Genomic DNA, 144,179 nt, shown 5'->3' on the forward strand with positions numbered 1-144,179 from the left:
TGTAAAATGAAAATAGAAAAGAGAAAGAGTATAAAAAGAAGGGAATGTATGTACGTGTAAATGGAACAGAAAGTGTAAGTGTAGTGTAGGGGTATCACTGGGCCCACTTAATCTCCTTCCTCTTGGAGCACGACCAGCTACGATGCACGCACTAGCACAGCCGCTGTCGAACTCCCAACCGCACCTCAAAAACCAAACGTGAATTGGATCTAATCTTACCGTAAATAGCACAACAATTCGCGAGCACACCATTTTCTCTCGTTCCCTCCGTTCCTAGTATCACTATGCAAATTCACCACGGTAAGCAAATCAAAGTGTACGAATCAACGGTATAATGATTCAAGGTTCAAGTGGCCCTTATACCATAGGAGTTTGCGTGGTCGCAATTAGCGTTTTCGTGTGCGAGAATCGGCACAGTAGTTATATTTGCCTTTTCTATTTTTTCTGTTTTTCAGCAAACCACAAATTTTGCAAAGATTGTTATGGAATGAGAGCCCCAGTATCTGTTGCAAATATTGGAATTACAGAAGTAGAGTGGCGCCGTGAAGAGAGCACTGACACAGTTGTTAGAGAGAGCCTCAATACCATTTCGTCGATATCCTATCATTTATAGATATATATTCTTACAGACATTTCATATTATACTTATAATCACGTGTAAATTAATAGTAACATAAGACATAATGGGCCTTATGCAGAGTCGTTCTGACGCGTGATTAGTTTCATACTAAAGAGTTCGACTAAGGCTAGTTTTAGACGGAAGCATTTATAGTAGGATTTCTCGTAGCAAAAATCGTATCATCGATATCCTACCGTGTAAAGTAGCTAATGCTATAGCATCTCCCATACCATGACATATCCTATGGCATTTCTTGTCGATAGAACTTGCTCTATTTCGTTGCATTTTCCCCAGCATTTTTGGTTCGATTGCAGCACCGTGGTGTGTTAAAAGGAAGCAAAAGATTTTGTACCAAATATTCATGCTCTTTGTTTTGTGTGGGAAATTAAGTTGTAGTAAAGAAAATTGAATTAGAGTAAGGATGCTCTTTGCCCACATACTTATTTGTGGTATTCGTTTTTTAATATAATCGGCGAGAACTGTTGTTACAACCACTATAGCTTTAGCTACCTCACGCTTTAGTTTAGGAGTCATGCTTGCTCCCTTCTCCAGTGATTTGTTTGCTACGTCACAAGATGCTTATCAAAATGCTACCGAGTAAAGTACCATATACTTTTGATGCCACGGAATATTATACGAGATTTTTGGCAGCATCTGCTACGAGAAATGCTACGATAAGTGCTTCCGGCTAAAACTAGCCTAACATGTGTTTCCTGCAATAGTCAGGCTTTTAGTATGACGTTAATCATAATTCAAAATCACTCTGCATAGGGCGCAATATTGATAAACAAATACTTTAAACGAAAACCTAAAATATTTTTGTTCTCTTTTAGTATATCTAACCAAACCATTGGCATCAGGAAAGATGCCTTATCTTAGAAAAATGCAATGAATATTTCTTTTATTTATTATATTTAGAGAAAAGTGCAAAATAACTTAAATTTGCTTAAGATTTAAAAAGAATATCGTAGTTCGATTCCGTGCTACGATTCTGAGCATAGCTCTGGAACGCAGTTTTATACAGAGAACTTAATTGACACTGTTCTAAATATGATCGAATAGAAATCGCCTCCTTTAACCAAACCATAAGTTTATAAGTACATTGAAAGCATAGGATCTCGAAGTTCAGTGGCCAACGTTCGAGTACTTATTAACTTAGTAAAATGACTGAAGAGCAGGGTGCGAATTACCGGGGGGATGAGAGGGATTTTCCCCCTCAATCACATTTTGTTCCCCCCCAAAGAAGTCAGCTGAAGTATCCCCACCGGGGATGCTCGCTTTCCCCCTCAAACTATGCTTAGTGTAACTCCAAATTTCACTGATTTTTGTTATTTCTTGTAAATTTAATCTTCTAGCTGTATTTCGAAATGATCGATGTAAACTGTTCAGTTTTGGTCATTTCTACTTACCATCTAATTACCCACTATTTTCAACGTTGTTTAGTAGAACTATATTATTATTACTACGGTTGTTACTTGCAACTGTACCTTCGTACCCTTCAGTTCGTTATCGTTTGTGAATTTGAATGTACTAATTGCGTATAACAAAGCCACATATATATTTATAAATGTTCTTAGCGGTTGGCCAAGAAGAAGTAAACAAATAGCTTCTTCTACCATACTTGGCGAAGTTCGGATATGTCTTATTCATCCTCTATATTTGTATCGATTATCATCTTATTTTAATTTTTGTTATAACATGTTATTTCATTTTCCAGTGTACTCTTTGCTAGCACATGGTCTTCATTCCCTAGTAGGTTGTCTGTATGCAACTCAAAAGTTGCATTTAATTTGTGATAATTAGCATAGTAATCACTGCTTTTACAGTTTACGGAAATGAACTTTTGAAACTGTACTCAAAATCTAAGATATAGGTATTCTCTCGTAAGTATATGTTAACGTACACGCTGGGGGATACGCTCCTAGTGAGCAGACATGTTAATGAAGGTGATTTTTAGGTGAATAAGCGAATAATTCAAGATTTGTTTCAGCATTTGTTAATACGACTGGTTCTCCGTGTCATTGTCCGTGTCTGTATAAGCATTTCAACTGGAGCGTTTTTTTTTTTTTTTTTAAGTTAATCCTTCATTTTTCCATCTTTTCGCTGTACAGTTTGCTGTCCACGCAATTAATGTTGTCTGAAAAACTTCAGTGTAATGTTTTACTTTATTTGAATAACGTAGCCCATAGTGAATCAACTCATCTTCAACCTAACAGTAAAGTAATTTTTAAGTGTTGACTTTCCGTGCCCATCACGGAATCGATATTTGGAGAAAAAAAAGTCGTGATGAGCACAGCTTTAGCGGGAAGTAGAAGCACAAGCTCAAAATTTGAATTGAGAGATTTTAAATATTTGGCCTTCGATTTGACCTTGATGTGAGAAATCGGGACCAGCAACAATCCATTTCTTATTTGATAGGCTAATATCTAGATTTTCTTTTTTTTTTTAAAAAAAAAAGTCCGGTTTAACTGATAATTTTAGTGGTTTTCACAAGACTGAAGTAGGTTTCTTTTCGCAACCTGTATGTATTAATGCAAAGTGGAAGCTTTCAATATGAGTGGAAAAATTAACATATGCTTGTGATCATGGCTATCGCTCGAGCCAAATTATTAACTAAATAAACCTTAGAGAGCTACGGGGACAAGAGTGAGTACAACATTAAAACACGTTCAGAAAGGTTTAGTGGGGTGTGTGTATGTCAGACGATATATATGTGCATAGTTATTGTCGGTAGATTTATTAAATTAATAAATCTCTCATTTATTACAGGTCGCACACACACATATTATATATATATATATATATATATATATATATATATATATATATATATATATATATATATATATATATATGGGGGTAAGGCATTTATTGTCTCATTTTGAAATTTGAACTTTCAGACTATGTCCTTTGGCCTAATTTTATCCCCCCCCAATATAGATTATCTAATTCGCACACTGCTGAAGAGTAACAATACCAATGGTCCAACAGGACAACCAACTAGACATACATGTAAATTATTTTACCTTTGATGCCCAAAGCATCCCCTAATAGGGCTTTACACTACCATGCGTATGAAAAGAATATTTTATCACACATATAGCTAAATGTTTTCAGAAAAAAAGTGTTAGTAGGACGAAAATGTGTTAAACAAATGAAAAAATATTTATTTTTTCTGTAAGGTCTTTTTCAACAACTCTTTCTTTTATTATTATCGAATCAAACATTAAAAATTTTCTATCGAATGAAAGTTGTACATATATCTAAAGTATTGATTTTACATGTTAATAATTTCATGGATATCCAGATAGTTATAGATCTACATATCCTAGTTTTTTTCTTTGTACATGTTCCTATATTAAACATGCTAGGCACTCCCAACCTGTAATGATGTGGGGTGTTTTCAGGTGAAAAAGGTAGACGTTTATATTTCTTTGCACAAAATGTGATGATGAACGCAGATTGATATACAGAAGTTTTTAAAGACAATTTAGTAGATCTACTCCACATTCATAAGCATGATTTTTTTCATGCATGATGACGCTCCTTGTCACAAGGGTAAAAACCTAGCGTCACCACTAATTGGGCACTAATTGTTAGAATATGGTTAACCCTTAACGCACCAGGCTTAAATCGTCAACGTTGTTTACCAAGCTGGGGTCTTTTGGGGACCCCAAGTATTATTTTAATTTCTCAACTTTTTTTTTTTAACGAACGTATCGTTGACCTAATTTTGTAGCAGATATCCCAAAAGAATGCAGGACACATATAAAAATCGAGAATAATTGTTTTTTATAGTTGCAGCAGTATCACCAAATATCACCCTCTGAGGTCCCCAAAGGATCCCGCTTGGTGTGTTAAGGGTTAAAAGTTAGCGTTGATATGTATAAGGTAAGATTCACGAACATATAATAAATTTCTATTTTGTCCCCGCTTATAATTGAAAAAAATCACCCTTTAGAAAAAGTTCATCTTCAAAATGAACATCACACATATAATTTCAAATGAAATTTTTCAATGTTTTCGATGCATTGCTTTATTTCATTTTGCAGAACTCTATCTTTTACAGAATTTCCTTATCCAAATTAACATCTTGGAATAAAACATGAATGTACCTGCTCCAGTTATACCTAACACGAATAGAACTCTCAGTTTTCAAATACGGAGTCATCACTTTCATTAAACATGCTACAATCTATGGCACAAAACATCTATGGCAGAGAAAATATGCGAAGGGCTCAAGCGCATATAATGATTCTAAAAACACTACAAATTTGTGAGAAGTAACCACAAACATGCGAGAAAGCATACAATATCACCCATTCTTTAACGAGTCCTTCTAGACAACACTCTGCTTTGTGCGACAGCGGCACTGCAGCTTCCCTGTTTGTCTCACATAACGCGTTTGCCCTATCTTCAGTGTATTTAACGAGCGAAGTGTGTGCATTTTTTACTTGCATTTGCTATACTTATGTTGAAATATATAATTGTGAAAACTAATGCGGAGAATATGAATAAAATGTTACTTAACTCAAATTGACAATAGATGCAGTCAAAAAATGCTGTTTTTATCATTGTAGGTTTTATACAAGGAAAATTGGACTTGCACTTTCCATTCTTTCATAAAATACAATAAGTCTGCTTAGGATACAAAACTTTGGCTGCATACGAGAAAAACTATAATAATATTACCTTGAAAACTCTACTCAATATAACTCAAGTAATCTTTAAGAAACCAAGGGTAACGGGGTTCAAATCCAAGTTCTGGTTCCGATCTGAGCTCAGGAATATATAGGATCATGTATCAGATGTGATTGGTTTGGAGAATAGATTAATTTGTCTCATGGAAGAATCAAAAGTAGATGTTTGAGACGTCACTATAGAACTACTCGTAAATATAAAAAAAAAACTTATATAAGTACTAAAGGGTCTAAGTTCGTTCTTACTTTCGTATCTCCTCTATCAAAGTCAACAGTCATATATTTATTTCACAGAAACAGGATTTTGAGATCTGGTGAGTAATGTTCCAATGATTGCTAGCCCAGCAAAATAATAGACAAATAGCAGCATGAAGATTTCTATTGGGCATTAAACTGTGAACTTGTCCAAGTCAATGCTTATGTGAGATGCCCATAAAATCCAACAAGAGTATCTTATTCGAAGGTAGACATAAGAATGTCGTTATTCAAACTCGTAGCAATAAACTAGTTACTTACGAAAAATATTGGTTGGCTCAAATAATTGTACATCACAAATAAAAGAGTATTAAATTTCTTGGAAAATCTTTTCGATAACTTTTTCTTATTCTTGCCAAATCAAAAATTTTATAAAATACCGGTATTTTGCAACACGAAATTAAAATGAAATTTGGATTTATAATCCAGAAGAACAAAACTATGAACTTTACTTTTTTGTCTTTAATAGGTTTTCACATAATTATTCTTACTTATTATAATTCATTTTGTTCTTATACTGAAAGTTTATACACATCGCGATAACGACGGCGAACTTTGCAACACGAGCCGAATACGAAAAAGATAATTTAAGATGAAGACAAATAACTGCATATTTCATAAAGATATATTTATCCTTCTTGTTCCCTCCGTGAGCTGTAAAGATCTGCTGTCCTTTATGGTTCTCTATCCATTATTACTATACATTAGCAAGGAGCACAATTAGGGGGATTTAGGATTTAGATTTCAGGGCTATCGGCATCTAAGGCCATTTAGTCCTTCACGTGTTGAGGGATGACGTTCCACGGCGAGCACACAATCAGAGGAAAGGGAAGGAAGAAACGATGGGGGAAGGAAGGAAGCGGCCTGGGACCTGTAAGTTAGGTACCACCCCGGCATTTGCCTGGTGTCAATGAGCAAAACCCAGGTTGGCCTGAAAAAGCATTTTACAAAAAGTGTCCCCACCAGGAATTGAACCCGGGACAGCTCGCACCGAAGGCGAGAGCGTTAGCGACTACGCTACATGGGGCCACAGGAGCACAATTAGTAATTAGGCATACATTTATTTATGGTTATCTATTTCTGTGCTGCTTTGTGATCAATGAGTGTCACTATATTAGTCTCTTCCTACCGCGCGATAAGTATCACACGAGCAACGTTATGCATTGATGTGTGAGTCTGAACTGTTCAATGTGGACGGGGAAGGAAAAGCACTCTTAACTTTTACCAGAAATATAAAATAACGTAGTTATTTATGTATAAATGGGGTTATGTGTACATCACTGTATTGCAATGGATTTTGATCATATTTTACTCCTTTTGTTTCCACCAAAACGTCGTTCTTGCGTAGGAAATCGACATTCTTTACAAAAGAAAACAAACTAACTTGTCAGGAGAAATCCGACGCGTCCAGAAACGTCGTTCGTGGAGATACGTGGGTAGTATATGAGGTAAATGCTACAAATAACTTCGCAAGTTCACAGAAACTCCCTATAAGGAAAACTATTTTCTTTTCGTTGTTCTCTTAACTTTCTAAGCCAAGCTTGAAGTAAAGAACCGGAATAAAAAGTTCTTGGTGAAACAGTGATGTATTGTCCAAATTATATAAAACGATTCCATAGTGTATACTATGGAACATTTTCTGAGTTTTCATCCTTGAAGGTCATTGCCGACATGACGATCTTCCTTTGAAACTACTATTAACATACGGCTATGTGCTATGTGTAGGGCTGTTTGGAAATGAAATCTTTGAGTTTTACGTCCCACGGTTATGTCGGTGAGGCTGAAGGAGACGGTGATGATGAGTAATGAATGAAATGGTGGAACGAAGAAAGTGGGAGAAAACGGGATAACCCCGAGGAAACCCACGCACACGGTGTTTTCCACCACAAAGTTCACTTGGTATGTGTATTTGGGTGGAATGAGTTGGGATAGGACATATGCATCGGATACAAACCGGAACAATTCTAAGGATCCTACTTCAACCAGTAGGTTTACCCTCCTATAATCAAGACACCTCTACTATATGTGCAACATGTGCAGTTTCACAGGGCAGCAAAAAATGCATTGAAGTACACAACAAAATTGAAATATATAAAGTGTGTATTATTTATAATAATTATTTCTTATTAAAATTTGACTTCATGATTATGTAAATTAGGTTTACTAATCTGGCCCATCTATTTGTATATTGCATTCTTATATGTTTATGTTGCATTTATTTATAATCTCGTGGAGAGTGCTAGTAGACAACTAGACGCGACTAAACATGTCAGTTCTAGGATAGAATAAGTGCATTTCCAATTCCATTACTGACGTAACCTTCACTCAGAGTTTAGAAGTCTATTATTAGCTATGTTTACTAAACTTGCATAATAAGGAAATATATTCTTAATATCTCAAAAAATTATGAAAATAATGCATATTTAAGTACAGAATAATTGGTAATTTTCATAGGGTGTCATAAGGGTTTTGTCTTACCAGCTGCCGTCCACATAGAATTCAGTTGTTTGTCAGAGAAAACCCGATTAAATTGATTTTGCTGTAGGTTTGTAGTGTGCAGTAAAGTATTCAAGTATTCTGCTGTTGTTTTGTGTTTTCCATTTTATACGTATTGTGCAGTGATAATTAATTATTTTTTTCTGACAAACTGAGAATTATTAGGCTCAACCTTTTTATCCTTGTAGTATGTTAAGGAAAAATTATTGGAGATCCAGTATTGTAAAAGGAAGATCGAGAAAGAATTCAGTATTTTTTTAATACAGTCGGTGTTACATAAATATTTAAGAACTGGAGACGAGAACACAAAGATGATAATGCATTATATAAAATTACCGCAAATATTTCAAATACTGGACCCAGGAATATCAAAATTACTAACAGTGAAGGCAAGCATATAATATGTCTCAGTGGCGGATCCAGGGGGACAATTCCCACCCAGAAAACGAAACTTATTTTATATATAAATAAAACCCATCCCAAAGTTTGGAGCTCTTAAAAGTAGCTGTAAGTAGCAGCATTACAACCCACCGCCCCCTCAGAAGTCCGTCCTGGATCCACCCCTGATATGTCTCAAACTACTGAAAATATCCGAAGTAATGTACTTAAAATCGTGACTTTTTTAAAGGTGCTCCTTGTAGAAGAAGAAGGAGTGGCAAATGATACAGTTACTCGAAGCTACAAATTGCCTTCTCCTTAATCTCTTATATACATTTAACTCACATAAGAGAAAGAAGTCATACGTATTATATATGTAGTGTGTCGTTAAATATTCTTGTTTTATTTTTGTCTTGTTTTGTTTTGTTCCCAATTTGTGTATCAAAAGATCCATTATATTTCAGTCAAAAATATTTTTGTAGGTCTTATATCTGGAGAACTACATACAGTGTAGCCAAACCCAAACTATCACTTAACTCAGTATGATGTACTTATTTAATAAAAAAATACGAAAAATCGATTTAGGGGCTCAAAAATTGTGTGGCTCCTGATCCAAAAACTAATTATTAGCCAAGACCGCAATATTTTGATCCATTCTTTGATCATTCCTAAAATGTTTGTTATTTCCTTACTAAAAAAATTCAACTTAAATGAAGTGGGTAAAAGGTCTCATGATCAAAACAGTAGTCATTTATAATAATCTATTCGTTTATTGTTCTGTACATAATTTAATTACAAACATTAATAATATAATTATTTAAAAGCAATTGCTTTTTTTGATAACCCAACTCACACGCAGGTACTTTCACTCCCACACGAAGTTCACTTTAAATTTTCCTTCAGAAATAATATAAGAACATTTATCTTGATCTAATTGATAATAATTGTTTCGAAGTTTTTTCATTTTTATATTTGTAATGGACTTCAATTTAAAAGTTACAAAATGTTACTTTACACAATTTACATTCAGTTTTGTTCATTGATAGTGTATTAATACCCAACTCTTGAGTTATATTATTACGAATATCGTATACTATTATATGAAGCGAAAGGAAACTAAAAGACATACAGTAACATATACATATGCGTAATAGTTTATTTTAATGAAAATGGGAATTTATCTCTCTTACTAAGGATACGATAATCTTGTGTGTTATTATAATTTAATAGAAAGTTCTAGAATTCTTTGAGATCAATGTAAAGTCACTAGATTATATATGATTCTTCAAAAACCACATATAGTAGCAAGAAAAGGGTCCTTTTAAACCAAATAAATCTGCTTGAAAAAAAAATATGATAAGCGAATCTAAATAAAAATATTCAATGCCGGAACATGACAAAATATTCGGCTAGACAGCTGAACTTTACTGTACACTACGTGAAACTTCTCAATGAAAAATAACGTTATCCTGAGATGTTGCAAAGGTTAAACACTCATCATTTAAAACTGAATTGGACCACTACCTTCCAAAACTATAAATTGTGTCTATTAGTTTAATGAAGTGATCATAAACACACACAGATACTAAGAAAAAATTGGAAATATGGAAATACCTTTAGCGTTCTTCTTTTAACTGTTTAACTTTGAACTTATTATAAGTCTACAATATACTATAGTTTTCATTCCAGTTGTATCTGTTCCAGTCATTCGATTCTTTTATGTTTTCTACGTGGACTTAAACATACAATAAGCAGAGACCTGTCCATACCTATGTCATCAGAACTTACTATTTATTACATGGGAAAATAAATAAAGTATTAATAGATGTTAATATTTCCATTGAGATGACCAACGAGAACTTACCTAAACTTTCTTATAATAATAATAATAATAATAATAATAATAATAATAATAATAATAATAATAATAATAATAAATTTATTTTAAGATATTAAGAATATTTTGAAGAATTGGATGTCCTTCTAACAAAAGGAAAAATAAACGCAAACATGAACGGATGATACCAACAGTTCTCTAATTTCGACCAAAGCTGAAAAACTACCAAAAAATGTTCGCAGAAAATTATTTAATGAGGAAAGGTTTGGATTTTCAAATGTTATACTATGTGTTACATATTATATTGAATACGTATGAGCATAATATTCGGAAACGTCAGAGAATACAAGGAGTACTTGACTCCAACAGTGAACAAATCAACAGTTTCTGTTATGCAAAAGGTTCATGAAACCATATAAGTAAGGTATAATAAAAGAAATGCATTAATTACTAATTTGACAAGTCACAAAAACATTACAACAAATTTTACTGGATACAAACCAATAAATTATTGATTTACCTTTTAACAGAATGAGATAATGACAACTGAATTGACATTGCGAAGATGGTGAATGGTTTGTTTCCCTAACTACCCTAGAGAGGAAGAAAATATTGTTAAATAGCTATTGGTTTAATACTAAAATAGTAAGAAATGTATGATTGTGTTATTTAATACTACAAAACAAATCAAAGTAATTTTCATCAAAATTTTGTGAAACTGAATTAAAAGTATACTTTATTCCTAAATGTTATAATTTTGTAACAACAACATAATTTTGGGCAACAAACAACATTAATTTAGACAACGGCTTATGAACGCTCCAACACTTTAAATCATCTGTGTTTATTGACGCAGAATATTAATCCATGAGCAGATAACTTTTGTCATGTCTATTGCTTTCTTATTAGTTAAATCTAGCATACATACACACTAAAATACTTTATACCTAATCACAGTTGATATATATACACGCACACATACATTCCAGTAACGGATCACAAATATAGACCAAGTTCCAGCGTGGGTCACTTGCTACTACTGTCGTGGCATAGTTCCTTATCAAACAGTTCAGTTACACTGGGATAAGATTTATAATAAATCGATTTCAATGAATTAAATTTTCAAGTTTAAATAATCCTTACTGATTTAAAAACATCCACCCTGTTACAAGTAACATTTGTCCCTCATTTAACATATTATTCGTGTTTCATGTTGTATAACCTTAGAAGAAAATTTAACCAGTTAATTTGATAAACAGGCCATAGGTTTCATAAATGATCTTCAAATTTAATGCAAAGTTAAACATCATTTAACATCTTTGTAGGAAAAGTTACATCACTAACATCCGCTTTAACTAATCATTATATAATAATATTTACATACCAATATTTTTACTTTAAAATCTTCGAAATTTCAATGAATAGTAAAGTAAACAATTGTTAACCATATTCAACATATACCAACATATACTAGGAAGGTTGACGATTATTCATGATCGGGACAAATGTGGTGATGTAGGTCGTCGTAACGCTAATAGTTTCTCAAAGCAAATGTGTCTCTAGCATTAAAAAGTAGGGTATCCTTCCCAGATTTTAGTTTTAATTAAACATTCAAAAAGTGTGGACATTAGTTAACAAAATTATCTAAATAATGAGGTTAGGTATCTGAACTATAACTGTAATACTCATGTCACGAAACAATTCAAACATATATTTTGTTCTCTGTCATATAAATAAGTTAAATCCAATAAGTAACTTTAAAAAATCAAAATGTGGAAAGGTAAAAAAAAAGAATAGAAAAAGTGACTTATTGTATCATGGCTGTTCTTACATTATATTTCGGTATTCCACTTGATTTACGTACATCACGATCCGCTACTGATCCATTCACTCGTTTTTTATGTTAATTTGATGGGTAAAAAAGTATTTTGTTTTATAAGGCACCGTAAACCTCATTTTGCACCTAATGTCATAGCTAGCACCTCTGGTAAATTATAACAAAGAAAAATATACAAACGAAATATGTAGCACCGTCCAGTAAATAGCATACCACAAAAGAGAATAAACTCATTTAAATCTTTCACACATTTTTCTACAACCAATTAAAACAACGTTAGTCGCGCATGCGCTATTATTACATATTTCTACTAGTGTACAATTCAGAAAAGGTAATAAAATCCGTAGTGTCTAGAACATAATGTTTGTATTCCTTTTACCAACCAAATAGCTGTCTAAATAGGTTTAGTGCCAAAACTGAAACTATTTTGTACGTTTTTAATACTTGGAATTGAAAAGTAAAAATATCTAATATGATTCTTTGGCACAAAAGTATAAAATGAATTGTGACTATAAATAAAAGTATTTTATACTGCTTTCATTTTTTAAAAAACAAAAATATGTACATCATCTAATGCTCCTTCTTTCTTAACGTTTTTAACATAGTTTTAGGCTCAAAATGGCTGCAACTTTCAGGTAAAGCCTGCACAGAATGGGAGAAGCCAATATACATATTATTTACATTTTCAAGTGTCATTTTTATTTTTACATATCTATCTTATTATTTCATATCGTATAGTTTTATTAACCCAAAGAAACTCTTCTCTGGCTCGAAGATAGAGTATCTTGAAGACTCAATGTCCCGAATCTTGATCCTGTCGTCTTTACGTAGGAGATATGCAGCACCAGTGTAACATGAATTCACTTTCTCGATACGAGAAGAACTGTGAGTCATGGTTGAACACTGAAGAATGGGTTCGTTATTAACATAGATATGAAAGCCATTCGTGTCGTGTGGATCAACGTAAAATATCTGCAAATAAAATACAACCATGATTAATAAATGTTACAGTAATACGAACTGGAGTAGATTCACATACAAAAACATGGTCATAATAGAACTGTAGCAATAACTCAAAACGTAAAATAGTTGATTCAATGTATGTATTTTTTTTCTTTTTGTATGGAAATGATGCCTTATAATACTAAGTCGATTTATTCTATGGTTTATGTAGAACACAATAACATAACGCCAAAAATTTAGTTAGAAACGTACAGGAACATAAGTATTTTGCGATTAGAAAAATCATTCTTATATAGTGGTCATATATGGAAATGTTTTGGTGATACCGTTATATGGTGCTGCTGTAGGTAACATTAGAGAACTTTCAGAGTGTCCTGAACTTGAGCTGAGACTTGTCATTTATTTTTCCACAACTATCCACATTCCTTGCAAAACCCTGGAGGCGAAGTAAGGCATTTTAATCTTATTACTTTCGACTGATTTTCCCTATTTCTATGAGGATTATGTCCCAAAGCATTAGACCTATTTATTTTATGATAATGCAAATATGGGTTTACATTTTTTTTTCAATTTGGTCTATCTTGATGACAAGTTGGCAAGGACTAAAGGTGGATTTTTTCTTGGTAAGAATATGATACTAGAGCTCAGAAGCGGTTTGTTGTCAGGGTTGCCATTTTGTCTCAACTATTTAAGTTCATAGTTCTCTCTCTGGTACTGCACCATTTCCTTTAATATTTAGAAGCATAGCTTAAATAGTGATTCATCTATAAGTATTTATAGGCATTGATTAATTGCAATCACAATGTTCACGTACACTCATGTCCAAAATGATTGTCGCATATCTATAACTGTTATCTTGTAAGACATAATTTGATAATGCTTTTGTAGGATACTTTTAATACTGATACTATGTGTATAATCGGGAAATGAATATTTGTGGTAAATTTCATAGGGAAAGAATTATAAATATGAAAATTAGTATGAGTGAAACAAAATGTTGCTAAAAGGACAAGAAAGATTTATTTTCGTTTTATTGTTCTTATTTACTGCTCGTTTGACATGAAATGTGTCACATACTTGTTTTTGCCGACTATACACATACTAAAAATGTAAGAAATACGGGACAAATTCGTTATCAAATTATATTCCTACAACATATTTATAGACACGCGACAATAATTTTGGACAGAAGTGTACATATAGAAAAAACACAATACCATAACAGTTAATTAAGCATTAATTCAACAGAGTTTGATGGTATTTTCATTTCAAAAAGATATATATGAATACAGTGAGGTCCATAACTACTTGAGCATTCAAAATTAATTATTTACTATGAAACTATTAAATTATATCAAGCTTTATCAAAACAATAAATAAGGTTAGGAAATTAAATTATATTGGGAAATTAAGCTACCCTAACTCAAGTGTCCTTCTTCATTTCAATGCACAAATTATATATTTTAAGCACAGAAGATATATCACTGATGTAGTTGCACAATAATGAATCAACTCGTAAATACATACTCATAAAAGACACAAATATGTACACTTCGGTAACCTGTGTTGGAACTGCCAGAAGCCTTGATTATGCTCAACGCTCAGTTAGCTTGTCCTCACTACGCACTTGAAAGTGTTCATATAGTCGATCTAATGTTATAACCATTGACCTAATTGACTGGCGTTAACGCTGCTTTGTTATTATAGTCTCCGTAATCCAGGTCAAAGGGTCTCAACGAAACACTTTTAAAGGGTCAATTAAACATGAATCCTATGTAGGTAATGATAATACTTAGTTTGATAGGAAAACAATAAACAAGCTGAAATTGTAGATCCTCTATCCTGATCACACTGTGAAAATGTGTATTGGGAACCTCCATTTAAAGTTTGGATTAAGTACAAGTTCTATGAAGATTGTGGCATAAGAACTATTCCAATTATGGAGGTAGAGGATTTGTGATAACTGTTAAAAGAATCAAAACGATTGCTTTCTTTTGCTTATAACGAAGTATTGTTTCCATATTTACTTTGTCAATATTATTTTTCTCATGGTCTCTGTTTCTACGTATATAATTGTAAGCTAACACAGGTTATGCTATAGTCAACGTAGTTTTACATGTAGTCTTTAATAATTCGTATTTCATGTAATATTAATACACTTTTACAGAATATTATACAGTGTTAACTGTTTTGTACTTTTGTTGTTCCATGCGGACTCTTACCCTATCCCGTTCGAACTTTTACTCGACCGGTGGGATAAGAGAGGTTTTTTTTTTTTTTTGTCGGTTAATATAATTGTATATTGCAACCAAATAGCAGGACGCTATTTCGACTTCCAAATTACAAGTGACTACTAGGCAATAATTGTTGATCACTGTTGTAGAATACATACCGGTAATGAATAACTGAAACATAAACTTGTTTTACCTTGTATCCCAAAGTAGTAGAGCTAGAATCATACAGTTACACTGATGGAGGAAATTAATGCCAACTATTATTCTCAGGAAGGAAAACAAATGAAAACTATTTATTCATCGTACTTTTCCCCAGGAAGGTGCGTTCGTTACTGATTTTAAGAAGTAAAATTACCTTTCTATCAACATGGCATTATGGAAAGAAGCTTTCACATATCACTCCAGTTTAGCAATATTCAGAAGTCACATAGAAGGTGTTACCCACACCGAAACTGTGTGATCTAGTTCTACTAGTTTGCAATACACAGTAAGACTATTCATATTTGAGTTACCTACTATATAGTTGAATAGTTGTACTTGGATTGAGAAATTTTATAGACGTGTCCTATTCAAAAACATCACAATAAGAAAAATTTTCTTTTTTACAAGATATACTGTAGATCATAGAATATCGGCTGCTATTGTAGATGCGAATCTAAACATATGATCACTCATTAGTAATTTCGATATCGAAAAACATTAGGAAAGACGTTTTTATCGAAAATGAAAATACCTGTGCGTAGATGAAATAGATGCCGCTTTCTTTGATTGTAAGAACACCATGGGTTTCATCAAAGTGGAATCTGTTGTTTGAGCCAATCTCTTTGCTCCAATTACTAGCCTTCCAGTCTTTAAATGTACCGTGAGGATGTATCAATTTTCCATTTCCTAGAAAGAAACAAGAGAGTGATTAATACAATTGTAGTATCTAAACATATTGTTCGCTTATACGAATTCCTTTTAAAATATTACACCAAGCCAAATACAGATACTAATCAAATCAATGTAAATATCAGAAAAAAATACAACTTCTACTGGATTAATGTTGCGTTAGACTACCTTTCGCCCTCAGAACAGCTCTCGTGCGAAGTGGAATGGGTCATAGAGGTCGTGAATGGTAGCAGCTGAAGTATTACACTATTCTGCGTACATTGTATTACTCAGTTTCGTGAGAGATGATGGAGAAGGAAATCTGCGGCGGATTCATGTCACCAAAACGGATCTCAAATGTTCCCAGGTCCTGGGATTGAACGGGCCAGAGGAGGTGTTCAACTTCGTCCCATCATCCTCAAACCACATTGCAATATCTCCAGCAGTGCGAATGGGTGCGTTATACTTCTGGAATATTGTATCATTACCCGGAAACAACGTCAGAATCAAAAGATGCATATGGCCTCCTAAAATGGATACATAATTAGGATTACTCACTTTACCGGTAAATGTCAGCATAGGACTCACTAGAAACCGAGGTATTGCGACCCATGCCATCATAGAACCGCTGCCATGTTTCATGGTTGGGTGGAGAGTCGCGGAGATTTGTGACCTTTTTGGGTGTTCGCCACACATAAACAATCCGTGGTTTACAATAAGGTTAACGAAGACTCATTCAACCATATCACACGTTTCTAGTCATCCGCGGTACATGTTGCATCTTCTCAGCACTGTTGGTGTCGTGCTAAAGCGTTATGATCCCTTATCAGTAATGCTGCTCTTGCGACTCGACTTCGAATATCCATGTCACGTTTCTCCAGGCGGACTATGATTGTCAACACAGACTGTGGAAGATGTTGCCTAAGTTTCTTCGTTCTTACACCGCATTCGCGTGACGTTCTAAGTGGCAATCCACTTTAATGCTTGGCACCACCTGTCAGTAAAAGTTTTCTTCTGACCACTATTCCTCTTCGCCCATGTGGTCCTGCCCTAAGTTTTTAAGTTGTCATTACCTCGGACATTGTCCCTCGTGACAGACACACACTCAACACATTTGCATAAAATAACAAAGCGTCGACAATCAGAGAGATTAATCATTTTACACTATTAGTATCTGCTCAGCTAACTGCACATTGCTGCTTTCTTCTGTTCTACATGTAATACGGAGTTTGCTCTGACATATCACTACCAACAGTCCTGTGCTGCGATCGCCGTCTGATGTTGCCAATCGATACATCTGACATGTTGTTTCCAATTCCAGGTGCTTCCTTTAGGTTAGTATCTGTATATACCCAACTTCGCATTTGGAAATAGTTTCCAAAGTCATCAACTTAGAAAGACTTTAAATAGAAATCATCGAATATTAACTTGATACCACATACGAGATACGCCTCTTAATGTAAACAGCAATAATGGACCTTCAATCTCCAGTTAATATAATCCTAAACTCAAGGCAGCCGATGAATCCTCAATTTTGCTCAAACTCAACTTTAAACTTCCAGACTTTCCATCTATTGACAAAGATACAACATTAGATAGTAAAAGATTAATTGTAATTCCTGGATTTTGATCTGACTATGAATAACTATTAGATTGGTGAGAATAAAATCTCCGCCAAAAGTGCATCATTTCCAAAGGCAAAAAATGGAATTACAGTACAATACCTACTTAATGAAACTAAGACGCCTATGCAACAATCTTCCGGCATCGCTCACCCAACGATTTGACTCTGTGGCGAAAGAAGTTTGGGGTCTACGATGCGCATGTTTCATCGCCCGATCATCAGGGAAGGTCTTCGCTCCGACGAAGAGATCGAGATATCGGAAGAGATTATTATCAGTGGGTGAGAATACGTTGGATGAGAAAGAATTTCATACTCCAACTAAAGGAGAGTCTGCAAGATCTTTCAAGTGATATTATAGCATCTGCATTATCGTGCAACATGAGAACAACTCGTCTTTTGAATATTTATGGACATTTGCGGGCAAAGTTTTGGCGCAATTCATGAAGTTCAGCATATTACAACGATCGGAAGTTATGGCTTTGGGTCGGCAGATCAACTAACCCATAAATCAATAACGCCTTACACGGGTGGAAAGATGCTTTCTGGAACTGCTCCCAACGTTGATGGTGATTCAGCTACTGTCATGACAGTTTACGATTGTCGCAGCCATTTTTATTCGGAAGTGACATTCCAATAGTGGAAACGTTGCCGATTATTCCTTACACTCAGAGAGCTCATCCCCCAGACAGCAAATCTTGTTAGCCGGTATCATCCCATGTGACACCTATGAGTTCAAATTTTACCCATTACCTATTATCGAGCTGTCAAATGGCTGTAGCATAGTGTATGCCTAATTCGTTCGCAATTACATGCAGTCACCAAACGACAGTGGTATGGTGTGTGCCTAATTCGTCTGCAATTGCATGAAGCCACCGAACGACAGTGGTATGGTGTATACCTAACTCGTCTTGAATTGCAGAACTTCTCTTAGGTTCACTTCCGCAGTGTTATTCAAAAGTTCTTCTGAACATTCTGTTGGACTGTGGCCGCGTACCCAAGTTTGAACTCGTAAAGGGAAATTACTTGGAATTGTGTGTTCTCCATGATGGACTTTCACACGACCCTGTTCCACAGCATATTGTCTCATGACATGACTATACTCTCTAATGAACTTGCACAAAATTTGTGACGTTTCAAGCGTGGCTATCAGAGGCCGTTTGTGTTACAGAGACTGGTTAACACCTACAAAAATTTGGCTGCTTCAATCACACCAAATTATATTTATATTATATTAAATTCAATAATTTAATAAAATTATATTTTTATAAATATTTATCAGGAACATAAATCCCAATCGCACTATTGAAAGGAACTAATAAAATTCAATCAACTAATAAAAATATGCAGCTAGTATTACATAGATGTTTCTTATAATCTAACTAATGAAATATACATGTAGCACATAGTAGATAATCTTTACTTGTAACTAATGGAAATCCCTTGTAATGTGTTAATAAATTTCCAAATTTTCTACTAGTGAAATATAGTGTATATACAGTGTGTTAATGAAATCCTCGTCACAAAATTAGAAAATGATTCCTTATAACAGATTGAAGAAAATTAGTTCTAATAAACATGAATCGGTAAAGGCGAAATATCACGTTGTAAGACGCTCTGACTTGAAAATAATGAGACTTCTCGGAAGCAGTTTAAGGAATTACACGGGAATTAGTGCGCACATTATGTAGATGTCCATTTTTCACAATACCCTCGTACTGGCGTACTGAATTGTATAAAGTACCCTCTAGTGCAGATCAGTGATCGTAGTTTGACGGAAATTTCCCTAGTCTAGAAAAATTTCGTAGGTAAATTTAGCAAAAAGGACAAAAGGGAATTTTTCGATAAAACGTGAAAACCCAGGGAAACTCTTACGCTAGCTGATTGACCAATATAAATGCCTAAATTTTTCTTTGTTCTTCAGAAATGAACCAATACAATAACAATATCTGTATCTGTTCAAAGTAGCCTACTTTGCACCCATTGCTGATTGGTGTTTTTTTTTTTTCATAAAATAAAAGTGAAGGAATAGTAAAATAAATAAATTAATTAATTAATTAATAAAAGCAAATGAATAAAACAAATGTGGTTGCACTTCCCGTAATATAGCTAAATTAATCTTGTCACGTAATTTCTGTCATGGGAATTGCACACTCAACAAATTAGGAAAAATTTGATAAGAAAAAGGGAAATTTTGTGTCGGTCCAGGGAATTTTTTAAGGAAACTTTAAGACGTGATGTTTCGAATTTTCGGCTCTTTATAAATGCGATAGGTGGGATTTTCCGACTCATGGTTAATAGAACATTTTTTCTTTCGTTTGATATAAGGATTCATCTTCAAATTTATGACACGAAATTCAATAATACTTTGTACATGTTTCATAGAAATATTATAAGACGAGAACATATGTGTCACATGGTGTATCATTGTTGTTTATATTCCGTTTACCACATTTATATCAATGTTAATAAATCAGTCAACTTTTCTCCATATTCCTGTTCAGACATTCAGATGCAATAAAAGCACTGAATGACCAATAAAGTATTCTTCACTGAGTTGCATAGTATGTACCATACTACCTTATTTTATGGACTCGACAGTTTCCGTGGCGTTCGATCCACGGTACCGGGTAGGAAGTGGAGTAGGGGTTTGAAGTCCACTTTAGCTATTGTTACGTCTCACATAGCCTTCGTGCTGAAAAGGAGACGTCAAACATCGCTTAATCTACTCTCATGATCACATGTGAAAACAAGGAAAATTATTGTGGCAGCATTTTAAGATATTATGGGTTTTTCACAATATTTGCTAAACTTACCTGCATAATGAGGATGAGTACTTGGATGGAGATTGCTGGTATCACCACCATAGTGAACAGCAAAGAATCTATGTCTGCCACCCTGCCTTCTTCTTATACGTCTGACCTGGCCCCCTGCGGGTCTGCGATGTGTGACTTCTGTCTCAGGTGAATGGAACTGTTGATAGACTCTCACCAACACTTCATCCTCCTGTGCTTCAGTGCTGGTGGTTGTTGGTCGAGGTGTTGTGGAAGACACTCGTAAGTACGAGGGTCGTGCGTGGTCAAGTACAAGTTCATTGCTGCTTGACTTGGTCTGTTTCACTCTAGATTTCCGTTCGAATACAGGTGCCTCAGAAGTAGCAATGGTCACTTTTGGTTTGCTGCGGGCGTAGTAGATGTCGTCAGCAAATTGGGGTCCCGTTTGCGAAGGTTTGAACTTCTTGCGCCGTTGCTTTGACGACCAAAGAGGGCTTACTCGATGGTACTCCTTGATTGGATTCTCAGTTGTCTCCCAGCTAACATCAGGGCTTCTGGGTTCTCCTTGGTTTCCAGTGGATACCAAGGATTCGTAAAGTCGAAGTCCCTCGCTGGAACGATTCTGCAGTGCTCCGTAACTGGCGTCGATAACTGGAACACCATCTGATGTTTCGTCAATGTGGCGCCGTGATCTTCCGGTGTTTTCGTCACTCTCGCTGCTGAATTCATTATAGCTATAATAATCCTCATCATCATCTACGTATTCATCTTCATCATTATCTTCATCATCATATTCTGAGTCGCTGTCTTCATATTGTTTATCCTTCTTCTTCTCCTCTCGGACCTGCGAAGACAAGAAAAAGGAATCAACTTTAATATTGATTTGTACTTCTAAAGCAATAATGAACATTTTTTTCATCAAGGATATTATAAAATAGAGGATCTGCCCATACAACAAAATCGTGAAGCCATACGTAACAGTTTCGTCACAACCACTCTGCCCGCTTCGCGTCACTAAGACCGCAATGTTTCGAGCCAACCATCATGGCGGAAACGAGAGTAACCAATCAGACGTGCGGATTCAGACGATGCTCGGTTGTTTTTCTGGGTTCAATGAGTTCATAGGATGAAGATACGTATTGGCAGATCCTCTATTTTATAACATCCTTGGTTTTTATGGTACCAATATTATCCTCAATTGTTATATCAAAGCAATGATAAACATTATCTTTTAAAAGATTAAAAAAAAATAATTTGCAGTTTTACCTGTATGTATGTGTATGTGATGTGTGTTCAAAAAGTATTGAACCTTTAATTGGCTAAAATACATTAATAATTTGGAAACCCGAAACCCTAATCTTCTTCAGAGCAGTCTCCTTAGTAATGCACACACATCTCCCAGCGCTTCCGCCACTATTAGAAACACTTCTGGAACACAGTTTTTGAAATAGTCAGCAACCGATCCGTCGCATTCTGTATGATGTCTTGTCTTGACTCAAATTCGGGTCCCTTTTAGTGACATTTTCAACTTGGAAAATAACCAAAAGTCACATGCAGCTATGTCGGGAGCCTGACGACACACAGGAATGTTGTGTTTGGTGATGAAAGCCTGAATCAAACTTTACGTACATTCTCCTCATGCCCAAATTCTCGTTCAAAATTAAATGTAACGATCCGATTGAATGATTTCCACTTGGGTATCGCCAAGTTTTTGACAAGATTTGATGTAATATTGTTGCTCAGAGTTTTCTGTCATTTTGCAGAAGAAAGCCAAAAAAAAAAAGAAAAAGAAAAAAAGAAAAGAAAAGAAAAATCCGACGACCGCTCACAACACATCTTCAGAAGTTGGCCGACTGCCAGCAACAACGCTTTCTGTGGGCGGGAAAAAATTCAGGACTGCGTGTAAGTGTCCCCCTCAATATCTACACTGACGAAAGCCTTCCACGCTTCATTGGTTTACTCGGGAAAAAATAAGGTTTGATGCTTCTTGAACACACCTCGTATATAGATATGTTCGCGATTATCTAGAGAACCGTTAGTCATATTTCGATACGATTTCCACTAATCGAATTAAGCTATTCTAAAGCCAGCTTCTTATGTACAGTAAAACCTGTCTTCAACGGACCCTTTATTAAACGGAAAACTGTCTTAAACGGAAATATTTCACGGTCCCATGAATTTTGGAGAATAAAACGTGTAAAACTCCCTTCATTAAGCGGAAACTGTGTTACGCGGACAACGGAAAGAAAAATAAACATTTAACGGAAAATTCTGAGTTCCGGACTACAGCGTTTAGAAGATGTTTAGACATTCTGTGGGACATATATATTACACTGTCTGCGATAAAATGTTCGTTCTTTTGTTAAATATTTCTGGACAGTGTTGACCTTCCCCAATCACTACTCATATTCACCCCCACAAATTGTCCTTAATCCCCGCAACTTAATCAAGAATCATATGGAATGTCAGAAAGAAGAAAACGAGATAGAGGAAGAAGAGGAATACGATACCGAGTTCCAAGAAGAGTGTAGAATAAGTACATATCAAGATTCTCTCAGAAGTTTAAACGAACTGCAAAAATTTGCCTTACGAAAAAATGATTCTGATTCACTTAGTATAATTTCTCAGGCTAAAGTTTATGCGGAAAGTCAATCAGCCAAACAGCAATGTACACAGAAAACTCTGCTTGGCTATTAGAAAAATAAAGAAAATAAGTGCAAAGCATATTTTGTATTAATTTTGATTTTTTTGTGTATTTATTCGTAGAAGAAAGAAGTACTGTAATCGAACAATGTACGTACAGTAATATATTTTCTCAGTATGCCCCTTTATAAGCATGATTTTTTTTTTTTTTAAGAAAGGAAAGGTCTACCTCCACTAAGCGGAAACCTGACTTTAACGGAAATTTTTGCAAGTCCCGCTCGATTCCGCTAAAGACAGGTTTCACTGTATAAAGCATTTAAAATTTTCTAATAATGATTTATACACTAAATAAATCGAGTTATTTCTGCAACGTCTGATGTAAAAAGTTACCCTAAAAATATGCGCCAACCAGATAATCGACAAAGTAAGGTGAATTGCACTAATCCAAAATATTGAAAACATTTTTGTAACGAATGTTTATAATAAACCTTGTAATGCTTATTAGAAGACATCTAATAAATATATCTGACTTTAAAAAAAAAACACTAAGAAACACTGAATGAAAACTGATTAAAAGAAAAATAACCTACTGCAAAAAAACGCACTTGAAAGCAGAACATACAAATTTTAAGAAAACAGCAACCGACTTTTAGAAAAGCACTAAAAGGCACAAAATAATAAAATCACTAAAAAAAAAACAGATAACAATAATAGCAATAATCAGACAACGCTCTAGCACACTGCTCTATTGTGAGACTATGGAATGCGCATGCGTGGTATGTTATTATAAATTATGGTATGTTATAGAAATAAACAATGCATAATTTGATTGAAGTAAATAATAATATATAGCAAAATTATCGAATACTCTAAGTAACCAAGTGGATTCCCTTTCAAATGTGACAAAGCGTATATAAGAGTGACAAGCTACTCTAAAAAGATAATAGCTTAATCGTAAAATCATAAGATGAATCTCTATCGGAATTGCTACTATGTTCCCCCACTATTTGTGCATGAATCAGGGCAGCGGTAAAAGTGGATCTAAAAAGGTAGGGGGTAGTAGTGGTCCCGTTATGGCTAGCCGAGTCAGCAAAAATTTTTGTGACGTCATAGGTCAAAGGTCAATGACCTTGGCCCGGGTCAATGACCTAGGGGTACCTAGGACCACCCCCTCTAAATTTTGGCAGGGGTACCTTGGCCCACCCCCTAAATTTTGGCAGGGGTACATAGGACCACCCCCCTTAAATTTTGGAAATTGCCAAATCTAAAAATTTGGTATGGTAGCCTAGGACCACAGTATGTACCTCTATCCGTATTGGGGGTCTATGTCGTTCCCTTTCATGGGTAAAAAATTGCCAAAAAGTCAAATTTCGGGGGTTTTTGACCTAATTTATCCCCTTGGATGAGGTATTATTACCCTATATGGTTATATGGGCGTATACAGGGGTCCATTCCCTTTCATAAGACATGGGTATATTAATGCACCCCTTGAAAAATTTGGGAGGGGTACCTTGGCCCACCCCTTAAATTTTGGAAATTGCCAAATCTAAAAATTTGGTGTGGTAGCCTAGGACCATAGTATGTATCTCTATCCGTATTGGGTGTCTATGTCGTTCCCTTTTAGGGGTAAAAAATTGCCAAAAATTCAAATTTCGGGGGTTTTTGACCTAATTTATCCCCTTGGATGAGGTGTTATTACCCTATATAGTTATATGGGCGTATACAGGGGTCCATTACCTTTCATAAGACATGGGTATATTAATGCACCCCTTGAAAAATTTGGGAGGGGTACCATGGCCCACCCCTTAAATTTTGGAAATTGACCAATTTAAACATTTGGTATTATAGTACCGGATCCTAACATGTATTATGATAAATTTGGATGGTCCACCTCGTTTCCTTCTAGGGGTACAAAATTGTCAAAATATAAACGTAAGCAATACGTTGTACCACGTGTTTGGTCTTTTGGCCCAATTTAACCTCTTGGATGAGGTTCTATTACCTTATATGGTTATATGGTTATGTATAGGGGTCTATTCCCTATCATAAGACATAGGTACATTTGTGCACTCCTTTAAAAATTTGGGAGGGGTACTTTGGCCCACCCCTTAAATTGTGTTTGGTTTTTGGCCCATTTTATCCCCTTTGATGTGATTCTATGATTACAGGGGTCGATTTCCTATCATAAGACATGGGTATATTGCTGCACCCTTCTTAAATTTTGGCAATGGGGGTCCACTGAAATTGTCCAATTGAAGCATAGTACAGGACCTCAATATGTTTCGGTGGTCCTATTGTTAAATTTTTAAGTACAACCACGTGTTCGGTTACTGACTCAATTTATCCTATTTGATAAGGTATGGACGGGTATCCCCTTTCAATTTGGTAGGACCCTTCGGGTGTAGTACAGTCACGTGATCAATGATTTGATTTTGATGCGCGACGAGGTCCCTGGTCAATGTTCTCTCTTTCAAACTAAAAAATCAAACGAAAGTTTTTAAAACAAAAATTGAAACGAAAACATTTAAACAAAAATCTTGAAATTAAAAAATTTTCAAAAAATTTTGAAACAAAAAACAATTCAAACAAAAATTTTGAAACGAAAAAATTTTCAACCAAAAAATTTGAAATGAAAACTTATCAAACAAAAAATTTTGAAAAAATTTCAAACGAAAAATTTTTAAACAAAAAAATTTTGAAACAAAAAATTTCAAACAAAAAATAATTGTAACCAAAATTTTGAAACAAAAAATTTTCAAACAAAATTTTTGAAACAAAAATTTCAAAACAAATTTCATAAGAAAATTTTTTTCAAATAGAATTTAAATCATTGATCAGCTTTCACGGTTAACCGTTAAACTTTATCCAGTTTTTTAACTATTCGAATAACAAATAAACGGTTTTCAACTATTCGATTAACAAATAAACGGTTTTCAATTATTCGATAAAGAGATGAACGGTTTTTCCTTTTCACACCAGTGAGTGCAAGAATTTTTGTACTCGCTTTAAATACGCATCATTTTTGAAACAAGGTGTTAGTGTTCATCATGGATACACAGTGGAAACATCCATTTACCTGTATTCTCGCAGGGCCTAGTGGGTGTGGAAAAACGTATTTTGTGAAGCGATTACTATCACATCTCCCAACCATGATCAATGCAAAATTTCGTAAGATATATTGGTATTATGCAGAATGGCAAGACGTGTATGCAACAATGCCGGTTCCAGTAGAATTTCACGAAGGACTTCCACGAATGAAAGATTTTCAGCCTCAAGATGGACCACATTTGATTATTATTGATGACCATATGCGAGAAGTGAATAGTGATATTGTTGATATGTTCACAAAAGGATCACATCATCGAAATATTAGTGTGATTTTTATAACACAAAATGTATTTCATCAAAGTAAAGCAAATAGAAATATGAGTTTAAATTGTTCGTATTTGGTGTTGTTTAAAAATCCACGTGACAAGCCACAAATCAAGCATATGAGTTATCAAATCATGCCTGAGCATCCACTGTTTCTACAAGAAAGTTATGCAGACGCAACAAGAAATCCACATGGTTATTTACTGATGGATCTTAAACAAGATACACCCGATGAAATGCGATTTCGTACAAATATTTTTCCCGACGATTTGCATCATTATGTTTACGTACCAACAAAACATGTTTAAATTATTGTGCATGTGAAAAGAATGACTTAGTCTGTCACGATGTCTCCTACAGTGAAACACGCTGATCTGCTACGTGCTCTGCACAAAGCTAAACCAAGATTGCGTAAAGCTATTATTGCCAATGCAGACGCTTCATTAATTCATAGTATTTGTGAATCTTGTTATAATGTCTTAAAAGGCAATGTTCCACTGACAAGTGCGCAGAAGTCAAGATTAAAGCGTTACAAGAACACGCTCCGCTATCTGGTGGACAATACAAAATCATTGGATAAAAAGAAGAAACATTTAGCCGTACAACAAGGAGGATTCTTACCTGCATTACTTGCACCTATTGTAGGAAGTGTGTTATCCAGTATTTTGTTTAAACAATAAACTTCATGGAACATAGCAAGAAGATGGTTTTAGTGCCACCAGAAATGCTTCAACGAATGCATGCATCATCATCCCGTGTGAGTGAAAATCGAGAATCTAATCTCGATCGTGAAATGCAATCCATATTGAATACATCGTATCCAAGTGATGAAGAAAAATGGAATCAGTACAATAGAATATTACAGAAATATCTTTATGTGATACGTAAACAAGAAGAACCAATACCACTTACAATTACATCAATGAAACCTGATGGTGACGTCCCGAATGTTGACGATAGCACGAAACAAGAAATTTTAGCCGCAATACCACAAATGTATCGTAAGAAAGCCGAACTACTATTCCGTCGTTTAAAACAAGATGACGCAATTACGTGGGATCATAAAGGAACAGTGTACATCAACGATAATAAACTACATGGATCCAATATTGTAGATTTAATGTGCGATGTGACTCGACCGAGGAAACATTCTAATCCTCAAGGCTGGGAATTGTTTTGCAACTACCTTGCATCGTCAAACACACCTCAAGAATTGATTGGTAATCCACGAAGATTAAACTATATTGTCAAGCATAATAGTACATCAGCATCTGAAGGATCTGCACCACCAAAACCGGCACCTGAATTATTTTCTTCCGGAGAAGAAGAAGATGATGATGATGATGATGATGTTTTAGAAGTCCGACCAAAAAGAAAACGTATCATTCCACAATGGTCAACGTACAAACCATGAACAAAAAGTTAAAATCCATTTATTACAATCCAGCACATCCTGCATCGTTTTCTACTGCAAAGAAATTATGGCAAGCCACAGGAAAATCTATACCTCTAGCCAAAATAAAACTTTGGTTAAACAAACAACCTACCTACACGTTACATCGTCCTGTACGTCGTCGTTTCCGTAGAGATTTTTATCTTGTCAACAATATTGATGATCAATGGGAATGTGATTTAAATGATTTACAATCACTTCAAAACTATAATGACAATTACCGCTATATTCTTACAGTGATTGATGTGTTTAGTCGGTACGGATGGGCTGTACCACTAAAATCAAAAAGTGCCGAGGATATAGTGAATGCATTTGAAATGATTTTCCAGGAGAGAAAACCAATTGTACTACGTAGTGATCAAGGAACTGAATTTACCAACAAGACAGTACAAAAGTTTTTCAGGAAACACAACGTGCAACATGTTACAACAAAGGATCCAGATATTAAAGCCAGCATCGCAGAAAGATTTAATCAGACATTGAAACATCGTATGTGGAAATACTTTACCAAATATCAAACATACAATTACATCAAAGTATTGCCTTTACTTGTAAAAGCATACAATGAAAGTCGGCATTCCAGTATTAAAATGGCACCTGCAAACGTTTCTCAGGACAATTTACTGGAGGTGTGGCATAACTTATACGACAAAAAGCTACAACGTTCAAAACAAGATACGGATTTATCTGTTGGTGATACTGTTCGTATAAGTAAAACAAAACGTATCTTTGACAAGGGTTGCCTCGAGAACTGGACTTGGGAAATATTCAGAGTAAAAGCCATTGTACCAAGAAACCCACCAGTGTATCGACTAGAGGATTTAAATCATCAACTCATCGATGGTGTTTTCTACAGAGAAGAATTACAACCAGTGCCGCTCCCTTCGACGTTCCTCATCGATAAAATATTACGTACAAGAACAAAAGGTCGCAGAAAGGAGTATCTCGTCCAGTGGAAAGGATATCCTTCCTCATTCAATTCGTGGATCCCTGCAACTTCATTGAAGAAGAAGAAGAATGGAACCTGATCAAGATTTTTACGTTACGCTTCCCAGTAATAGTTCCATGGATTATTTTCCAGAAAATACATTGACTTCATATATTACGAAATTACAACGACGTGTAGAGTTTCGCCAGAAATGGGATGTGGCAATTGTAGAGATTCATTATCCACATTCTTTGCTGAACATTAACAGTGAAAACAATAAAATATATTACAAATCATCAAGTAGTAATGATCAAGAACCGTGGAAGGTTGTAACGATCCCTGTTCGCTATTATAACAATATACGGGATCTTATTCATGCAATTAATATACATCATAAAGAAACCAATTTATTTATATCTCATGACGCAACTAATAATATATGCCTCATAAGACATCCCAAAAAGGAAATCCATACTTCTGTACAAATCTCACCAAGTGTTAGTTTAATGCTTGGATTTGAACCGAAAAGTGATTTAAAAGATATGGAAAAGGGACAATATACACCGGATGTACGATTAGGCTTACCATCACAAATGTATGTCTATTGTGACATTATTGAATCTGTCATTGTTGGAGATACAATGGTACCATTGCTACGAATTGTCAACATGGATCCTGTGAATCATACTTTTGGAAGTCATGCAGTACAAATCTTTAATCCTGCACATTATGTTCCGGTGGAAAAAATGAATTTTGAGCAAATACAAATCGATATAAGGGATAGCACAGGTCATCCTATGCCATTCACCTTTGGAACGGTGTCTACAAAACTACATTTCCGTCGTCGTCGTCATGACTGATCCGTATTTGCAATACTACCAAAAACAAGCGTTGTCCGGTATCGGCAACGTCTATGTGGGAAGTCCCTATCAAGCAGGACATGGCATTGGAAGTTTCCTTGGTGGCTTATTTCGTTCAGTGTTACCACTTGTGAAGCAAGGAGCTAAAACTGTGGGAAAAGAATTATTAAAATCAGGTGTCAATATGATTAATGATGTTGTGATCTCGAATCAACCGCTGGAAGAATCGTTTCATCAACGGATGCAAGAGGCAAAATCAAATTTACAAGAAAAAGCTAAAAATAAGTTGAAAACTATGCTGGGAAGTGGATATCATAAACGAAAATGGGATGACTGCTCTCAGTTTGAGGTTGACCTTCCAACGATCAACAACACCATCAATCCTACAAAGAGACGTAAATTATCACATAAGAAGAAGAAGAAATCATTGGCATCGTCACCAGATATTTTTGATTAATTCAACGATGGCTTTCTTACATCATCAATCCTGTGAATGTGTAAAAAGTGAATTGGACATTTTTTCAACGTTGCCCACGCAAACCAGTGTTCTGGACAATCGTATTATAGGCTACAAACCAATTAGTTCAATAGCTGAAAATTCACCAATAGAATTTGTAGTGAGTGGTAGCAGTGATGAATATATTGATTTGCCACAAACCTTATTATACATCCAAGCACAAATTGTGAAACCAGATGGTTCCTCCTTCATCAATACGGATAAAGCAATTGCACCTGTCAATGATTTTCTAAATGCTATGTTTAGTGAAGTACAAATCTACTTGAACAATAAACTGATTTCATTTCCGTCACATAATCATCCATATCGTTCGTACCTGGAAAAACTGCTCAATTATAGTGATGGAGCTAAAAATACACATTTACAAACAGCAATGTGGTTTCAAGATACGGCTGGTCATATGAACGCAACCACAAGTGAGAACAAAGGATTTCAACAACGCTATGAACTGACAAAACAAAGTATGAAATTCGATATGATTGGACATCTTCATTGTGACATTTTTAATCAAGATAAATTTTTAATTCATGGAGTGGAATTACGTGTGAAACTTATTCCTGCAAAACCAAACTTTTGTCTCATGGCCGGTGAAAGTGGTGTCAGTGCAAAAATCAATATTCTAGATGCATCGTTGCAGGTGAAAAAAGTCAGCATTAGCCCTAGTGTTAAATTGGCACACAATAAAATTTTACAATCTACACCGGCAAAGTATCCTCTGACAAGGGTTCAAATGAAATCATTTACCATCCCGAAGGATATACAATCCAAAACTATTGATAACCTGTTTATGGGAACATTGCCAAATCGTATTATTGTAGGATTTACATCGAATGAAGCATCCAGTGGAACTATTACCACCAATCCATTTGAATTTCAACATCTAAACATTAATTTCTTTACATTGTACGTGGATGGAAAAGCTGTACCTTCAAAACCATTGCAACCCAACTTTGAAGAAAATCTCTACATTTCATCGTACCACACATTGTTCTCAGGCTCTGGCATACATTTTACCAATACTGGAAATACAATTTCAAGAGCCGACTACAAGAATGGATATACACTGTTTGTATTTGACCTAACTCCCGATTCTTCTGCTGGAGATTGTCACTATTGGAATTTACAACGACATGGAGCCATCCGATTGGAAGTTCATTTCCAAGAGAAATTAGCAGCACCTGCAAACTGTATTGTATATGGAGAGTTTTCCTCACTCCTAGAGATCGACCACCAGCGCAACATTATCCTGGACTTTTAAATTACAAGGTACGTATACGTTATGTATCATTTCCATTCACGATGTTGAATACATTACAATTAGCTAGTGCTTTAAACGGTAGTCCATTGTTCAGAAATCATTTTACTGGGGTATTTGCAAGCGATGAGTTGCCCTCACGGATTTCTCTTCCTCTGGCAATCATTGTTAATACAGATCCATCCACAAAACTAGGAAGTCATTGGATTGCAATTTATATTGATAATCGCGGTGTTGGAGAATATTTTGACAGCTATGGCCTTCCTCCTTATGTACCACAACATGTTGCATTCTTAAAACTTCATTGTATGTACTATAAATATAATAATAGCCAAATGCAAAGTCTTGGTTCATCCGTATGTGGCTATTATGCTTATTTTTATTTGTGCTGTAAAGCCCAAGGAAAATCTCTGCGTGAAATTCAATATTTGTTCACAACAGTACCCACGGTTAATGATCGTAGACTGCTGCAATATACCTTCCAGGTAATTTTATCATATTTATCATTGTAAGTGTATTTGTTTAATCATCATCTATTTCTATACTAATCATCTTTTTCCTCGTTTTTTTTACAGAATTCACAATACGAAGCTTTGCAAACGGGTGCTATGCTGCAAAACATGGAAACAAATCATTACAATCAAGAAGAGGGGGCAGTCTAATGAAGAAACCTAGCTCAATATACAAACATTGTCAATACCTTAGTGTAACAAGAAAGAAAAAGAAGAAACCAGAAAAAATGAATAAAATACAATTTATGCTTATTTATGTGTTTTTATTGTCCATTCCACATACAATGTTATCAGATTCTCCTAAAGAACTGTGCGATATAAGACGAGAACCCTGTGCAAAGTTTCCACCTAATTCCTAGAGAACATTGACCAGGGACCTCGTCGCGCATCAAAATCAAATCATTGATCACGTGACTGTACTACACCCGAAGGGTCCTACCAAATTGAAAGGGGATACCCGTCCATACCTTATCAAATAGGATAAATTGAGTCAGTAACCGAACACGTGGTTGTACTTAAAAATTTAACAATAGGACCACCGAAACATATTGAGGTCCTGTACTATGCTTCAATTGGACAATTTCAGTGGACCCCCATTGCCAAAATTTAAGAAGGGTGCAGCAATATACCCATGTCTTATGATAGGAAATCGACCCCTGTAATCATAGAATCACATCAAAGGGGATAAAATGGGCCAAAAACCAAACACAATTTAAGGGGTGGGCCAAAGTACCCCTCCCAAATTTTTAAAGGAGTGCACAAATGTACCTATGTCTTATGATAGGGAATAGACCCCTATACATAACCATATAACCATATAAGGTAATAGAACCTCATCCAAGAGGTTAAATTGGGCCAAAAGACCAAACACGTGGTACAACGTATTGCTTACGTTTATATTTTGACAATTTTGTACCCCTAGAAGGAAACGAGGTGGACCATCCAAATTTATCATAATACATGTTAGGATCCGGTACTATAATACCAAATGTTTAAATTGGTCAATTTCCAAAATTTAAGGGGTGGGCCATGGTACCCCTCCCAAATTTTTCAAGGGGTGCATTAATATACCCATGTCTTATGAAAGGTAATGGACCCCTGTATACGCCCATATAACTATATAGGGTAATAACACCTCATCCAAGGGGATAAATTAGGTCAAAAACCCCCGAAATTTGAATTTTTGGCAATTTTTTACCCCTAAAAGGGAACGACATAGACACCCAATACGGATAGAGATACATACTATGGTCCTAGGCTACCACACCAAATTTTTAGATTTGGCAATTTCCAAAATTTAAGGGGTGGGCCAAGGTACCCCTCCCAAATTTTTCAAGGGGTGCATTAATATACCCATGTCTTATGAAAGGGAATGGACCCCTGTATACGCCCATATAACCATATAGGGTAATAATACCTCATCCAAGGGGATAAATTAGGTCAAAAACCCCCGAAATTTGACTTTTTGGCAATTTTTTACCCATGAAAGGGAACGACATAGACCCCCAATACGGATAGAGGTACATACTGTGGTCCTAGGCTACCATACCAAATTTTTAGATTTGGCAATTTCCAAAATTTAAGGGGGGTGGTCCTATGTACCCCTGCCAAAATTTAGGGGGTGGGCCAAGGTACCCCTGCCAAAATTTAGAGGGGGTGGTCCTAGGTACCCCTAGGTCATTGACCCGGGCCAAGGTCATTGACCTTTGACCTATGACGTCACAAAAATTTTTGCTGACTCGGCTAGCCATAACGGGACCACTACTACTGGGGTCAATAGGTAAGACATGATGTCACGCCGTCCTCCTGCCTATCTTTGTCCATTGTACCTAGGTAGTTTTTTAGGAACTGAGGGGATGCCGTACACATTTTTTGGAGGTGTGCGGATGGTGTCCTCCCTCGTTCCCCCTCTTTCATTCACCTCTACATCAGGGTGGGGTTTGAGGCGAAAATACGACTACTTTACTTCTCTTGAATTAGTTCTCATTCCCACCAACAGATGACAGAAATGTTCTGCTCGCCGCTGTGAATCTGTGGTTTGATGCATTGCTCGTAGTTCAAAGAATTGCCACTAGGAGTATTAGTATCAGTGTCATAGGCAAAGAAAGCTCTGCAACCAGAAGTGCGGGATTTTATTGCACGTAAATCAATGTATAAATATTCAATACGTGGTTCAACAATACGTAGCGGACACAGTGAGATCCAAGAGATGACCGAAGCTCATTTGGGTTCGTTCGTTATGCTCAGTGTCTTCTAGAGTTTGCGTTCATTAAACCATTATACTTTCTAAATGACATAAAAGCCTCGAGTTTCACGTCCCAAGTTTTACGTCCCACGCTTATGCCGGTTAGGCTAAAGGAGACGGTGATAATAGGAAATGAATGAAAGGGTGAAATGAATAAAATGGGAGGAAATGGAAAAACGCTTAGAAAATCCACGCACAGTATATTTGTTTCTAAAGGAAATGATTGGAAGAAACTGTGGAATAAGGCAATAGACGGAAATAGAATATTAAAAAAGAATCATTTAGGTATTTTGAAGGCACACGAAATAATTAAAAGAAGTAGTAATAGTAATAACTTCATAGTGTCATATCAAGTCAACTGTGCTTAATATTACCGCTTCTGCTAATGGCAGTATTCTTCTAATATAACAGTACTGTTTAACCATGGATACCTTAGTAATTAGATGATTAAATCTAAGAAGAATAAGAGTGTTAAAGACAAATCTACGAACTAGGGAACAATTGTCCGTTTTGAAGAGTCGTAAAAGGGACAGTCCTCTAAAATATGGAACGTACATGAACGCCAATATTCGCATGCCTAACTAGATCCATATTCTTTAAAAAGAAAAAAAGCGGAGCTCAGATTAGAGGCGGCTCGTGAAGGAAGTCATACCGGTAAAAAAAATAAAGTTTTTTTTCCTCGCTTGAAACTAAAAGGAAAGGAATTTCTTAATGCATTAATTGTTGTATACAACAATCAGTACATTAATTAACAGCTATTTCCTTAGTTTCAAGCAATAAAACTTACTGACATGTGTAAAATAAATATTAAGTTAATGGATTTTAATAATGATGCATCACAAATTTGCTCTTCTAAGTTCTGAAATTTGCATTTAGTTATTGCATCAGTAGCACAGTATTTCCTTTTCAGTAATATTTAATATTTAAGATTGTAGCTTTATTAATGTATGTTCACATACTGACTAAAAATTATATACAAACCAGGGGCGTGCCCACTTGAGGAGTCCACCAGATCCGGCCCCTGGCTCCAAGACTTTGGAACCCAAACATACATTTGTACAGTTTCTTAATAAAACTATACTTATTTAGCAGAGAAATGACTTATATAGACTAAAGATTTGACCTTACTTAACATTTGTACTATTTGTTTTCTGATGAAAACAATTTAGTTTCACCATCTTTCATGAGAATATAAGTAGCAGTACTTAAAAATTACTTATTGTATTTTTTTCTGCTGTAGAATAACACCCCTTTGATAAGCGTAGTGTTTTTCATTATTGGACCCCTCTCAACAAAAAATTCTGGATGCATGTCTGTTGTAAACACAGAAGGACAGGAGTGGGCTGGCTTCATAAAACAGGCGGTAGTACAGATACGCGTAATTGGAAGAATGCCATATCAGTTGGTAGGAGAGCGTCGTAGTTTATAATTGTATGTTAATATAGATACGTTATATTACCAATAGTAACGTATGATTTTAATTATAATGTAAGTAGTGGAGATTTCAGATATAAGATTGAGTTTAACGTCTCTTTCAGCAGCGAGGCTATGTGAGACGGGACCTACTCATTAACATGGAATCCGAACCACATGCGCTCCCGCCGCGAATCCAACCCGCGTCTCCACGCCAAAGTAGTGATTTCAGAGTTGGAATTCACTCGGCCCTACACACAGACACTCCTGAAGCTATAAAACAATTAAAATTGAAATCTTTCAGTTTAGCGTCTCACGATTATGCCCTTTAGGCTAAGGGAGACGGGTGATTAAGGCAAGTGAATGATAATGGAAGAATTGGTGGAATGAGAATGTGGGGAGAAACGGAAGTAACCCGAGAAAAGTCATGGACACGGTGTTGTCCACCACAAACTTGTTTGGCCGGGGATTGAACCACGGACCCCATGCACCAGACGTAAGCGCTGTACCCCTAAGCCACCGTGGCCCTTTTGAAGCTGCGAAATACCTTCCAGGATACATTTTCGATCGTGCTCAACATCAGTCACCAATATTTTCACAGTACTACTTTCACCCTCGTATATTGAAAGAAATGTTCTGAAATTATCACTAAATTTAAGACATAATTTTGAATTATATGTACTTTAAATTAGAGTGTAATTTTAGGTTATTTAATTACAAAAGATAGTCTTCACCGGTAATATAGATGCAACTTCAGATTGATTAGCCGAGCTTACACGAGCCTTGAAAAGATTTTACCAGCAAAGAGTAACAAAATAGCTAACTATTTTGCGTGCTATTTCAGTAAAACAATGTAAATGTTTCAGAAATGTTTATTAATTCAGTTATTAAATAGTTTTTTTGGGGGGGAGGAGGGATCTAAACACAAATCCGAAAACACACTGTTATGGTTAAATTGGTAGCAAACATATGAAACTCAGTGTAATGTGAAACATAATTATTTTGTTATGATAAATGACTTTATTCTTTTTGGAATAGAATGTACTAGCGTTGCATAAATATCATTCACTTCCAAGTCTTTAAATTAGATCCTTTTCTTCAAAAATGTAAAATGAGATATTTCAATGTAACATCTCATGATTGTGTTCTTTAGACCAAGGCAGATGTGATATTTCCCATAAGTAGAAGCTTTGCTTTGTTATAATTAAATATAAACTAATTATTTGCTGAGCAAAACTATATATTTTCATTAAAATTCAACACGTGTTACAGTTTCGCCAACTAACTCTTTGGCTTCATCAGACACTATGTGATACAGGATAACTGTACAATCGTATATACATACCACAGGTAAGATATCTTTCTTCTGATTGGCTACTGGCATTGGCTATTTTATATTGAATAAAGAAAGAAAATAAGTATAATTGAAAGGGATTTGCTGCTGCCAGTAGCCAATCAGAAGAAAGATATCTTAGCTGTTGTATGTATATACGATTGTACAGTTATCCTGTATCACATAGTGTTTGATGAAGCCAAAGAGTTAGTTGGCGAAACTGTAACACGTGTTGAATTTTAATGAAAATATATAGTTTTGCTCAGCAAATAATTAGTTTATATTCAAGGCAGATGATAATTAAAGCAAGTAAATAATGATTGAAGAATTGCTGGAGTGAGAAACTGGCTGGAAACGGGAGTACCCCGAGAAAACCCACGAACCTTCTCTTCAATATTGAACATAATTTTATTCTCGATGAATCTAATAGCAAAAATTATTAGTTATAGAATTGTAAACACTGAAATTCGTACCTATGAACAAATTTCCAGGTCCAGTTGAAAGTTTTCACTTCTATGAAGGTACATTTATTGTAGCTACTTGTCAGAGTGTGTCACCCCACACACAGACATAGGAGGTCCTGATCTATGAATAGATTCGCAATTCACAGAATTACTTTCATGAATATTTCACGCACTACTTAGGGTATTCTGGTTATATCTTATCATTATCTGCCGATTTATAAACTTTGGACTTGCACTACAAAATGAGTTTTATGAGACAGTATCTGAAATATTCATTTCCATTCACACTACTCTGTCCCTTATATCAAAGTTGCCAAACTACCCTAATTATCTCGCCACATTGCCAATTGTCATTAGTTCCTATGCAAGGTTTCATTTCATTTCTTTGATATTAATATTTCAAACATGAAAATTAAAATGATACAAATTTAATATAGTACATCGCATTATGCTGAAATTGATTGCTATCTTTGGATTTATCTATCTTTAACTTTTCCATCTCGGAACACAAAACTCCTGTGCCAATAGAGTAGGAAAGATTAACAACTCCCGTGCACATTTAAAAGGCGGGTTAAGAAGACCATTAAGCAACTATAATCCTCTGGCAACATTATTACCTCTCTGAAATCTTTATTCTTTGAAATGTTTCAAGACATAAATGCAATTAAAGCAGATTTATGTACTCAGGATGAAGGTAATTTTTCATCTCACTTTCAATTATTATTATTAGGGATATTTTGGGGGGATACACAATATCAACAAATACTTTACACTGGGGGCAGCGGCACAAATCTGTCTTCAACACTGGGGGGGGGGGGTAAGACCGTTCCCATAATCTTTTGTTCTTGTTTAAGCGATGTTCAAAATATTTATGAAGTTTGAAAACAATGCTGTGGAGCATCAGGGGAGCAGAGTTGTCTTCAACATTGAGAGGCGGGAAGATTTGAGGCTTACTCTAGGAAACATCAATTCCACTCTCACTTTCCTTTGTGGCAATCGAACACAAATCATTGCATTTCTCCCCAAAAAATACATTTCAAATCGGATTATCGAGGGGACAATCTCCCCAGTTCCAAGATTGGAGGGGACAAGTCGCCCTCATCTCCTCGGAATTTGAGCCAGTGACGGGGGAGGGGTAATATTGCCGTCTAATACAGAAACACTGCTAAAATGCAACACTGAAACAATCAATACAAATACACAGCAATGTATTGCTATTGGGAAATTGTATTACAAATATGAAAACAGTTTTGCGCAAACAAGTCCCCAAATTGCGAGATGACCAGGATTGTGCAACAAGATTGAGTCCGAGTTCTGTATTCTGTATCATTTGCCTATTCAAGGAAATATAACACAGGGGATTAGGAATAAGATTTCTGGACTGTCGGTATCTATGGTCACGTTAGCACACCAGATATGAGGGATTGCGTCCCTCGGGCGAGCACACTATCCGATGAAAGGGAAGGAAAGAAGCGGCCTGGGACCTGTATGTTAGGTACCATTCCGGCATTTGCCCGGTGTGACCGAGGGAAACTCAGGAGAAACCTAACTCAAGATGGCTGGCCTGAAAAAGATTTTTACACTTTTTCGGTCGAGTGTTCCCACCGGGAATCAACCCGGGACCGCTCGCACTAAAGCGACTACGCCACGCGGAGCCACGGAAACATAAGTCAGCTACAGAAGTATAGAACATCATTACGAGAATTAGGCTGCAATAATGCGAAAATGTAATAGGAAATTTCATCAATAAAACAAGTAAGTGCTACACTATTGGCAGGCCCGTATCCACGGAGGGAAGCTAGGGAGCCGGGCCCCCATAAATTTTTATTGGCCCCTAAAATTTTCATGCTAGGCTTGCAAATGAATCATCATTTGATGAACTATAATATGATTGGATCGGGACCCCCCTAAGTTCTACCGCCGCCCTCCCCCCTACATTTTTGGGCTGGCTACAGTCCTGACTAGTAGTGATGCGTGATGGTAATGCTTTTGTTATATATTGTGTTCCACATTTAGTGGAAATGTTTTCACTAAAATTAACATTTTAGGATGTGCCATTTTCTGAATAAATTTAAGAAAAATAAATCTTGCTGTTTTATTGGTACACCCTGTATAAAAAAAGGTTGGTTCTTTTGCAGCATATATTACAAAACAGAGGCAGTATAATCGATTAACTTTCTTTTCCAACAAAATTAACTTGTCGTATATGCTAATAGGTAGAAGTTAGGTTTTGCTATCACCTGTAGTTAAAATTCCTGTTTGTGAAGCTGTTTTGTTATTTTAACACGAAGGAACGTGTTTCTCACGCGCTTACGTGTTGTAGTGGTGTAGCATAGGCAAGGCAATTGACTAGGTCAATGCAAGCCAGATCACTGACAAAGATACGTCACCTTCTGACGCACGGAGCAGCTACTGTGGTGTTCCACCTGTAAAGAATGTGGGTCACTGCCACCAATGATAGGATGGGATCTCTCCCGCGCTTTTTACGGTCACACATCTCTGAGCTTTGAAAAGATAGATACTCGAGATATGACGTAATAATGTTATTTATGACATTCAAAAGCGTTGCGGAACATTCTGTGGTAGTGTATACTTACTACTAACTTTGGAAGCAATGCTGTAGTTAGCTTTGACTAACAACTAACGACATCTGGTTGCGAGTCTTGATTCTTTTCCTTATTTCGACAATTCACTTTCCTTTTATCTTCTTTTTTTCTCTGCTGTGTTCTGCTGACCAGAAGATTGAGAAAGCGCACAATGAATGTCTTTTAAAAGACTACAAGGTCAAAGGCCGTAAAAACAATATTAAAAACAAATGCTATTAATAGAAGCGAATTTATCTTCATTGTTTTCATTGTAAATCCGCATCGTTTCTTTTTTATAATTTCTTTATGTGAATCTACTTTAGTGTTACTACTCGTAAATGATATGGTTATTAAAATAGTCTATTTTGGTGACTAGCCGATCGATTCTCGATTGGGGCTGACGATTATAAGTTCGAAACTAAACGGTCAGCATATCACGACAAAAAAAAAAAAAAAAGTGTCCACATTCGGAATCCCGACTCATGAGCTCAACTAGGCTCAAATTCAATATTGAGATACTCTCGGACATAAAGAGCAACCAAAGCAAATCAGTTCAGAAGGATTTTTTTCTGTTTCTGAGTTGGCATTTTTGTTGGGCCACAAAATACATTGTGGTTCCTGTGCCGGTACCACAAAATATATAATTTTCTTTACAAATATCAATAATTCATACAAAGTACTGGTACCAGTACCATCATTCTAATACAGTGAAACCTCTCTAAAGCGGACAGACGTGGGGAATCAAAAAATGTCCGCTATAGAGAGGTGTCCGCCTTAGAGGGGTTTCAATATTTGCATACGTAAATTAGTAAACAAAGTAATATGCAATTAGAAAAAAATATTTCTGCATGAATCATGTATTTATGAATAGGGGTCTATCACCAAAATAATACTGTACCTGCATTATCCTCCGCCATTCAATACTCTATGTTCGAGGCACTTCATGGAAATAAGATGTTATAGTTCTCTAAACTTTACACTTATCAATACTTACTACGTTTACAGTATGTCGCTTTATTATGGGTTAATTGCAGTCCAATAATGTCTCTTTTGAGACAATGTGCATACCAGCGGGCAAAAAATATCAAACTTATCTTCTGCTTGGTTAGAGATTGTAGCGTAACGTGTCATCCCAAACGGCGGGCAACTGTCAATCATTTTTGTGTCTAAAACAGCTTGGATGGAAGTGGGATACAAACAAAGGACATGAAGTGTTGTTAAACAGAGATGCTTCGTCTGGGTTGCTGAGCAGACAGTTGAGGAGGCAATTGTTGTTACAATGCTTCCTTGGTGACACACGTATGAATTATTAAAAATGTACTTTCACGATACTTTTCAACTTGTTTCTTGAGAAAATGTCCGTAATACGGAGGTAAATAATACTTATAAAAGACAGAAAAGACTGTCCGTGTCCGTACTAGAGAGTGTCCGCTTTAGAGAGGTTTGTCAATATGTTTTTCCTATTACAGTGTTTGGGGCTTACAAAATATGTCTGTTATGGCAGGTGTCCGCTTTATAGAGGTGTCCGTTAGTAGAGATTTCACTGTATTAATATTTGTAGACAGCATGCTGTTTTGTGTAGGATGTGAAATGTATAAATACTGAAGAGAAAACATTTCACAGAAACATTATGTTCGTATGTTGAACATGCTTTTTTGTATGTTGTACAAAGTATCCCCACGTATGGGGTTACTTTGCATCAAAGTTTATATTTCAATAACTATGGTCATACTAAATACACTTGCACAAATGTTTGCCTTGTTTAAAATACAGCATTCTAAATCATTACTTTTGTGAGTTACATCCGATTTCCTTTAAAATTTCCCAATTCTGGTGCAAAGTAACCCCGTCTTACGGTATATGAAACGTAGACCTATAGATTAACGTGGGATTCGAACCATATGAGCTCCCATTGGATATAGAATCCTGGTCTCCCAACCTTACTAAGGCACATGCACTAATCGCATAGTCACGAGGCCGGTTCCTGATGGCACCGGTTTTCGGCTCTGAACGGATCCGGTTTTAGAAGATCCGGTTCCGGAACCGGGTTTTTATCCAGGTGTGGAACCGGTTCTGAAAATCGGATCTTCAGGAACCGGTTCTCGCCGGAACCGGAATTTAGCCATCCCTACGCTAAACCCGAACTGCTGGCAGACTGTGAACAGTGTGCTAGATTAAATGGTGGAAGCGACTCGCAGGCGGCCGTAGGCCGCTTGTCTCATTTAGCTAAACAAACTGGGTAACTGGCAAAACTCATTGGCTAAACAGGCAAACTGGCAAACTCATTTGGCTAAACACCCACTGGTGAACCTTTTTTTTTTTTTTTTTTGTAGGGCACAAGCGGGTCTGGGCGGGAAGGGCACAAGTGTGTGGTCCTCTTTGCAGTGTTTTCAAGGTGAACTTTGTGCCTCCTTTACGGGTCTTCGGGGGCTTTCGGATCCAGGACTGGAACCGGTTCTAAAGATCCAGTTCTGGAACCGGGTTTTCGGATCCAGGTTTGGAACCGGTTCCTAAGATCCGAATCTGGAAAAGGGTTTTTGGAGCCAAATCTGGAACCGGTTCCGGAATAAGTTCTGAAAACCGGATCTCCAAGAACCGGCCATCCTTATAAATTACTACACGAGAAACTGCCGATTTCTAGAACATGCCACACTAAATAACTGGGAATGAAGATTGTCTAGTTTCATTACGATCAGTAGAACATTATGGCACAACGATACGTTCAGTAAAACGGTAAGCTACATTTAAAAAAAAAGTCCCCAGTAAAAATTTCGTTCCTTACTGTTTGTTTTTTGAAATGTAGAAGTTCCTGCATAAATCACTTTAACACTAATATACACTTACATATAACAAAACCTGAAAATTAACACTGATTTCATATTTATTCAAGCGTCATTAGTCTACTTTCCTCTCATAGAGAATTTTATTGACGTTGATGACATAAATATAAGAAAAACCCCGCATATGTTACTAATTTTGACGAAAATTCCCTTTACCCCTACCCCAAAAATTAATGTTAAAATATACCATGAAACGGGATCTTTCTTACGGATTGGTATCATTGACCCAATGGATGAAAAAAAAAAAAACTGAAATGAAATCTTTAAATTTTACGGCCCACGATTTTGCCGGTTAGGCTAAAAGAGACGGTGATGATGAGATATGCAGGAAATGGTGGAATAAAGAAAGTGGGAGGAAACGGGAGAACCCCGAGAAAACCCACCCACACGGTTCTTGTCCACCACAAAGCTCACTTGACGAGAGTTGGGATTGAATCAGGCCCTACCCACGGGGTGTCTGGGGGCCAGGACCCTCCTCAATTTTTACTGGTCCCCTAAAATTTTCACGGTAGATTTGCAAATGTACTAAAATATGGTGATGAACTATAATATGGTTGGATCAGGCCCCTCCTAACTTCTACCGGGTCTCCTATATTTTTAGCTGGCTACGAGCCTGGATCGAACCATGGACCCCATGCACCAGAGATGAACGTTCTACCACTGAGCAAACGCGGCGTCCGAATGAAAAATCAACTAAAAATTAAGTATGCAAGGGCAAAAACATCCTTATTCTAAAGCAAAAACGCTAAGACTTGTAAGTATGTTCATAACTTTAGAAGTTAATGTATAAATATAAATAAGTGCTATGAATAAATGTTCTCAGAAATTTGAAGTGTTTAAAAAAGAAGTAAAGAAAAAAGTTTGTTGTTGTGTTTCTCGTTAGTTAATTAAATTAACTGATAAAGCTCTTCTATTTAAAGATAGCGCATGGCCACGGGAAGTGTGACTCATTCAACTAATGACATCACTGGAGTGTTTCCTTTCCTAGATTCGTCAGATTCCGTATCCGCCATCTGCGGTGGTGGCCGTCACAGTTCTTTTTTTGTTTTGTTTTGTTTTCCCAGACACACAACAGATTTCCTTGTTATTTATCGATATGTAAAACTAGTGTGCGCGTTTAAATGCTCTCAGCTGGCCGTCTATTACGTGATCAACAATGCAAACAATGACGTCGGCCCAGATGGATCTCACAGTTAGATTAAAGCATTACGATTCTTCCCGAAGCTTATTCTCCCTTTTTATGAAAAGCATTCCGTGATTAAATTATAGACAGTGAAGGAAGACCAACAATTTAGAAAGGAGTAAGATGTGTAAAATATTATTAAACAAGAAACGGCGCCATACTGTACACAGAGCCGTAGCTATGATCTAATGACGTAATTAACTTGAACGTACTTTGTGAGCGAGATTTCGGCAGCAGGGGCGAAATAGAATTCGCCACCCCTATTACTCACAAAGTACGTTCAAGTTCATTATCATTAGTGACAGGATGTTTAGGCATTAAAAACCTCGAAAATAGGTAAGCAAATAGGCACTTAAAATTTTAAAAAAATAGGCACTAAAATGTAACTCGAAATAATGTTATTTTACTCTATGTATAAAAATGAAGCTTGACATGCATTTCATGTACATATATTTTTATATTATAAATTATTAGGGCTTGAAAAATCCACTCGCTTGCTTGCCCTTGGCGTTTTTTTTTTTTTTTTTTTTTTTTCAACATTTGGTGAGTAAAGTCTGATCAATCAAAAGCAGTGGCCGCAGTACAACTCCACAAAAAATTCAAGAATAAATAGTAGATGGCACTCTTCTTTTCTTTGTAAGAGACATGCAAATAAAAAAATGTATTGATGCGTTTTGTGTGTCGCAAAGAGATTTTTGTTTATTTGTATAAGCACTGTGACTGCAAAATGGTCTGTCTAATAGGTTCTTTTTTTTTTTTTTTTTTTTAACTGCAAGCAAGATTTTTCAAGTCCCGCAACGATTTTTAAGGTGTTTCAAAACAACACCGACAACGTTTGAGAGGTGATTCCTGACAACAAGATAAGACAAAAAGTATAGACCAACCTGGGTGCACAAATGCTTCCTTTCGGAGTTATAGGCTGCCGAAAACATGAAAAAATGAACTTTAAAGGTCCATAGCTCCAAAACTATGGGGCCTACCGTAGTCGGGTCAAGACTTTACTAAGGAACTAATGTGTGCTCTATCCAAAAATACACGCTTCAGAAAAAATGAAATGAAATCTTTAAGTTTAACGTCCCACGGTTATGCGGGTTAGGCTAAAGGAGACGGTGATAATGAGAAATGAGTGAAATGAAGAAAGTTGGAGGAAACGGAAGAGCCCCGGGAAAACCCACGAGTCCACACGGCACGAGCTGGGATCGAACCAGGGACCCCAAGCACCGGAGGTGAACGCTCTGCCACTGAGCCAACGCGCCCCCCATACATGCTTCAGAATCCTGCAGTACTTCCGCAACAATTTTTATGGAGGTAGTTAGTGAGTACTTTAGATTATATATCCGTAACCAAACTGCCTGTACAAAAATTGAGTACCTTAGGATTCTGAAACATATATTTTTGGATAGAGCACATATTAGTTCCTAAGTAGTCTTGACCAGACTACGGTAGGTCCCATGGACCTTTGGAGCGATGGACCTTTAAAGTTCATTTTTTTTCATGTTTTCGGCAGCCTGTAACTCCGAAATTAAGCATTTGTGCACCCAGGTTGGTCTATTCTTTTCGTCTTATTTTGGTGTCAGGAATCACCTCCCAAACGTTGTCGGTGTTCTTTTGAAATTCGTTCGAATTTCAAGACGCTTCAATCTGGACTCACAACATGAAAGGCTTGCGCGCTAGCAGGGGCGGATCCAGGACAGATTTCTGCGAAGGGGGGGAGGCGTTGATATACTGGTACGTAGAGCTACTTTTAAGAGCTCTAAACTTTGGGATGGGTTTTATTTATATATATATAAAATAAGAAAGTTTCCTATCGCCCCCCCCCCCGGATTCGCCACTGTGCGCTAGTCACTAACCCACGCGGATATTACATTCGGCAATTCTTCAGCTACCGTGACCCCGATTATTAATGTTATTATTTATAGAAAACAGACGAGGAGAAATATGCACCGTGTTTTTTCCTGCGCATTCTACGAAATGAATGTCATAAATATGAAGTCTCTGTCTACAATCAAACGGTATTTCTGTAGCGAACAACAACAACAGGAAGGCATAAAATAGTTGTAACATGTTATGTAAATATCGTCCACTTTAACACCTACATGTGGAATATAACAGTGCATTGACGTAGTGTTAGAGGTAAAACGGAATCTTCTTGTAACGTGCAGTCAAAAGTGATTTATTTCTACTTCAACTGATGGATTTAGATAACACCAAACATAAAAGATTAAAACAAGAAGTAACCAATACTTGTTATACTCCAGAAACATTCGATATGCTTATATAGATGTTACGTCTAGAACACAAACATGTTAAGGAAACTTTATTATTTTATTACAATCTATTGTTCTAATTATTATTATTATTAAATCAAGTAAGTTTCGTTTCGCAATGTGAACCTACGGTAGACTTCTAAACCAGGGTTTCTCAACCTGGGTCGCGAAGACAAGCGGAAGAGATAAATATAATTAGAATCTACTACCGGAAAATATTTTGAAATATTATTTTGAATTTTGTTCTGATAATGAAATTTTTTAATAGGAAAGTAAGGTTGACGTATGTACAGCATTTTATTTATTTATTTATTTATTTATTTATTTAACAATCACCAGATACAGTTCAGAGGCCATTTTATACTGAATATCTAATAACAACAATAACAATGGAAAGGATTTGGGAAGGTATCGGCCAGGGCCTGTTTAGTAGGTACCATCCCGGCATTTGCCTGGTAGGACTGAGGAAAACCCTGGAAAACCCGTCAGGATGGTCGGTAGCGGGAATCGAACCCACGACCTCCCGAGTGCGAAGCCAACGCTCTACCACTTGAGCTACTTCGCTCGGTATTTTTTTTTCGTTCATTGTAAGTTTTCCATATATTAAATCGTAATAGAAGTTAATAGTGTAAATTGACTAAGGTACGTACAACGTCTTATTTTATTCCAGTATGTTCATCATATACATGCACTTTTTTCATAGGTCTACCTTCGTTAACCAGAAACCTATCTTTAACGGAAATTTTCAACGCCCCGTTCAATTTTGCTAAAGACAGGTTTTACTGTACATTAAAATTGAAAGCTAATGAGATTTCACTAGTACGGCGATGTCCGGTTCAATCTTCTTCACACACATTATCAAGTCATTTAAAAACATTTTTTTAACAGCTGTCCAAGTTCTTTTTTAACCAAAATTATTTTATCACGTGACCCAAAATTAAGGGAGTTATGAAGTTTTAAAATTTTCAAACGGCCTCGATTTTGAATACAAGAAATGGATTCTACTACTACAGAAATAGATGGATATCGTGAGAACTCTGCCATATGTATGTTAAAAATCCCACACAAGCTTATTACAAACCTGAAATTATGAGGGGGTTGCTGGCAAGCGGATGTGATAAAATGGGGGTCGTGATAGGAATCAGGTTGAGAACCACTGGCCTAAACTATGCAAATTCAATGCTAAAACCGGAAGAAGTAGATCTACACGCTGGCCCATAATTATCTATATGATGTTTCAAAGATTGCGGTAAAGAAATTAGTAATGTAACTTCAACATAAACACATTGCTCTCATATCTTTCCTTACAAGAACTTTAATCTTTATTCTTCATGGCATGATCCATCAATGTACAACCTAAATCGATAGATGCCTGAAGACGAAGAGCATCGTTGTCACAAGCAGGTTGACGGAAATGAACTGGTATCCTGTGGCACTCTTCTGTGATAGCTTCCCGTAGTTCGGCCAAATTGCAGTATGTGATGTTGATACACTTTGTCCTTTAAAACATCCGATAAGAAAAAGTCAAGTGGTTTTAAGTCGGGAGATCGAGCTGGCCACTCCACAGACGCACGTCGACTGATCCAGCGGTTCGGACAAACTCCAAGCGCTTATCCGGATCATTGTCGTTGAGATCATTTATGAAACGAAGATGATATGACTTTCATTTCAGATCCTTCATTATTATCTGCAATGCTGTACGTGAAATGTTCAATTCTCTGAACATACGCATCTGAGATTTCGGCTTCCCAGGGAACGAATTAACAGCTTCCAACACACGAACTCTGTTATCAATCGCTATGCATACTCCGGGGCCTACCCGCTCCCTTCGCATGCAAAACACAACCAGTAGCGTCAAATTTATTGTTTGTTTTTGCGATTATTAACACAGAGAACCCATTTCCTCCAAAGTCGACTGCCATCCTCCGTCTCACCTCCGGGTAATTGTTTGTTGCAGAATACAAACGCACACAACGCACATGCAGTTCCAGAGACAACCGTTCCGCCATCCTTTCTGGCATTAACGGTTCTAAGTAAAGTGACCGTTATCCCCACTCTCTGGCTACACAGTGTTGCCATATCGAAACCTTTTGTCCAGAATTACAAATACTACAGTCAGTCAAACATATACATAATTATGGGGCAACCTATATTACTTCTGGTTGCAATAGAGTGATAAAGATAAAATCTCTTCTTTAGACACTGAATAGATACCAAAAACAGTTTCTCTTTACCTCTTACAGCCATTAGGCGTACTATATGAAAACGAATATTGAAACAGGAAATGGTGCTAACTTTTTTTTACTACTTCCGGTTTCAGTAATGGTATGTGCATAATTTGGAGGTCTATTGTAGTTCCAATGAGACGTGAAATGAAATCCACACTTGGGATTCTAAATCCATAATTGAAAGGAAAATAAAACGTGTATATCACTTCCAGTTACAGTTTTTGCTCTATGGAAATCAATATTGAAACCGGAAGTGGTAGGATATTTCCATTACTTCCGGTTGCAATAGAACAATAAAGTTGAAGATGGAACATTATCCTTGAAGTATTAAATTCTTATAAAGAAACTGCTTCTCATTATTTATTACCATTTTTGCTCTATACAGATCAGTGTTGAAAACCGGAAATCGTAGATTTTTACCACTTCCGGTTTGAATAGTTAGATAAATGTTCAAGCTGAAACTTATTCTTGGGGCGTTGTATCCATATCAAAACCCATTTCTTATAGTTTTTGCTCTATTAAGATCAGTGTCGGATTTACGAATAAGCTAAACAAGCTATAACTTAGGGCCCCATTCGTTTGGGGGCCCAAAAAATTTAAGAAAAAATGATTATAATGTAATTTCCAAATAACAAGAAAAAAAGCAAATAAGATAAAAACGTACATACAATAATGGTGTTTTGTATTATGTATTAGGCTTTTATGGAGCAACTAATAGAGCTCTATTTCTCAGCCTCGTTTGTAATGAGGCCCCTGTTATAAAGCTCAGCTTATAATGGGGTCCCCGTTTCCCAGCCCTGCTTGTAATAGGCCTTGTTTCCATTTAGATTTACATTAGGTTCATAAATTACCATATAGCATATATTCAAATCTAAAAACGTCACATTTTGTCGCTGAAAAAGAACGCTTGACGTATAAAGGGCCCCTTGCAATAGGTTAGGGCCCCATCAAAATTAAATCCGTCACTGATTAAGATCCATATTGAAATCTGAAGTACTAGTAAATTTCTACAACTTTCAACTTCCATAGAAAAATGAGAGAGGGAAAAGAAGATATTTTTACGACACCGAATAAATTCCAAAACGCCCTTTATCGTAATGTCTTAACCCAATTGTGTAGGGAAGAGATGCCAGCCTCCATCGCACCCAAAGAGTTCTGACAATGTACTTTGGTACTTGTTCTAGTTCTATTTTAGGTTTTTTTTTTTTTTTTTTTTAGTTCTTATCTTCTACTGCTACAATGAAATCTGGAAAACCTTTGTCTATTTTTGGGCTATTTATTACTAGTGAATACTTAGTGATCGTTGCCCATTATTTATTCTGTTTTAATTCATTTATCAATGCTATAGTTTTGCATTTCTGTTCTGGTTATTTCCTTACATGTCAAATGCAGTTTAACATTTTATGTAAGGTTATTATATTAACTAATTTATTGTGTTTCGTTTTAGCACTAGTTTATCCTAAATATCTCAGTTGGCAAACACATACAAACGCATATGTACAAGTGTCTCACATAAAACCGGTACGCCTCACGTACCAGTTAATCGCCTCTAGTTAAATTGCTTGTGGGGTGACAACACTGTCTCAAAAGTTGACTACACTTCATTTTATCGGAAAGTTGAGTGCAGCAGTGTGTTCATGGTGTATGCAGTATTCCAACAAGATGGAGCAACCACCCACACATCCAACCAAAGTATGTCCCACGTCAGCAAGGTGTTCCTTGAAGACAGATTTGTCAATAGAGGCCTTTTGCTCACGAGATCCCCGGATTTAACATCGTGTCATTTTTATTTATGGGGCGCACTGAAAATCAAAATGTATGCTGATAATCCTCACACAATAGACGATCTTAAATGGAACATTAGTAGAGAAATTAACAACACGCCTGCAGAATTACAGTGTGTTGCTGGTAATGTCATCAAACGAGGTCATCGATGCCTGGATGCCCATGGCCACCTATCCTAACTATATATAAAACTACATGAACTGACATAAAGTAACAGGGTATATCCGAAAATTGAAATTTGGCATGATTGTAGCTTTCCGTAACTAACACACAGGAAAATTGTCAAAAGTGAATATTTTTAATTTGGGGGGGGGGGTCCAAAGGAAGCGTGAAGAAATTCCCCATGTTATTTAAATGGGCCTTTTTTGGACCTATAATCTCATGTTTTAGGTACTTGGAATAAAAACTTGAAATTCGGTATGCTTGTACGTTTTCGTTAGCGTTACCTAAGTAAATCACTAAAAATAATAATTTACAACTTTAGAGCGGTTTTATGAGCATCTGAAAAATTTTTCTCCATGTTATTTATATGGAGCACCTTTTACACCCCAGAATGATTGGGCACTTCCTGTAGGGCTACAATGATTAAATTTGACATGATTGTAGCTTTTCGGGACTAACTGACAGGAGAATTACCAAAAGTGAATATTTTTAAGTTTTAGGGTGTCTAAAGGGGCGATGAAGAAATTCTCCATGTTATTTAAATGGGTCTTTTTTTTTTTAACTATAATCATATATTTTAGGTACTTGGAATTGGAATAAAATCTTGAAATTCGGTATGCTTATACGTTTTCGTTAGCGTTAACTAAATAAATCGCCAGAAATAAAAATTTCCATTTGTAGAGTGGTTTTATGGGGAACTGGAAAATCTTTCGGGACATCATCTACACCCCGGAACGTTTAGGCACTTCCGGTAGGATTAGAATGGTGAAATTTCGCAAGATTATAGCCTTCTGGGACTAACCCACAAGAAAAAATATTGCCAAAAGTGAATATTTTTAGTTTTTAAGGGGTCTAAACGGGGGATGAAGAAATTCCCGTATTATTTAAATGGGCGTTTTCTTGAGATACAAAATCTTATTGTTTAGATAGATGAAATAGGAAAAGAAACTTGAAATTTGGTAGAATTGTGGGTTTAATAGGTGCAGGGCCGTGTAAACGCGGAGTCAGGGGACGAAGCCCTCAGCTGGGCCAAATTCAGGAAATATAAATAAGGACAAGCGCACGAAATTCATTCTTGATGCAAAGGCTGACACATAAGAGATGCAAGGCCGTAGGCCGAACAAATACGGGGGCCTGGGGGCGGAGCCTCCAGCTAGCCAAACGCTAGTATCTTGTAAAGATGTAACTGTTTAACGTTACTATTATCTATTCTTGTTAGTTCGTTCATTGTTGTTGTCAGGGGCGTCATTTAATGGGGCAGGAAGGGGCAATTGCCCCCCCCCCCTGAGTTTGAGATTTCTATAGATTTTATGAATAAAATAGTAGTAAATCAGTGAAATACGCGAAATTTTACTTATATCAAGGGGTTTAGCCCCCTCCCAAAGCAAAATTTGAAATGACGCTCCTGGTTGCTGTTAGTGTTACTTGAATCTTGTGCGTGAGGCATATTGGTTTTATGGGGACATCCTGTGTAATAACACTAACACTGTCGACAGACAGACTGACGGAGGAACATAGGGGTTGTATAAGACATCTCTTATTTGTGCATATATTTATTTGGAAGTTTAAAAAAAGAACCAAAGTTTAAAAAAAAATAAAAACAAAAAATAGGATAAACACGATTTACAAACTTGGAGAAGTTTACCACTTGATTTTCTGCGAGTGGGATGTGTTGTAACGAAAACTAAATATAGTTGTGAGACAAGAGAACATTGTGTTGATCACAACTTTCATTTTACTTCTTAGAGAATGCTTTGTTTCTTTATCAGGAATGTTGCTGGACTGGGACCTCTTTCATGTTCTTTTTCTAAGAAACTAAATCTATTTACACTTCATCCATTCTAAGAAACTGTATTGTGAAGTTGTACTAAGATTCCACTTGGCAGTATTATTCAAAACTTTAAAAATACACGCATTGAAAAGGAAATTTTCCCGATTATTCGTATTACCTTAAATCAAAAGGATTTATATATTTTAAAACGTTGCACTTGTTGTCTCTCCCCGCACACATTGTACACACAACACTATTATTTGAGGGCATGGTGCTTCAGTAATAGAACGCTCAGTTCTGATGCAAGGGGTCTCTAATTGGGGTCCCAGATCGTATGAATATTTACTGGACAATATCATATCGTGTCCATGGGTTTTTTCGGGTTTTCCCGTTTCCTTTCACATTCTCTTTCCGCTAATTCTGTAATAGTCATAAAAAAAACAGTTGTATACAATCTGCAATATCGGATGAGTTTGAGTTTCAGTGATATTTCAATGCTATACGAACTTCACTCGAAATCTTAATTCAGTACAGTGAAGTTAACAAAATCGCCAAATATCGTACTTAACATTGTATTCGTGTTTCAGCGTACGATCGAAATCACTCGTATATATTCTGATCAGGATTTTGTACTTAATCTCTCAAGATCCTAAGGTATCTATTCATAATTGATGGGGGTTTGAAAGGAAGATTATTTACAATTGTATGCATGTAAAGAGAAATAGCTTATTTAAGGGAAATAGCCGACTGCAAATTAGCATTATTTATCAAATATGTAGCTGAAATGATTCTATGTTTTCGAAATACAGAAGCGTTGTTTGGGTTCGTACCAAATGATCGTACCAATAATAAAGTGTGACACAGATGCAAACAATTTATTTGAACGTTGTTGACGCTTGGTTGACGAGTGCGTCCATCGAACGATATTAAACACGCTCTCAGGAGCGATATTTTGTATTAATTTTTGGATTGGGGTGAGATCTCATCCTGGTGAATATTGCAGAGTGAATACAAGGATATACTTTTCGTAGAATTCCTTCGTGATTATATGGTTAGCGTACACGCCTTTGACGAAGGAGATCGAAATTCGATTTCCGGTAGGAGATTGTCTCACACAACCTTGGTGCTGAAAGGTACGCTAAATTTCAAAGGAACCAAACTAACGAATTTCTCATATATATACACTACCAGTCAAAAGTTTTCGAACACCTCGCATATTTTTAGGCATCTACTATGAACCTGTTATTTTCACACAAGAACTTTGCCGGCGTGTGTCAGAGTACTCCAGCCTAAATATAACATTTAACTACAGTTGACTGGACATCTGAGAGATACTGGAGATAATATATCTAATTATATTCCTTAAAATTGAAACCAGAAAAAGACAATTTGATATCGATATTCCAGAGTATAAACAAAAATATGCAAGTTGATTCAACATTTTAGTCTTCTTTCAAAAATACAAAGATGGTTAATACAGTGACAGAAATTTGAAACAAAAAACAGTTTTCCATATTTTATAATTCTTTGTACCTTGTTGATATGCTAATGTTTAGGAACCCCAAAATTCCTCGATTTCTTTCAAGGAATACTTTCCAAAACACTTCAAAAAATGTTTACGACAGTCAATGTACGGCTTTCAGTGCTTAATTGTTTCTCAGTGGGAGCAAATAGCATATTTAGTGCTTGTCGTTCCTATTTCAACGAGCAACAGTGCGTCGTACGAAACCATCGTAAACACTTTTCAAAGTATTATATTGTTTACTTTTTAAAGTATCATATTCACGAAGAAATTAAATCTATATATATAAAAGAGAACGTACAAATCCTTTGTTAGCTCATCACGCTAATACGGCTGAACCAATTTCTTTCATTTTTGGGGGGTTATTAAGATTTGGACCCTAGATGGTTTTTATCATATCACTTTAATTTTCAATTACCAGTGTCTTGAGATAATTGACCATTCAAGTGTCCATAACGTAGAAATCCTTTGTTAGCTCATCATAGCTAAATCTAACCGTATTTATATGCAACCCACATGACCGTGTCACTCGGCGGGTTAACATAAATGACAGGCGATATAATGTTAACATTTACTGCAATCTTCTATGGTTTTTATCATATCACTTGAAAGCGAAAAAGTAAAAATTATCTAAGTAACAAAGTTTATTGCGTTCCGGGGTGACCCCAGCGAAGCGGGGTGAACGCTGCTAGTCTCGACTAAAAGCAGGGAATTTGTGTTATTGTTTAGCTCAAAATCTTTTGTCGTCGCGAATTCTGCCGAAAAATTTGAAGCTTAAGAGTCTTCATCCTGGCGAAATTAAAATACCGCTAATTTTACAGTAATTATGTGATATCTTCAAATAGATAAAAGATAATCGAAATGTGTAACAAGAGCGCCCTAGACAATATCATTTTACATGAGAAAGCGTTATCACAACTCATTTATCTGCTTTCGATTTCGAGCCATTTTGAAAATCGGCATTTATTTTCGCGTTTCTAAACAGCTGAAAACGGAAAGTCAGGGCGCTCTTGTTCCATATTTCAATTATCTTTTATCTATTTGAAGATATCACATAATTAGTGTAAAATTAGCGGTATTTTAATTTCGCCGGGATGAAGACTTAAAATATATAAAACGATAATCAAGCCTGTTGTTCTGTATGGTTGCGAAACATGGTTGCTTCTTACTCTGAAGGAAGAATCTAGACTGAAATTATTTGAGAACAAGATCAATCCTGAGAAGAATATTCGAACCCAAGAGGAACGGGAATGGAGAATAGCCGAAACTTCATAACGAAGAGCTACATAATTTATATCATTCACCAAACATTATTGGGATAATCAAGTCTAGGGGACTCAGGTGGGTAGGTTATGTAGCCAGAATGGAAGAAAGTAAGGACGCTTTCAAAGTTTTAACTGGAAATCCAATCGGAAAATGACCATTAGGAAGACCCATGCGCAGATGGGAGGGCAACATTAAGATGAATCTCGCAGAAATAGGAATACAAAGTAGAAACTGGATCCAATTGGCTAAGGATAGATATCAATAGAGAGGTTTTTTTTTTTTTTTTTGTGAACGTGTTTTACAGGCTACTTTTAATACTGATACTATGTGTATAATCGGGAAATGTATAATTGTACAAAATTTCATAGGAAAAGAATTAAAAGTACGAAAATTAGAATGAGTAAAACAAAATGTTGCTAAATGGACAAGAAAGTTTTATTTTCGTTTTATTGTTCTTATTTACTGCTCTTTTGACATGAAATTTGCCACATACATGTCTTTGCCTATTATACACATAGTAACATTATAAGAAATACCAGGCGAATTCGTTATCATATTATATTCCTATAACAACATATTTATAGACATGCTACAATAATTTTGGACATGAGTGTACCTAATTTAAGTTGAGTACGTCAAAACACATACATCATTACAGGATTTTAATGCAATCAAAAATTGAAGAACCCATTGGCACATAACTAAATTTCGAGTTGGCAATATTGATACTGGAACAAGAATATAACATTTCTCTTCTTGGATATAGATGTCAACACTACATTTTTTGCTTGTTGTTTTGTGCATTCGTTACATTATACAGTCCGAAAATAGACTTTATTGAAATCTCGTCCTTAGACGTTCATAAAAGTAGTTGAAATGACATCTTGAACGTATATTTATTTATACTTCTGTCCTTCAAGGATTAATTTATGACTTATTATTGTGAAACATTTCTTTTATCTCCTTTCTAACCTACCTGTACTTAAAATTCTGAGTATTGTGATAGATGGTTCCACTTGTAACCTGACAGATAGCAATATTCTTCTAACTATGAATATTAGCAAAACACTGTTAAAGTGTTATATGTTAATTAAAGTCACGTTCAAACGAAGCCTTTTTTTAAATCCCAAGACTAAAATCCCCTTATTCTACTTTAGCTGTTATTAGACGTGTTCTGAATCTTAATGCAACTAACGAAAGCCCAAACGATCTCTCAAATAACATTTTGCCTTCTCTCCCCTCTGTATTAAGTTCATGCAAATGATTTTCTGAAAAAGGTTACAATTTATGTATGGTGTCAAAACTAAACTTTTTATTTTTTAAAAAATCTAAGACAAAGATGTTTGTTTAGGACCAAGTGGCCAGAAAGCTTGCTTCTCTGTTTGATCTTGTAACTAGACATGCAATAATTTGAAATTTGAAGCGAAGCGGACCTTTTTTCATAATTCATAGATTTTTTTTTTTTTTGTACATCAATTATTTTCGTGAATGACGACATGCAAATAGTTCAATTTGGCATATCAGCAAAAAGCATAATGGGTTTGAAAAAGTGCATTCGGAGAACAAAACGAAAAAGGCTTTATCCTATTTATAATGTAGAAAATTATATTTTCCATTATTTATAATGAGAATTATTTCGTCAAATGCTTTCTCAATGTTGGGCATCCCGTTTTTCGGTGATTATTCTTCAATAGTATGTCCAATCAGGACATGCGACCGATTACGACACTCAGCACGCCCTCTAGAATAACCATGTCCCGTTTGCTCACGAACGATTCAGGCATATCCAAGGAGTACCCGGACAAAAGAATGCCTAAGTCGATTGCCCGTTTGCTTAGGAACGATTCAGGCATATCCAAGGAGTACCCGGACAAAAGAATGCCTAAGTCGATTGCCCGTTTTCTCACGAACGATTCAGGCATATCCAAGGAGTACCCGGACAAAAGAATGCCTAAGTCGATTGCCCGTTTGCTCACGAACGATTCAGGCATATCCAAGGAGTACCCGGACGAACGAATGCCTAGGTCGATTAAGGAGGAGCTTCGCTACAATAATATTGTAAAACTTATTTATTAACATTTAATAGAATATATTTATTTATTACCATACTTCCAGGTACAGCCAGTGTTGCCAGATCTGAGTATTAAAATGTAGCAAGATTGTGGTCCAAAAGGAGCAGATCTGAACTCTTTGTAGGCCAAACATAAAAAACGAATTATTTTGTAGCTATACAATTTTACTAATGATAGGCCTATATATATACAGATCCTTATCGTAATGTGTTAGGGTAAATTCCGTGCTACGTAACAAGCAGCAGAACGCCAGTATGCAGTGAAGTGAGCAAACCGCAGTACTGTAAAAGGAGTGACTTTTCTGATTTCCAAGGAAATATATCTTTGCTTAAGTCAATTTTACGGGTTCTGAGATACTCTTTACAAAATTCGCAGTACCCTTGTCACTTTTATTCCTGACGCCTTCAATTTATTTGCAAAATTCTTTATCTCCGAGCCATGAATTTTTGGAAATTTTTATTATACTTACTCTTCTTACTTGTTCTGTGTGTTTTTTTTTAATCGGTAATACAATAACACAACTAATTTTTCAATGTTTATGTTCACAGAGCTTTGTTTAACTACTAGGCTTATGCATTAACTAAAACAACAACAAAGTTAGTGATATATTACAACGGCGCAAACTCAACAATAGTTTTTGTATTGCCACATTTGAAGATTTAAAAGACACTGAAACAATAATTGAGCTAGTATCGAACATTTTAGTAAAACCACAGTTCATTCTAAACATCATATTCTACAAACGAAACTTCTATTAAACTATTTGTTTCTGATTCATATAGGGAAATAAAATAATAGCGCGTTCATAAGAGTTATAGCCTGCAGTTAATTAAAAGTAGCCCAAAAAGCAGTGTGTTGTTCAATTTTATATTTCGATAGACCATTTCTATTTCAACTGTACCCCTTCTGGCGCTGCTGTCGATGTGTTTTCCTTTACCTCCCTCGAAAGAGGAGGGACAAGTTGCTGCGGCCGAGATCTTTCAATTGTTGAATACGAAAACGTTGCCACAATGAATTATTTCACGGACTTCGCTGTGCTCTGTCTTGTTAGCCATTCTAAATAGCCTACGATCTTCAATCGTCAAAACCAAACGACCGAATGACAAATTGACAACACAGCTGAGGTCATTGGCTTCTTTTCCGTAAGCAAAGGGAGGGTTTCCTCCGTCAGAGGACGGCGGAGGTGGGGCCGAAATATGTTTCGCATATATACAGAGGGCATACCTGAAACAGACAGGCTGTAGCGTTGACACTTAAAAAGTCGCCTAATCCACTTTTTGTAACCCAATCTGGCAACCCTGGGTGCAGTGCAAATATGGAAAGTGATTTTGTAAGGAAGTTGGCCAACCACTGTGTTCCTAGTTAGGTTAAGGGAAATTGGTTAAAAACAAAACCTGCTTCAAAAATAAGTCTCCGAATTCGAAAAAAATTAAATCAAATCTTTGAGTTTTACGTGCCACGAATATGCCGGTTAGGCTAAAGTGATGATGAGTAATGAATGAAATGGTGGACTGAAGATAGTGGGAGGAAACGGGAGAACCCTGGGAAAACCCATGCACACGATGTTTGTCCACCACAAAGTTCAGTTGGCGGAGGCTGGGACCCCAAGCACCAGAGGTGAACGCTCTATCACTGATACACCGCGGCCCCCTCTCCGGATTCGAAAGCAAGAGCGCGAAGAGTTTATCCATACACATTCGCAAATAGATGATTGGATGCAGGATCGTACGCAAGAAATTTATTTCAGGAGGTCCAGAAATTTCCGGGGGGATCCAAGTTCAATATGAGTATAAAGTACGAGGGACAATCAAAAAGTTCCTGGAATTCTGTTATAGCTCTTTATTACAACAATATAAGTACACATGTACCTAATCGCTATCAAAGTTGGCACCTATGGAACACACACACACACACACACACACACACTTTTTCCACCGCTCCTGTGATTGGTGGAAACACTGACAAAAGTACTCTTTTGGTGTCTTCCGAAGTTCAGGCGTCGCGTTGATTTTGATCTCTTCTACGTTGCCAAAATGAAAAATGCTCATTTTTAGCTTTAGGAAGAGCCAAATATCCGAAGGATCTAAACTGTTTTAAGGCTATCAAAGTCTCGGAAGAAGATTTTCCGTAATTTACATATGAACTTGATGTTTGCGCGTTGCTCGATTTGTGAACTTGCACCAACTGATCACCACATATCAGCTACATTACTCGTACATTGTCAGTTATGACGTGCGTGTTAATACTTGTCAAATTCATAGTTAGGCAATCTACGGGCTGTACTGTACACTGAAAAAAATCCGTTTTGCGGACAGCGGTATATTGTGCAAATATACGGAATCCTCTTGCTTACTACAGAAATCAGTACGGAGCATACGTTATCCGTATGCTACATAGGCACTGCCCCTAGATGTTACATCATGCCGTTCCACGATGTCTGATATCTAACACCCTTCCTTATATTACATACATATATGTATGTTATGTTCGTCAGCTATATGTTATATACCGGTACGTCCATTTGTATGTGAGATCCTGACCGCCCATAGGGTTTCATACGGAAAGTATGTATAGATGGAACACTCATCCGGAAAGTATTATAAAACATGTGTTTTCAGTTATACGTCTGCTATACGTTAAGAGCCTGCCTTACTAAAAATAGTACAAAATTTCCCATTTTTCTTTTGCTTGTTTATTCATCAGTGAAAGGAGATAATGAAATGCAAGTCACCACAATCATAGATTCTACAACAGAAAATATGAACCTGAAGAATATTCAGTGTTGCCATCCATAGAAATTACAGTGTTGCCAGAAAAAAATCCCTAAAATCTAAGTTAAGGCACCGAGTAGAGGAACAAACAACTGCATTTGATTATGTATCATATTGTTTTGGTTTCCTGTGAACTGCCTTTTAAGTAATAGTTGTATTTAGTTTGTAATAAGCAAAATAGTTTTAACACACAGTTATTAAAACTAAATAATAATGTTAATTAAAAAGTAGTTCACAAGAAACCAAAACAACGTGATACGTAATCAAATGCAGTTGAGTTCCTTCCTCTACTCGCTGTCTTAACTTAGATTTTAGGGAAATTGTTTTTCTGGCAATACTGTAATTTCTATGGATTGCAACACTTCACATTCTTCAGGTTCATATTTTCCGTTGTAGAGAGCATTATCTATGATTGTGGTAAGTTGCATTTCATTATCTCCTTTCACTGATGAATAATCAAGCAAAAGAAAAATTTAAGGTAAGTTTTGTATTATTTTTAGTAAGGCAGGCTCTTAAGTCCAAAAACTACAGGAATTACGCATGTAACATATGTTTATCTCACGACCAGTGCCGGATTTAGGTTTGGTGGGGCCCTAAGCCTTTGAAAGTAATTGGGTTCTTTATGTACCCAGATGAACGTAGGCACCCTACACTCTACATACAAAAATAAAGAAATCAGTGATATTTTATGAAGCAAAGAGCCTATACAACACAAAGGATTGTTGCTATATTTAGAATTTATTTTATTTATTGTTTTCCTTTTATTTTGGAAATGTACATCCAGTTTTTTCCAAGAGAGTGGGGCCCTAAGCTATAGCTTGTTTAGCTTATACATAAATCCGGTACTGCTCACGACGATGGGTGGGACGCCGAAAATTGGGAAGCACCGACCGGGAAGCTGAGAATCGAACCCGGGACTATGAGGATGTGAGTCCAGCGCTATAACCACTAGGCTATAGTGTCCTTCGGTAAATTGAATAACATACTCTAAAAGAGACAACAAAGTGAAAATATGCGTTAAACTCCAATTACAAAAAAGCTGGCTTTTTATCATCTCTATGCTCGACCACCCATGGAAACAAACGTACACATATTAACAACTTTAATCATCAACATTGTACATATAAACTTCATCAAATCTAGCTGGCAACACTGTTTCCTGCTGATACGTGTCTTAAAAAAAGAAATCATCTTCATTTTCTACCATTTTTAGATATTGTTGGCTCAGGTTCTGGTTTTTCACAGTTCCATCGTAGCTGAGAGAACCGTAGCATATATTTTCCTAATGCATCAGCTTCAGCCGAAAAGAACCCCACCCTATATAGTGGAAGATGAAGGCCATTGAACTTGCAAAATACTGGAGCGACCTGTTCTGTCCCACGGATGGTGGACAATTTCGAAGTGCCTTAATGGTTCTTGGATAATAAGTGCTCAGCATTAAATTTGCATTCACACCGTTTTCGTTTCAACTTTGATTTGTTTTTATTTCTTCTTAAATGGAATGGAGAGTGTTCATTAAATTTTATCTCAAGTTTTAAAAAGAAATGTCGATTACTTACATTGGTTTGGTTAGTGGATTTGTCCTTCACAATGAGAGCTACCGTAGGTTGAATCAACACTTTTTAGAACAGGATGAATGTTACAATGTATCCCTTTTTCTACAAGAAAAGAATTTCTCTTTACGAGAATTGTTTTTGTACAACGGTATTGCCTCTAAAGGACTCTTTGTTTTCTTATTAACCATTTAATATAGAGTGTGGGAGTCATTTTGTAGATTTTTTTCTTTTTTTTTTTTTAAATGTTTCTTAAACAGCGGTGTCAACGTAGACAGGTTTTGCCGTTAGCTAACTAGCCCTGTACTTTTTGTCACATATTTGAATTTGAATATTGTAAGAGGTCTTGTAATGTTAGTCACACTTGTATAAATTAGTTTTATTTCTTGAAACTAAGGAGAGAAATATTATCTATTGTAGTAATTATTGTCAAGGACGTATACAGGGGCTGAATCCTGGGGTTCCGGATCCCCCATCCGAAATTCCCATTTTCTGTAAATTTAGTCTAATTTAGAGGTAATTTTACGAATTTTAATATACCGGGGCAGTCGGAAAGTTCCCGAAATGTTCTTCTAGTTATGGTATTTGTGACGCAATTACAATGAATCTTGTACAGTAAGAAAAAAATCGTAGCTGGCGTACTTAAAAACATATGTTACATGCGTAATTCCTGTAGTTTTTGGACTTAAGAGCCTGCCTTACTAAAAATAATACAAAACTTACCTTAAATTTTTCTTTTGCTTGATTATTCATCAGTGAAAGGAGATAATGAAATGCAACTTATGTGAATGTGAATGTGAATGTGAACCTGTGAATAAAAGACGTGACGGCCACTAAACGGCGTGACAAACATCTTGGTATTTGAAGGCGGCGCTCCAAGTTATCTTTAAATGCTGCTAGCAAATGAGAGGCCAGCGGTATTGCCACGTTTATTTTGTACACATCCATGTCTACACCCTGTCACCTGATCGCGCTGTAGTTTGTCTGCTTAGCCATAACCACACCCCTTCACCACTTGGCAACGTCACACCAGAGCTTGCATTTTATTCGTTTAGCTGAAATGCCAAGACGTTTGTCACAGGCTTTAGGTCCAGAAAGCTCCTGATACGCGTGTTAGAGATAGAGCGACTCAATGTGCTAACACATGTCCGTTGCTAAGCTGGACTTAGTTCAGCCAGTCGCTAACAGATAGCGTTAGAGCGTCTTAGGTCCATTAGGACTTTCATGCCAGTGCTTAGTTTATTCAATTTACCGACTTTATTTTCTTCAACACACAGTTCTTGTCAATCTTATGTTCTATCCGGGATCAATATTGGCTCACTTCGAAACTGGCCTTGCATATTACTGTATTTTTCTGCAAGAGTAAGTTATAGAACCAACTTATCACTAGTGTTGGTTTGGTTGCCTACACTTGATAGTACCGCATCTTTTTATTTGGTTTGAAGGTTTGCCAAAACACCAACTTCCAGGCAAGAAAATAACTGCATTGAACAAAAGAAATAGATATTAAATCAGAAGAGGCACATGACAGCTTTGGTATTAAATTACGCTCACTCTGCGTTCTCAATTTGGTAAATACTTATCTGTGAGTTCGATATATTCTGTGTGGAGAGTCGAATGTCAGTTTTGCTTACAGAATTGAAGAAATGAACTGTTGTGGGTATTTTTATTAAGTCTTACCTGGTTATAAAGTTACTTTATCCACGTAAATCCTTCTTGCTTTGCAATTATATTGTCTCAATATCTGATCATCATCATCATCATAGGTATTCTACCAGTATTGGCAGGTCACTTGCTGCAACTGAGAAGATTCCATGCTCCACGGTCTTCCGCTAACCTCTTCGTCTTCACGTACAACTTTTCTATTTTGATATCGTCCATTAATTGTAGTCTCTTCCGCCTTCTCCCTCTCTTTCCTGCCACCATACTCTCTAAAACGTTCCTCATGATACAGTTCCTTCGTAGCCAATGTTCCATCAGTTCCTCTTCCTCTTCTTAATAATATCTAAAATTGTTCTTTTCTCACCCACCATTTCTAACACCTTCTTATTCGTCCTCCGCTCCACCTAGCTAATTCTCTCCATTCTTCTTCACACTCACATTTCGAAAGCATCCAATTGGTTGTTCATCCTTTTTGCATAATGTCCATGTTTTGTGACCCATAAACTACAATACTCCACACCATGCACTTCATAAGTCTTTTCCTTAACTCTTTATTCAAGCTCCCAGAAAATAGTCATTTCTTTCTCCTAAAGGCTTCTTTCCCCATTGCTATCCTTACTTTTATTTCGTTCACACTTCATATAATCACTAATAATACTACTCAGTTATCAAAAACTAGTCACCTGTTCAATTTTCTCCCCCTCTTACTTCTATATTTGTCTAGCATAATAGCATAAGGAAATAAATATTTTTATAATTTAATTAACAAATAGAATAAATCGTACTGATATATATATATATATATATATATATATATATATATATATATATATATATATATATATATATATATATATAGAGAGAGAGAGAGAGAGAGAGAGAGAGAGAGAGAGAGATTTTACTTTCTAGTCCTCATTAAAGACATTTTCTATCGTAGAATTCTGTTTGATTCCTTTTCTGAATGCTTGTTGAAGACGACTACGGTGTCTTTTGAGGTTACTCGCGGCCAGGCGGTTAGGGTAAGCGCCTTTGGCGGGAACGTCCTTCGGATCCCATGTTAAGCTGTAGGTCCATACAACAGGATGATAAACTAAAAATCAAATCGGTGTCTTCTGACATTATAGTTCATCTGAGGAGAAGATTTAAAAATCACACACAGAGGAGTTTTTTGTGGGGTAAAATGACAAAATGTGACTAAGAAAAAGCATTGAGTGCTATATAATATGGTTCAACATAATTCATTATATTCAATAGCACGTTGGTTAAACTATGTTCTATATCGTTTTTCATTGCTTTCACGAGGTCATTTACAGCCTTAACACCATCCAAGTACAACCATTGTGTACTTTTCTGACACTATTTCACTTTTTCTGACTATCGTACTTCTCTCAAACCTATTATATTCATTTTACACTTACCCATTTCCATTTTTAAATTTTGAAGTTTATTCTCTCCTCATAAAGTTCGTACGTTCCAGGTTTGTATGCTGAAATGAGGGTTATTATTGTTTTCTCCTTCGATGATTCCCTCTGAAGTAGTCCCCACCACGAGATTCGAATGGAGAACTGTTTTATCTTCGGAATATTTTACATCAGGAAGAACCATTATCATTATGTTTATTTTCCTAATTCGTTCCTCAAGGAAACGAAAATAATTTGGTAGCAATCCCAATTCCTTTCCACACTTCCATGCCATTGACCACCTTGTGATTCATCCGTTTCTTAGGATAGTTTCTCATCCTAAAGGGGAAGAAAGTGTTTTAACATCTATCCTCTCAACTACTCTTGAAGGAGACCGTTGACATAGGCCCGCAACTAGAGGGGGGCCAGGGGGGCCTGGCCCCTAAACTTTTCATGGCCCCTCCAGACGTCAATACAAAATTCTATTATTAATACAAAAATCACAATTTAGATATTTGTAAGAGAATTTTTAATGACTTGGCCTCCCCCTATCTTATTCATGGCCCCTCAAACTTCTGTGTCTTGTTGCGGGCCTGCGTTGGCGCATGGCAGAGATTGACTCCTTATCCCGGAAAACAATCGGTTCCCTTTTAAGTTGGCCGTCTTAAGTGTTACACGCTTTCTCCCATGAAGAGGTCTAGATTGAGATGTTCCCTTCATTCAGGATTAGACCCGTACTCAAACCTCTCCGGTACCTTCAGAAGTCTTTCACTGTAGATAATTATAATTAACTATGTTTGAGAAGCTATTTTTAAATATAATTTCGTACTCAAACCTCTCCGGTACCTTCAGAAGTCTTTCACTGTAGATAATTATAATTGACTATGTTTGAGAAGCTATTTTTAAATATAATTTCAGTCAACTTGTTGAAAAGTGCAGTTATCTGCAATTCGCTCTTTCAATAACTTAATGTATTCCTTACTGAAAACTTGTATAATCGGGCGTAGACCATGACAGTAATTCTCATAAATAAAAATCAATCAAAAAACCAGTAAAATAAGTTAGTAAAGATGTCTAGTACGGGATTTTGTAAGCCCTATTCATAATACTGTCATGTTAATGAAAGCAATAAATCACAAGATACTTTCTTTTCCACAGAAACCAGAAAAAAAAATGATAAACTAGCTTTACACATTATCACTGGTAATACTCACATAAAATCTTTCTTCCAAATTTGGATACAAGTAAACGTTCATGATAGTTTCTTTTTTTTCAGTTTCTTTTTTAAAAGTAATAATGTAGTATATGTATCTGGCAACACCGTTTTTATAGTCTGTGGGAACATGTATGACCCGCCCAGTTGTTTGCTGTCAAATTTGCAAGAAAAATAGTGCTATATCTTTTTAGATGAGGCACCGGAATTTATACCGTATGGACGAACAAAGAATCAATGTCATTTGCATAAGATGCAACTCATCTTCAGAGAAAAGAAGAAGAAGGAAAGATACCACTTGCTTTTTATGTTAAGTTCGCTTTTCTAAAAATGGCTCATTACAGAGACTTGTGTTGTAATAAAAACTTGTAAAATGTTAACGTTTTCCACAGCTTATAGACTTGTAACATGCAATACTACACGTTAGGATTTGCAATTGCTAGTACGTTAATTCTCCTGACAGGATTAATAGCCAAAAGCTGTCACGGATTATTCAATTATTCGACGCCTCTCATTTTAAAGATGTTTTTTAACTGTTTTCTTCGAGAATTAAAGGTTAAAGAAGCGAACACATTTGTATTCAAGTGACATTATAGCTGGTTATTTATTACATGAATAGATTATTTTCCATTACAAAACATGGTATTATTTTTGGTTGCACATTGTTGATTTCCTAATATTCGACTTGTCAGCTTTGTAGGTGTTTAGTACATGTTTATTCTTCTCTTTGTATGCTCAGTGACTTTTAAAGTAAGGTAAGTGTCTAAACTTCATTTCGCATTCGCATTAAAAGTATAGGATCTATATATGAATAAACTAGAAATTTTGCATAAGTGTGAATGACCACTCCTGAACTTCTAAAATTGTTTTTAAATAGCTTCTCAAAATGTAATAATAATAATAATAAAAATACAATTGTTAACTGAGCAGATTAGGATCACTGTCACAATGTTAAAATATACAAATTTGTTAAATTCAAAATTGTCTTAAAATCAAGATTCAAATGAAAGTAGTAAATTTCCTAAAGTACAATATTCAAAATAACATAACTGAAGTTTCATTTCGTAAAAGACATTAGTCATACTACACTTCTTAAAGTTCACTTCCTTCACGCTTATATGGCTTGGTTGTCATATTGATTAAACGTAGTGTACCGTAAGTAAATAAACAATTTTATCTCAGATTTACAGATAATTCCTTGTCATTCACTCTGTGACATTTTTTTAACTCGTAAGTTCCGTTTCAATTACAAGATTTTGTAACTCTAGTATTTCACATTTAGAATTTAATGGTACAGCACCAACGTCGATCCATTTGTCATCCTATACTTTAATCTCCATTCTACCTAAATTTCTAAACAACATTGTCTACAGTATTTATTGTCTTAATAATATTTGTATAAACAACTTATGCATGAATTTCCTTCTTTCAGATAGAGTTGGAGTCTTCAATAGCTTACCCTTAATAATAATAATAATAATAATAATAATAATAATAATAATAATAATAATAATAATAATAATAATAATAATAATAATAATAATAATAATAATATGGCTAACTTTAATACGTAGAAGGTTTTTGGTACATAGGATAGAAATATGCTATTCACTTGCTCGAATTCAATAAGGTTAATGCAGAAAAGAAAACACAACGAGAATGGGTTTCAACATATTGAATACACCACTCTAAAGTCCACCAGAATAAAGTAGACGTAAACAAAGCGAAATGTACTAACTACTCCGCGGCTCACATGTGCTTCGGCGGCGAGAGACGTGAACAGCAAGATCGTCTGCTAGCTTACTGTTGTCGCGTAATTTCCACAGTATATAAGGATACGGTTGGTTGGTAAATAATTAACGCACTGATACTGACTACTGCTATGTTGGAAATATGTATGTTTTAAATACTTATATAAACGATATTGCCTCTGTTCCTGTTGTCCTTTTTTGTGTTTCATAACGCGAGACGAAAATGGATTATTGTCAATCATCGTCACCATGAAACTCTGCACTCTATAATTCCAAATGAGCGGGGTCGGCGCGCGAACTCATACGCATTCGTAGTAAATACTATATGTCAAAGTACTGGTGAGGTTGAAATAAAGCTGCATCTGTTGTTAAATATTATATATATTGCGTTTCTTATCATAAAATGCAAGATAAATACAAATATTTTTATTTGAAATTATTATTCTAGTAGGGATTATATTGCGGTAGGATATTAGTGCAGTGAAATCAACAACCAATCACTGATCATCAACCCACTGTTAGTCCGGTAGGTTTGTTTACATCTACTTTATTCTAAGGCTGGAAAGAGATTAGTCACAAAACATTGCGTTATTTACTTCATTGGGCCCGTGATCATGCTCGCTAACCTGATTGGAGCTCGCGCTCTCTGGGGTTTAAACTCTGGCTTTTTTCCACTTATAGAGTTCGTACTCACCCGTGCTTTCGCTTAATTATTTAACTTGGGGTCGATTGAGCTCAAGAGCACAATGGAGACAGTTTAGGCATTTTGTTTCACTACGTCTCAAAGGAGAAGGCTCTAAGATATTAATTTTCTAGGATTTTCGGTTGATAAAGCGTAACAGGTCTTTCAGGTAAGCCACCCTGGTGAAGTTTTACCTGGGTTTTCCTCATTCATACCAGGCAAATGCCAGGATGGTATCTAACATACAGGTCCAAGGCCACTTCCTTCCTTCCCCATTTCTTTCTTGTTTCTCCTTCTCGGGAAAGGTGCTCACCGAGAGATGTCATCCCTCATACGTGACGGACTAAGGCCATAGTTGCCGGCAGTGACCAGAAATATGTATTAACATTCTTCAGGTGATCATTTTGCCCCACCTTCACCTATACTTATTTGTTTTACTTCATATTAAAGAGAAACTACACTAATAGTCGTAATTCGAAATCCAGCACTTGTTTCTATTCAATCCACTAAAAATATATATGAAATTTAAACGTTCTTTCAGCAGCAAGGCTGGTGGAGACGCGGCCCTATAGTTTAAATGTAGAATCCGAACCATACGAGCTCCCACCAGAAATCAAACCTAAGTCTCCTGCGTCAAAGGCAAGTAACCCAACCATATAGCTACGACAAGAGAGCTTACAATACAATTAACACAATTTCCCGACCATATGTTGGCAGCAGGAAACTGTATGCATCTCTCCTTCTCTTTATGTATATTATAGCACATTTACATACAAAGAGTGTCGTCATTGTAAATCTTTTGAAACAAAGATAAAAGTAATTCTGGCCGCACTTGATGGAAAGCAAAAGTCAAGACTGAAGGAGCCATTATTATCATTTTGTGCGAAGAAGTATACACACAAATCAGAAGCTTCTTTGTCGACACGGGAAGAGAAGACAAAAATAAACATTGGAAGACCTTGAGACCATTTCTGTGTACAGTTCAGTGGGTCGATAAAATAAATAAACACACACGACACACACTGAAAAGAATTATTTAATTTATTTTGGTTTATCCCATGCCGGTATCCGGAAGGAGCATTCGATTTCTTTTTGAAATGTTTGTATAATTTGTCACATTAACACAAGAAAGGCTTCCTATCTGTCCTCTTGCGAGCAATGCCAAGTTGCTGTTTTTGGAATCAGTACTTTTACTTGTCTTGCAAAGGCCCTCCAGGTCAATGCCAATGCAATATGCGCTTCTTATATAAAGACTATCTACAATCCTCCTTCTGTGAACCATTCTTCTCAGAGGACAATCTATGATTTACAGTATATGACTGCATCGCCATCAGCGTTGGTGTACCAGTGCTATTTTCGCTGCCTCTTAAATGTCTTATATCACTGTGTACTGTAGGTGGAACATTAAACATTGGAGAAAATAGTGTCATTTTATGTACTTTACATATATAAAGGATGCTCTATGTACACACCCTTTTTATTTACTGCTCTATCCGCCCTTATTTATTATTATACTCATCATTGTCTTCTTCAGTTTGCCAACTTTGCTAGGTCAGCAAGGACGCTCTGTTAAAACTCGTTTTTTTTTTCCTTCCCACCACAATCATTCATATTTTTTTCTCTTATTACGAATTTGAATTCTAGTTTGTTTTTCAGGTCTTGGTAGCTCACGTGTATTGTAGATTGATCGCCTCTGGTGGAAAAGGGCTCCCCAGTCTCGGGCTTGAAAACAGTTGACAGGATCCCTAGACAGTTAGCAGATTGGTAGTCCCCGTTTTACTTGTTTTCCTAATTTAAAAACCAACTCCACTTTCGTTTATTTATTTATTTTATTTATTATCTATTTATTTATTTATTTATAGTATTTAACACACTGCAGACTTATAAATGATACAGTACATAATCAATTATCCGAACTCCAGTCGTAAGAGTGGTAGAGCGTTGACCTCTGGCTGGTGCATAGGGTCCTTGGTTCGATCCAAGCTCGCGCCAAGTGAGCTTTGTGGTGGACAAACACCGTGTGCGTGGGTTTTCTCGGTGTTCTCTCATTTCCTCTCACTTTCTTCATTCCACCATTTTATTCAATTTTCATCATCATCTTCTCCTTTACCCTAGCCGGCATAAGCGTGGGACGTAAAACTTATTTCATTTCAAAGATTTCCCCTTTTATTTATTAATTTATTGTTTTTGTTTTATTTATTTATTGTATTTAACACACTATCATTTCATAAAAAGAGAAGGATACGCAGAAATGAAATACAGTACACCATCAATTATCCGAACTCCAGTCATTCGGATATTCAAATATCCATTTTGATAACCAGGAAATTAAAAAAAAAAAAACTGAAATTCGAACTGTATTTATTCGTTCGTAAAAATATAATTTCCTTCAAGTTTCTATTTAAACCAACAATAGGTCTAAGCTTTACTGAATATTTAGTTAAAATTTTCTATACGTTTTAAAATATTTTGTAATGAAAAATATTTAATTTTCAATATACAAAAGCCCACTGCTATATTAAATCAAAATGATTTAGAGATTTTATTTTAATCTCACAAAATAAACTTCTTTTTAAAATGATTTCCACAATTATCCGAATTTCTACATATCCGGGTTACATCCAGATATCATTGATTCAGCTAAGTGGCATTCAGTGTAGACAAGTACCAACACTACTTACTTTTTTGTATTTACACATAATTTTTACATAGATAATTACAAGATTACATTGTCAAGTGACGAACTTCCTTCTCGGCAAAGGATCGAGTGCCCTCACTACATAGTCCACGAACTGGATTATTTTCCGTGTCCTCTGTCCTCAACGTATATAAGTTGGCACCTGTCTATTTTGTCCCTTATTTGAGACCCCCTCCAAGGCTTTAGTCCTAGACAAAAGTTCGCCACTGAGGGCCAATATATCGTTTTGGGGAAGAAATAGGACACCGAAATCTTTATATTATTAGTAGTATTACTTTTAAATTTCTTTTCGATCTTTCGGAAATCGCTATCGGTGTTGAATATTAGACTTAGAAACCTGGAGTTCAATTCCCGTGACGTTAACTTGGGATCTAATGATCTAGCTCGTTATCGCACTGGTATCATGCTCTGAAACTAATTATACTAACAACAGCTTTGTAAGGCAATTAAAATTTACATATTAATTTATTCGAATCTAGCTAACCCGCGGCAATGCACATCATTACGCTAATTTACACGCGATCATGCACAGGATTCAAAGTCAAATATATCTTATCATAAATTTGAGCACACCCAACTTTATCCCCTTTTATGATTAAGATAGGGTAAAAGAAGCAGCTTCGTCAGTTTCTGAAAGTCTGAAGTTTCGATTGACAACCCATGATTTTCAAAGGGGTAGTGTAGAATTTTAAAGATAAACTAGCTGAACCTGTGCTCCCTATACAGCACATCATTCACTTGTAAGCATGAATGTCCTTATCATTCCTGACAACATCCGTGACGTCCCTTTAGAGACGTCTTGATAAAAATCGAAAACGGGTATCGTAAAGCGGAGATTTTTTCGATTATTTTTTTCAATATGTCGCACCGTTTGCAAGATTTGAGCCTACTTCCGGTTGGCGTTCCTAATTCATGTATGATCAGTGTTTTCTTTCTTCTTGCATGCAGTATGTAATAAACAAATACATTACACACACAATTAATTATAATGTCAGTGATATATGGTGTTCATTGTACAAAACACTCCGAACAATAAAGATTCTTCTTACACTGGAGAAATGGTTATCCTTCGTTTTTCATTATCGTTTGGCCATGAAACAAACACCGAACAAATATAGGGGAGACCGGGGTATTCACGAACACTTAAGCTTTGATTGTAAATAACTCTTTTGTTTTTAGAGATGTAATTAAGATTTCTTGTGAATAGAAAGCTTGGAGTTTTTCCTGTTTACTAAAGTGCAGAGAAATGTCAAAAGTAATATTTTTCACCAAATCACTGAGATGTTTTAAAAATGTACCTATGTTCGGGATTGCCCCAGTGGTCGGGGTAATCCCGAACATACTGTTAACTTTAAACTTTTCTTTAGAAAGAAGCGTAATGCTTAAAATTATACCGTAATTTAGTATTTAAATATTTAATAAGAATTATAATTACAAACATAACTCAAGTTAGTGAGAAACATGACCAGACCTCGTCATCTTTGAAACTATTGCAAATGGAAGCTACTGTGTAATAGGCTAAACAAAATGTACTCTTATAAAGCAAATTCAGAAATAACGATGTATTAAGCAAAATATTCATTGAAATGAAAATATCATTTGGAATTGTAGAAATCACAGATATACACATTAAGGTTTTACTTCCAAGGACAGTGTTCTTTATAGTTAAATTTTCAAATGGGGTTAATAGGCTGAACAAAATTGGCTAACTGCTAATGGAGGCTAGTAGGCTAAATAAATTTGTAAAACACTCTGTGAATCACAACACAAAAAATTGCAGCCTATGATGAAGGATCAGATATCTAAAATAGGGTTACTGACTATAGAATAATGAAGTAGGCTACTAATGGCCTAAAATAATAAATATAGCAAGCTATTCTAATTAATAAGTCTAATAACGCTTTTTACCAAGACATGACCTATTTCCCAAACCATTTTCGTTAACTTATTACTTACTTTTCAATAAAAAAGGAAAACTATTTTAAAATTTTTGATAATTCATTTCACACCATGGGGTACTCCCGAACACATTCTGTGTGGCATTTCTCCGTGACGCGCCATTTTGTTGTTAAAGTTGAAACTAATTGTTGACTGCATACAGGCTAGTAAGATTACGAAGAACTAATGCTCAAATATAGGGGAACATATAGCCTTATCTGTAACAATATAGATAAGATAAGACAGTGGTCCCCCCTCATGTCTATGACGCACCCCCCCTCAATTGTCTATTCGTAGGTCTTCTTCCACGAAAAAAATCTTTTCGATTAATTTTTTACACCCCCTCAAACATATTTATATAGATTTTTACCCCTCAAATATTTCAATGACGCAGTTTGCGTCATAGTCCCCCTTTGTGGGCACCCCTGGATAAGAGCCAACTTATCTTTCTCAGATTGTTGAATCAACGTTATAAGTGAATCGGCAAAAACAACAAAACGTCTTCTTCCTGGCAATCCACTCCATTGACTGTCACCAAATTTATGCTACACTTTTCTAGGTCCCTCCGTTAGCGTGCAGCAAATCGTCTGTTTTCTAACAAGCTTCCTGAGGCGTAAACTTGGGTGTTCGGCATTACCCCAGTATTCGCGAATACCCCGGTTTCCCCTATTAATCCCGTATACAAATGTGTGGTGTTGGGATGTATAACTCGTAGGATATGATGCTTTACTTTTTTTAAATTTCAATACTTCCAATGTACTCCTACAATATATAATAAAGAAATAACGGTCATTTTTAAAATATTCAATTAGAACTGAACAACACAATTTGCAATTGATCAGTGGAACCTGCATCTTTCTAGAGCTTGCGGTTTCTGAGCTATAATTGTCAAAAGAGTGGCCACAAACATATAAACTGTAGTTGACTACAAACCTATAAACCTAGCAATTTAATATATAGATGAAATGACTGAGCAATAAGTGTTAATTAAGTTCTAATCCAAAGCTCTAACTTATGCCTTCATCATCGTATCGTAGGCAAACCCAGTGATAGGAGCTACTGTTTGACGTTTAAGTCATATAAAGGAAGCAAGCTGGGTGCAGCTGAACGTCGAGTTGCATTTTGCGTAGGTATGCTCAAAGGAAGGTGGAGCAAAAGGCAACGGAGATACGTATCAGTAACGTCATCTCATTCTATTTGCATGACTTAGAGAAGAATCTGCAAAGGAAACATTCGGCGACCTCTGTATGTACACAAGATGTGTGTGCCTCAAAACAAAACACTCTCAGTGCTCATGAAAACATTCTTTCGCTAATCTCTCAAGCCTTTGAAGGTGAAGAAGCCCTATAAATAAACTTTCAACATATTTGCATTATGTGACCTCCTCTACCTCACAAAGAACACATCAACAAAATATTAAATTCTTTTGTAAATTACATTTTTTTTTTTTTTTTTAAGAAAAAGCTTCATAAACACGTCATTAAATGCTACCAAGACATTATAAATAGGTGTTCAAACAAACTGTTTTCTTTATCTTTTAAACTTAAGAAATTCCTCACATTTTTCATAACGGCAAGGGTGGTATGATACTATTTTTTCTTAGCAATACTATTGTAAATGTTTCCGAAAAATATACACTCTTCCAACATAATACAGCAAGTAAACTATGTTAATTTGACCTCTATTTTTGTGAAACCTGCAATATTCCGTAACATATGCATTACTTATTTCTCTGTAAATTGGCCTCTTGTGTATATTGAAGGTTCGTTATATTAAAATAAGTTTATTCCTGATTACAGTAATAATACTACGCTCACTTTTGCGAATAAGAACCATTGATCCCATCTCGTATAAGTATTATTATTATTATTATTATTATTATTATTATTATTATTATTATTATTATTATTATTATTATTATTATTATTATTATTATTATTATTATTATTATTTATTTATTTATTTATTTATTTATTTATTTATTTATTTAGGAACTGTTTCCAAAATATCAGTTACTATCGTTTATTTCAAAAAGATATAATACAGACCTCCTCAACCTATTTCGTATCACGACCACCTTTTACCACATCGTCTTGCCAGCGACCCCTATAAGTAATTTCTCGTTTGTAATAAGCTTTTATTATTATCTTTGTTATTTATTGCGTGTGGCCTTCATTGTGAGTTGTATTTTAATATGAAGTTTTTGTTGTAGTATTTTTCTTGTATTTCAGGGGATATTTAGGAATTCGATTTCTGGGCTTTCAGCATCTATGGCCATGTTAGTCTCTCATGTATGAGGGATGACGTAACTCGGCGATCACACTATCCGAGGAAAAGGGAAGGAAGAAAGCGGCCTGGAACCTATAAGTAACGTACCTCCCGGCATTTGAGGATGAGGAATGACCAGGAAAACCTCACTGAGGATGGCTGGCCTGAAAAAAGTTTTTACACTTTTTCGACCGAGTGCCCTCACTAGAAATTGAACCCGGGACCACTCGCACTAAAATGAGAGTGTTAGTAACTACGCTACGCGGAGCCACTTCTTGTATTTCAATAATCAATTTTTCATCAGTTTCATTCCTCTTTAGTTGTATTTATTTTTTAAAAAAATCGATTATTTAATAGTTTAAACTTTTGTTTACAAATATTTGAGAAAATGTGCATATCAAAACAAATTAAAAATAATCTTTACAAAAGTTTAAGATTTTAATTACATTTTTATATTTTTCACCTCCCTTCACGACTCTCTATATCATCTTCTCGTGATCCCTTTTGGGGGTCCCAACCCACAGGTTGAGAAACACTGATTGAAATTCTCATTCATGTCTTGTTAGATGTTATTTTTGGCAGCGAGGCACATACCAAAGAGACCCCCCAAAGTCATAAAGAAATCAATGTCACTGCGAGATGTTGACCTTTCATTGCTTTTCATGTCTTGTCGGTAAGTGTAGAAATAACCATTTTTAGCGATGCATTTCCACTTATTCTTCAGCCCAGATGGATGCCTATGAATATTTCTTCTTCTTTTTCTTTTTCTTCTTCTAGAGACAGTTTGTAACTGATTACTAACAAACGATATGGATATGAGGATTCATGTTGCAAGATGTATATCTCCAAGGATTAATAGAGATGCAAGAATGCGCCATAGCGTTTTTGTGAATAATTAGAATCGAATTCAAAATATTATAATGATAGATTGACACTGAAATAAATGTAGTCCCAGGACATCGTTTTTTACCATTCCACATCAGGATTGGAGCCCTACGTTGGAAGTACTTTCCAGTAATGGAATAGATCACATAACTATTTGACGTGTGACCAGTGGCGTATTTTCGATTTTATTTCGGGGAGCTATGCAGAACACGTGAATAACCACTTATATTTTTCCTTAGAAATGGTAAGAAGGATTATTGTTGTATGTGGAATTTCTGGGGGCTTGAGCCCGATAGCCACCCCCTAAATACGCTACTGCCTGTGATCCTAACAGACTCGAAAACGATTAAATATCGTCATACATATAGTCATACAATCCAACATGCAGAATACGCCGTCTGTCAAGACAATCTTGGTTTAATCAGCTATCAATTGTACAGGTTCTGTATGCAAATAAGTAAATTTATTTAAAATCAAACTAGAGCAAAAATTTTCTGGCAACAATTAGACAGACGTATGAATTTATAAATGTTGACTTTGGACCAATATAAAAGATATTTCTTATTTTTCAAAGGATATTCAGTTCAGTGACGAAGACAACATTTTTGTGAATGGAGACGTATGTATTGAATGTGACTGCAACCCTCAGCAGATGAACGCCTCCAAGAAATTTCGTTCAGACAAATCTATATATGTGAAATATGGGAAACCCATTTAATTGGGCTATTATTCGTATAATAGATCCTCAATGCTGAATAGTATTTGGAAATGCTAGGTGAGACAATGTTTTGTTCCCTGCTAAATGAAGATGAGAGCTTGTGCTGCTGTTTTCGATAGGATGTATCTCCATCGCACTATAATATGAGAGACTATAAATGGATTTATATGGCATTCCTTAGTCATTGAATTGGTCTTCCGGGTTCAGTGCAATTCCCACCTAAAACACCATACCTCATTCACTGGCTTTTATCTTTAGGGTCACGTCAAAGTAATGACGTACAGTACGTGATATCATCTTTAATAACACATTTTGATTTCTGTGGAGTAGGTGCGAGCATTCCACAAGAAAGATTTCAACATAGACTCTCCAGAGTGTGTAACTTGATTGGATCAAACGTCTGTATCTATGTGCTATGATATAATTTGTACAATGAACACATTCTGTAATTGTACACTTACTTCTGCAGTACTTTCCTGTAAACTCTCTGTGCAATTACTTTTGGACGATATCAATGTTCACAATTCTCAAAACGTCGGTCCAGTAAATTTTGACAGATTAAAATGCCGAAGTATCGTACGTAAAAGATCACTCAGCAGTGAGTTATAGTCAATTCCTAAAACGCTAAAGAGCTTCAGCACAAGGTTCTACAGAGATCAAAACAACTGATGTGGCTCATTCGTGAGTTTACCCAAATGTAGGACACTAGCGATTTTAACATTGGACCGATGAAATCATAACAAATATGTAAACTCTGATGACATAAATGGATTCAGGGTAATTTCCTAGTGTTATTTGGTAGCACACGTAGACCCTCTTGCCATTTGGATATTCGATTTTGATGCAGGATGGCGACCATAAATTTAAAGTAGGTCAAATTTAGGGTCGATATCCTGATGTATAATTGTAAACTCGGATCGATCGACATCTCTTCCACTTCGGAGAAAGATGAATGTCCTGGGATTCTGAACACACCCTATACTTTAGGGACCTATTTATTAAGGGTGATAAGTTGGAAGTTATCTTTATTTGATTGAACGTTCCCGTGATGTTCAATATTATAACATTGACAGAGTTGATGAAGAATGTCATGTATTACTAGAATAGAGGTTACTTTTTGAGTATTTTCAACTATCTTTCGAAAATCTCCATGATAATTTGAGAACTGATCGAATCACTTACCCGGGCTAAATCTCATTATCGTCAATGAGGATAGCACTGAATAAACTCGACCAGGCTTCCGCTATTTCTGACTCACATTCTCCTAAGATTTGGCTTGGTATCCTAAATGAGATCCAAGCTCATTTGATCTCGAGCTGACTAACCTGATTAAGGCTCGCTACCCACTTATGAGTCACGTAATCATACGGGGCCATCCTCAATCATTGAGCTTTATCCCGATTCAGTCCGACAGCCACTTTTCATACGTATCGCCGAAGCCACTCTTCAACCTCCACCTTAAAACCTTTTTCGCTCCCGTGACCCTTAGTGATCAAGTGGCAAAAGTGTGTGTGACTTCTGTGAAAATAATACAATGTCGGAATCCTGATATGCCTACGATATGAACTTGAGTAGTGGTTCTAGACGCTCTTGAAACAGCAAGAGTTTCCTCGGAACTTTAAAATTACAAGGAATCAACTAAACTTGTGAAGTTCTCACAAGGGACTGACATGAGCGTGTCATCGGGACATCCGAATCAAACCTAGTCCATTCGATAAGCATAACAAAGATATGTTCATACACAAATAGTTAGGTGCCATGGACAACAGAATAAGTCACTGGGGCCCATTAACCATGTTAGTATAAAGAAAATCATAGACTCGCAGTGAAATAGCTAATGCATCAACACTGTTCATTGAAAATTCATTGTTTATTGTTCCTTCTCCTTAGCATTAAACAAACTTTCCAGAGGTGCTATGTATTGGGGCCCATAACGTACTTGAACAGGGAAAATTGGGAGACTGTCGGGAAAATTCCCTCCTGAGATCCCTCCCCTCTAAACTTTGGACCCCTCTGGAGGGGCCCCGGGTAAAAGCACACAATCCAAGTGTATATCGAAAACTACTATAGGGGGTAATAAATGTGAGTAACAAGTTTTGTATTGATAGACGGAATAGGATTAAGGGAAAAGCTTGTATACCAATACACGCTTTCCATATGATTATATTGTGTACCAACATATCTTTATTATGTTTATCGAATGGACTATGTTTGATTCGGATGTCCGGATTCATGTCCGTTCCTTGTCAGCTTCATATTTGAGGAGGGGAATAGATGAGATTTCTAGTTGGCTCGTTGGTTAAGTTGGGATTTAGCGTCCCGTTTAACAATGATACTACGTATATGAGCCATGGACCTGCAGTTTAACAAATGAACTTGCGCCGGGAATCGAACCCGGTCTCCCACGCCGTTGAAATTTAATGTTCAACAATTATGCTCTTGACACTACAGGAGACGGATGATTAGTCTAACCGGATGATTATGATATAATTTGTTGTGGAATGAGAATGTAGGAGGAAGCAAGAAAACTCACGGACCGAACCAAGGAACATAGTACCAGAGGTGAGCGCTGTACTATTGAGTCATCGTGCCAACTTCAGACATAAGGAATGAGAGTACATGAAGTTGGAGTTCGCCTTTATGAAGTTTTCCCATCACTACAATGATTTTTTTTTAATACCTTCATTACTAAGTATGTTATGTTACCTCTAACGCATATGATGACTCTCATATTAAAGCATGATTCGTCCTTCCCTTATAAGGGATTGATAATCTCTTCGGACGGGAACTAATGACACGCTTCCACTTTCTCGTAAAGAAATTACGAAATACGCTTTAAGTCTGTCCTTCTATCAGTCAACTTAAACGCTTAACATATCAATTGATTTTTCCTTTCTCCCTTTCCATACACTCATATATATAACTTCATGTAATAGGGAAGGTCTAATGCTTAATACAATGTCTTGGTCTTCCGGATTAAAGAGTGTGACAATGACAACGGAGTTTCCCAGTCTTTCATCTGTCAAGAAGAATTCTTTTGTCTTCATTTGTGGACCAGATTTATTCATTAATCTGAAAGAAAGATCTAAGACGTTTAAAATAAACGACATGAGAAAGTCTTCCACCAAACCCGAAGTAGCAACGGTTCTCCACCAGTTTATTATAATGAATATTATGCAACAGCTTTCACTACATTAAAAAAAAAAAAAAAAAAGTTCAAGGTTTTATTTTTATATAATTCAAATCATTGTCGTCGTCACTGCATATATGTGTAGTAACTTATTTTTGAAAAGTCTCTCTGTGATAGCTAGAATAATTAGTTGTTGTCAATTCTTTTCCCATATCCAATAAATAATTCTTTTCCAGTTGCTCTCTCTCACTGATTTCCTTACGACAGATCAATGGCAACATTCTTGACCCACCATCCTTGACCGGTCGTCGGATTTGAAAATGAAGTTGTTCCCCTAAAGGCATCTTATTTCGGGTAACACCCACTCGTGGTCTATGTGTTTTAAAGTGTTCTTTCAAAGTAGTCTAAACCATTATTTTCCAGAACTCAATTAAATCATAGTATCCTGGTGATTACGATACGTACACACACATTACGCGTTTTATTGAAATTCTATTATATTTATGGAAAATGCTCACAACCAATCCTAGAGCTCCTTCGTGGCTAAGCGGTTAAGGTACGCGCCTTTGGCGTGAGAGACCCGGGTTTCATTCCCAGTTTTGGCTCATATCGTTCGGAGTCCACGTTACTCAGCAGGTCCCATCTCATATAGCCTCAATGCTGAAATGGACGTCAAACTCAAAATAAATAAATCAATCAACAACTAACTCTACAAGCAACTGGCCATCCGTAAATATGTTACAGAACTTTCTAACTTTAATTCTTTAAAACTTCTGTGATTCATTACCGAAAAAATAATGGTATCTACACCATTTTTAAGAGCTCATTGATCTACATGATGTATTATTTTTTCCGTTTACCCCTGGCGGATCTAGCCTAGGGCCAAGGGACCTAGGCCCCCAGTTTTTTGAGTAAGAAAAGTAATTTAAGCTATCACAGTAAAACCTGACTTCAACGGGACCTTTATTAAACGGAAACTTGTGCTAAACGGAAATATTTCACGATCCCCTGAATTTACTGGCAAAAATCGTGTTAAATTCCCTTTATTAAATGGAAACTGCAATACGCGGGCAAGGGAAATCTAAATAAGCCTCTTAACGGAAGATTTCAAGTTTCGCAGTACAAGATTTAGAAACTTTAAGACATAGGAAAACAGACAGTAGTGTGCAAACCGAAGCAGACACGACGTATATATATCAGGGGTATACAAGCAAAACTTGCTAAATCCAGTTTTCAATTTTGTCAGGAAACAAAACAAAAGTGACTCCGTTATGTTTCAGCATTGTTGAACAATGGTTTTTCTTTAGTGGTAGATTTCATTTATCTGCATTAAGTGATGACCACTAAACAAAAAGATTGTTCAACAACTCTGAAACATAAGGAAGTAACTTTGGTTTCGTCTCCTGACAAAATTGAAAAATGGATTTAGCAAGTTTTGCTTCCATACTCTGACATGCTTTCATTGAGAATTATACGAAAAGTCTGAAAGGAGAAGAGCGGGTGGAGAAAGAAGAGAAATAAATAATTGAGTTGGAAGAAGAGTGTAGGCTAAAGACTTATCAAGATTTTGTCAAAAGTTTAAGGTGAATCACCACCTGCAAGTCACTACATATTTTACCACATTCCCTTAAACTACTGCGCAATGAAACGTTACGTATTATAAATATTGTACTATAAGGTAAAGTTATGTTTCAGCTACAACACAAGACACTGATTCATTTGGTTGTGTCTTCTGATATCGAAAAAGGTAACAAATAAAAGAAAATATTTGATTCGTTTTACAATGAGGACACAAGATGGCACTTGCTGTTATGTCTTACTAGAAGTTCAGTTTTATGAAATGTTTATTTGTATGTCTAAAATATTTTAAAGTAACGATCTTATTATGAAATAGATATATTGTTTGACCGTTTCTCCTGTTATGCTTCACAATATCTTTATATATTCATTTACATTTAAGGAAATAAATTTTGAGAAGAAACTTGAGCAGAACGCCATAATGCGTTGTTGTCAGGCTTGTACGTTTACTGTGATAGTCACAATAAGAAAATTCCTGGATTCTAGCGTTGCAATTCGAGAAGCGAAACTTAGCTCTGAATTCCGGTAAGAGTCGAAAATTAATTTATCCAGTAAGTATCCAAGCAGAATTCCATGATTACTTCCTTTGTTATCTGGCATCAGTAAACACTCGACACTACCTGGCAAAGCCGCACTATTCAAGCAGCGTTTAGCATAGCACCGAGAACATCTACTGATCCCACCTTTTAAAGCAACTGTAACATTTGCATTATGTCGAGATGACACTGATATGCTTAGTGTGGTTTCTCAGGCTAAAGTCTCTGTGGAAAATTGAACAGACAAGCAGCGATGTATACAGAAAATCCTCCTTGACTATTGGAAAAATTAAGTTAACGTGTATATAGTACTTTTCTCTGTTTATTGTAAGTTTTGCGTGCCTTAATACGTAGTGAAGTAAATACTATAAATTCACTAAATACTGTAAATTGACTAAGATATGTGCAGCATCTTATTTTATCTCAGTATGTCCAGTAAATGCATGCACTTCTTTTTGTATTGCTCTACCCTCGTTAACCAGAAACCTATCTTCAACAGACATTTTTGCGAGTCCTGTTCGATTCCGCTGAAGACAGGTTTTACTGTATTTGTATTTTCAAAAGTTTATAGTAAATTTATGATATACCTATCACAGTATGGGTTCCGGCTGCCCCCCCCCAAGTGTTTACCTTCTACATCCGCCACTGCTGTTTTCTTTGCAGTGAACTGGAATTTTGTTTATGTGACTTTACTGATTTCTCTTTCAAGTCAAGTTAATTGCATGAATATGCATAATGTAGAAATGTAATATTACTTACATTAAATTTTAGTGGCGACTCTTGAGGAATATCACATCAGTAAAAATTTACAGTTTTATAGCTAGAAGTTGAGGGAAGAAAACTTATCTAGAATACTATAAAAACCGCACGGAGTCGTGAAGCTTGATCTGTTTCATCTCCCAATAGAACGCAAGGATGTGTCCCAACACCCTTGGCAATCCTAACAGTGAGACAACACTCCTAGCAATGACTCAGATATTTCTGACAATCCTAAGAGTGACACAATACTCGTAGCAGTGACGAAGATACTCCTGACAATCTTAACAGTAACACAATACTCGTAGCAGTGAGTCAGATACTCCTGATAATTCTAACAGTGACACAATATTCGTGGCAGTGACTCAGATACTTCTGATAATCCTAACAGTGACACAATACTCGTAGCAGTGACTCAGATACTCCTGACCATTCTAACAGTGACACAATACTCCTAGCAGTGACTCAAATACTTCTGACAATCCTAACAGTAGCACAATATTTCTAGCAGTGACTCAGATACTCCTGACAATCCTAACAATGAGACTTTATGAGCCATGGACCTGCAGCTTAACAAATGTACTTGCGCGGGAATCGAACCCGGTCTTGCACGTCGTGTTGTATTACTGCTGACAATGCTAACACTGAAACAACACTCGTTGCAGTGACTCAGATACTCTTGACAATCCGAATAGTATCCAGTGGGGGATCTAACTCGGGGCCAGGGGGCCCAGGCCACAGCCGTTTTTTGACTGACAAAAGTAATTTAAGATATTTTTTATATATTTTTTAAAAATTTTATAGTAAATTTATGATATACTTATCATTGTCTGGTTTCTGACTGTCTCCCTAGTTTTTACCTCTTAGAACCGCTACTGTTAGTGACGTGATGCTCCTAGATACTACCGACAACCCTAACAGTGACACGTACATTTCTAATGGTGACAGTCATACCATTTCTAAATATGCATGCAAAATTTAGAAGAAATCGGGGCGACACAACTAGGCAAAAAATCACTATAAAATTTGATTCCAGTAAAGACGGTAAGTGAATTAAAATCATGAAAGAAAAGGAATGATTTCAGAAGGACACTGTTAATCAGAGAGAAATGTCTCGCACCAATTATTATTAAGCTTTTGGTCACAAATATATGTGTTTATTAGATGACCTTTCTTTACACAACAGAAACACATGCTCTTTGCCAAACAGCGCGTTTGTGTACAAAAGTTGCCGTACAGTGCATAGATCACATGCTAACAGTAATCTTCGGAACTACTTTTGACTTGTTCTGATTAATGAGAACACAGATGGTTTGCTACTTTGTGTATCACTAAGTGATTTTTCCTAGAATATTGCTTTTTTCTTTCCTTCCTTTGTAACACAAGCTATTAAAAAAGAAAAAGTCAACCCAATTTAAAAAATCAAAGCTTTGAACCTTCCGAACTAAATTATCAAAGATGTAATTTATCTTTGGTATAGTGTTCAAAGATTATTAAAAAAAATGAAGATTAACAGGTCATTTTTTATTTGTTTCTTTTATATATGCATAAAAAGGATACACATATTAGTAATCTTAGTGCTTTTGACCACGCGGAAAGCCAAACTACACAGGGTGGTCTTGTCAGGTCAACGTTTATTTATTATCTTTGCATTTGTTTTGTCACTTTTTTTAACTAAATGTTTTTATGTTTTTATGTTTCTCTTGGTTAGAAAATTAGACATAACATGTGAAGCATTTATTTTTTTTACTTTATACTGATTCAAATTTCGTCAATTTAATTCTTGGCTACACTGATAGAAGTGCTTGTTGGTTTTTCATTTATCTTTCAAAAAGGCTAAGAGTATTATTAGGGAAAAAGGTCTAAACATGATACTTAAACCATGGGCACCCGAGAAAAAATTCTAGCGGGGGGTATCCCCCTTGTTGCTATATTACGTATGGTATTTTTTATTTGTATTAAGAAAATCTTAAGAAATTCAATACACTTTCGTGAGCCAGAGGGCACGGGTCTCCATGTCCTCCTTCGGGTGCCAATGATCTATACCCAGAACTGTAGTTGAAGGTATACAGCGGTCCCCTGCTTAATCTTAGTGAATAGAGTATACCTTCTGCTTCAAGGGGCATATAACATTTTTATGTTCGTTTCGTTTATTAGCTTCCGGCTTAATGATACGGGAGCTTGTAGTTTAACTCCAGGTGTTTGTGTGTGTGTGTGTGTGTGTGGTACTCCATATTCAGTGGCGCCCACACCCTCATGTCCATGACGCACCCCTCCTCAATTGTCTATCCGTAGGTGTTCTTCCATGAAAAAAAATATTTTCAATTAATTTTTACACCCCCTCAAACATATTTATATAGATTTTTACCCCCCCCCCAAATATTTCAATGACGCAGTTTGCGTCATAGCCCCCCTTTTTGGGCACCCCTGCCATATCTCAGCAACTACTAGCCGGATCTGAACCAAATTTGGTGGAGAAGTAGTCCTTGGTATGACGAATAAAAGTCGCTATACTTGACGGTCGGGCTCGACCAGGGACAGGTTCGGTTTACCTTGTATGTAATATGAGATCCATTATTTCCTGGATGAATCTCAACGAATTTTAGTGGACGATTAGCCCATCATTTAAGGAATAAAGATTGCTATATTGGTAGCTATTAAAACAAAATGGTTCTGTATCTTTCTGGGTTTATGTATTTTTATTATTATTAAGTCTATTAATAGTAGTAGTAGTAGTAGCAGTAGTAGTAGTAGTAGTAGTAGTAGTAGTAGTAGTAGTAGTAGTAGTAGTAGTAGTAGCAGCAGTAGTAGTAGTAGTAGTAGTAGTAGTAGTAGTAGTAGTAGTAGTAGTAGTAGTAGTAGTAGTATCTTCTTGTTTGAACTTAATCAATCCGTAAACAAGATATAGCCTACAATTTTCAGACACTCGATTAGGTGGTTAGGCAACCAAAACGGCACTTCTGATATGCTGGGTTGCATATATAGAGTACACTTGCTGGCAACTAACCCAATGTCAGTTTGAAAGCAATTAAGACAGCGAGATTCAGGCTGAACACAGCACTCACAAGTACTAAATATTGTAAAGAGACTTTTTTTTTCAATTAAAGAATCTACTACAGTGAAACAGAGCTGGCACTTAAATAACATCATAACAAAACTAAAACAAAGCGAAAATTTCCGGATATTCCCTCGTGAAAACCAACTTTTTCAAATGAAAAAAACTGCATCCGTAAAAAAGGTTTTTTTTTTTTTTTTTTTTTTTTTTTAAGGATTTGGTTCACCGAAACTCCTTTATACATTTACCCTGTCTGTTTGCGTCCAACCGTCTGGGAGAAAACATTTCGAGAATTTCTCAGTGAATCGCTATCAATTTTGGCCAAGAGATGTGAAGGATCAAGTGTCAGGAACGGAGTTTCTGATATTCAAACCGGAAGTGGTAGAAATTAACCATTTCGGGTTTTTGTTGTTAATCACTATACAGTAGATCACTATAAAGGAGCAATTTCCTGCAATCGATTAAACTTGCCTCCCAAAAAAAAAAAATACATTTTATTAGCAGTTTTACCGCCCAACTAAAACCAGAAATGATAAAAAATCCACTGCAATTTCTGGTTCCAATGTTGATCTACATGGAGCAAAAACGCAGAAGATAGGAAGAAGTGATTTATTTGATTTTATTTTCAGTTTAGCGTCCCTTTCAGCAGCGAGGCTATATGAGACGTGGGCCTACAGCTTAACGTGGAATCCGAACCACATGAGCTCCAGCTGAGGATCGAACTAGGGTTCTTCCACGCCAAAGGCTACCTCTTCCGGTTTCGATATTAATTGAGAAAATGTCATGGCCAAACTTCATCACGAGGTGTACAAGTAGTGCTGCTACTTGTTGCATGTCTATTTGCAAGTGATACTATTCAACATCAATGACGGTCGACTTCTTTGGAGCTGAGGAAATTCCCGTTAAAACAAATTTCTAAATAATACGGTAAGTGTCGCACTTTCACAAACTATGAACTCGCTGTTTCTCCTCCATCTTAGAAAAGTAAAGTTCATGCAATATCACTTAATGGTGATTAAAGCCTTCAAGTCATTATGATTCATTATAAATTTTGTTAATCCACGTATTTTAGGATGCAGGAATTCGTGAAGTTGTGAAGTTTAATGGAAAGCAGTTACCTCTACTAATATGTAAAAAACTTTTTTCTTGTATCAACGACATATAGCTGCCAACTTCCCCCATTTTCCAGGTTACAGATGCGAAATCATTTCGATCTATATACTTCATATCTGCGTGATACACCGTTCTGAACATTGTAATAGAAACATGGTTCTTGAACTACAATATCTTAAGACTGCATCTCAACCAGTTTGACTTAAGAAGGCTTAAATCTCTGTTGGACGGGGGCAATGGCTTTATCCTCACCTCCGTTTAAGAGATTTTTTTGCCTTTCACAACTGTACAAGATAATCGTGACGAAGCAGAATAAAGTCAACCACATAAAGTTGTATTTATGGCCGCCATTACGTGCATAAACGAACATATGCTAAAACGAGAGAGACACACAGGGAGTAAGCAGTTACGAGGACTTTTATGGAAGAGATATTGGCAAGATAAAAATCAAACGTTGAAGTAAGTTCCTATTCGGCTGTCCAGGAAACTAAAGTGCGAGCGATATGGTGCAACGTACGTGAGATTTGATCTGGTAACACTGGATCATGTCCTATTCCCTCTTGCCTCAATCCAAGGTAGGTGGTCAACTTGATAGAATTAAACTCTGTTTACGTTCTTCATTGACTTTTTCCTGAAAGATCTAGGAGAGAATATCGTGCCAATTTAACTGAGCCCAACAGATCTGGATCAAACTTTCCATTGTGATAGACCTTAACAAACTTAGTAAACACATGAAATATTACGGTTGGCAGAGTTTTGGTTCTCTAGTTATGGGCCATCAAATTTGGTGTCATATCGATGTGCAGGGTTTTGGTTCTCCAGTTATGGCCCATCAAATTTGGGGGCATATGGATGTGCAGGGCTCTGGTTCTCAAATCATTTCGATTATATTTTATCTGTTTGAAGATATCACATAATTACTGTCAAAATAGCGGTATTTTAATTTCGCAGTGATTAGACCTCTTAAAAATCGTACTTTTTATCAGTTATGTTACTGCGTGTTTGGAGAGTCATTATATTCTAACAAAACGAAAACAAAATGAACTCAATTCATCCGAACGGGATGAAATTTAACACGATGGTAGGTCTTAACCTTCTAACTGAAATATTTACGTGTGCAAGTTTTTGCTTATTACAAGTTAGGGCAATCAAACCTTTTATACACCATTGAAAGAATAATTAAAAAAACAAATCATCTTTGTAGGAAAGCATTTCTTGTGGGGTTACGTTTATGAAATGGCCATAATTGAAGTGTGAGTTTTGTCTAATTGTGAAATAATTACGGCTATTTCATATGTTTTTCCGTGGTCCTTTTAATAACGTATAAAAACACATAGCTTGGTATTGAAAATTTTCGATTGGACCTCCTGGGAACCCTAGATCAAGGAGAGTGCTCTATCCGATGTGTCGTAAAACATTTTTCTATGTTACTTGTTTTAGTTTATTCTTCTACCTTCAACTGTTTCTGATTTATAAGCATTGGGCATTTTATCTGAAGTACCCGGTGTTTGTATAGTTTCAGCCCTACATATCTATCACTCCCGGTGGGTGTTCATACATTCCTTACATAGAAGCACATTTAAAGTGCACAATGGGGCCGCGCTGTCTCAGTGGTAGAGCGTTCACTTCTGGTGCCTGGGGTCCTTAGTTCGATCCCAGCTCGAGCCAAGTGAACTTTGTAGTGGACAAAAAACGTGTACGTGGGTTTTCTCGGAGTTCTCCCGTTTCCTCCCACTTTCTTCATTCCACCATTTCATTCATTTCTCATCTACACCTTCTCCTTTAGCCTAGCCGGCATAAGCGTAGAATGTAAAACAAATATTTCATTTCATTTCAAAGTGCACAATAACTTTACAGACACCCTGTAGTATAAACACATATCTACAAGTACCTCTACCTCAATCGATTAAAAACAGTGGCGTAGGGAAGGGGGGGGCCCGGAGGGGCCGGCCCCCCCCCAAAGAGGTCCGACAATGTACTTTAGTACTTTGATGTTTGTATTTTTTTATATATTTTTATGTTTATATATTTTTTTGTTTGTAATTTTTCTATATGTACCTATAACAGCACTTGCCCCCCCCCCAAACACACATCCTGGCTACGCTACTGATTAAAAACAAGTGTGTGATTTCGTATCTAATGCTTAGAACGAGATAGGAAAAAAATAACTGGCGACCTAGTATCATAAATTGATATTGATATAATTATAGATTTTATAATTGGATCCGTTTGCACCGTTCCATGTTCTTCTTCGCAATAGACCTGGCGTCCTAGGCCGCAAATAGAAGCTAAAAGGAAACGGCGAATTGTATGAACGCCATTCACACAGGCCATGGCCCTGAACTCCTCGGTTTCGCTGCTGCGAGGCCGTGCAATGCTTGGAATGAAATTAGGTGAGTGGTGGCAATGCACTCGAGCGGACGAATGAAACGAGAAGGACGACTACGACTCTACATGCTAACGCTACAGCAGCGCCGCGCCGTGGGTGGAGAATGATTAATCGTCACCGATCCCAACTGGATCATCATTAATTCCTAGTCACTTACTCTGAAGACGTTTTTTTTTTTTTTTTTTTTTTTTTTTTTTTGTGCTTATTCTGTATACTATATAAACATTTCAACTGGATTCCCAAAACCGGTTCACTTGCTACACCGCTAACAAGAGAATTCCCAGTCTTCCATAAAACATTAAAATGCGTGGGCACACGAACATTTAAAATCCCACACTGACGGAAAAAACACTCTTAATGTCCTTACTGGTTTATTGCTCTTCCTTTTTCCTCTTCGTAATCATCTCCAGCACAACTTATTATGGTGCTGGAATGTACTGTTTGTCTGACAGCCAAAAGCAATTTATCATGATTTGTCGTTCAGTAGACTACAGATCATGGCTATTTAATTGGAAATTGTCGTGCAGATCACACAGCCAAATAAGCTTCGATAAATGTGTTTTCCTTTCTTTCTTTCTTCTTCTTTCACGAATAATTATTACCAGTTTCTTTCTTTCTTGTAGATTTGACTATTTTCGTATGCATGTGCGTATTTTTATTTTCCTGTTTATATAGGCACAGAGACTATGTTGAGATTACAAGTTACTTAATATCTTACAACAAACTTGGGTTTTCCCACCATCTTAACAGTTTATGGGATTATTCAAATAAACATCGTATTTGATTTATTGATAACAAATGCCATTAATGGTGTTCAATACACGCGCCATGTGTGCTTTAAGAAGATTGATTTACATGGGAGGATTGTTTTTATTATTATTGTTATTTTCTTTGAAATCAGTGGAATTTGAGTGGTTCGATGTGACTGATTTTTCCTTCAAATCTATTTATTTGATTCTTATTTCCTGAAAATTGAGTTTACTTTTTTATGCACAATATTAGTAACTAATGTAATCCAATTTAATTTCAGTAATAGGAGACCTATTAATATCAATTCTTTTTTTAAAAAATAGGGATATTTAACTGGACGTGAGGGGGAAAATGAATAAAACCGCGTCATTAAAATTTCAGTTCATTAAAAAAATAATTTTCCATTCAAACCAATATGCTAAAAAGAATAGAGATGGCATAGATAGATACTCAACACCGTTCATGAATTGTAGCAATATGTTTAGTGTTGCTGGTTTACTTTTGGCACACCATATTTTGGAAGATTTAGAGGTAAAATTTAGTACTTTGCATGAAAAGATATATTTATAAGGAATGAATTTATGTAGACGATAGAATTAAATACCAATTAATACACTAGTATTTTAGGTTTACAAATGTAAGGTTACTAGTGTAAAATCATTACAAGTACTTTACGTCGCATAAAATTAGTGTGTATATATGAAAGATGACAGTATTATATACTACTATTTTCACTGGCGGTGTATTTCTGCACAGAGTACAGAAACTGTATTTCATGTTTACAAGTGGAACCCTGCTACTATGAAACCATGACAAGTGCTACTGCAACTTGTATCATTGCCAAAATCCAACTGTTTTCACTAGCCTCGCTTACGCATATACTCACTGTCGCTGACGCGTCTGCTTCCTTCGAACGCACCCACTCGCTACCTCTCGGGTCCTCAGCTTCGCCCTGCTATGATTCGGTTCGATAGCATGCACGCTTTTTAGTGGCTACCTAGCAGATGTTGATTTGTGATTTTTGCAATGTAGTTTCTATGCCATACATCCGGACGCCGTATTTTTCAACAATTATTTCTGATCGCCGCCTTGAATTTTATCTATGCCAAGTGAGATATTTTCATGTCACCCAGCGCAAATCATTTAGGAGACAATAAGAAGGAAATTAGTGAAACAATTATAATTTTTCAACAACTATTTCAAGTGATGTGCCGAAAGTAAACATGAATGTGTTTTGGTTTATATATTTCCTGGATATAAGACCTTATACCATTGGAGCACAGTGCCGAAGGAAACCCCAAGTACTGTTAGAGTAAATTGACAAAAGTTTTATACATTATTTTCTTGCATTCTAGGTCATACCGTATTTGTCAAAGTTTGATAAATGAATTGAGGCATTACATCTTCAGTGGCAGACCTAGATTCAAGTTACTATATCACTAATTTTTGTAATGAGCAACGTAATAAGCGTCAAATCTGCCCGCCTCCTAATGTTGAAGACAACTCTGCTCTCTGATCGTCCACAGGATTGTTTTTCAACTTCACAAATATTTTAAGCATCGCAGCGTATTGTTTTGTAATAGAGCAACGTAATTGTAACAATTGATTAAAATGATGGAATATAGCGCATCAATCTCGGTCCTTTTACAATGCATTTTATTTTAAAGTTCCCTTGCAAAGGAAAACGTGACAACTTTGCTCAAAAGATTCTGAAGTACCGACCAATTACCCTGAAACACAACTTTTGCTTGATCTTGCTAACATCTCTATTCAGTGAATACTTTTCAACAAGCAACAGAAAAAATGGAACTTTGCGTTTCTTTACTTCTCGTGTAGTGAGTGACGTGAGAGGTACAAAAGTACATAATTAGTTATATCTTTTTCTTCTTCTTACTTTCTTGTTCACATAGCAACATCCCTTTTACAACCAACTGAAGGGCAGTTGATTGTTTACGAGAAGTAGTAATTAAACCAAATTCTTTGTGTACTTCGTGGAATACAGCTGTCCTACATATGCTTCAACAAAAGCTGGACCCTTTACGAACTCTCAACAAATCACTCAATTGAACTAAACAGATGTGGACCATATTCATTAAGGCTTTGCATCTAATTTAACTCGGTAGCTAAATCTAGACTTGCAACAGTTTAAAATCAAATAAATTGTCTTTTGTTTCGTAACAGTTAAAACGTGTGGGATCAAAGACTCATTAATCTGTGGCTACATGCTTTAATATTAGAATGCTCAATTAGGGAGAACTAGATCATTATTTCGACACCTAGTTACATCATTTTGCACAGTTACACTGAATTATATCCATCTTCCAACAGTTACCCATCGGCCCAACAGTGAACTTTCCTACTGCGCCGCGTTGGTCCGATGGGACCAACATTGTAATATTGAGTTTATGACTCTATTCCCAGCCGTTGGCTCACAACTAAACCTACTTATTCGTGCTTTGGGACCAACTGCATCAATGGCGCCTGGGGCCCAACCAGCTAATTTTGGCCGGTAGTTAACGTGTTAAGCACTCCATCAGCCCCACAGCAGTAACTCCCTTTGTAACAACCTTCAGCACCTTAATTTTTTTAGTTGTTCGTTTAGTGAAATATACCTTCTGTATGTTGAAATAAATTAGCTGTCAAGAAATGTTTATAATTTGTTTGTGGGACGAAATACAGAACCCAATTTTTAACTTTCAGAAGCTGTTAAAATCACTTTCTGTTCTGTGCATTTCAAATGGTTATATTTTAACGCAACTCATTACACGAAGTTATATTTTATAATCTCACTTTCTTTGTGGCAATCGGACAAAAATCATCACATTTCTTCCCCAAAAAATACATATCTAAAGTCACACACATTGACTACATCCCAAAATATCAACCCCGGTTCCCGTGTTTTAATGTTCTGGCTACTAACCCCTTCTCATACCTATGGCTGTTACTTCAACGTTATTTTGGTCTCATATGCGTGAGAACTTAATAATATTAAGTTTTTATCAATTTTAGAATGTATTCTTTGTCTTTGGCAAGTACTAACTAACTAACTGACTCTATGGCCTATGGAACCCGGAGGTTCAATGCCGCGTTCACAAAAGCTCTCCATTGACTTCTATCCTTAGCTAACTGCATCCAGTTTCTACTCTGTATTCCAATCTCTGCGAGATCCATCTTAATATTGTCCTCCCATCTGCTCCTAGGTCTTCCTAATGGTCGTTTTCCGATTGGTCTTCCAGTCAAGACTTTGAAAGCGTTTCTACTTTCTTCCATTCTAGCTACATGACCCGCCCACCTAAGCCTCCTATATTTGACGACCCTAACAATGTTGGGTAAACCGTATAAATTTGGCAAGTACGCGTAATTTAATGATAGGCCAGCTATGACAGTCCTAATGTTGATTGGTTTTCGGGAATTTGCTGTATTTTTTCAACACCGAAGCTGTAGAAGATGTGGACGTAGACAGCTACAGTTTAACCTAGCATTCAAACTAACGTATGCTCCCACTGGGAATCAAACTACAGTCTCTCGTACGAAAGGTGAGAACACTGGCCGTTAGTTGTTCATTCATAAACAGATTTATTGGTAGAGTTTTCGCCTCCGGTGCGTAGGAGGTTCCTACTTTAATCCAAATACTCGTCAGGTGGGCTTTGTGATAGACAAATGAAATAAAATAAAATCTCTGTTTTACGTCCCACGATTATGCCGGTTAGGCCAAAGGAGATGGTGGAATGAAGAAAGTGGGAGGAAACGGGAGAACCCCGAGAAAACCCACGAGCACGGTGTTCGCCCACCACAAACTCCACACAGCCCGAGCTGGGATCGAACCAGGGATCCCAAGCACAGGAGGTGAACGCTCTACCACTGAGCCACCGCGGCCCCTTTGTGATAAACACTGTGTTAGTGTCCTCTCGGGATTCTCTCATTTCCCCAACCTTGTTCAATTCACCATTTTGTTCAATATCCCCATCATGTGCCATATTACGGAGCATAATTGTGGGACGCTAAAATAAAAATGCTATTCATGGACGAATGATAGAAGGCCTTTACAAAGTCTTCACAAAATAGCTCTGTCCTCAATTCGAGTCCCAGCAGCGACATGAGTATTTTTGACAGTCTTGTATTGAGGAAATCAGTAATTAATCTTGTAGTTTTACGTTTTGATGCCCTTTAGTTTAAAGGGGACAGATGATTAGTGAAAGTGAATAATTATGAAATAATTAGTAGTAGGAAAATGTGGGAGGATATAGGAAAAATCCGAGAAAATCCACTACAAATTCACGTGGTCAGGAATCGAACCAGGGACACCTTGCCCCATGGGTGAGTGCTCTACTAGGGAGCCATTGTCTCCCCTAAGTATACCATAGATAACAAAATGATGTTTGATTTTCCATTTTCACTTGAGATTCTGAGAATCCTTTGTAGATACCACACCCTGACTCGCGGAATGTATGAATGAATCGGTCAATTCCGTCATTGGATGGCAAACAATATTTTGGTGATGACGGTACATCTATAGATATATAGAGAGCAGAGAGACTGTTTTAGAAGGTCCCCTGATTACTTGTTTTTAATTCTGAAATGATTCCAACGAACAAGGTCGATCTAACGCAACAGGAATGTCATCGTCTATTGTTGGGCGACAGACGCCATTTTACATAATAGACGGTCTCTTCGCACGAGCATCTATTATCACAAGGACTCTTCACATCCCATTGCTTCTTCCTTCCTCCTCCTCCCCAAGCCCTTCTTGGCACAGGGATATACATATATATGCAAATGGTCAACCGCACAATTAATAATAAGGCTTCCGAGCCGCCATTAGAACTTCCTTGCAAAGTAAATTTCCTTTTGGTTGATTCTCGTGCAAGAGCCTCGCGATTGGATTTTTTTTTTTTTTTTTTTTTTTAATCTGAAAAGCTTTCTTCACTTGAAAAGTTCCGGCATCGGTTTTTCTATGCAGCAAGAATAGTTAACTTAGCACCTCTGACACTTCATAATGCTATACAACAACTTTTAAGCTTTTACTATTACGCAATTGGATTTTCTGTTTCTTATTCTCTTCGATTAAAAAAAAAAAAGTTTGCTGTTGTTTGTTGTCTTTTTATTCTAGGAACATCGATTTGGTTTGAAGAGAATTTCTATACATAAGAAAGAAAGAAGAAAGAAATATGGAAAATCTTTAATGAAATCTCACTTAAGAGGCCTTATAGCGGCAAAATTAAAATACCGCTAATTTTACAGTAATTATGTGATATCTTCAAATAGATAAAAGATAATCGAAATGTGGAACAAGAGCACCGTAGACAATATCATTTTACATCAGATACTCTTATCACGACTCACTTATCTGCTTTCGACTTCGAGCCATTTTGAAAATCGGCATTTATTTTCGCGTTTGTAAACGGCCGAAAACGGAAATCCACTAGTTGACTTGTGAATACGACGATACCTCACGCAAAATAATTTTGTCTAGGGCGCTCTTGTTCCATATTTCAATTATCTTTTATCTATTTGAACATATCACATAATTACTGTAAAATTAGCGATATTTTAATTTCGCCGGGATGAGGCCCCTTAACGAACACTTCCAAATTACGGACAGATTATTACGAATGACTTGACGAACCACTACTCAGAAGAAAATGAAATTAAATATTTCAGTTTAACGTCCCACGATTATGCCCTTTAGGCTAAGGAAGACGAAGATTAAGGCAAGTCAATAATAATGGAAGAATTGGTGGAATGAGAACATGGGAGGAAACGCGAGTAACCCCGAGAAAACACAGACATTATGTTATCCTCACAAACTTACTTGGCCGGCGATTGAAGCAGCGACCCCACGCACCAGATATAGCACCAGCAGGGAAAACAGCATATTTCTTTAGTCATATTAAATTTTCAGCTCTTAATAATAGTGTTACATGTTCTGTGTCATAGGGAATCGAACCCGGAACCACACAGGCGTGAGTTCAATGCTCTAACTACTAAACGACGATAGTCTCATAGATAGAGAAGCAGTCCAACTATAACCAGGGGTGGACTGGCTATGTAAAAAGGGCGCGGTCACATACTCTGGGAGGGCGCCGTCTATCCGAGGCTTTCGCTTGTATCGAAAACCCCCTCCTATTAAAAGGAAGTGCCGGGGGGCTTACCCCGGAAAATTAGTACACAAAAAACAACAAAAGATCAAGTAGCTATTGCAGTTAATCACGATAGAATTATACAAATTCAATATTTTTATAAACAAACAAAGAGACTTTGAGTACTAAATATATTAGGCCTATATAAATATGCACACTTTAACTGAGACCACAAAAATCACATTAGTTGTTTAAATTCTTCGGCTACATTTGTCAACAGCGTAATTATAACTGAAGATTTGAGTTAAGTTTGGAGTTTATGCTATTTTTCATACTTCTGTCCTTTTAAAGCTGTGTTCATCATAACATTAACTAATTTTTCATCTATTTTTAAAACCGTTGATAAAAAGTATACATAAAACATTTACTACAAATTAACAAAAGTAAATTTAGAATTATATACCTACCTAACGAAAAAAGAAATTCAAAAACAAAACTGGAAAATGAAAGTAAAGTCACTGCTTTATGCTTGAAGGAGCCTTCGCATCTCCTTGCTTTTTTCACACATTTTGTCAATAATAAGATTGTTGTCTATTTTGGTCAGAATGTTTCTTTCTGAGTTCATCAAGAACAATGATTCCAGATGTTCATCTATAAGTCTTGAACGGAGTCTTGTTTTTATGTATCTGAGCTTTGAAAATGCTTGCTCACAAGACACTTGTGTTGCCGGTAATGTAAGGAGATACTTATAAACTTTGAATAAATCTGTGTAGAGTCTTGAGTACATATTGTACTGCAGAATCACATCGAAGGTGCACTTAAAGCAAAAATTGCACTTCACTTCATCGCATTTTATAGACCTTAAATCCATAATATCGTCAGTCGGCCCCAAATATTCCTCCTCATCCTCCATGAAATCTTCAGAAAACTTGTCCTCTTCAATCAAATCTTCAATCGTACTAACCTCAACAGCTTCTTGATTCTTTTCTTGGTTCTCATAAAGGGATTTTGAAAACTCTTCCCACATTGATGAAAACGAAAGAAGCTCTTCTTTAAGTTTTCCCTCTTCATAATCAGGAATTAATTCTGTGATTCTTTTCAGTGACAACGAAGCCAGACTTAAACTCTTGAACTTCTTGGGATCAAAACACTCTAAATCTAAGTATAAGCTTTGATTTTCAGCAAGTCGTTCCTGCATGCTGTTAGAAATTTGGTCTAGAACACAGTTGAAAACGGTTACTTAAAATCTGTATTTACTATCTTCAATTACTTCATCAGAAGCTGATTCCCTTGCTATTTTCTTTCTTTTTCTACATCTTACCTCAGGCAATTCTGTTTCTATAATAACTTGTTCTAGACTAGGAACATCTGAAATGAGTCCTTCAATACTATTTGACATTTCTGTTGCAAAGTGTTCTGCTGCTTTGTAGACTTTGTCAAACTGGTCCCTAGCTTCTTTCAACTTATCTTGAGTTGAGGATATCAGGCGCCATGCTTGGACATAGTCTAAGTTTTTTGTTTGCAAGTAGTCTGATAAAGGTGTGGTATGGTGAAAAATCAATAAAAACATCATAGCCATAATGATACTCTCAAAGGAGCACAACTTTTGAATGACAGACATTGCATCATGTCTGACTTTGGAATTGAATTCTTGCGAGTTGCCAATCACACTTAAAACTGCTATGAGTTCCACATATACTAGTTTTGATTTTCTTGGTCTGGCATCCTTTGAGTCGGGTGCCCAGTAATGAAAGTGTTCAAATATTTTTACAGCAGCGTTGCTTTTACTTCTCCATCGAGTGATCCCAATAGTCTCAAGACGGACGCTTGGGTTTTGTTCCAATACACCTCAGGGATTCTTTCAAAAATATCTGAATTTCCTGGAGAAGCCCAAAGAAAGATATATAAACACCCAAACTCGGCCAGAGGGCAAGGCCGTAGGCCGAGTAAAGACTGGATCTGGGGGCGGAACAGTGGGGGTGAGAGGGTTGATATATAAAAATGATCCAAAATGACCGATATTACAGTCAAATCTATAAATTTCAGTGTCCCTAAGATTATAATGACATTCCCAAAGCCAAAAGCAGAAAGAGCGAGGCCGTAGGCCGAGCAAATACTGGGATTTGGAGCGGAGCGTGGGATTGGTAAGGGTGATATGTAAAAATCGTCCAAAATGACCGATATTAGAGTCAAATCTATATATTTAGGGGTAAATCTAATATCATTAATAACATTCCCACGCCGAAAACAGAAAGAGCGAGGCCGCAGGCCGAACAAATAGCGGGGTCTGGGGTGGAGCCCTAGCTGGCCAAAGGCTAGCAAATTTATAAAATAATTATGTATATAACTGTTTTTTTTTAATGTGTTCAGAGAGGAAACTGTGCGCCTTCCCGAGGCTAAGACGGGTCTTAGCCCCTCCCGAGGAGGGCGCAGCGGCCATCGGGCCGGTACTTGATTATGGCCAGTCCACCACTGACTATAACTTACGGTAATGGTTTAAAATGTTTTCGGTTTAGTGTGCCATTTCTGCCCATCATTTTCACGGCGTCTCAGCAGCGTTGTAACTTAAATTTCTTTCTGGGGGGGGGGGGGGGGCAAGCATTAATACGCGTATTTGGACCCCCTAGAAAAGTTGTTTTTTTTAGTTATTGGTCCCCTCTTTTCATCTTTCTCTTACTCTTCATGGGCCCCCTGGATTCTGTATGCCCTCCCGCACGGCAAGGGCTGCGGAGCCTTTGTTACCCCTGGGCCCGTTCCATACATGGCAAATTAATTAAGGGGACAATATTGACAAATCTCAAAGCCATACGAGTTGTTATTATTGTTTCAAGGGCCCTTAACAGTATACATTTTTTTTTTTTTTTTTTTTTGTACTGAGATAGACCCACGATTTGTTGTTTTATTGATCTTTTGTATGCTGTAGTGTGTTATGTAATGTAGTGAACCTGTTTGATGCTTCATTTATAATTTCATATTCGTATCGTATATGGAGTAAGAAAATTTTGTCTGCAAATAGGCCCCCTTCGCACGGCGGGGATCTTCCCTAGGGGCAGTTGCCCCCCTGCCCCCACAAGTTACGGCCCTGTGTCTCAGAGACTAAATTGTGTATAGATTTAAGGTATTTCCATCAGTCAGAAAATAGTTCGAAAACCACTAACGTCATATTCGAGCCCACATACAAAATTTGAACGTATTACGGTAGCTCGTGTGGGGTATTGTACTGCATGGGGCAGAAACAGAGACATTACATAAAAATGATTAAAAACGATTAGAGATTCGAAATGTGGGTATGGAGAAGAATGCAAAGAATTAGCTGGGTCGAGCGGAAAATGAATGGGAGAGCGTTAGAAATGATGGGTGAGAAAAGAACAATTTTAGAAATTATTAAAAAGGAGGAAGAGAAACTGTTTGGAACATTGGTTACGAAGGAACTGTATCATGAGGGCTGTGCTAGAAGGTATGGTGGCAGGAGAAAGAAGGAGGGGGCGAAGATGGCTACAATTGATGGACGATATCAAAACAGCAAAATCGTATGTGAAGACGGAAAGGTTAGCGGAAGATCGTGGAACATGGAAGCTTGAGTTGAGTTGATTTTAGTTTAGCGTCCCTTTCAGCAGCGAGGCTATGTGAGACGTGGACCTACTGATTAACGTGGAATCCGAACCACATGAGCTCCCGCCGGGAATCGAACCCGGGTCTCCCACGCCAAAGGCGCGTACGCTAACCGCTTAGCCACGGAGGAGCTCTACATGGAAGCTTCTCAGCTTCAGCAAGTGACCTGAGAATAATGTCAGAATACCTATGATGATGATGATAATGATGGATTCCATCTTAAACTGTAGGACCGCGCCTTATATAGCCTCTATGTTGAAAAAAATACTAAGCTTCAACAACCAAACTAAACCAAAACTTAAGAAACAACTGTAAAATGGAAATATGGCCAATCATTACAATAAAAGTCATTTATTCATGATTTATTATAAGAAAATATGGCATTCACGGCATTTTGCCACAACAGCCAATAATAGAGTAACATTATAGTTAATCTCAAGTTTGAGGTCATTTTCATTACTACAATACAACTTTAAATTACTCAACACTAGTTGTACGTCTTTGATTTATGTACGTACAACTTGATTTTCCCAGTACATCCGTTTATATGTACACAGTGTATGCAGAGGTCAGTGACTTTTGTAGTCTTTGAAATGGTTATTTACACAATAGATTTAAAACCGTACATCTTTGATAAACTGGTGTTTGGATAGAGAGGAAAGTTTACAACACATCTTGATCTTGAAATGATTGGCGCTTTGCCTTAAGCGTTTTTGTTCACGAAAAAGTAAATTCAAACAAATTTGTCCGCATCATTGTATCGTTGAGGTCTTTGAATAAACGTCATTTCCAGTTATTCTGTTTCTGCAACAACTGGTTAAAACAGCTGAAAAACATACACTTTAAAACAGGCCAGAGACTAAAGATGATATATGGATGGGGGGGGGGGGAGTTTTAGAAATAAAAAAAAAGAAAAAGAGGACGATTCACTTGCTTAGGCGGATATGACAAATTAAAAGCTATTCCGGACGGACGGAAGAAAGAAAATAATCATCGTCTCAGAATACTGAGTCAGAGTTCCTTGTAAACGCAGCTACCAGTTTTGATTGTACTTTATTGGCCGTTGCGAAAACGTTCCTTTTAACGCGAGTACCTTCTGTAATAAAACAACCATACTTTAACTTTAAAAAAAAAAAAAAAAAAGTTTTGGGCATCAGTGTAGCTGAACATGTAAACATTTGCTGGCAAGAGCTTGATACAGTACTGCTGCCAAAAAAATAAGTAACGAAGTTTCTTCTTTCCCATTTCACTTTAATTAAACTTTTAACATGTAAACAAAATACAAGAAAAGAAGAGACGTTGGTGCCATAATAGGCTCTTAGCGAATCAGTTGTATGTCCTGTTCCTTACTCGTTTTCAACAAAAGCTTCGAGTTAGTGAAACATTTCGTATATAGAATTCACATTTCACTTTTTTAAATTTATAATTCAAGTGAATCATTTCATATAGCAAATGTATTTGGTCTGAAGTTTGCGGCACAGAAACTGCAGTGTTGACTCAGCATCTTTAGCCACTTGAGTTAAAGTGATGTAACAAGTCTTGGTCACGTAGAAAGCTAGAGGATCATGCTGGATCAGTGGTAGAACACACCGGCACGACGGCTCCCTCCCTGTAAGAGTATGGGTGATAACATCGTGTCCATGGATTTCCTCGAAGTTCTGCTGTTTCCTTCCATTAATTATTTCATAGTCAAGCACTTTCAATAATTACCCCTACAATACGTCTCATTTCCCCTACAGAACATAAGGATGGTAAATAAAAGAAAAATTCATCTCATTTTTCATTTTGCCAAGGTAAATATTATTTGCTCAATTTGAATCTCTATGATTACATAAACCTGGAAAGGGTTAAAGGAAGGAAAGAAAGAAAGACAAGGTCTACAACACGTAATCTCAGTCAATTTACTTTCGAAACTACCTTCCCTGTTTTTCATTTTTAATCTATATTAAAAAATTGAAAGTCACTACGTTTGTGACTCTTACAGCCGTGTGCATCAACAAAGTTTAAACGAGCGTTCACTCAAACGCGTTCAACATTAAACTTTCAAGTTTAAACGTGTTTTCAGGACTTTGGTTGCACCATTGAAAGTCGAAGTTCAGTACATCTCGTTTAAGTAAACTTCGGTCAATTTGTAAAATCGACTCTGATTGGTTGTCGTCTTTTCTCTATAATCTTCATTTAACAAAGTACCAAATGAAAAAAGCATACCGTGTGCCGGTCTTTTCGACTTTCGAGATTGTGTGCATAGAGTTTTAAGTAGTCTAATTTCAGTTATCGTAATTATGAAGGAAAAAAAAATAATGAAACCACGAGCAAAAAATTTTCCCGAACACGAGAAATGTATCGTAATTTCATTAGTGGAAAAATACAAAGACATTATTGCATGTAAACAGACTGACTTGGATTAACTAAGTTTAAACCCCCAAATTCGGCCATTCAAGCTAAAACCAAGTTTATCCACCATTTGACCGAGACTTAACCTTCAACGTTTTTTGGTGCAACAGACATTTTCACCGAGATTGGTTATGAACCCTCGTTCAACAGTTGAACTTCGTTGATGCACACCGCCATTAATCTCTTGAATCACCCGACCGATCTCGATCAAATTTTCAACATAAACGAGGTTAGGACTTGGGATGGTTTGCACATCGTATCACTTTGAGAGTGAAACTTAGGAAAGGGGAAGATATTTAAAAATGATCGAAAATGACCGATGTTAGTGTTGAATCTATAGCTTTCGGAGTCGTTGAGAAGAACAGTGACACTTACGATGCCGTTTAAACACAAATTCAGCCCCGTAATTTGGGGGAGGGTGATATATATATATATATATATATATATATATATATATATATATATATATATATATATATATATAATAAAAAATGACCGATATGAGACAGCGCTTCAGTTATAGTAAAAAGTGACTGACTAACTTAACATATTACTATATTTTTCTTGTTTTAACCCAGCGAAGCGGGTAATTGACACTAGAATTTCATAAAATTATATCGTTTCTATCCGGATCATTTTAAATAAAGTAATAAAAATAAATTAAATGTACAAACATAGACCTTCTCGTGTGATTCACTATAACAAACCGAAATTTAGTATACCATATTTTGCGTTTCTACTCTTAAGTAAAAAAAAAAAAAAAAAAAAAAAAAAAAAAAAAAAAAAAACCAACGTATTCAATATCTATTATAATGAAACTTATTAAATATTTAATGTCCCTGAAGGCTAAAGAAGACACATGATTGACGAAAGCAAATGAACATGAAAGAACTGTGGAGATTGAAACGTGAGAGGAAACGAGATAAACGTGAACGAATCCAAGGACATAATAATGTCCACCACGAACTCCCATGCCCTGAGATCAAATTAGAGACCTCTCGTGTGAGAGGTGAGCCGTCTATCATCTAGCTTTGTTCCAGAAAAATTTGTTCTGGGAGAAGGGAGGGCAAAACGATAAATGTAAAAGGGCTGCACTGGGACACTATTTGCTAAAGAATGTGCCCTGTATAAGAATGGCAGGTAATTGCTATTTAATTCATCTGAACTCCGAGGGGAGGTTGACCAGGTTCTGAAAGTCTGTCTGTAAGAAACACTCTCTATCCCTAGTGGTCCTTTCACTGCTTCCTCTGTTAAAATATGTTTTTAAGAATTTCAGGATAGTAAAATACACAAAAATCATGTCATTCTATGCTATAGTGTTTATGTTCAGAACTGAGGGCTTTCGAATTAGTTGCTAAGCCTTAAATCTTCTTTGAGAAAATTTAGTGAATGCCAGTAACCTAGCAGTGTTAATAATCTGCGTGGACAGACAGTGGCTAAAAATTCCGTGTTGAAAAGCATTGATACGAAAGTGAATTTGTTGGTTTCTTAGTTCTTTCTCATAATAGCTACCGCGCGTATGTCTTCTTCACGTGGTTCACAGTTCGATTCCGTGGAGGTACGAAGTGTTTGGCTTTATAGTATTGGCCCAATATCGTAAGATAATCGGCGGATAACTTGAATTAAGAGATATCTAAGTCCAATCTTAGAAAGATTTGCGTTACGATTCGATATCTGGGTGCTCAACACTTACCATCCAGTACAACATTCCCAATCCATCGGGCCATAAGCTTCCATGGGCTATAGAGCATCAAGGACTTTACTTGTTATCTAGATACTACTTAACATATAGATATAATACACTTTAATAAGTAAGAATGATAAAAAAAAAGAACTTCGAAACTGGTTAAGAAATCATCTTTATCCGTGTAGTTTTAGTAATTTTCCATTCCTCATATAAACAAGATCTCTAAAGAGGATGTATGTAAGAAAAAACAAAATCGAAAAACGAGATTAGAAAACTTTTTTTTTTTTTAAGCATAATTCTTATAATTTAAAGTGGTGATGGACAATTCTACGAGTCACAAAGGCGTGTCGTGCGTTTCCTTTTTAAATCTGTTAAGTAGTGGTTTATTAAAAATGCGATAAGCTTTACTAATTCAGTTTCTCGCAAGTACTCGTAAGTTTCTTTGAAGACTGAGCAGCTCAGAGATAGAACGTTCACCTCTCGTGCAAGGAGTCCCTAGATCGATCCGAGACAACATGAATTTATGATAGACAATTGATTTTTCTCAAGAATCTCCCGTTTTCACTCATATTTTCATTTCACTAGTTAATTTCACAATCATCGGCTTTCATTTATGACCGGTTTTAGCATACCGGTCATAAACATGGGAAGTTCAATTCATGATTCCAAGATCCTTTGTTATGCTAATTTATCAATCAACAATTAAACATTCTATTTTCTACATTGAACGTCGGAAATAGTGATGCTCAGAAAGAGAAACGAGACGGAGTTCTTCGAATAGAAACTTATACACTTTGAGACGAGGTATCGTTTATGACACGTTTTGGAGACGAAACTGGAGCTTCATCATTGCAAAGTGGTTAGCGTACTCACCTTTGACGTGGAGGCCTGGGTTCGATTCTCAGCAGGATCTCACGTTAAGCTGTAGGTCTACGTCTCATACAGCCTCGCTGTTGAAAGAGACGCTGAACTCAAAATCAAATCAAATCAAATCAAATAGGGACTAGACTGTTTATTTTTTATTTTTCATTAAACATAGTAAGGAAAATATTTCTGTGTTCTTCGGTGGATAAGGTTAAGTTGATTCCCTAACCACTTCAAAAAGTGTATAGTGCGGCTCCTTAGCCTGAGCAAATGGATATCCTTAATTTAAAGTAGGATCTTTTAATAATGCATTTTTTTTCGTTAAATAACAGCATCACTAATTGTGATCTGCGAAACAGTGACGTACCCAAACCGGGATTTCCGAGTTTTAACCCCCCCCCCTCCGACCACAAATTCAATAAGATATTATGAAAAAGTAACATTTATTATGTTAATATGGTATGCAAAAATTCTGAAATGACATGAACTTGGAAATTTGAACCATCTCTTCTTCTACTTAATGAAATTCTGTGTACGTCACTTGTGCAGAATATTTTGACTGATTACAAGTTTTGTAGACACGGTAATAGTACAATTGATTAGGCTGAGAAAGATATTAAAGAGTATTCCTGCTAGATTTTCTTTTCTTCATAACCATCATGATAACCTGTTACTACGAATATGAATGTAGAACTCTTCGTCACAATAATCTTTAGATCGTGATGTTTGGACTTTCATTCACAAGATCTTAAGATTCTAACTTAATAAAAGTTTTTCTAAGTCATACGTATCTTAAAATTAGCGTCTGATCTGTGTCTTTGATTCGTGTGATTTCAGATTCGATTCTCGTTTGGGAGCAAAGAATTTTGTATGTTGACCCATAACATCCTGCCGTAATCAGAGAGCTACTAGAATTAAAATGTAGAGGAAAGCACTTCTAGAAATCCAGAAGTAAACAATGCATTGACGACACACATCATTCAACTGAAAACATGGTGTCTGTCTGGCCATAACACTTTCTAAGTTTAACGTGGGGAATTATATGTTGAAGTTTAGCGTTCTTTTCCCAGCGCAGAGGCTATAAGAGACATGAACTTAGTTTAAGGTTAAACCGAACGGTCATAATAATTCAAATTCCAAGGATTTTTCGTCAGGACTCGAACCCGAGACTCTGCACGCGCTAGCCAAAAGGCCAGCGGGGAGGGCTATGGGACTTTGTTTTCCTTGTGACATTAGTTTTAGCACATTACATTTATGTCATTTTGTTCTCACTTCACTACTTTCAACGTAGACAAAATATAATGATTAATGCAATAACCTTGGCATTGATTGGTTGATTTCGACTTTCATTTTCCTTTTCATCAGCGACGCTATTTGAGCCGTGTACCTACAGCTTAACATGGGATTCAAATACATCTGATTTACCGGAATTAAATCCTGGTCTCGCGTACCACGTATGCTGAACAATATTAACTATCATCAGCCCCAGTTCGGATAAGAGAGCACTACGGCTCAGTGTTCACTTCTTTTATGAGAGGTTGCTGATTCAATCCCAGATCATGTCAGTATGTAGCAGAGAATGTGTCTAGTGGGTTTTCCCATGTCTTTTATTCCACTGTCATCACTCTTTTCATTTATTCTAGAGTACAAAATCGTGGACATTAACCAAAAGACTTAATTTTCTTAATATCGTTTTCTTTGCAGTTAATACAACTGACACAGAAGTCAAACATAAGGACACGCTTATATTATCATTTAAGTCTGTTTGCTCCAATGAATCTTGGTTCAAATTCCTCACAGACAGGGCACTGTATTAATGTTCATTGTTTACAGTTTACATGCACAAATTAAGCATTAAAATGAAGGGATTTCGACCGAGAAGAACCAGGAAGACTTTCCGTTATCTCTTAAAAAAAAAATGAAATGAAATCTTTAAGTTTTACGTCCTACGTTTATGCTAGCTAGGCTAAAGGAAACGGTGATGATGAGAAATGAAGGAAAAGATGGAATGAAGAGAGTAGGAGGAAATGGGAGAACCTCAAGAAAACCCACGCACACGGTGTTTGTCCATCACAGAGCTCACTTGGCGCGGGCTGGGATCAAACCAAGAACCCCATGCACTAGAGATGAACGCTCTACCACTGAGCCACCGCGGTCCTCCCTTATCTCCTAAAGAAAGGAAATATCTTGATTCGGGGGTTAAAAAATTGATTTTAGGTGCGCAGGGTTCTAGCTTAATCTAAAATAGAATTAAACAGGTTTTCTAGTTGAATTTCACCGAAAATGTTTCTGTCACTTCTAAATAAAATGAAATGAAATGACGTTTCTAATTGTATCTTCTATGGAATTGGCGAACTGAGAATATGGGAAAAAAAAATTTGAAAAAATCCATGGATGCAATGTTGAGCACAGAGGATCGAACCAGGGACTTCCTCACATCAAAGAAGAGCGCTCTACCACTGAGCCACCGTGTCTTCCCCCCCCATCCGACAAAAAAACTTGCCCAAATATTATTATATCCATCTCCTTTTGATCTGATACCAGTCCCTTCGTTCCCAAGTAACTAAGCCCTTGTGTTCTCTGTCTGTGGTTCCGGGCTCAATCATCAATGAAGGCTATTTTTTTTTTTTTAGAAGAAAATATATGTACTAAATTGGATACTTCGTTAAGCCCTTGGTCTCGTGTGATATAACCTCGGTGTTGAATTTTCTAATGAATAAATCAAAAGTATCTTATGTGTAATAGATTTTATTTCCCATGTCTATGGCATTGCTCTACGTGAGTTAAAGTCCTCGAGGGAGTTAAAGTCCTCGAATCGAACTCATGACACTATGGTCAGTAGCTGAACGATAAACGAAGTCATAGCTGTCACTGAGTCGTTTTTTTTTTTTTTTTTTTTTTTGTGGGGCATCTGTGATTATTTAGTTTTGTTTGTGGCAAGAGTGACAAATACAGCTGATTATATGCGACGTATTTACAATGTAAACACTAAATTAGCTGCAAGGAAAATATTATTTTAAACAATACTTACTGCTTTCTTGAATTTCTTTAATTCATCGAGAAATGGATCTTCAGGTCCTCGAATTGCTCCTCCGCCGACCTCCAGCTCTCGGAGGACATCAAGTAAATTCTCATCAGGAGTTCTTTGACGAAGTTCTGCGACCTCATTTCGTAAAGCATCAAGTTCGGCCTGCAAATTCCACAGTTCTTTCGTTCGATAGACTTCGATGCACATAACTCCTCCCCCAATAAACAAAAGCAATAAACAAAAAGGCAGATAATAGTTTTTACGTGTGGAAGTCTTACAGCGACCAATTTCCACGTCTGTAACAACACATTTTGCTCGCGGAAGGAATTCGGTCGTTTCGCTGCCGGTAGTCGAACTGTTGTCCTTCATTGTGGGATCAATAACAACAGTCTTTCCCGTCACTGAATTAACAATTGTCATACCCACACAGACAGTGCTTGTAAATAATATTTAAAAAAAAAAAAAAAGTTTTAAAGGCCGCACTTTTTTGTAACTGTGTTACTCATATGCATAGCTTGGTATCACAGTCACTTGTATTGTGTACACTAAACTTCCCTTGCTTAGCGTGTGTGTGTGACTGTATCGTTTATGACTGGACTTCCTCAAGCAAAAGCCCTGTCGACTCACAGATGCTTCAAGTTCGCCGTCCTGCGTAACTAACTGGCCTCTCCGATCTACGCGCTCCAATATTAATACAACAAGTTGTCCGCATGGAGCGCTGAAGATCACACACTAGAGATGCCAATAGATCTTTCGTTTTATTTTTCCCTCTCTCTTTCCTTCTCATCCAAGAGCAGATAAACAATGTTGCCATAGTCAGAAAGGATGGTGAATCATTCAATATCACTGTGCGAAAAGCTAGGGGATCTTTTACGGCAAGTGAAAACAAACAAAATAACTACAGGATGAGTGAGTAGAGAGCTGGACTCTATTATGTGATGGAAAGTTATTTTGTTTGTTTCCCTCAGAATTATTTGGCAATTAAACCGACCTAAGAAAAGCTCATTATGATTAAATGAGATAAATATTCTATTAACAGAGAATGACTCAACGGACTCACGTCTCTAATACTAAATAATAAACGGTACCGTTCAGTGGAAGAGCGCTCACCTCTGTTATGTGGGGGTCCCTGGTTCGATCCTAGCTTCAGCCAAGTGGGTTATGTGGTAGACAAACATCGTGAGCAAGAGTTTTCTCGGAGTTCTTCCGTTTCGTCCCACTTTACCTCTTTCATCGTTATCATCCATCTCATCATCAGAGTGAGCTCCTTCGTGGCTAAGCGATTAGCGTACGCGCCTTTCGCATAGGAGACCCCGGTTCGATTTCCGGCGGGAGCTCATGTGGTTCGGATTCCACGTTACTCAGTAGGTTCCGTCTCATGTAGCCTCGCTGCTGAAAGGGGCGTTAAACTCAACTCAATTCAACTCATCATTACAGTCTCCCTTACTTAGGCTCAATGCATAATCGTGGGATGTTGGACATTAATAAACGTCAAGAAACTAATACCTAGGTAAAAAACGGCAAACATTTGAAACTATGCATCAAGCTAATCCTAACAATAAACAGATGTGCTAATAGATGTCGCTATTTGTGCTATTATTTGCCTCCCTCACGCTAATAAATGTGGCTATTGCTTCTCTGCCTGACGCTAATAGATGTCGCTATCTGCCATATTTTTTGCCTCTCTGACGTTAATAAATCGTCACAGCTATCACCGCTATTGCTTCTCTGCCTGACGCTAATAGATGTCGCTATCTGCCCTATTTTTTGCCTCTCTGGCGTTAATAGATGTGGCAATCAGCGTTATTGCTTCTCTGCCTGACGCTAATAGATGTCACTATCTGCCCTATTTTTGCCTTCCTGAGGCTAATAGATGTCACTATCTGCGCTATTATTTGCCTTCGTGACGTTAATAGATGTCGCTATCTGTGCTATTGTTTGCCTGTCTGACGCTAATAGATGTGGCTATCTACGCTATTATTTGCTTTCCTGACCCTAATAGATGTCGCTATCTGCGCAATCATTTACCTGCCTGACGCTAATACATTTTTGGACAACATTGGGACTGATTTAACCACTCTATCCAGCTCTAATAGCGCATTATAGTGACCGAGTGCCTAATAGGAGTAGGCCTATTTTCTATTCGTGGATTCACGCTCTCGATTCGTATTGTTTTATCTCAGACACAAAACTGATTAGCGGTTCTGTTCCTTCTTTAAACAGTAGGCCCTGTTTCATATAGCCTCAATGCTGAAAACAGATTTTAAATTCAGATCAAACCAATTTGCTCTCCTGTCCTGTAGTGGAATCATTGTAGCTGCGTTGTGGTAAGTAGGCTACAACTTTCTTCATGCAGAAGAGTCAGACAAAAAATAATAATTATAATAAACAAAAAGAAGGGAATATACAAACATAAAGTGGGAAACTTTGAACATATCAGCACGAGAGGCCACTGCCACGTTACGCAGCCAACGACACCGCGGTTCCTCTCCTTTCAAAACCAACTTACTATTCCTTCTTTGATTAAAGGTATCGTCTTAATCATTTAGATATATTTTTTACAATAGTTTTATTAGGTAATTTTGCTGTTCGTTAAAATCAAATAACCGAACTTGAAATTCATGTACTTCCATTCTAAAATAGAGATCTAAAATTGTGTATAAATACCTAAATCCGATTATAATGCAATATTACCACGTAATTTCCCCTCTGGTTTATCAGTTAACTCTAAAACAGGGATGTACATAACCACTCGCCCACTCGCCCGGGGCGAGTGGGTAATCGCTGCGGGCGAGTTTTTAATATCACTATTAAAATACCGAAGATAAGTAAATTATTTCTATTGTGGGATGTGGGCTAGTAGCTTTTTTTCTTGGGCTAGTAAAATTTTGTAGCTCATTTGCATCCCTACTCTTGAGCGCCTGACACTTATACAATCCGAATCCACACGGACGTTTGACTGGTTGCAGACGGTTAGGTGTTATACTAACGTTATACCGACAAGTTGGAGCCCTTTTCTTTTTGTTATAAGAAACAATTGCCTTCTTCAATGTAATTGAGGGGCCGCGGTGGCTCAGTGGCAGAGCGTTCGCCTCTGGTGCATGGGGTCCCGGGTTCGATCCCGGCTCCCGCCAAGTGAACTTTGTGATGGACAATCACCGTGTGCGTGGGTCTCCTCGGGGTTCTCCCGTTTCTTCCCACTTCCTTCATTCCACCATTTCATTCATTTCTCATCATCACCGTCTCCTTTAGCCTAGCCAGCATAATCGTGGGACGTAAAACTCAAAGATTTCATTTCATTTTCAATGCAATTAAAAATACTGAATAAGACTAAAATATGATAATAATATCTTTAAGTTTTAGGTTTCAAGGTTAGGCTCAAGAAGACGGTGCTGATGATGAAAAATGAACGAAATGGTGGAATGAAAAATTGGGAGGAAGAGGGAGAAACCCCGAGGAAACCCACGCACACGGTATTTGTCCAAAAAAAACTCACTTAGCATAGGTTGGGATCGAACCAAGGACCTCATGCACCAGAAGTGAATGCTCTACCACTCAGCTACCGCGGCCCATAATAATAATAATAATAATATAAAATAGAATTTTTAGAAACAACACTTTTTATAAAAATCCCTAAATAATGTTTCTCATTACCTAAAATGAAGGAATGATACTACAAGCATTGTGCATGAGAAAATCACTTTCTTAACATCCATAGAAAGTTTAACCCTCAATTTTGAGAAGAACACAAAGTACTTTTTCAGTCTTGGTCTAGTGTTTCTCAACCGCTGTATCGCGAGATTTTTAATGTCTTCTAAGATCTTCCGCAAAGAAATTATATTTAGAAGAAAATAAAAATTTATCGCCAATCGACTTGATTTCACACTTGTCTTCCAAGTTTGCTTTTAACGCTGTTCATTCTTCTTTTCTTTTTTTCTTTTCTTTCTTTCTTTCTTTCTTTCTTTTTTTTTTTTTTTTTTTGAAAGAAACGCTAGACATGTGGGTATGTCTGTCAAGAGGGCGTCCACGCATAGATATGCTTTGCAATAACCGCCAGGGATAAATATTTCATTAGTTTTATGTTTGATGTCTTCTTATGTTTCTGATAGTAATATTTTTTCTCATATTCCTGCTTAAGAGTCGCAAGTTTCTTTTATGTTAATTTTTTTCTATTCAATAGTCTTACATAATTTGCTATGTGAGATTGGTATCTCATAATCGTTCCATAATTACTATATACAAAATGTAATGTATGTATTTTTATGTGTATCTAGGGGAGAAATCACATACAGGGATGTCGCGAAAGTTTGAAACGTACTTTGGTGTGCCCCAAAGGAAAAAAAAAAAGGATTGAGATACGCTGATTTAGTCTACTACACGAAAAAAAAAAGAACTAAAAATTCCTCTTTAGTACCCGCACTGAGTTACCACACAAAAATTAATTTTTAGTGTATTTTATAAACGTATTTTTCTTTTTTCAATAAAGTTATTAAGATTGTACTTTACATCCTTACGTAATACCCAAGTTACGAAGGTCAAACTTACATCTCTGAGGTGTTCACTCCTTTCCAGCTTGGTTTGAACCTGCTAGCACGCGCTACTGCAACATCCGCTTTAACTAAAAGAAAGGGGAATTCTCTTTCACAGTTATGTTCGCATTACATGCAACTCGCGTGCAATTTATAAAAATGTCAAAATAAATATCGAACTTATTCCGGCTCTGACCAATTAATTTGTTTGATAATATAATAGAATCAGACTCATATCTTATTGACTCTTTCGTTTCATACAAGAAAAGAACTGCTATTCTTTACATCTAATGGAATGAAATACGATATTGAACGTTTCATGAAATGCTCTGAAGCGGTGATGAATGGAAGAAATAGCAAACGAATGGTGGGATGTTGGAAATGGAAGAAAATGGGAGAACCCCGAAAAAAGCTACACACAAACGATGTTTGTTCAACACAAAGTCCATTTGACAGTAGCTGGGATCAAACCAGGAACCCCAAACACCAGGCCAGCTGACTCTAGTACTGAGCCAGCGCAGCCCAAATAAACATCTAAAGCAGTGCTTTTCAACATTTTTTTGTTTGTTTGTTTGTTTGTTCATGGCACTCTACCAGTATATGCAGTACCATGGCTATACAGCAGCCTACTTCGGACTACTTCCCTTACTAAGATCCAATTTCATCTCCATAAAGACCAAAACGAAAATATACCAAACCTTAATTAGACCTATAGTTACATATGAATCTGAATTTTGGACTATGTGGAAAGAAGAAATAACAACTACTAGGAAGTATTGACCGGAAGATATTAAGGAAAATGTATGAAGCAGTGAAAATACATGAGAACACATACCGAATAAGATACAACAACAAACTATACAATAAGCCGTTTACAATGGGTAGGGCATATTGTAAGAATGGGAGAAGAAAGAGTAGTAAAGAAGATTTTCTTAGCTAACATAGATTGTACAAGGAGAAGGGGAAGACCTAGGAAAAGATGGTGGGACATGGTATTGGGGGATATGAAGGACACCGGGACATACAAAACTGGAAAACAAATGCGAAAGACAGGAAGAAATGGGGGCGGATTCTGACGGAGGCTTGATTAAGAGCTGTGGTGAATTAGAAGAAGAAATTGCTCTGTCCAAGCCTTTGGCGAGTTCTATACTATAGGTAAAGTCGTCCTTAATTCTTCTTCTTTCCCTCCGTCTTTTCTCATTTAAGAGAGTTGATGATTATTCTTCTCCATCAAGTCCTGCTCTGTCAGGCTTTTCTCCTTGATAACATTCTTAACCATATTCATACATTTCTTTCTTGGTCTCCTTTTACCTCTCTTTCCATCCATATTCATCACCATCCCTCTTCTGACTACATAATCATTTGTTCTTCCCATTAGATTGACATACTATTGTAGTCTTCTTTTCTATATCTTTTTACATCTCTCTATAACTTTAGTTCTTTCCCTTATTCTCTCATTCCTCACTCTGTCTCTTCTTGTTATCTCACACATCCACCTCAGCATTCTAATTTCCAGTGACATTCAATCTTTTTTCCTTTTGTTTTCTTTATTGTCCACGCTTCTGTTCCATATATCATTGCTGGCTTAATCACTGTTTTGTATATCATATTATTATTATTATTCCTTACGGTGAATCTCCAGTCTTACAGAATTCCATATACTTTATTTCAATTTCGTCATCCTTCTTGAATTTTGTGTCTTATTTCCACGTCCAAATTACCATTCTCGGGAACAAATGAACCTAAATACTTAAATCTTTTTTACTTCATTCAGTTGTTCTCTTTGTAGTCTTACTTCCCGATTTCCTTTTTCCGTTCAACTCGAAATATTCCGTTTTCATTCTACTAATTTTTAGGCCTCTATCTTCCAAAGACTTCTTCGAACTCTCTACTCTGCTTTCAATTCCCTTTCTATTTGTATTGCATAGTACAAAATCATCGTCATACATCATACACCAGAGGGTTTCATCACTCACACCTTGAGATATAACATCCATGACAACGTTGAAGAGGTAAGAGCTTAAAGCTGAACGCTCCTGTAATCCAACTCTAACAGGGATTTGGCGTTTTAATCCCATACTAAATCTTAATTGGGTCGTAGCTCCTGAATTATACTTAAGTATTTCTCTACATCTCCGTACTTCCTGACGTGATACTCTACCGTAAGCCTTCTCCAAATCATTAAAAACTATACTCAATCCTTTTTGTTTCTCCTGATGTTCTTCCATAGTTTGTCTTAGTATAAATCTTTTCTCCGTTGTACTCCTTCTTGCTACAAATCAAAATTGTTCCTCTCCCTTTCATGTTTCCTCCCGTAATCATCCATCTACAATTGTCTCCGAAATCTTCATCGTATGTGACATTACTTTGATTCCTCTGTAGTTACCACTTTCTTGTACATGTCCTTAAAAATAACATCATCCCTGCACTGACTTGGCATTTTTTCCTGTTCATAGATTTTCTGCTTCAGTTCTCGTACAATATCTATATCTTCTGGCCCCAAAGTCATCTATGCTTCTACTACCATCTGTTGTTATAATCACTTCTTCATCGCTGACTATATTTCGTTCCTCATAACTACTTATAAATAATTTATACTACACTTTATTATCCCTAATAAGAGTAATGTCCCTATTATAATGAAGATTTTTACTTTTGTAAAAGTAGTTGTTTGACAAACGTATATATAAACATCAATTGTGTGTTACTAAAGTGACTCCCCATTATAACAGATACTTTATTTAACGACTACCACTTTAACATTATACTCCAAAGTGCAATGAAGTTGAAAGAGCACCAGGTTTGTGCCGAATTTTAACACAACTTTGGTAACACGGAACCATTTTGTTAAATGGACAGGTTTTTTTTTTTTTCTTTGTGGGATGAATAAGCAATTTTATTTGTTAGAACTTTGTATGTACACTCATTTCCAAAATGATTGTCGCATATGCACATAACTGTTTTCTTGTAAGAATATAATTTTATAATGATTCTACAGGGTACTTTTAATATTGATACTATGTGTATAATCGGAAAATGTATATTTGTAGTAAATTTCATACAAAAAGAATTATAAATACGAAAATTAGAATAAGTAAAACAAAATGTTGCTAAATGGAGGAGAAAATTTTATTTTCGTTTTATTGTTCTTATTTACTACTCTTTTGACATGAAATTTGTTACGTACATGTCTGCCGATTATACACATACCAACATTATAAGAAATACCGGGTGAATTCGTTATCAAATTATATTGCTACAATAACATATTTATAGACATGTGGCAAGAATTTTGGATATGGGTGTACATACAGGGTGGCCACAAAATCCCGTTAATCCTTGATAAATGCTAATGTAAGCACACGAAACAAGACTTAAGCTTGAACCCATATCGACCTAGCTCCGTGCAAGAATTATCGGACGTAGACATGGATCGGATAATGGAGGGATGTGTGGCATTCCTTCAGACGTTCGACACAATACCAAAACGCGGTAAAGTGATCTACCGAGAAGTGTGCAATTTACAGGAGTTCTCGCGCACGCAATGTGGTCTTTTGATCCAAGGACAAACCACACTTTATGACAAGCCGGGACAGAATTCCTCACATGTGATGATATGGGCAGACCTGGGACAGTATATGCGTGTTTGGGCTGTTCTTTTTCGACGGTGTTGTGAATCACAAGCAATATCTATACATGTTGCAGAACTCATTCGTTCCTCTTTTGGAGGAGCACGAAATCAAAAAGAGACATATTGGTTTCAGCATGATGAGGCACCTGCTTATTATGCTCTCGCTGTACGCGAATATCTTACGGAAATCTTTTCTGGGCATAGAATTGGTCGTGGTAGTCCGGATTTGCTCGCACCACGTGTCTGGCCACCACGAAGCCCAGACCTCACCACCTGTGATAATGCGCTATGGGGGTTCGTAAACGACATCGTTGCACAAAACCGTTACGATATCACTGCCGAACTGACAGAAGCTGTGAAAGAAGTTCTCACTCAAGTTTACATCTGTAATGCTCCGCAAAATGTCGCATAGAATCTGCTGAGTTATTATCCTTTGTCATGAGAATGGCGGTCGACAGATTGATCCTTTGGACACTTAATGTTTTTTGTCTCATTAAAACTTCTCGAAAGCATTATTGTTCACTAGCAGCGTTCACCCCGCTTCGCTGCGGTCACCCCGGAACGCAATAAACTTTGTTACTTAGATAATTTTTACTTTTTCGCTTTCAAATTGCAAGCGCCTGTCATTTATGTTAACCCGCCGAGTCACGTGGTCATGCGGGTTGCATATACATACGTTTATTTTTACCTATGATGAACTATGGAGACTTGAATGGTCCATTATCTCAAGACACTGGTAATTAAAAATTAAAGTGATATGATAAAAACCATCTAGGGTCCAAATCCTAACAACCCCCCAAAAATGAAAGAAATCGGTTCAGCCGTATTAGCGTGATGAGTTCACAAAGGATTTGTACGTTCTCTTTTATATATATAGATTGTCATTCATGTTTTTTCGTGTAGTTATTTACGTACGTTTAGTGGTTTATGTTACTTATTTTCAGCAGTAACGGGACTTTGTAACCACCCTGTATTAGGCCACTATCTGTGGTCAAAGGTAGGTGGAGAATGTCGCGAATTAGTTTCACAGTTTAATATGGAAGAAAAACCAGTTTGTAAGCCTCTTTTATTTTCAGTAGAGAGAAAGGCAAACGTAAGAGTACTTTTCAATTAAATACTAGAAGTTGTATTCAACATTACTTGTTATTGAGAAAAGAGCTACCATGGAGTCTTTTACATATAAATCAATAATTTAATTGCTTATCCTTATAATTAATCCAGTGAAACTCAATCACGAAGCAGACAACCTCTGTGAACAAGTAATTCCAGATCAGTTTTTACCAGAAAGTGATTGACACTTGAAATGTCAACATAAAAACTAGATTCTAATGATAATAATATTAACAGTAAAAGGGAGCACGGTTGCTCAATGGTAAATCGTTTTGCTTCTGGTACAAGGAATCTCTGCTTCGATCCCAAACTAGGAGATGGTACGGTGGCTCAGTGGTAAAGCGCTTACCTCTGGTCCGTGTGGACCCTGGTTCGATCACCGGCCAAGTAAGGTTTGTGGTGGACAACATCGTGTCCTGGTACTACAGTTCTCTCCTACACTCTCATTCCACCTATTCTTCCATCATCTTCCACTTACTTTAATCATCCGTCTCCCTAAGACTAAAGGTCATAATTTTGAGACGTTAAATTGAAATATTTTACTTTCTCACTCCATTTTTTGATCCCAAACTATATATACGTTTGTGATGGACATCATATTGATGAGTTTTCTCGAGTTTCTCTCATTTGCTCCCACAATTCTCATTGCACTAATTGTTTTATATCCATTCACTTTCACTAACTTACTTCACTTCACTTCACTAATTCACTTCACTTAGCTTAAGAGCCTGCCTTACTAAAAATAATACAAAATTTATTATTTTTCTTTTGCTTGTTTATTCATAGAAAATAATGAAATGCAACTTACCACAATTATAGATAATGTTATTCTACAACAGAAAATATGAACCTGAAGAATTTTTAGTGTTGCCATCCATAGAAATTACAGTGTTGCCTGAATAAAACCGCTCCTAAACTCTCAGTTAAGGCAGCGACTAGAGGAACGAACTCAACTGCATTTGGTTACGTATCATGTTCTTTTTGGTTTCCTGTGAACTACTTTTTAAATAACATTATTATTTAGTTTTAATAACTGTATTTTAAAACTATTTGGTTTATTACAAACTAAATGCAACTATTATTTAAAAAGTGAACTACTTTTTATTTATTATTATGAACTACTTTTTAAATAACATTATTATTTAGTTTTAATAACTGTATGTTAAAATTATTTTGTTTATTACAAACTAAATACAACTATTATTTAAAAAGTAGTTCACAGTATACCAAAACAACATGATACGTAATCAAATTCAGTTGAGTTCGTTCCTCTAGTCGCTGCCTTAACTTAGATTTTAAAGGTGTTGTTATTCTGGCATCACCATAATTTCTATGGATGGCAACACTGAACATTCTTCAGGTTCATATTTTCTGTTGTAGAATAACATTATCTGTAACTGTGATAAGTTGCATTTCATTATCTCCTTTCACTTCGGAAAAACAAGCAAAAGAAAACTGGTAAATTTTTATTATTTTTAGTAAGTCATGCTCTTAAGGGCGTAACCATGGGACGTAACACTAGAAACTTAATTTCAATAACAATAAAAAAATGTTTAATATACAGAGTGGCCATAATTTATTTCCTGACAACAGTGACTTGAAGTGTGTTACCAAATGCTTTAAAAGTTATTTAAAAAAAAAAAAAAAAAGTCACTTTCCTGTAGAGACTAATGAATCTTTCATTTCTACGAATCAAAATACATCTAGTTAATGTAACCAGTTTGAACAGAAAAAAATTTCGTTCTGTACAGATCAATTTCGAATACAGATAATTCTGCAAATATACAAAAATTAACAGTTTCATTGCTTCTTTTTAAGATTAGTTTTAGAAAAAGAATTGCTGCATCTCTATACATAGGGTAGTTTTAAGGTAATAACCAACACACCAGCTGCCATGGTGCTCCGATTATTAGGAGGTTCCGTTCTTTTGCTATATTCTTATTAGGCTTTCAACCTATGCTGTGCGTAAATGCAGGAAGTATTGTGGAATGGGACGTCATTAACTTGTTCCGCCACCAACGAATTTAAAAGGTGGTTTCTTTTCCATCGTTTTGTGCGTGTTTTATGCCATTTTGTACGCCTATTGCCATGTTTTGTGCGTCGGCAAAGGCGGGTCAAAATGGGCCTCCAAATATGGTGGAACAAGTTAATGCTGTTCCGCCACCAACGAATTTCGAAATCATTTCTTTTACATTGTTTTGTGCGCCTATTTCCACGTTTCGTGCTTCACCCGAAGTGGGTCAAAATGGGCCTCCAATGTGGGAGGAAAATGACCCTCTGTTCCGCGACTATCGAATTTCGAGATCGTTTTCTTCACATCGTTTTGTGCATGTTTTGTGCCATTTTGTGCGACTATTTTTACGTTTTGTGCTTCACTGGATATATATCAAAAATGGGCTTCCAAGATGGGATGAAAAGGACCGTCTGTTCAGCCATTATCGCACTTCGAGGTCCTATCTTTCGCATTTTTAGTGCCTGTTTTGTACTGTTTTGTGCGCCTATTTGTACGTTTTCTGCGTCACTAGAAGTGCGTCAAAATGGGTCTCCAAGGTGGGACGAAAACGACCCACTGCTCTGCCATTATCGAAAATTGAGGTCGTTTATTTGGTATCGTTTAGTGCCAATTTTGTACCGTTTGTAAAAAAGAGAAAATAGACGCACAAGACGGTACAAAATGGCACTAAACGATGCAAAAGAAATGACTTCGAAATTCGATAGTGGCGGAACAGTGGGTCACTTTCGTCAAACCTTGGAGTCCCATTATGACCTCTCCCAGTGACATACAAAACGTGGGAATAGGCGCACAATACGGCACAAAACAGGCACTAAACGATGCGAAAGAAACGACTTTGAAATTCGATAGTGACAGAACAGTGGTTCATTTCGTCCCACCCTGGAGACCCATTTTGACCCACTTCCGATGACGCAAAAAACGTAGAAATAGGCGCACAAAACGGCACAAAACACGCACAAAACGATGCAAAAGAAACCACTTCGAAATTAGTTGATGGCAGAACTAGTTAATGAGGCCGTGGAATGGCTATGTCGATCAATCTGTCTGTCGACTAGTATTAGAACAAGAACGGTGAAAGATAGCAAGACACGACTTTTTTTTTTTTTTTTTTAATGAAAGCATTCCAACAATAAGTTCCATTTCCTCCTTTAATTTTCTATTCAAACCGTAAGTGGTAGAAATCAACCCTTTTCGGTTTCAATTCAATCCTGATTACCACAGAGCAAAAACTGTAACACGGAAGATGTCCAGTTAAACACCACAAAGAAGACACAATGACCTTGAAAAATCTATTGCCACAGATATAACATAGATGACACTACTTTTGAACATATTCTCCATCGGAATTCAGACAATTATTGTCATACCGTGAAATTAATTTTTGTATTCCGATGTTGCAATAGTCATCCATTTGACATGGAACCAATGTACGAGAGCCGTCTGGAATTTCCTCTACTATCAAAATGGTTACCGGACTGGAGTGTCTTGAGGTGTAAGGGATATAAAAATCCCTCGGAGCAAGGACAAGTGCATGCGGAGAGTAACAAACGATCTTCTGCGTTCACTTGGACATGTTCGATCATCCGCTTTATAGCCCGGATCGCTTTTCATGTTCTCTTACACTTTATGACGTTTCTTTCCGGTAAGCTCTACCACTAGGCGACTGAATGTTACAACATCTAACTGCAACAAATTCATCTCCATTTTTGTAACACGTACTCAATTTTGTGTCAGAGAAGCGAATTTTATAGTGCGTTGGAGCAAAGCGATACAAAATAGGGCCTCTGATGTTATTGTGTTTTGGCATTCACACAGTTGACAGAAAATTTGTATCTAATTGGGAAAATTTGCATGGTTTCAGACGAGAAATTTTCTATTACCACACTGATTACATTGTGTTACATTTCTTTGCCATACCGTTTACGAACAAAGATTTTTTTCCCTTGCGTTTGTGATTTGTTTTAACATAGATATAGAAGCCTTAATAGTGTCATTGGAATAAATAATAACATACAACCATATAATAACACAATCATGTAGTAATAATATTAATACTAAGGAAACATACTATGCTTATCATAGGACAGTAGTTTAATTATTTGAATGAGAGTTGCACCCTTACCCACTGGGGCAAATCCCGGGGGAATGACAGGGACATGTCCCCCCTCAATTTTGGAATTGGGGGACTGTCACCCCGATCATCTGATTTGAAATGTGGTTTCTGGGCATAAATTTGATGAATGTGTCCGACTGCTACAAAGGAAAGTGAGACGAAATTGATGCTAATAGGCTTGTTTCATTTTCACTACTTCATCTATATCGCCTGATATATATTATACAACAAGTTCACCTCAGAAATCAGAATCATCTACCGAAATGTGAGTCTCATCTCTCCCCCCCCCCCCGCCACACCCACCCAAAAAATAACCTTATAATCTGCTCGCCTCCCAATGTTGAAGACAACTCTGCTCCCCTAATCCTTCACAGCATTGTTTTTCAACTCTCGTTAAATTTTAAACATAGCTAAAAATAAATAAATAATGAAATAAATAAATAACTAAAAATAAAATAAAAATTATGGGAACGGTCTTACCTCCCTCCCCCAATGTTAAAGACAGATTTGTGGCGATATCCTTACCCAAGCAAGAAGGAAGAATCTGAGATCAAAACCATTGACTATATTTAAAAGCTTTATGTGTGCGTGTGTGTGTGATATTTATCGATATATATAAATGAATAACACTTTTCAATGTTAATATTTCGATGTTCGAGAATATTTATCGATCTATCTAAATATTATGTAACCCTACTTAGAGGATGGCTTAATATACTAGTGCTGTAATATTTCTTGTAGTGTCTTGCAAAAGAAGAGTCCTGACGAGATATAAGATTCTCTTGTATCGAATCGTAAACTTTATAGAGTCCTTGTCTCGTCTCATCTCGTTTTGAAAATTTGGTTGATTGGTTGGTTGAGTTCGAGTTTAACGTCCCTTTCAGCAGCGAGGCTATATGAGACGTGGACCTACTGATTAACGTGGAATCCGAACCACATGAACTCCGCCAGGAATCAAACCCTGGACTCTCACGGGAAATTTGTAAATTTATATACGATAATTATTGCCTGATGTCTTCCATAACTTCATCTACGAGTGGTCAGATCCCGATATCCTTCCGTGCCACGAGAAATTCACGAAGAATATGATATGACAACAGTTCAACTATTTATTATTGAAGTATGTTATGTAATAACTTGCGTATCGTTATATATTGATAAATAGTGTTCTTTGTGTTAGTGTACAATAATGTTAGCAACTTAAAGTTTTTAACTGTGAATCATGTGACGCTAAAACAGAGTTTGAGCAAAGAAAACTTGAATAGACTAATATTGGCCAAGAAACTCGTAAAATTTCTCGAATGTACTTCTCGTCTCCACTATGGACTCTTTCCGAGACGAAAGGAGAATTTTCTCGTCTCATGGATAACACTAATTTCTTGTAGTTCAATGTAACTGAATTGTTCGTGTCAGGTTCGGACGCGTTGCCAAGGTATTGATACTCAATGGGAATACACATGAAGTTTGGTTGTTGCCCAACAGTGTTAGCAATTACGGATCCACAGGGAGCCAGATCATCTCCCTATCTTAAAAACTACTTTTTTAAAGGCCTACTGTATATATAAAATATTAACAAATAAACTAACTAACTGTATGGCCTATGCAAGGGCGCGACCCTGGAGAGCCGGGGGCCCGGACCCTCCAAAGCTCATGTGGGCCCCCTCATTGTATTTAGGAATATACAATATTTGGCATAATTTGAATGAAATTTGTCTTAAAACCTTCATATATGTCTTCTACATCCGAATGCTCCCCCCCCCCCCCCAATTTACAGAGAAATCTGCGCCATTGGGCCTATGGAACCCGAAGCAAAGGTTCAATTCCGCGTTCACAAAAGCTCCCCATTAACTTCTATCCATAGCCAACTGGATCCAGTTCCTACTTTGTACCCTAATACTATTTCTGCGAGATCCATCTTAATACTGTCCTCCCATCTGCGCCTAGGTCTCCCTAATTGTCGTTATCCGATTGGACTTCCAATTAAAACTTTGAAAGCGTTTTTACCTTCTTCCATCCTGGCTACATGTCCTGCCAACCTGAGCGTCCTAGACTTGATTACCTTAACAATGCTTGGCAAACGGTATAAATTGTGGAGTTCCTCGTTATGAAGTTTCCGCCATTCCACATTCCCGTTCCTCTTGGGTCCGAATATTTCTCTCAGGATCTTGTTCTCAAATATTTTCAGTTTATGTTCTCTCCTCAGAGTAAGCAACCACGTTTTACAACCATACAGAACAACAGGCATGGCTTCGTTTTGTATATTTTAAGCTTCAAATTCCTCGACGACAAAGGATTTTGAAATGAATAATAACACGAATTCCCCGCTTCTGGTCGACATTTTATTTTTTCGTTATATGGTTTTGTTTGGTCTGCTAATATTTATAATAGGTATTTGAAAGTATCCACTTTATCGAAAGTAGGGGACACGGTGCTCAGTGGCAAGGGCGCCGATTTCTCTATAACTTTGGGGGGACCCATATGAGGATTTTAAGACAAATATGAGGATATTAAGACAAATTGAATTCAAATTATGGCAAATATATTCATAAATACAATGGGGGGCCCACATGAGCTTTGGGGGGTTCGGACCCCCTCGGGGCCCTTGCTCAGTGGTAGAGCGCTTACCTCTGGTGCTTGGGGTCCCTGGTTCGATCCCCGACAAAGTAAGTTTATGGTAGACAACATCATGTCTGGGGAGTTTTCTCTGAGAACTCCCGTTTCCTCCCACTTTTCATTCCACCAATCCTTCCATCAGCATTCACTTGTTTTAATCATCATCTCCCTTTGCCTAGCAGGCAAAATCGTGGGGCGTTAAACTGAAAGATTTCACTTCATTTTATCGAAAGTATTGTTTGATATTTTAACGCATCCATAACGACGATTCCAACAAACTCTCTGCATTGACTTCTAAACCAATGTCCCTGCAAGTGTTTAATAAGACCTCTGCAGGCGCGGATTCAAGGGGGGCTATAGGGGCTATAGACATCCTTGAAGCTCTGGTATACATTGGATAAAATGGGCTTCAATCCTGATTTACACTGGATAAAGGTGCAAACTATGGTTTAGCCCCTCCCTTGATCATATTCTATATCCGTTACTGGATCTCTGCATTTCTTCTGTCAACGAAATGATCCGACCCCTTCTCCAAACGACTCTTCTGGATCCGCTAGTAGCAATCTATTTAAATTAAGAGCTGGAGAACTATAGCTGTATGCATACTGGAGTTAAGATTCTGTGCGTGAGCACACATCATTTAATTGAACTTGTATCATGTGGGCAGCCATAGCCTTTCATTGCCTTCAGCCAGCTACGGAGTTGTTTTATTTGTAGCTGTCATAAAAAGCTAAAAATAGATATTAACCTCAAATTCCAAAGTCTAATTATATAAAATTTCATGCCATGCAAGAGACGCAATAATAAAAAAGTGGGTAGCGTAATTCTAATCTATTCTTTTACTGCACAGCAATGACTGCTTAAGCGTCAATAAACTTAGTAGGTAATCATGCAACAATCATTAGCAACTTTTGTGCTATGAAAGGTTGTAGATTATCTTGTTAAACGAGTTTTCTCTTTTGAATTTATTTAATATCTTTCGATTGCTTTGCTTTTGCTCCTATACCTCCCGCAAAACGACTTGAAGTCTGAGCTACGTACTAGCTGCATAAAGAAATTATTTGATGTGATTTGCACCAGCTAATACGGTTAAAACTCATGCTCTCCAAATCCTTCTGTTTGTTTGTTTGAATCTTTAGTGGGAGATTTAAAAGATAAGAATATCAAAAGTTCAAAAAATATGACAGTATAGTCGGCGCGGCTAAATCATCTTCAGACAGCTCCAAAGGAAGCGGAACACCACTGAAGTAACCCACGTTTCTTTCTTAACATAAGAGGAATATTTCAATAAGTTCTTCTGGTTGAGCGTGGTCTTCCAGTTCAAGGATTGTTTCAGTTGACCTACTGAAAAAAAAGCGATGTTGCATTTTTTTAAAATCATCTTGTAAAGAAAGCGGCATACAAACTTAGTGAACACGTTGTTTAATCTTTAAGCTTCGTATTTAATGTGTTGATTGCTCTGAAAAGACTATTTTAATGCTTTTTATATTATTATTATTATTGACACATACCTAAAATGTATCCATTGTTAACATAAGTTTAACAATGTCAACAATGCACTCCATCGACACCGTAATCCTTCCGTTTAAGGCTTGTTTGTACTATTATTTAAATGTAGTTACGGTAAATCTTCTGCTTTAGTATAAAAAAGCCGGTTGAGGAGAGTTTGAACGCGGTAACTATACAAAATGTTAGATCTTTTCATTAAGCTAGAAATTTGAGTGTGCACTTTATGACTTCATAATTACTTGGCCTTTATACTTTCATATGATTTGAAAGGTCTTGAACAAAACTTCAACTTCGTAAATTTTTTACACTATGAAATGAGGAGTGCTAATAGGCGGGGACGTACGCAGGGGCTGGGTTTCGGGGGTCTGGACTCGTCCTTCCCCCTAAATTTCGATTTTTGTGTAAATTTAGTCTAATTTTTAGGGATAATTTTAGGAATTTTAATATTGAGTTTGGACCCACCCCGAAATAAATTCCTGCGTACGCTACTGCCCATAGGCGGGTTTTAAGGTGCAGATTGTATGGTATGCAACAACCACATTCCAAATGTTAATGTTGCTGCGTATAAACCAGGCAAAATGTTTTTTCACAATTCACTTTTCCACTTTTCTTTTTTAAGTGTACTGGTAACAGTGTTATTACATACGTAGTTCGCATTGATGTCAATCAGCCTGACCATTTTTTCCACTGCAATTTAATATCAATAAAGTTTTGCGTCACAATTACTCATTTTTTTGATTCGCTTATTTTGCTTGAAGATTCAACGTTAGAATTGAGAGCACATTTGAACTGCGGAGTATTTAGCTTTGCGTTCATTCGAGAATTCAATTATTTAGAGCAGTGGTGGTCAATTTGTACTGCATTGCGCGCCAGAACAAAATAAGAAACGTACTTAGAAACAATTTTCCGTTTTCCTTGTCCTCCTGCTGACAAGTAAAGGGTCCAAATGGATGAATCGAATTACGGGATGAGACCTAGTTCACTTCATAGAGCATGTGAAAATATGTATATGTGCAAAGTTATAGCGGCTGAGCGCCATAACACCAGCCATACACTGACGTATTTTTCAGTCGTAGCCATAAAATTTCATGCGCTAGTCTTGTTAGCAGCTGTCAATACGTTAGTGTATGGGACCTGGCGTACGTTTACGTACCGAATTTTTATACGCTTGAAAAGTCTGGCTGCTTTTAACTTCGAGCGTAAATACGGCGCGTAAAAACGGCTCAGATGAAAGGGTTTTCGAGCAGCAGGTGGTCTCTTGCCCTTTCCACGGCCTTCTCCCTGGTCTGGTCTTATTGTTTTCAGAAGAGAAAACCTGTTCTTGAGTTGTCCTCGCGAATCGTTGCTGAGGTTTGCTGGTAGACTCACCAGAAATCTTCATTCCAATCTAGTTTCAGTCTTTCTATACAATACATGATTTCAGCTAAATTAATATTTTCTATTGCACAAAACGAGACATTATTTTCTAATTAAAATTCATAATTAATTTTCAGTACGTAGAGGAAAAGGTATTTAAATCCAATACTTTCTAATTAGAATTCGCAAATGATGAGAGCTCCTCCCTGGCTATATGGTCAGCGTAAGCTTCTTCGGCGCAGGACATCCTGTTCGATTCTCGACAGAAGCTCACGCAGTTTGGATCTCACTTCTCATATAGCCTCGCTGTCTGAGAGGTCGCTAAATTGAAACCCAATCCAATCGACCATGATGTCTTTCGACTACGAATTTAACATTAAATTTAATATTTGACAATTAGTCCCCCCCCCCCCACACACACACAGAGGTCAAGATGGTTATAAAAATGAAGTCACACCTTTAGAGTTGCTGATATTCTGATATTAAAAAAAAAGAAGTATAACATGACTTTTAATAGCATGTGACCAATTCCCGCCAAACTGAAAATGTCATGCTATTTAGAAAAGAGAGAGAAAGCAAGAGAAGGGAAAGAAGGTTAGGGCAACCAACAGTAGAGTACGCAGGAATTTATTTCGGGAGTGGTCCAAACTCAATTTGAGGGTATTTTATATTAAAATTCCTAAAATTGTCCCTAAAATTAGGCTAAATTTACACAAAAGTCGAAATTTTGGGGGGTCCGGACCCCCAGGACCCACCCCCTGCGTACGTCCCTGGCAACCAACATAAAATGTTACTTCCAGACATACTTTCTCGTTCACTTAGTTCTCTCCGGTCGAATATGAACAAAAATGTCCCCAGTAGCAAAGATAAATTACATTTCACTCTTATGAAGAACACTCCTTCACCAAACAATGTTCAAATTCAGCTTTCTGATATTTTGTTTTGTCCCACGCTACCCGTACAATATTTTTGAAAGAAATCACTACCAGCATAGAGGCTACAGGTACTTACTAGGTATATTTAAGAATAAAAAGTAATAATCCTGACCTTCAACAAGAAACTGTATTATCTCGATATCTACCTGATAAAACAGCAAAAAATTGCGTTTGACTATCGAAATTCGGTGAAAATTTTTTGCTACTTCGACCACCTGCTGCTTGTTATTTTAAGTACCTTCTCAATTTTACAAAAACTTGTAACAAAATAGATTCAGAAAGTCACTATTTTTTTCCCGCGATCTTAACATTACTCGTGAAAAAGAAAATGTGTGAAACCGCAATACATGGCCTAATGTTTCTTTCTTTGTGAATTATTTCAAACCTCAGATTGTACATATATTTAAATTTAATAGACCTAATAATCCTATTTCACCATTAATGCTGACATACTAAGTCTAAATAGCACAATCATTGTACTGCTCGCTTTAGTGTGCTTGCTTTTCAGCCTAAAAGTTCTAGTTCAATCCAGGGTACCAGCTATGTTGAATATTTTCATTTTATTATATCTCGTCATGATGGGGACTGTACCAACACTTATTTGAAAAGCTTAAGTAGACTCAAAACAGAACATACCTAACACCAAAACTGAAATTACACCCATTTGCAGGAAACAGGATTACACTCATTTGTGTTAACTTGTAGTATGCCATTAAAGCATTTCTCAACTTTTGTGGTGTGGTTACTATCAATTCTTCCCAGATAAACGCTAACTTAAGGTCTATTACCACAAAATATTAAATAACAATGAATATCTGACACTTAAATAATTTATTTCACGAACAACTCAATCATTTTACTGAGCTCCTCTGTGGCTAAACGGTTAGCGTGCGTGTCTTTGGCGTGGAAGATCCAGGTTCGCTTCCCGGTGGGAGCTCATGTGGTGTGGATTCCATGTTAATCAGTAGGTCTCGTCTCATATAGCCTCGCTGCTGAAAGGGACGTTAAATTCAAAATCAACTCAACTTAATCGTTTTACTATGTTTATAAGTAGCATATCCATCAGTGTCAGGAGAATTTATATAATAATTGACACAACTTCTTACTTAATAGTGTTATTTTAGTGTCATTTTTACTACTAGAGCTTCGAAATTAATTGATATTTAATTGTTTTCAGTTTCGTATAACATACAAGTTTGTTTACATTTTTCTTTTTACTTTCTGCTTAATTCCTTATAACTACGCTTTCTTACAGTGAAATATGTCTTATTCAATGAATACAAGAACTCTGAGTATTAAAAACATACAATTCGACGAATCTTTACACTGAGAAAAATGGAAATTTAAAATAAAACAAATCTGTTTATTTTCTGACTGAAACAGTAAATGGAAACTCTTCCGACATAGATTGCTTCAAATCATTGGTTCATAAGTTGTGAAACAAATGTAATATAAATAATAATAATAATAATAATAATAATAATAATAATAATAATAATAATAATAATAATAATAATAATAATAATAATAAATTTAAACGAACGAATGGATTTGGTTCAAAGTGTCTTTAATGAGTTAACAGTTTAAACTTCATTTGAAAAAGAAATCTGAACTAAGATTGGGTAGCTCAGTTAATTTTAATAAGCAGTTGGATGTTTGTGCCAACATGTAGTGAAATTTAAACAAACCAGTCGTTCAGAATAGTTTAACTTTGTTTGAAAAAAACCTAATCTGAGTTGAATTGGAGAATAGTGTGTTGTGAATAGCTAATGTTTGGACCGAATTTGACTAAGTTCGAAATTAAATAAATTAAGGTCTATATTGTGGTAAAGCTTCGTGATATGCCAAACATCATAGGTACGCCAAATTCATGAAACAGCCATAATCATTTGTAACAACTCCACATTTTATTATTTGCAGTTTCTCATGTTCCCATATAACATACACGTGCAAACCTTTTTTAAAAGACAAATTTAATATTTAGTATACTAAATAACTATAATAATTTTAATCAAGCGTTAAATTTATCTTACTTTCCGTAATCAATTGTAGTTGCGCAAAAACACAGACCTATTCGCTTGCAATGGAAAGTACCAGTGACAGCAATAGGGTATGAACACTAAAAAGGGGGACAAAACACTACTAATAGTAAGGGGCATGTAATTAGGTTATAGTGTAAAGTCAAAAAAGTGGGGGCAGCAATTACCTTCACGCCCCTAATCGCCGATGGACATCACATTTGTTAATAATATTCCTAATTCAAGTGAATTTTAAGACTTTGTTGAGGAATAATTTTAATAGTATTTAATTAGATCTATACGCTTTTATTTGAATCACTTCACTTCAGATTTACAATTAGTTTCAGTATATTTTCATTAACTGTTAATCATCCGACGATGCGTTCAAACGTAGAATATTCAGTAATAGTCATTACATTGGCCAAAAACTTAAATTAATTTGTTTACAATTAACTAAATTATTTTTAAAAAACACCAAATTTGTTATATTTAATTTGAACATGTGGTTTGGTCCAGTCATTTGAATCAATCATTTTTTAATTTAAAAGTTGGTTTACACCGATCAAAAGTGTCTGCTTACTGAGTCAAAAGCTTTTCAGTAGACCTTACATTGAATGCTGTAAATTTCTTATATCTTATACACTAACATGAGAGGCGGACATAGGGCGTATTGTGAAATTATATACTCAGAAAAAATGTATGTGGCGTACTTAAAAACGTAGGTTACATGTGTAAATAATGTAGTTTTAGGACTTAACGTACAGCAAATGTATAACTGAAAAAAGTACATTTTATACATACTTTCCGCATACATGTTTCGAATAAACGTCTTTCTGTACGAACGAAAGAACTGTATATAGGTGGTCAGGATCTCACATACAGATATACTCATGTAACATACAACTAGCGTATGTAACATACGTATAGGTATGTGATATATGGAAGACTGTTAGATGTCATACATCCTGCAACGGCATGATGTAACATCTAAGCGGGGAAAGTCTGTAGCATATGGATAACGTATACTCCGTGCAGGTTTCTGTAGTAAACATAATGATTCCGTATAATTGTACAATATACTGCTGTCCGGATAACGGACTTTTGTCAGTGTATTAATTAATAAGAATTTGCGTCCGGTGTAGGAGAATATTAAAAGTTCGAAAAATTATATATATATATATATATATATATATATATATATATATATATATATATATATATATTACAATAATGAGGAATATCACAGTCGAATCGATAAGTGTTAGTAAACAATACAAATGTTTAGAAGGTGGATGAAAAACAGAGCCGCACCTAGAGATTTCGGCACCAGGGGCAAAGTAGAATTCGGCGTCCCTACACTCACCTTATCAAGCTTCCTTCCTTTATTTATTTATTTATTTGCAAATAAGAGAAACAGCTGTTCTTGTTATGCTACGTTGAATTTTTATCATGCTGCTTGCACAGACTATTGCAACAACTGAAAGTGATCATTCTCTATTCTTTTACAAATAAAAGCTGTTTTCAAGAGGCTTATTTTGGACTTTTTGTTAAACTTGCCAAATTGCCTTTGCTGTACACAAATCCACTTTGAGAAAAGTTATAAAAATTTACAACTTTTTACGTTTCATACTATATATAAGAAATAAAATTTTAATACGTTAGAAACTATGTGATTTAAAAATGTTCGAAGTGGGTAACAGCATCAATTTCCAGTAATAATTGTAAACTTTTGTAATTTTATTCTGTATGTGACCACATAAAGATGATTTTAATTTTGATCGTTTTACGGTCAAAAATATTTTATGAAATGTAACGGAAACTCTGAAGAGACAGTATTTGCGAATTTCTTAATATTGATCGATGGAGGTAAAGAATATGTTTAATGTTCGTACTTGAAATCCAAAATGTAGTTTGGCTACTACATACACTATGTGATCAAAAGTATCCGGACACCCAAAAAACATACGTTTTTCATATTAGGTACATTGTGCTGCCACCTACTGCCAGGTACTCATTATCAGCGACCTCAGTAGTCATTAGACATCGTGAGAAAGGAGAATGGAGCGCTCCGCGGAACTCACGGACTTCGAACGTGGTCAGGTGATTGGGTGTTACTTGTGTCAGAAGTCTGTACGCGAAATTTCCACACTCCTAAACATCCCTAGGTCCACTGTGTCAGATGTGATAGTGAAGTAGAAACGTTTAGGGACACGTACAGCACAAAAACGTACAGGCCGACCTTGTCTGTTGACTGACAGAGACCGTCGACTGCTGAAGAGAGTCGTAAAGTGTAATAGACAGACATCTATCCAGACCATCATACAGGAATTCCAAACTGCATCAGGATCCACTCCAAGTACTATGACAGTTAGGCGTGAGGTGAGAAAACTTGGATTTCATGGTCGAGAGGCTGCTCATAAGCCACACATCACGCAAGTAAATGCCAAACGACGCCTAGCTTGGTGTAAGGAGCGTAAATATTGGACGATTGAACAGTGGAAAAACGTTGTGTGGAGTGACGAATCACGGTATACAATGTGGCCATCCGATGGCAGGGTGTGGGTATGGCGAATGCCCGGTAAACGTCATCTGTCAGCACGTGTAGTACCAACAGTAAAATTCGGAGGAGGTGATGTTATTGTGTGGTCGTGTTTTTCTTGGAGGGGGCTTGCACCCCTTGTTGTTTTGCGTGACACTCTCACAGCGCAGACCTACATTGATGTTTTATGCACCTTCTTGCTTCCCACTGTTGAAGAGCAATTCGGGGATGGCGATTGCATCTTTCAACACGATTGAGCACCTGTTCATACTGCAGGCCTGTGGCGGAGTGGTTACACAACCACAACATCCCTGTGATGGACTGGCCTGCACAGAGTCCTGACTTGAATCCTATAGAACACCTTTGGGAGTTTCGGAACGCCGACTGTGCCAGGCCTCACCAACCTACATCGATACCTCTCCTCAGTTCAGTACTCCGTGAAGAATGGACTGCCATTCCCCAAGAAACCTTCCAGCACTGATTGAAAGTATGCCTGCAAGGGTGGAAGCTGTTATCAAGGCTAAGGGTGGGCCAACACCATATTGAATTCCAGCAGTACCGATGGAGACGCCACGAACTTCTAAGTCATTTTCAGCCGGGTGTCCGGATACTTTTGATCACATAGTGTATGTTTAAAATTATAGTACTTACTTAATTTCTTAATGACTGAAAATTCTGAATTTAAGGTTACTTTTATTAATAAAAATATTAAAATACACACACACACACACACATTATATATATATGTGTGTGTGTGTATTTTGTATGTATGTAGATAAATAAAAAATACCACACAACTAGATACGTAAGCTCGAAAAAGAATCCTGGCGATACAAGTAGTTAATGGATAAATGATCCCAATAAATTTCTTTAAATTGGAAGCATTTCATGTCAATGAAAAAAAAAAACACTGGTAGCGATCAGTCTTTGAAAAAGACGAAATTCGTGGAGTAAAGTTCTGACCCATTAAGACCCTATTCTACAACTGTTTCAAATTCAAGAACGTTATTATTCTCCTTGTTTACCTTCATTTTTAATATTCCCGCGCAAACAACAACTTGTGTGTCTCTTCACTCCTTTCATTTTTCATACCTTTATTCTCACCGTCTTGATTAAAACGATTGGTTAGAAAAACGTGATGAACTAACCAAACTCATCATCATCAAAATGCCGAATACGTACGTATTTAAGACTGTGACCGTTTCTGATTTTGAAAACGCTCTTGTTTACACTGTAAGTCATTACTTGGCAGCATGTATGTCACATCGTCATTAAGAAACCATATATAATAGCTTTTTTTTAAAGTAATAAGTAAAAACTTGTTCTAACTCTTATTGAAACATTTGGATTGCGAGCGTAGCGAGCAAGAAAATTTTTAACAAATCTATTTTCATTTCCTATACTTTCCTTTCTTCTTGCTTCTTCGGTACCCTCTTGCTATCAGCGCCCGGGGCAACCGCCCCGCTGGCCCCCCAACTTATCTACGACTCTGATGAAAACTATTCTAAATCTATTCTGAATCTATTCTACAGTTGCTAAATGGATAAGGGTTAACACAAACACTTATATATTTAAAAATTAGTTGTATTAAAAAGATATTTTAACTTCCAAAAACTTCTTATTATGAGCAAATGTACTATCCAATGTAATGTAGCATGGTGCATTAATATCGTCACTGTTAGAACAAATGCTATGCTTCAAAGATTGTGAAAGAAAACAGGAGAGTGAATTAATTGCCGCATTTCATATTAGTAAAGTACAACAATACAATTGATATTGTTTTCATTTGGTTATGTTATATCCCAGATTAAGTGTTAATTCGTTTTCTAAATATAAAATTTTAATTATTCTAGATATTCTTTGTCACTTTTAAATAGCTTGTCAAGTCACACTTCGAAATTAAAACTTGGTTTGTTTGTACTTGGAGACGGTTGACTTTCCTTCTTTTTGTTGACCCTTTCATTAAGGACTAGATTCTACAAGAGCAACAGATGTGCTGAGCATATGTTACCCAATAGCAGTGCGCGAATTAGGTTGTGTATATTTGAAGGAGGATAAAATAGTTCCTAACAGGAGATAGTTGATTGCTTTGTGAGGGACCAATGTTTCAATTTGTTGCTTTTGGAAGGGATTAAAACAAAATAGAAGGAAATTCCGCCCCGGGATTCGCACCCTGCCCTTAAGGCATGAGTGGCACAAGCTGGATGGTCGGCCCTGGTTCCATGAGATATGTTACGCCACAGAGGGTAGATTTATTTATTTATTTATTTATTTATTCGAGAAATCTAACAAATTTAGTGAGAAAATTTATTAAATTGAATTACTGCTTTCGCAAAATCATGGATTTAGCTTTTGTTTTTCTTTCTTTCTTTTTTTTTAATCTGTCTGATTTAACTTTGTTAAAACATTCTGTGGGAATTTTCACATTCCGATACTATGAAAAGAAATAAAAAGTACTCCTACATTGAATATCACTTGCTAGTCCAAATATTTATATTGTTTTGTTCTTTCTTTTTATTCGTTTCCTTAACAGCATAATGTTTATAGGGCCTGCATTTAAAACATAGATCTGTCCTGCTCAAACAACTTGAGCAAACTGGAAAACGACCGCGTGCTGAAACAACAGGCAAAAGGAAGAGCGAAAACTGACCGCTTCTTTTTCTTCTTTTACGCGCCTATTTTTACGCTAGGTGTATGGGCCAACTTACGGACCGAAATTTACGACATCATTTTACGGACCGAAAATGCGCGCTGAAAATACGCTAGTGTATGTTGGCCTTAAGAAACGAAGGGGTTCCTCGTTGGTGGGAGAAGGGCTATGTTAAGTTATTGAAATACATCAAATAAACTGTTGAATCGTGAAAATAGTGAAAGATAGACAATGCAAATGGTAGTAGTTTTATATATTGGCAAAAGTAGTAAGGGCAGAGCAGATCATGAACCTCCGCCGCCATTTTGAAATCTGTGATATTTTATGAAATGGAATGGTAGTCATGTGATATATCAATTAGGGCCACCATGTTCTCAAAAAGTCATTTATGAACTTTAGTGATCGTTATCTGCACTTATTTGGAAGATTTAGGATCTTCTTTATAGTTATTTACGAAAATCTAGGCGACTGATACTCGTCGAAAATCTAGGCGACCAATTCTCATCCCGCAACTCGATTCATCCATTTGGACCCTTTTCTTGTGAAGCAACCGAGCATACGTCATTATTTTCATAATCCTTCTTCTATATTTAATATATCGCGAGCTACGAACATTTGAATGTATCTCTACGTAATTCGCATTTTCATCCGCAAATCGGCTTGGTTACCAGAGCCTTCGGTTTGACAATAAGCTTGGTAACCAGAAAGTTAAAGAAAACATTTTCACATTTAAAAGTTGTTTCGATGCAGCTGCATTATGAGGCCAGCTACATTCTTCTTCTACTCATAGAGTGTAAGACGGAACAAATCATATACACTTGTACCTTTTCATTTGTGGGTGGAGCGAAATATATTCGCGGACAAGAAGTGGCCTGCGGGTCACAATTGAGATGACTGATTTTACGGACAATTTACTGGTTTTATATAAGAGTAGTCTATGAGCCATAAATGTAGAACAGGAATAACGGTTTTAATAGGAATTATGAATTGATTTTTTTTTTTCATTCAAAAGCTCTTTAGACAGGTTAACGTTACAATGGTGTAAGTCACTTTTCAAGCGAACGACTTAGACATAGAAACCAGATCTAAATAAGTGTTTATGTGATCAAAGAAATAAATCAGATCTTCACCCAACTGCCAACAGATAACAGTAGAAGTTCTTGTAGTTAAAGAAACATCTGTTTTGTTCCATAATTTACATTTTGCGTTAATCTATCGAAAACAAAACAAATAAAAAGGTCTTACACCACTGCGAGTTTAACCTAGCCAATTATTCCAATAATTTTAAAAATATGATTACGAAACCTAAATTTATAGATATAAAGTTTATTTAGGTACTGAAAACTTGGAGAATAGGCTCGTAAATAGGTACGTATAATTCGAAAGATAGGTAGTAAAATATCCATTAAAATTTAATTCGAAAGAATGAACATAAATATTCAATGGGATATTAACTGTGAACTTGAATAGTATTGACATAATCTACAAACGTTTAATCCTTGTTTTTGAATAACGTATTTTAAAGACAGAAAGACGAAATTACTTTTTCGTGTATTTTTAATAAGTAAGTTTGTCATTTCTTACAACCGTTGAAAGAGTTTCGGTGACTTACACACCGAGCAATAATCTGAGCAAAAAGTCATACGAATATACAAATTATATATACAGGGTGACCGCGTGACTATGTTACAAAATTTAAGGGATGATTCCTGACACGGAAACAAGAAAAAAAGTTCAAATAAACTTTTGTCCAACGTACATAATTTCGGAGCTACAAGGTGCCGAAAGCGTGGGAAACTGACATTCAAAGCTCTATAGCTCGACTATGGTGAATGATAGAGCTAATGCGGCATGGTCATGTCAAAGACACCGAAGCTACTGTATTCAAAAATGCTTAGGTCGAGATCGTGCAATTCGTGCACAAGGGATTCCCCAAAGGAGCGTAGGGATTCCCGGATAATCTGTCAAGAAAGATGGGTCGAAAAGGATACGGATGAATAGCTGTCACAACTGCTAGCAATAATGCATCTGTACTAAGTCGATATCTCGCACAAGCACAAAATGGCGAACAGTTTTATACGTGCCATGTGTGGTTGCATAACGCGCACTAAATAAGAGTGGGGAAAATATGAAAGGAAAATGTGAATAATTTAGTACAAATGGTAAATACATGATAGTACACTGTCCTGTTCATTGTACGTATAGACGCGTTTAATAAAGGGAATAATCATGAAACGTACTACAATGTTGTACAAACATCTCACTATCATTGTTTTCTTTCATGTAGTTTTGTCATTGAAAGCAAGTAAAACTAAGGGGAAAAACCGGGGGATATGGGTGCTTTCTTCCAGGCAGAAACTTTATTTCATTTGATGATACGAGCCGAGGATACTTTTTACGAGAGGGGGATTTTTCCGCCATCCCATGTTAATTTGACCACTGCCAGAGAACAACAGTAAAATATCCGTTTCTTATGATTAGCCGTAATGTGCGTTACCCGAACATTGAAAAAGAACAAGGAAAAACAATTTATCAGGACGTTTGTTTTAGTCGCTGCTTCCGATGTTTTGCAGGACTAATTCCGAGATTTTGTCTAGAATGCTTAACATGTCGTATTGTTATCGTTTAGAAGATATTTTGTTTTCACAGACGGTGCTATCACCTGAAGTACACCACAGTTTGCAGGTTCGATCACAAGCATTTGTTCTTCCTTCTGTCGTAGAAAACAATCGAAGGTAAGGAAAGTATAAGACAACCCTACTAGAAGGTGTTGTGGAAGGTGGAAGGTCATTCTTCATGTGGTTTTGTTCGTAGTGTACGAGTTCCTTAGTGCAGTTTGTGCTTTGCTTGTTCGAATGTGAGATCAAATGGAGTATTCGATAGCAGAACTTGCGCACATGATATTTGTATACGGTCAAGCAAATGGCAACAGTCGACAAGCTAATAGGTTATATCGACTGAAGTATCCAGAAAGAAGACATCCAGCCCATACTATGTTTGCCAGACTTTTTCAACGCTTACGAGACACGGGGAATTTACAACCTCAATACTACGACCAAGGAAGACGAAGAACCACAAGTACTCCGAACCTTGAAGAACAAGTGCTTGACCGTTTCACCCAAGACCCAACAGTAAGTACCCGGAAAGTAGCACGTGAAAGGGGAGTAGCACAAGATACTGTTTGGAAAGTAGTACACGAGCAACAGTTACACCCCTATCACCCGCAGAGGGTTCAGGCCTTACGTCCAACTGACTTTCAACCTCGCGTTCGGTTTTGAGAGTGGTTTCTCCAACGCTCTGTAATTGATCCACAGTTTGCTTCCTACCTGCTTTTCACCGACGAAGCTTGTTTTACGAAAGACGGGATATTTAATAGTCACAATAGTCATGTATGGGCAGACGAAAATTCTTATGCAATTGTGGAAAGGGGCCACCAAGACCGATTCGCCATAAATATGTGGGCGGGTATTATCAGTGATCAGATAATAGGTCCATATTTACTACCACCACGATTAACTGCACCAGTGTATACGAGATTCCTGCGAGACATACTTCCAGAGTTATTAGAGGATGTCCCTCTCGGTGTTCGTCAACGGATGTGGTTTCAACATGATGGCGCCCCAGCCTACTTTTCAGCTAGTGCTCGGGAGTATTTGAATCAAACGTTTCGAGACAGGTGGATTGGAAGAGGCGGTCCTTGTAATTGGCATGCACGTTCCCCAGATTTGCATCCACTTAATTTTTTCTTGTGGGGTCATGTCAAAACACTTGTCTATGAAACGTCTATAGACAACGCAGAAGAACTTAGCACGAATACTCGCTGTCTGTGATACTATAAGAACAGCTCCTGGGTTGTTACAGCGGATGCATCAGATCTTACTGCGACGCTGTAACGCCTGTGTTGAAGTAGAGGGACGCCATGTCCATCACCTATTGTAGGATAATTGGGAGATTTGTCTCGTTTACAGGTAATTGATGATGTTCTTGGCTGCATTCAATCCTGCTGTAAAATGTTGATTGAAGACATTATTCCCATTCTTGTGACTTTTGTTTTTAGGAAACAACCTCTTTTGCATTATGGTTGTTTCGCTCAATTTTGTTTATTTGTTTTCAATGACAACAATACATGGAAGAAAGACTAATAGTGTGATCCTTTTACAACATTTTAGAACGTTTCATGACTATTGCCTTTTATTAAATGCGTATGTTCAATGATAGGACAGCGTAATATCATGTATTTAACATTTGTACTAAATTATTCACATTTTCCTTTCATGTTTCCCATTCTTATTTAGTGCGCGTTATGCAACCACACATGGCACGTATAAAACTGTTCGCCATTTTGTGCTTGTGCGAGATATCGACTTAGTACAGACGCATTATTGCTAGCAGTTGGGACAGTTATTCATCCGTATCCTTTTCGACCCATCTTTCTTGACAGATTATCCGGGAATCCCTACGCTCCTTTGGGGAATCCCTTGTGCACGAATTGCACGATCTCGACCTAAGCATTTTTGAATACAGTAGCTTCGGTGTCTTTGACGTGACCATGCCGCATTAGCTCTATCATTCACCATAGTCGAGCTATAGAGCTTTGAATGTCAGTTTCCCACGCTTTCGGCACCTTGTAGCTCCGAAATTATGTACGTTGGACAAAAGTTTATTTGAACTTTTTTTCTTGTTTCCGTGTCAGGAATCATCCTTTAAATTTTGTAACATAGTCACGCGGTCACCCTGTATATGAGTAAAAGTGAGGGGAAACGCGAAGGAACGTTATCCCCCATTTCCAGAAAATAACCGTGGCGTCCCCTGCTTTCTAAAAGAAATTACAATGGGCAAAGATAAGCACAGGGGACGACTTGACGTCATGCGTCCCCCTACCTTTTCGGATCCACTTTTATCCCTGTATATATACATATATAATGTTGTAATTTAATACATTTTGACACTTTGTCACTTTGAATTTCTAATTGCGATTGCATATAGAAAGATGTTTCTCCAAATTGTCAATTGTGTTCCTAAATTATGTCTTTGATCTTACAAAACTTTAAAAAGGACTCTAGAACATTTGTAAAAAAAAAAAAAAAAATGTAATATTCTCTTATTTGGTGTCTTTCCATTCTTATTTGGTGTTTCTCCAGCTTTTTCTAGAAAATATTTTGAAGATCTTATCTCTTTAGGCAAAACGGGAATTAGCGTTCTGCCTAATCTATGGAGACAGGGAGATTTTATCTAAGGAGAGTTTTTTTGAGCGAATTGCAGCTACGAACTGTATAACTCCTTTGGCAATTTTCGTTGTTGGATAACGTTATTATGTTATTCTGATGTTAAAACTTTCACTGTGTTGCTAAATACATATGCTCTAATATATATATATGACTATGTTTGTGACTCCATACCTCCTGATCTCCATCATATTTTCAACATAGATGAGGTGCGAGCCTGGGATGGTTTTTATTATTTCACTTTGACGGTAAAATTTAAAGGAGGGGAGGGGAGGGGGAGGTATTTAAAAATGATCGAAAATGTCTGATATAAGTGCCGAATCCACAGTTTTCAAGGTCGCTGAGATGAACAATGACACTTCCGATGACTTTTAAATTTAAATTCAGTCCAGTAAATTGAAGAGGGGAGAGAGATATAAAAATGATCGAAAATGACCGATATTAGTGTCGAATCCATAGTTCTCAGGGTCGCTGAGACGAACACTGTCACTTCCGATGTCGTTTAAACCCAAGTTCACCCCTTTATGTCCAAAATGAAACGTATTCCCCCCGTACGAAGAACGAGTACTCTGCTAATATAGTTAATTTATAGACTGTAATAATCTTTGGGAAAAAAAAAGAGTACTGAAGCCATACCAAGAAGCATTTTCTCGATATTTCTCAATACGTCAGTGACAGGATTCCAAAGATTAAGAGGCCCCATCACTGCGAAATTAAAATACCGCTAATTTTTACAGTAATTATGTGATATCTTCAAATAGATAAAAGATAATCGAAAAGTGGAACAAGAGCTCCCTAGACAACATTATTTTACATGAGATTCCGTTATCAAGAACTCACTTATCTGCTTTCGATTTCCAGCCACTTAAAAAATCGGCATTTATTTTCGCGTTTCTAAATGGTTGCAAACGGAAAGCTACTAGCTGCTAACTCGTGATAACGGTACCTCATGCAAAATAATGTTGTCTAGGGCGATCTTGTTCCACATTTTGATTGTCTTTTATCTATTTGAAGATATCACATAAATACTGTAAAATTAGTGGTATTTTAATTTCGCATTGATAAGGCCTCTTAAACTCTCCCAGTTAATATCACATAACAAATATATAATTTATTGATTGATTTTATTTGTCTTTGGGCAAAAGAAGAATAGTTGAGTACTGAATCCATATCAGGAAACATTTCTCGACATCTCTCACTGTTTTCGCTTTGCGGAAATTGACAGTCAGAGTTGGTAGAATATTTTTAAGATTTCTGGTTTCAATAGAGAGATTAGGGTAGAGATGGAACCAATTTTTGTTACCCTGAATTGATCTCCCCTCTTAAAAAGAACTCTTCTCGCTGTCTCTTAGTTTTTGCTCTGATATCTATCGACAGGACAGACGGACAGATACTGTTGATGTAGCCGAATGCTTAATCATGGTTTATAGTTTGGAAATCTAAAAAGTGCCAGAACAGAAAATGTTGACCTTGGAACAAGTAAGACGACTGTCTAGTGAGTATACTGTGTAACTTGAGATAATCCACGATAGAGATACGAAAGTTAAATAACGTGGTCTGTTCAACATATTTCATAAAACTTAACATGAAGTTGAACCAACAGTGACAGGTCGCAGTTTTTTTTACCAGCATTCTTTATGTGGCGGCAAGTGAAGACTTGTGCCACAGACAATTTATTATAATAAATTGTTTGTGGCTGCACACAACAACAGGGCAGCAATGTTATATCATCCGGCTTTTCGCAACAGCAGCCTCACACAGGCTTCGCAAACTTATCTACTGCATGTATGTATGTAGCAAAGCATGTTCATTCAAAAATTGTAGACCGAAGAAAGTATAAAATGTGCGTTGTTCAGAAAATATTTTTTTTAAAGAGAAATAACATCTTCATGTAATTAGTGGCGTAACGGTAACATGTAATGAGTGGTGATAATTTCAGATATTCCCTGGAGGTGAGGATGGGATTTCAAGAGGCCCTATCCAGGAGGGTCTAGGGGGGACTGCCCCCCTAAATTTTTGGCGGACCCCTAAAATTTTCACGGTAAGCTTGCAAATGAACTATAATATGATGATGAACTATAATATGGTGATGAACTATAATATGGTTGGATCGCCCCCCTAACTTTAGCCGGGCCCCCCTACATTTTTGGGCTGGCTACGGGCCTGGATTTCAATATACCAAGGTGTGTAAAACGGCAGAGGCGGAGTATATCATGGTAAGTATATCACGAGTTTACTGTAAACTTCCAAAAATGTATAAATAATAGATTAAATAATTTTTGTCACTCGAAAACTGGTCGGTCTAGGCCCCCCCTCCGGCCCCGGTATTTCCGCCACTGGTAAAATGTACTGCAAAAATACTGGTAATTCACATTCAGCATGATCGAAGATATGTATTCGGGAAGAGGGAAAATTTCCCCGGATCATCTCCTGAATAGTCCAGTGCATTTACGTTTTAACCTGGAATTTTATAACAAATTGAAAATGGTGAAAATGTTTAGAATGTTTTCCTAAATAACATTCTCAAAGTCCAAAAAATTCCATTTGGGGAAACAGATATGACGTCATTAATATGACCGTGGACGGAATTTACCCTTTCGATTTTAAAACGTCATAACTTCTCAACATTTCAAGATAGAAATTTCAGTTTTGCTTCGTTTGAAAGAGAATATACTAGACATTGCTATTTTAAAACTACTATTTATCTAATCTCGAACGAAACACTCGTTATGTTTTATAAAAATAGGAATTTCTTTATGAAATTGCCGAGGAAATATTTTGTTTGCAATCAGGAGGGATTCACTCCCTCATTATTGACACGTGTCAAAATAGAACAATATTACGTAATCTGTTATGTTCTACCGACACTCCAGATGTCTTTCTAGAGCATTTGAGTACAAATTCGGTACACTAAATACTCAGAATGTCACTGTTGGCCAGCATCCGTACCTGGTGATTATGCAACCACACACAACGAGCATGAAGGTGTCTGCCATTTTGTATTTGTTCCAGATATCGACTTAATACAAACGGATTATTGTTACCTGGTAGAAAGCAGGGGCGGATCCAGGGGGCGATCGGGGCGATCGCCCCCCCCCCGAAGAGGAATCTTTTTTTATTTTATATATAAAAAAATATATACAGTGAAACCTCTCTAAAGCGGACAGCCGTGGAGAATCAAAAATTGTCCGCTATAGAGAGGTGTCCGCCTTAGAGAGGTTTCAATATTTTCTTACGTAAATTAATAAACAAGGTAATATGCAATTAGAATTTTTTGTGCATGAATCACGTATTTATGAATATTACCAAAATGTTACTGTACCTGCATTATCTTGTGCCATCCAATTCGAGGCACAACATGGGAATAAGATGTTATAATTCTCTGCACTTTACACTTATCTCTACTTACTACCGTACGTTTTCAGTGTGGTGCTTCAATTTGAGTTAATTGCAGTCCAGCAATGACTTAAAAAAAAAAAAGACAATATGCGTACCCGTGGTCAAAAATACCAAACTTGTCTTCTGTTTGGTTAGAGATTCCAGAGGGACAGTAGAATGATGTGTCATTCCAAACAGTGAGCAACTGTCAATCATTTTTGTTTCTGAAGCATGTTGGGTGGGAGTGGAATGCAAGCAAAGGACATAAGGGTGTTGTGAAACAGAGACCCTTCCTCTGGGTTGCTGAACAGACAGTTGAGGAGGTAAAATGTTGTCACACCCACATGTTCTTCCTTGGTGACATTCGTATGAATTACTAAAAGTGTATTTTTACTACACTTTCTAACTTATTTCCAGAGAAAGTGTCCGTAATACGGAGGTAAATAATACCCATAAAAGACAAAAAAGACTGTCCATGTCCGTACTAGAGAGTGTCCGCTTTAGAGAGGTTCGCCAATATGCTTTTTCCTATTACAGTGTTTGGGGATTACAAAATATGTCCGTTATGGGAGGTGTCCGCTTTACAGAGGTGTCCGTTAGTAGAGGTTTCACTGTAGTTTATTTTTGACGCTCTTAAAAGTAGCTCTAAGTAGCAGTATTACAACCCACCGCCCCCCCCCCCCCCGAGTAGTCCGTCCTGGATCCGCCCCTGGTAGAAAGCCTATCAATTCATATCCATTTAGACCAAGTTTCATTTGGCAGATTATCCGGGACTCCCTACGTTCCTT

At 36.6% G+C, this 144,179-nt stretch overlaps 2 protein-coding genes across 2 annotated transcripts; both read right to left on the reverse strand.

The window, feature by feature from the left end:
• Window positions 1-9,195: 9,195 nt before the first annotated feature.
• On the reverse strand, window positions 9,196-108,499 carry LOC145684162 (uncharacterized). Its single transcript, XM_081756146.1, has 4 exons — window positions 107,775-108,499; window positions 20,627-21,428; window positions 16,053-16,207; window positions 9,196-13,094 (listed from the first exon to the last, which is right to left on the reverse strand). The coding sequence occupies exons 1-4, from the start codon at window positions 108,189-108,191 to the stop codon at window positions 12,843-12,845; spliced, it is 1,626 nt and encodes a 541-aa protein (XP_081612272.1). The 5' UTR covers window positions 108,192-108,499; the 3' UTR covers window positions 9,196-12,842.
• Window positions 108,500-114,066: 5,567 nt separating this feature from the next.
• On the reverse strand, window positions 114,067-114,528 carry LOC145683165 (uncharacterized). The gene has a single exon (XM_081754530.1). The coding sequence runs from the start codon at window positions 114,526-114,528 to the stop codon at window positions 114,067-114,069; it is 462 nt and encodes a 153-aa protein (XP_081610656.1).
• Window positions 114,529-144,179: the final 29,651 nt, after the last annotated feature.

Source organism: Thermobia domestica, chromosome 4 (assembly GCF_964235325.1).
Source record: "Thermobia domestica chromosome 4, izTheDome1.hap1.1, whole genome shotgun sequence".
NCBI lineage: Eukaryota > Metazoa > Arthropoda > Insecta > Zygentoma > Lepismatidae > Thermobia > Thermobia domestica.

What these genes read in the sequence shown, in the direction of transcription:
- LOC145684162 (XM_081756146.1), bottom strand. Translation starts at nt 108,191, where the DNA reads ATGACAATTGTTAATTCAGTGACGGGAAAGACTGTTGTTATTGATCCC. An exon ending in TAAAGAAATTCAAGAAAGCA is followed by an intron (nt 21,429 to 107,774) that starts GTAAGTATTGTT and finishes TTGTCTTCGCAG; the next exon opens with GTCCGAGAGGAGAAGAAGAA. An exon ending in TACTCATCCTCATTATGCAG is followed by an intron (nt 16,208 to 20,626) that starts GTAAGTTTAGCA and finishes GTTTCTTTCTAG; the next exon opens with GAAATGGAAAATTGATACAT.
- LOC145683165 (XM_081754530.1), bottom strand. Translation starts at nt 114,528, where the DNA reads ATGGAAGAACATCAGGAGAAACAAAAAGGATTGAGTATAGTTTTTAAT.